Source organism: Medicago sativa, chromosome 4, assembly GCF_051527215.1.
Source record: "Medicago sativa cultivar Bolivia chromosome 4, Bolivia_mono, whole genome shotgun sequence".
Lineage (NCBI taxonomy): Eukaryota > Viridiplantae > Streptophyta > Magnoliopsida > Fabales > Fabaceae > Medicago > Medicago sativa.
Genome location: NC_140752.1, coordinates 14188914 through 14332173, shown reverse-complemented (window position 1 = coordinate 14332173; position 143260 = coordinate 14188914). Strand labels below are relative to the sequence as shown.

General features: G+C 34.3%; 3 protein-coding genes, 7 long non-coding RNA genes and 2 pseudogenes across 11 annotated transcripts; 8 read left to right on the top strand and 4 right to left on the bottom strand.

Moving 5' to 3' along the window:
* Positions 1–20920: 20920 nt before the first annotated feature.
* LOC146926544 (uncharacterized) lies at positions 20921–24038 on the bottom strand. The gene is made up of 2 exons (XR_015034148.1): positions 22539–24038; positions 20921–22399 (listed from the first exon to the last, which is right to left on the bottom strand). It is a non-coding gene; the product is annotated as an uncharacterized LOC146926544 (long non-coding RNA).
* Positions 24039–43727: 19689 nt separating this feature from the next.
* Positions 43728–44973, bottom strand: LOC146926543 (uncharacterized). The gene is made up of 2 exons (XR_015034147.1): positions 44481–44973; positions 43728–44342 (listed from the first exon to the last, which is right to left on the bottom strand). It is a non-coding gene; the product is annotated as an uncharacterized LOC146926543 (long non-coding RNA).
* An 11511-nt stretch (positions 44974–56484) lies between these two features.
* On the top strand, positions 56485–78243 carry LOC146926542 (uncharacterized). Its single transcript, XR_015034145.1, has 2 exons — positions 56485–57179; positions 78031–78243. It is a non-coding gene; the product is annotated as an uncharacterized LOC146926542 (long non-coding RNA).
* A 6028-nt stretch (positions 78244–84271) lies between these two features.
* Positions 84272–90532, top strand: LOC146926541 (uncharacterized). Its single transcript, XR_015034146.1, has 2 exons — positions 84272–89636; positions 90244–90532. It is a non-coding gene; the product is annotated as an uncharacterized LOC146926541 (long non-coding RNA).
* Positions 90533–94764: 4232 nt separating this feature from the next.
* On the bottom strand, positions 94765–95589 carry LOC146926540 (uncharacterized). Its single transcript, XR_015034143.1, has 2 exons — positions 95450–95589; positions 94765–95292 (listed from the first exon to the last, which is right to left on the bottom strand). It is a non-coding gene; the product is annotated as an uncharacterized LOC146926540 (long non-coding RNA).
* Positions 95590–96702: 1113 nt separating this feature from the next.
* LOC146926539 (uncharacterized) lies at positions 96703–101653 on the top strand. Its single transcript, XR_015034144.1, has 2 exons — positions 96703–97424; positions 101152–101653. It is a non-coding gene; the product is annotated as an uncharacterized LOC146926539 (long non-coding RNA).
* Positions 101654–104681: 3028 nt separating this feature from the next.
* Positions 104682–106060, top strand: LOC146926538 (uncharacterized). Its single transcript, XR_015008131.1, has 2 exons — positions 104682–104851; positions 105646–106060. It is a non-coding gene; the product is annotated as an uncharacterized LOC146926538 (long non-coding RNA).
* Positions 106061–110686: 4626 nt separating this feature from the next.
* On the top strand, positions 110687–111265 carry LOC146926537 (pathogenesis-related leaf protein 6-like). Its single transcript, XM_085758848.1, has one exon. The coding sequence runs from the start codon at positions 110736–110738 to the stop codon at positions 111228–111230; it is 495 nt and encodes a 164-aa protein (XP_085614974.1). The 5' UTR covers positions 110687–110735; the 3' UTR covers positions 111231–111265.
* Positions 111266–113103: 1838 nt separating this feature from the next.
* Positions 113104–116077, top strand: LOC146926536 (putative F-box/FBD/LRR-repeat protein At1g78760). Its single transcript, XM_085758847.1, has 5 exons — positions 113104–113252; positions 113494–114504; positions 114630–114938; positions 115058–115264; positions 115568–116077. Exons 2-5 carry the CDS (start codon positions 113497–113499, stop codon positions 115646–115648), a joined length of 1605 nt encoding a protein of 534 aa, XP_085614973.1. The 5' UTR covers positions 113104–113252; positions 113494–113496; the 3' UTR covers positions 115649–116077.
* A 5876-nt stretch (positions 116078–121953) lies between these two features.
* On the top strand, positions 121954–125371 carry LOC146926535 (uncharacterized; annotated as a pseudogene).
* Positions 125372–127981: 2610 nt separating this feature from the next.
* On the top strand, positions 127982–130750 carry LOC146926534 (uncharacterized). Its single transcript, XM_085758846.1, has 3 exons — positions 127982–128285; positions 129462–129622; positions 130343–130750. Exons 1-3 carry the CDS (start codon positions 128087–128089, stop codon positions 130577–130579), a joined length of 597 nt encoding a protein of 198 aa, XP_085614972.1. The 5' UTR covers positions 127982–128086; the 3' UTR covers positions 130580–130750.
* Positions 130751–133573: 2823 nt separating this feature from the next.
* On the bottom strand, positions 133574–136300 carry LOC146926533 (SKP1-like protein 1A pseudogene; annotated as a pseudogene). Its single transcript, XR_015034142.1, has one exon. The product of XR_015034142.1 is annotated as an SKP1-like protein 1A pseudogene (transcript).
* Between the last annotated feature and the right edge of the window lie 6960 nt (positions 136301–143260).

Sequence of the window (143260 nt, the reverse complement as noted above, 5' to 3'; positions counted from 1 at the left end):
ATGAGATACAGTTGAAATAAGACACGAGGTGGTAAATGCAATGATATTTTGTATGCATGCAATATGTGCATGAATGTTTATATGCATGAATATATGTATGAATGAATGTATGAGTACATGAATGTATGAATGTATGACTGTATATGATAGGTGAACTCAATGAAACAAAACAAGACAGATAAGATGGGAGATGGACAGACATTGCAGTACAAGCACTCGGCAATCTTCTTTGGGGATAACATTACTGGAGATGAGTTAAACACTGTCAGGGTAAAGCTCACACTCAGACCACTGGTGGGGGAACAATTCATAACCACACCACTGAAGGGAGAATGCCCCATAATCAAACCGCTTGGAGACCAACTCATCAATCAACAATTTGGCAGAAGTCGCCATCTCTAAGGGATAAAATACATCAATCAAGCCACAGATGGGAGACACCGTCAATTAAACCATAGGCAGGAGTCGCCATTCATCAAATCACCGGCAAAAGTCGCCATTTATCGGGATAAAACCCAACAATCAACCATTCTGGCCAAAAGTCGTCACTCATAAGCCAGCACAAAGTGCATTCTTTCCATTCGACCCACTTGAACTGTGATGCCTCTGTCCTTATTTTCTTTTTCATTTTTTTTTTTGTATATATTTTTTGAATCCCTAACTTTTTCCTGGATCGCCCTTTCGGGTTTTCAATCCACCGGGAATATACTTTTTTTTGTATGCCCCTAATTTTTGCCTGGACCGCCCTTTCGGGTTTTCAATCCACCGGGACGCTCATTTTTGGCTTAAGCCGCCCTTTCGGGTTTTCGACTTAGCGAGCTCTTCTTTTTTTTGTATTCTTTTTTCTCTTTTTTTTTTTTTTTTACAGAGGTCATCGCACAGCACTTGTTCATAACTATCTTGCAGAGTTTAACTGTCCGTGGGACGAATGTTGATGTATGTTTCTCTTACTCATAAGTTCAAAGAAGATGTACCTGTTGTTTATGCTTTTCAAAGGACATTAAAAAAGATTTTTTATTTTTTGCTTTAAGTATTCACATCAAAAATAGAAGAAAATTATGCAAACAGAATAAATGAGAATTTCAAATAAATGGGCACAGGCTCAAATTAGATGTAAAGGAGTGGTGACCTGCCAAAGGCGTGGTTCCACAGATTTTAAAAAGTTTGGAAAATGGTAATTATATGGAAAAGGTACGTTGAACACAATAACCATTGTGCCCCCTAACAACTTTGAATTCCACTGTTCCGAGTCTTTGACCTGCAGATGCTTTATATCGGGAGTCCTTTGACAGTTAAGATGCCCCAGATGAATCATACTTGATTTGATGAAGATGCCTTGCCATAAGTCGGAAGTCTTTTGACGACTGGAATGCCCCAAGTGAGTCATGTCCGACCAGATGCAGTTACTTTGTTATAATCCTTAACTTTTGCATAGGTCGCCCTTGCGGGTTTCAACCTATCAGGATAAACATATTTTTTTATTTTCATTTTTTTTATGTCTCTAACTTTTGCATGGACCGCCCTTTCGGGTTTTCAATCCATCGAGACGCTTTTTTTTTTCTCTTTGCCTAAGCCACTTTTTCAAGTTTGCGACTTATCGAGCTTTTCATTTTAACAAAGTATTTCTTGACTGCATCGGTATTCACAGGACATACAAGTTTGTCACCATTCTTTGTAATTTGGTATCCATTTGCTCCTGGAATCAGGTAACATATTTTTTTTGAGCACAAAGCCACTTTCTTGACATTCATGGGGACGAGCCTTCTTTGTCAAATCCTTGATATAACTGTATATGGCACATGGCAATAACACTTTTAAATTCGATCAAGTTTAGCTTTCATTGGAACTTCTGTTGACAAGACTTTGGCCTCCATGTGGGGCACTGCTTTTATATTGTATATTGAGGGATGGTGGGGGGGTTGCCCCTGTTAAAGTGTGCACTTGAAGTACAATATCCTTGCAAGGAAGATGGTAGTATCTTGTCCAGTCTTTGTAAGTGAATGTCATATGTTGGACAATCTTTTGATATTTGCAGCTTTGACGGCCAAAATGCCCCAGTAGGCAATATATCACATTTAGGAAACTTTCATCCTCCTTTTCTTCAGTTTCGAACACAGAGAACTCAAAGTCGAGAGAGAGAGCATAGGGTTAAAGTGTTCAACGGGTTTATTAATGCATGATTTGATTATTGATATGAACATTATGATTATGCAGGTATGTGAAAATGATTTAAAGAAAAAGAATTTTTTTTGGTTTTTTGTATTACCATTTTTCCAGAAAAAGCACAAAATAAAACAAAGACGAGATCGAGACGACCTTTTAATTAATGATGAAAATACATAAAGCAAAAAGCCCTAAACAAGTTCACTTCCGTCTCGGGTGGGATGAAAGGATTTTTTTTTTTTTTGAAAAACATAAAGCAACAAACAAACATATTAATTAAACAGATGAGTAGTAGAAATAAACATCAACGAAGGCCCAGTTGCAGCTAAACATTCCATGTAACAACATTAGACGTCAAGATCCGATAACGGATTAGCTTGCACCTTCAAATTCAAAACTCTTCAAAAGGTATGAGATTTTTCTGGATCAACTTCTGAACTATCTTCTGCAATGCACAACAGTGCTCAATATCATGACCTGGTGCCCCTTGATGGAAAGCACAAAAGATGTCGGGCCTGTTCCGGGCTGACAATTTTGTTGGCACTGGCAGAGGTGCCTTGGTATAGACCAAATTCCTTTCAAGCAACTTTGGAAGCAACTCTGCATACGTCATGGGAATAGGATCAATCTGTTTCCTTGAAGTCCGTTGTCGAGGCTGTTGTTGATATTGCTGAAACTGGGGTTGATAACCCACACTTTGCAGCGCATTTGTGACAGGCATAACAGCGGCAACAGGGTAATAAGCCGGATACAGTTGTTGAGGCTGACTCTCCTCCACACTCATTTCCTGGTATTCCTCCTCTGAACCATTAGTGGGAACAACTTCTTTGATCAAATGTCCTTTTCGAACCCAATCTTCAATACGCATGCCCGCGGTCATCATATCCGCGAAATCGCCAGATGCACTTGCAAGCATATGCTCAAAATAGAACGGATCCAGAGTTTCCAGGAAAATCTCGGTCAACTCTTTCTCTTCTAGACGTGGACGGACTTGTTCGGCGACATCTCTCCATCGTTGGGCATAAGCTTTGAAGGATTCATTATCATTCTGAGTCATGGCCTGTAGTTCCTTTCTGTTTGGGGCCAAGTGCAAGTTGTAGTTATACCGCTGAACGAAAGCCTCACACAAATCACTGAAAATTTTGATATCATCCTTGCTCAGACTCATATACCATATCAGTGCGGCACCAGTCAAACTATCTTGGAAACAGTGGATAAGGAGCTCATCATTGCCAACTTGAGCAGACATCTTTCTCACGTACATTATCAAATGAAGCTCAGGGCAAGTGTTCCCTTTGTACTTATTAAAATCGGGGACCTTAAATTTGGGTGGTATCACGACATTGGGAACCAAGCAAAGATCATAAGCATTTTTCCCAAACAGTTCTTTCCCACGAAGAGCTTTCAATTCCAACTGTATTCTGTCAAACTTTTCTTCCAGTTCAGCTATCCGGTCGTATGCAACCACATTTTCAGAGTGATAGATTGGCCCATGGCCCTGATGAGTAGTATGAATCATAGCAGCTTGAGGGATCAAAGGGCCCGATTGAGGGATAGGCGTTGTTTGTTGCACAAAAGGAGCCTGAACCTTAGAGACACCAGGACGGAATACTTCAGCAGAACTTAAAGGTGTACTCCAGAGATAACCTTCCAGCATAGCATGTTGAGGAGTACTAGCAAACACTGTTGAAATTGGAGTAGTGGAAGCAACCGTCTGAGCTTGAGTGCTGCCAACTGGAAGAGATAATGGCTGACTCTGTGCAACCGTCATCACAGATACCAAGTTCCTCAAAATCTCATTTTCGGCCCGGAGGGTTGTCACCTCTTCACGAAGCTTGTGGTTCTCTTGTCCAAGATGATCCATTCTGATTTGCTCGAGTGTTGTAGATGCGAGTTGACTGATGGATTGACCTTTTGTAGACAGAAACAAGGTATGAGACACAGACTAGAAACTATGAATGCCAAATGATGCATGATATGCTTATGCAAAAATGTACAATTTTTTTTGTTATCGAAGGATTTGTCAAGGCGAATTGTAAACATTGCAAAGGAACATGGTTTCATCTGATATTGCAATAGGTTTCCTTTTCAAAAGGTAAGAACGAACCCAAAACAAAAGCAAAAGCTTAGTTGAGATTTTTTTTGAAGTTTGTATTTCTTTTGGTGTTCATTCTTACAAGATTCATACCTTTGATGTTTACAAGACGACTTATCTAAGTCTTTCGATATTTTTATGGATGAAAAAAGGTTTATGGATGAATGCATATGCATGCATGATTATGATAGAATACATGAAATACATGGGGGGCTAGATTCACAATGTTGGAGTTGAAGGTAACGCCATTTGGTAAGGACTATGGTTTCAAATTGGACTTGTAACAAGGGTTCTACCAAGTTCCCAACCTACAACTACCCTTATGAATATCTCGGTGCGTAGGATTAACTCCTAGACCAATAATTCGTAAGGAAGTCTAGTTTGAGTGTAGTATCGCGTGACGACCAAAGTCAGGACTACTCCTGGTTTAGTCTCCGCACTACGTCCTAATAAATGGCCAAGATGGGTTAAGGGTGATCTAAAGGTCCTCAACGCTTGATGGGTTTCAAAAATAATAACGCCAATCACGACTACTCATGGTGACGTATATGTACTCTTGAACCCACGTTGAGTGGAGTTATATCACATGCACACATAGGCAGGACTACTCCTGGTATGGCACTATGATCGTACTCCGTCCTATCTTATGTTTCACTCAAGTCCGGGAGTAGGACTTTTATTTTTCTCACCCCTCACGTAACAAGGTAAAATATATATATACAAAATAGTAAAGCATAAAGATAAAAGAAGAAAGGTGGGTTTAACCCGCATAGGATCCCCAGTGAAGTCGCCATTTTTGTAGACCAAGATTTTCGGGTGTCAAACCATTGATTGGACTTGAACCTTCAATCTACCGGACTTGCTCAATTTTATTCTTGGGAAGGGAAAAAGAGATTGAAAAACCCTTTTTAGATCCGGGGGTCGGTTACGATTCGGGAAGGTGTTAGGCACCCGCGTCGTTCACGGTACTCCGTGAGAACCTCTTTCTAACTTTATTTTTATTTGAAAATTTGTTGTTTAAAGTTGAAGTGAAAGAATGGAGGGAGAAGAAGTTGGAGTTTTTGTTATTTTTATTTGATCGATTTGGAAGGATTAAAGCCTCTGCCTACGTACCCTTAAAGGGATCAAAACCGTCGTAGTTCGCTCTCAAAAAATATTTTTGTGGGTTAGGTTGATTTTAATTATTTTTGAAAATGATTTTTAGAAGGGGATTGAGGGACCTCAAAGGTATAGAAGAATAAAATGGAAGTGAGGTTGTTTCATTTTATTTGCGAAATTTAGTCTAAGTTTGATTAAAGTTCAATTAGGAATTTGATTAAGAAAATAAAGGGGAAATCACTTGGATTTGGATCCAAGGTTTATTAAGAAAATGATTTGACTTTTGCTTATTTGATTTTTTGAGATAAAAAAGATTTTTCTAAACTAACGGAAAGCGAGCGTAACGACGCGAAAAGTAGAGCGAGATAAAAGCGATAAATAAAGTGATAGTGTCGGTGCAAGTGTCGGTGTGTGCAATTACTAAGCTATTACATACCATCCTAGGGGCATTCTAAAGCAAGAAATAAAAAGCTCAAAAAAAGAAAATTACATCAATGCCTAAAATACACACTAAGATATTGAAAAATAAGTAAATTGCAAGAATGATAAAGAGGCATGAGATTACACTAAAATAAAGCAATCATAATAAGATGATAAGAAACTTAAAAGCATTGCATGGATTATCAAAAGAAAGCATGATGTCAAAATATTAAAGAATGCATGAAATAGAAATTGAAATATTAAAGCAAAATTAACACTAAGGATATTATGGAGTGAAAAAATTTAAAAATGCATGAAGTAATGTTTTAAAATATGAAAGCAAAATAAAACAAAGTCATGAAGATTAAAGTATTTCAAAATGCTTAGAATTAAAGACACAAAATGAGTTTAAAATATGCATGATATGATTTTTGTTTAAAAGTCTCTACAAGCTATGATGTGAAAATCTGGTTAAACCATATAGTTTCACAATGCATGATGTGAATTCTTTCAAAAGCCTACATAAATTGAAAAGTAAAAAATATGCATGAGATAAAAGTTTAGCCATGAAATGAACTAGGTAAAAAAATGCATGATACGTAAAAAAAATGACAAAAGTTTTAGCATGAAATTAGAATACTGAGAAAGGAATGCATGAAAAATAGGATTAAAATGCAAAGATAGAAAAAGATGGAGTAAAATATGCAACGATGAAAATAAGATGCAAGGGAAAACGGTTTGAGCATGAAACGGGGGGTGCAGTAAGCATGCAAAGGGGTAGATACAACAATCAGTAAGCAGAAATAACACTCAGCAAGTAGAATGGGCCTAAAACCAAAACATATGGACTCAGATCGGGTCAAAGAAACTGGACCGGTTCAGGAACGGGTCGGTTCAACCGAACCGGTCCAGTAGCACTATTATATAAACCGAAAATGGAGGTTTCAAGTTCATTTCAACAGAAATTCTTCTTCTCTCACTAGGTTGCAGCAAATCGGAGAAGACAAAGGCAGGGTGGTCGGAAGTCCTCCGACGCGGTGGTTCGCCGTAGCGCCGCCGCGTCGGAGTATTTTTTTTAATTTTCGAAAAAGACTTTTATACCGAAACGCTCCTCCTCTTCTTCTCTATTCAAATGTCGAATCAAAAACAACAATCAAAAAGCATATACGTCTAGATCTACGATTTATGGTTCACAAATTTTGACACCAAAAGGAAGAAGAACAACAAATTTTATTACCTGTTCAATTCAACTCGGTTCAGACTTGGAATCCAAAGCACTTGGGGCTCGAATCTGCTACTGCTATGTTGTTGTTGACATGTGAGAGTGATTCCGACCTGCTGTTTGCGAAGCTCCTCTCTGTCACAGTTTGATAATTGTTGTTGTTCTTGTACCTTTCCTCACTTCAGCTTCGGATATTGATGAGATCCGGCCTCTTGCTTGCATAACCGTTGTGTTTCAGTTGGTGTAGATGATGTAGCCGCAAGATGCTGTGTTATTGAATGATGATTCAAAAATTGTAGATGTGAAGATATTGGTTCAAAGAATACGGTTGTGGTATTGTGAATCTGAAAATGAAAATGGGTTGATGGAAGCTTTGTTAATTCAATTTGTGATATTGGTGTATGAATTGATGAGGTGCTGGGTTAACAGATTAGGTTTGTGTATGTGTGTTACGGCTGAGAAGAGAAGAAGGATGGCTGGAAATTGTTCAACGTGTTCTTGATAAAAAAAAAATTGAGAGGGATTTTGATCTTCTTTTTGCTACTGCCGCAAATTCAAAGTGTTTTTGTAGGAGTTAGTGCCTCTGCAGCCCCCCTTTTGCCAATGATTGGCACCACTACTTATAGTAAAAAAAACTAGGTTATGAAAGATGAATGTACTAAAGACCAAGTTACCCTTGAAGAAACTTGGAGACAAAGGAAAGAATTAGATACTTCTTGGACCAATTAACAAAGGACACATGGACTTAAGACAAAACAAGTTATTAATAAAACAAAATAAAAATGACATTAAAAGCAAAAAGAATAAATAGTTAAAATGAAATAAAATAAAATAAAATTGCAAAATAATATAAAAGTGATAAAAAATGTAATAAAATTTAAAGCTGTCGAAACTTCGACTGAGACGACTAAAACTCGCGGTGTTTTTAAAACACGAACAAAACTTTTTAAACAGTTTAATCATACGGACAAAAGGAATTTACCTAAAAAGGTCTATTTATCAAAGAAATGAATAAAAGACTTTAAAAGCACGCGTAAAAATTTAAAATGTCTAAAAAAACAAATAAAGCGATTTCAACCAGATAAAGCGCGAACAAAATTTTACTTGCAAGATAAAAGACTTTAAATTATTAAACAACGACTGAAGAAATTTTAACTGGTTAAAGCGAATAAAAAAAGAAATTAATCCGTTTTGAAATATAGACAAAAATGGGTAAAAACAGAGCAAGGTGGTCAAAATTTGGGGTATGACAGTTAACAACCAATCTTTAGCTCTACCCGTCAAGGTGAAAGGAAATAACCTAAGCTTCTTTTGTGCATCAGTAACATTGGCTGGTTGTACACAAAATTCACATGTTTCAGCAAAGCGGCTTAAGTGTTCATGTGGGCTCATGGCTTCGGTTCCATCAAACTGTTTGTCTCTCAACCCATTCAAAACGGTGGTCTTGATGTCGAAAGCAACGGGGTTAGCTGGTTGAAAAGTGTGGGTCAATTAACCGCGATGAGTTGCTAACCCATAGTCTCCTAGCTTTGGTCTCGGTGGTACAGGTTCTTTCATAGTTGTAGATTTAGGAGAAGAGATTGTTTCAGATTCAACAGGTATCGGTTCTCGTACACCCGGTGGAACAGAATGAGACAACCTTTGCAGCCGGACAGCTTTCCGAAGTGCTCTGGCAATCCTTTCTATTTCTGGATCGTATTATAAATCGTCGGCGCTCTGTTTACCTCGCATAAATAGCAAAATACCTTAGTAGCACTGCACAATTCAAGATACTTAATGAATACTGAAACAAAGAAAAAAAATTAAAAACAGAAAATTAAACTGCAGAAATCCTAAATTATAACATAAATGCCTTGTTGAAATAAATCAACAGTCCCCGGCAACGGCGCCAAAAACTTGATAGACTTTTGGCAAGTGCACCAAATACTATCAAAGTAGTAAAATATCGATCCCACGAGGACTGTTTTGAATCTCAATAATTCAACTACGTTGTACTTTAGGATGTGTAAAAGTTGTTTTGTTTTGCCACTAGGCAGTAGGTTGGTTTGATTGCATAAAAGTAATTGTTGAAAATAAAATTGGTTTTTAAGAATAAGAGAGAGATGAGTTTAGGTCTTTCGAATCATCTATGTTCTCCTAATTGGTATGTTGCACCTATTCGTATGAATGATTTTCTAGTCCCACGATAGTAAACAAAATAGTCATAATCAATCCCTTGAGTTAGGACCCTCTTCTCAAACTACAGCCCCTAATCCCTTAGGTGGTCTAATAATCTTTGAAGGTTTGAAGTACGTTAACCTAATATCACTAATAAACGATTATTTATTCCTAGACTAACCATGTTTATTAGAACAATTCAATTTGGTCTAAGTAGAAAGCTTTGGTCAGTAGTCATTCATTCTCACTAAATCATGTTTATATTTGATCAGGATATAAAAAGCATTAAGAACAATTGAATTGAATAAAGACTAAATAATCATTCACAATACATAGAGTTTCACAACATCATGTATCAATTAGGGTTACAAAGAATCATCTCAGACCTAACCTCTAATGGGTTTAGCTACTCATAATAGTAATTACAAATAACATAATCATTAGAGGAATTAAAACATACACAAAGTGATGGAAGGATGAAGAAATCGTCCTTCTTGGCCGTCTTGCAGTCACAAAATCGCACTTTACTCTCTGGAATTCGTAACCCTCGTTTTTGGAATAGACTTCAGCTTAAATAGGCACAGAATATCGCCTAAATCGTGTCACGTTTTAAGTAAATCGTGACACGTTTTCACCTTGTAGAGCAAGAAACAAAATTAGGGTTTCTCCAAATCATGGCACGTTTTACCAATCGTGCCACGTTTTTAAATGTCGAACCAAAACTTCTGAAGCTTCTCAAATCATGTCACGTTTTAGACAAATCGTGACACGTTTCCTTTCTTTCCGTTTTCTCTAGGTTTTCTGCTCTTTTTGCTGCATAAGTCTTCCTGTGAACTCCTTTTTGTGATGAAAATACATATAAAATTACGTAATGACAAGGTGTCATCATATGCCAAAAGTGTAGTGATATTCCAGAAGATAGAAGAAAAAAGAAGGTAAATAGTCAACTATTGACTGAAAGAAGTAATCATTTGGCAAACATCTCTGAACTTAATGATGAGGTAAGACTCTTGAAATCTCAACTGGAAAATATCAAGAAACAGGTGAAAATGATGACAACTGGAACTAGTGCTCTGGATGAGATTCTAGAAGGACAATCCATTGAGAAATGGTATTGGGTTTGATTACAATCCATTGAATCAGAAACAGCAGAATCGCCACTCTTCTTATATTCCAGAAGACCATGGGATCATGAGAAAAGAAAAACAGAACATCAATGTTGGTGTTGCTACAAGAATTAATATTGGTTCTTCAAGTAAGATAATGTTGCAACATCCTGAAAAACATCACTATCCTAATGGTAAAAAATTAACTCGCACTTGGATATGTCACTACTGCAAGAGAAAAAAGCCATATAAGAACTTTCTATTTTAAGCTGCATGGTTATCCTGATCAATCTGAACACAAATCTTGAGATCATAAAAGGAAGAATTTGAAGAAAAATTGGAGGCCAAAATTCAACAATACTGGACTAATGGCCCACATATCCCAAGAAACATTATCTGGTGATATCTGGTACTTTGACAATGGATGTTCCAGACATATGACTGGAGAAAAATATCTCTTTGAAAATTTGAAATCATGTAATCATGGTAATGTCATTTTTGGTGATGGAAGCAAAGGAATAGTACAGGGGACTGGAAATATATACAGTGAGAAATCACCTGAACTGGGAGATGTACTCTTAGTCAAAGGGTTAGTATCCAACTTGATTAGTATCAGCCAACTGTGTGACCAAGGACTGGAAGTAAAATTTAATAAAACTGAATGTTTGGTAACTAATCAAGAAGGAGAGGTGCTAATTAGGGGTATTAGATCTAAGAATAACTGCTATAAGTGGATTTCTCTTCATCAGGATCAGTTCTTTGAACAAGCTAAAATGTTGGTGGAAAGGTTGAAACGTCAGGAAATTCGTAAAAATTACAACTGCACACACAGTGACAATTTGAATGATTGGAGAAGAATTCTTGTGAAAGAAAATCACATAAATAAACAAAGTCCTCTATTAGAAATCCTGCTGAAATGGCAAGTTCTACTGAAAATCCATTGCGTGATGAATGTACAAAATTTGTAAAAGATATGAAGAAGTTAAGGGACAAACTTGAAATTTCGCTTCAAAGGAAGTTATAGCAGTTAACTTATGACAGGCGTGCAATAATTTTTCCTGTCTCTCACTTCTTATTAGTGCATGCCAATTCAAGAAGTTTCTTTCATTTCCTCTTTCAACTCCCAACTAAACGCAATCATCTCACCCACAACCCTAGTCTGAAGTCCTCTCTCTCTCTCTCTCGAAGTCTCAAAACCGTTTACATTCCTTCCCTGAAAATGAAACTTCACCATTTTTCGTCTGTCTTTGAACTCTGTTGTTCTCATCAGTTCATTATGAAAACCAAATCAAGCATTCCTCCAATTAAAAAGATTGTCTCTGATGCAGACCCATCAACTCCTATAAGGGTTAAGCCCATTTCCACCGTTGCTTCAGTTTCTATCAAAAAGAAAAACACTCCCGAATCTACTGCTAAAAGAAAATCCATGAAGAAAAGTTATTCGAAGAATGCACAAGCAGATACTTCTGTTCAAGAAGCCAAGATAACCAAGGGCAAAGAGGAACTCGAGAACATGTCTAATGTCTCAACTCATGCTGACGAAAAATCAACTTCTGGTCTTGTTATAGGTAATCTTGATGAAACCTCTATTTTCAATTCTCCTGATGTTGGTAGGAAACTAGGGTTAGAAGATCTAAATGATGCGATAGATAGTATTGAGAACATGGACATAGATGCTGGTAATGAAACAAATGTCAATGATTTTGATGATCAAGATCTTGATAATACTGGTGCTCGTAAGAATGTTGGACCAGATGTTGAAACATCTTTGGACCAACCTAGTAACTCCATTGATGTCACTACAACTGAAGGTGGTAATAAGGCCCTTAGTGTTGAGAATGCTCCAGAATTGGTAACAAACTCTGATAAGTCTGTTGAAGACATTTTTTCTGAAGAAGAAGATGAGTCTGAAGAGGTCTCTAAGGTAATAGAAAAGGAAGAAGACTCTGAGACTGAAGATAAGGACAAGGAAGTGGTAGATGTTGACACACCCCTGGCAAAAACTCTTAGTGATGGTGTAGCCAAGAGGTTAAGAAGCAACAAAGGGATAGTTGTAGTTCCTTCTAGCACACTCCCAAAGAAAAGGACTACCTCTGTAGCTGAAACTCCCAAAAGCAAGACTAAGGCTACAAGTGTGGATCCAAAGAAAGGATGGAGTAAAGTTAATATAATGACAGCAAGTGAAAGCTCTAAAAAGAGAAAGGCTAAATCCTCCAGTGAATCTGAGTATGAAGTTGAGGAGGATGCTCTCAACGTCATTACCTCTGATATAAGGAAGTTGTAACAGCCCGATTTTCGCTAGTTTTAATTTAATTGTTTTTATATGTGTTTATATGTGCTCATATGTGATTAATTGCTTCTGTGTGTGTATGTTTGGTTGGGATTGTTAGAATTCGGTGTTAGAAGGGTATTTTAGTCATTTTTGACTCAGGGGTATTTTGGTCATTTTGTGAGTAGGGGTAATTTAGTAATTTTGATGAGGATTATTTTAAGTGCTTAGTGAGAACTATTATTATTTTACTAAGTTACTAGGGGGTTGTAGTAATTCATTTTATCACCGTTAGGTGATCGCTATTATTATTTTACGGTTAAGTGAGTAGAAACATTTTGAATTGGTTAATGAGTGAGTTGAGCCCATTAGACATTAAGGGTTAAGCCCAATTGTGTAGAGCCTATATAAACTCTAGCCTTTAGAGAAAATAGGGTTACGCAATCATTTTACAAATTTTGAGAAGAGGTAGAGAGAGAAAGAGCAAGAGAAGAAAAAGGGTTTTGAAGAGGAAGAACGAGGAGAGCTAGAGGAAGGTAGAGATTCAAGGGGGTTAGATTTCATTCATAATCTCTTAGTTATAGCTTCTTCTCTAATTCTATGCAAAAGTGCTTATTTGAAATAAGTGATTATTGTGAAATTATATGTTGTAATTCGTGTGCCTATTTTGATGCTATGTTTGGGTATGTGAAATTGTTGCTAAACATGTTGTTGTTGTTGATTTTCAATACTTGAATTGTGAATATATGAGATTTTAATGATTTTCACTCAAATGGGTATGAATTAGTGTTGTTGTTGTTGAATGTGATGATTTCATGTTTAAATGAAGTTGTTGTTAAATTGGATATGTGGTTATTGCTGATTTGTAGCATGGGTGTTCCATTTTGTGAAGTTGTTGTTCAAATTTGTGAAGTTTGTGTTAAGTTGTTCATGTGAAGGACCAAAATGAGATTTTGATATATGAAGTTGTTGGCTGAGTTTTTGGTGTTGTTGGGTGAGTTAGACTTAGTAGAATTTCTGTTTTCATGTTGAGGTTGTGTTAGTCGAGTCGTTTGGGAGAAAACAGGATTTTCGTGTGAAAATTTGAGTGTTAACCGTTTTGAAAAATGAGTGTTGATGTGAGGTTTTGGAAAATGATTTTGGGATGGTTGAAACTTGAATTTTTCTGTAGATTATAATAGGGTTAAGTGTCAAGAATGTGTAGACAAAAACGGCATCGAAAATGGATTAATGGTTTGAATTTTACGCGTGAAAATCTGTAAGTTGAAAATTGGGTGTTGTCTGTCCGAACAAGAATGTGCCACGATACGGGACCAACGTGCCACGATTATGATCAGGATTTTAGTGTTTTTGACCCTGGAAAAATCGTGCCACGATGGGAGACCCACGTGCCACGATCCTGTCAGACAAGAAACCTTAAAAATGCATTTTTCTTCAATCCAATTGTTTCCAAACTAGTTCCAAAGTGTAGGGGCTTTATCCTAACTATCAAGGGGTGTTTTTATTAAAGGAATAACTTTGTATAAAGGGCCCAACAAGTCCTTATGTTGCTTGGCATTGAAATGAAGTAATTAAGAGACGAACTTGGTGAATTCTATGATTCTATTGTATTTAGCCGGTGAAATGCACATGTATACTCTACTGCACTCATATGTGGTCTAGGCGTATACATAGTTGAGCCATTGGATCTTGGTTACTTGGTCTTGATTCATTTGTTTCCAATATTTTAAAGTGGTAAAATGAGAGACGAACTTTGTCGAAAAATAATCTTTAAGTCCAATTACTTGGCAAATCTTTGGTGGATAGTTTGATATGATCATATGAATATATGTGAATGCTTTTTAGGCGATTGAATATGATATTTATCATAAGGTGTTGTATATTATCCTTTACTTGGATTGTGAGGAATTGTATGGAGTTGTTGAACTATATGATAATTGATGTTGATTATAGCCGTTGATTATAGCCGTTGAATTTATTATGAACATATGCATGGTGGATTGAGTCATATGTTCATGCATCATATGTCATGTCGGATGTTATATCCATATAGTCGTTGATTATAGTTGTTGATAATGATGTTTTTGTTGCATCATGGGTGACGACCTTGAGGAGATTTGGTACCTCATGCATATATGAACTTTGGTGATGGTAAGGAGGTGAGAATTGTATATGTATATACATATGATGTGGTGATTTCTTTGGTGATGATGATTGCTTGCTTGGTGAGTGCTTGAGGATAGCGGGAGCTACCTCGTCTATCTGTTTCGAGTCTTAGATTAGGCTCTGATTAGGTGTCGGTTTTATGATATTCTGGATTTATTTATGTATATGGAGATTTTGCCCATTTGTCGGGTTTTGGAGATTTTTTTTATGGATGTATGTTGATCTCATGACATGTATACTTTGGTGATGTATGATTTATTCCCAATTTGGAATTTTATAAATGCATGTGGTATATGAACTTCCATCTTTGTGCAAACTCAGGAAGATGAAATGAGACTTTGTCAATAGGCACACTTGCTACAGATTGAACACCCTTTTTCCCAGTTGACTTCTGTAATGCCCTACTTCTATTAAAGCGATAAAACACACGAATAAAACATATATTCAAGAAGACTGTGATAATCCGCTGAGTAAGGAATATCAGAAGGTGTATGTTAGAGGATAATGTGTGAACTTTTCTCCCAACATTGTTAACAGATTCTGGCTGAAGAAGATGTTACTGAACTGGAAGCAACTGACAATCAAGTCAGTAGGGAAGTCACTGCTAATAAGGTGAGAACTTGGCCAAAGAAGGGAAAGATCTCATCAGGAAAGCTGAGTGTGAAGTATGCCATCCTCAATAGGATTGGAGCAGCAAATTGGGTTCCTACTACTCATACTTCAGATATTGCAACATGTTGGAACAAAATGTGTTTAGCAATAAACCTTTGAGAGTTTTGATGATAACAAGGTATTAAAAATTGTTAATTGGACTAGCTAATATTTGTTCAAGTGTACAGGACCATAGAAAAAATTCTACATTTTAAATAGGTTCTGAATGGACAAAAGAGAGCTAAGAAATCAACAAAAAGGAAGCTTAAAGCGTCTGAAGAGAAGTGCTCCTGAAGACAAAGTGCTCCTGAAGTGATGACGTCATCAGAAGAAAGTTCATTAGAAGCATCTCATCAGAAGCTGAAGATCACCAGAAGCTGAAGTTCATCAGGAGATGCAAGACTTAAAGCTTCAAGGGTTGTTCAATGGATTTAAACTCGCCTAAGCATTGCAGAAGACTGGAAATGTAAAGCAACTGTCAATTTGAGAGGATTTGAAGACATTGGATGCTTATCTTCAAAAAGCGTTGACAAAGTACAATTGTAAGAAGTGTACAACCACTACCTCCACTACTCTGTGTTTGTCTTTGCTACAAAACAAGAAAAACAGCTCTGCCTGCAACGATGTTTCTTCACAATGGGAATGGATTTGAAATTGATCCTTTATAGGACAACTACCATATCAAGCAAAAGATCATTGGTGATTGATCAAAGCTTCAAACGACTCTTTTTGATGTGTTGACAATTCCACAACGTCTCTTTCATACCTCTATATAAAGGGGTGAAGACTTAGAGATTGGTATCAGACTCAACAACAATTTACAAGTGCCAAAACTCTGCTGAAATTGTTCTGCATTCAAAGTACACTTAGAATTTCTGTTTCAAAGTTCATATCTTAGAAATTCTAGAGTCTTAAGAGTCTGTATCTGATTTGTATTGTGAACACCACTGATTGCATATCAAGTGTTCAACCTCAAACATTTTTCTTTGTAATTCTGTTTGATTAGAAGTCTCTTGCAGCTGTGCTTGAGAAATAGAAGTCTCTTGATTGTGTTTAGGAGCATAGGAAGTCTCTTGCAGTTGTGCTTGAGCAATTTGAAGTCTCTTACTAGTTGTAGCAGTGAGCAGTTGTAATCAGATATTACATTTTAGTGAACTCTCCTTGGAAGTGCAAGGGGGACAGGACTACTTCCGGTTTGTGGAAGGAACCTGTATAATTGCTTTATGTCTTTCTTCTCTCTCTCTCTCTCTCTCTCTCTCTCTCTCTCTGTGTGTTTTTATCCACTACAAGTTAGTTCTGAACATCACTTCAGAAGCAGTACTCTAAGAAGAAGGAGAAATCAGAATGGATGCTTCAACTGTAAGAAGCCTGGACATTTCATTGCGGATTGCCCTGATCTTGAGAAGGAGAAATCAAAGGAGAAGTCAAAGAAATCAAGTTTCAACACAAGGAAATTCAGAAAGTAGATTAAGAAGAGTTTAATGGCAACCTGTGAAGATTTAGATAGTGAATTTGGGTCTGAAAAGGAAGAAGCTGAAGATGAAGCAAATGTAGCTGTGGGGTTAGCGGCTACTGAGACTTCAGAAGCAGATCCTGACTCAGACTCTGAAGATGAAAATGAGGTATACTCTAAGATTCCCAGAGAAGAACTTGTTGAGTCACTTAAAGAACTTCTTACACATTTTGAACTGAGAACCAATGAGTTGAAAAACTTAAAAGAAAAATATGTTGATTTAATGAAACAACAAGAATCAACTCTATTGGATCTGAAAGCTTCTGAAGAAAGACTTAGAGTCTTTGACTTCATTTGTAAAACTTATGAAGAGAAGCTTAAGTATCTTTGTCAGAAGCTACAAGAAAAGTGTAATGGAAAATCTTTAAGCAAACATGAAATTGCTCGTGAAGATTTTATTATATCTGGTATTGACAGAAGCAAAGTTGCTTCAATGATTTACAGCATTTACAGAAACAATGGCAAAGGGATTGGATTTTCAGGAGGGAAACCTAATGAAATCAATCTCAAAGCATGTTGTGAATGCATCAAGGAAGGATTGAAAACCTTCTTTGTACCTGAAGGTGCTAAAGTTGAAACTGTGGTTCAATCAGAACCTGAAGCTTCCAGCTCTAAGGCTAAGATTACTTCAAATCCAAAGAACTCTAAGCCAAAGGTTATAATTAACTCTGATTCTAAAACTTCAAAGATCAGGATTCTAAAGAGATCAGAACCTGTTCCTCAGAGTCTGTTGAAACATGAATCTGAGGTCCTGAAGTCTAAGTTTCGGCAGAACAAATCAGTTACTGCTCCTGGGGAATCAAAACCAAAGGTTGCTAAACCTAAGGTAATGATTAATCAGAAGCTACAAAACTTACAGCACAAGGTGTAAAACTTCTAGTACTAACCTGAAAGGACCCATAAAACAATGGGTACCTTTCTGAAAATGTCAATACTGCAGATATGTCTAAGAGCAAAGGAAAAGCAAAAATCATGGTACCTAGACAGCGGTTGCTCAAGGCATATGACAGGAGAGAAGTCTATATTCCTCACCCTCATAATGAAAGAAGGAGGAAGTGTGAAGTTTGGAGGCAACGAGTCTGGCAAGATCATAAGTACAGGAACTATTTGAAAACTTTTGTGAAAAACTTGGAATTATCCATGAATTCTCTTCTCCTAGAACTCCACAACAAAATGGGGTTGTAGAGAGGAAGAATAGAACTTTACAAGAAATGGCTAGAATCATGATTCATGAAAACAATTTGGCTAAACATTTCTAGGCAGAAGTAGTGAATACATCATGTTATGTCCCAAATAGAATCTATATCAGACCTATCTTGGAGAAAACAACATATGAACTCTTTAAGGGAAGAAGACTCAATATCTTTAATTTCATCAATTTGAATGTACATGTTACATTCAAAATAACAAGCTCTACCTAAAGAAATTTGATGCCAAGGCCCAAGGAGGAATCTTTTTAGGTTACTTTGAAAGGTCAAAGGCATACAAAGTGTATAATTCAGAAACACTTTGTATTGAAGAATCAATGCACGTTAAATTTGATGACAGAGAGCCTGGAAGTAAAACTCTAGAGCAATATGAAAGTTTTGCAGAGATACAGGTTCCGGAAAACACTCCAGAACCTGATCGGATAGCTGAATCTGATGACAGTCCAGAAGCTGAACCTACCTCAGAAGCACAAGATGAAGTTGCTTCTGATGAAGCTCAAGATGGCTCTCAGTAAGCTACTCAATCCAAGAACTCATTCAAGTACAAGTCTTCACATCCTGAGGATCAAATCATTGGAAACAAAGAGAGTCCTAAAAGAACAAGATCATACTTCAGACAAGAAGAGTCAATGATAGGACTGTTATCAGTGATAGAACATGCTACAGTTGATGAAGCACTTTCAGATGATGGATGGATACTAGCTATGCAGGAAGATCTTAAACAGTTTCAAAGAAATGATGTGTGGGATCTGGTACCCAAACCTTAGCATAAGAATATTATTGGAACAAAATGGGTATTCAGAAACAAGTTGAATGAACAAGGTGAAGTAGTCAGAAACAAAGCAAGACTTGTTGCACACGGTTATAGTCAACAAGAAGGCATTGATTATACTGAAACATTTGCTCCAGTTGCAAGATTGGAAGCAATCAGGTTACTTCTATCCTATGCAGTTAATCATGGCATAATATTATATCAAATGGATGTCAGGAGTGCATTTCTTAATTGAGTCATTGAAGAAGAAGTGTTTGTCAAGCAACCTCCTGGTTTTGAGGATCTTAAGCATCTCGACCATGTTTACAAACTTAAGAAATCACTATATGGCTTGGAACAAGCTCCCAGAGCTTGGTATAATAGACTAAGTAATTTCTTCATCAAACATGATTTTAAAAGAGGCCAAGTTGACACAACACTCTTCAGAAGGACTCTTGAGAAAGACATTCTTGTTGTGCAGATATATGTTGATGATATAATATTTGGTTCTACTAATGCATCTCTTTGCAAGGAATTCTCTAAGTTAATGCAGGATGAATTTGAAATGAGCATGATCGGAGAGCTGAAGTTCTTCCTTGGAATTAAAATCAATCAAAGCAAAGATGGAGTATATGTTCATCAAACAAAATATACTAAGGATCTTCTGAAGAAGTTCAAGCTAGAAGATTGTAAAGTTATGAACACTCCAATGCATCCAACCTGCACCTTAAGCAAAGAAGATACTGGAACAAAAGTAGACCATAAGCTTTACAGAGGTATGATTGGTTCTTTGTTATACCTCACTGCATCTAGGCCAGATATTTTATTCAGTGTATGCTTGCGTGCAAGATTCCAATCAGATCCTAGAGAATCTCATTTAACTGCTGTTAAGAGAATCTTCAAGTATCTGGAAGGAACAACTAATCTTGGACTCCTTTATAGGAAATTCTTAGATTATCAGTTGGTTGGATTTTGTGATGCTGACTATACTGGTGATAGGATTGAAAGAAAGTCAACCAGTGGTAATTGTCAATTTCTGGGTGATAATCTGATATCCTGGGCTAGCAAAAGACAAGCAACTATTGCTATGTCCACAGCAGAAGCAGAATACATCTCAAAGAGCTAAATTAAATCTATGACGGATGTTTCCTCCTTCTATCCAAGAATAATTCCAAAATGAGGAATTTTCTCCACTACCTAACCGACGCCCCATCCCGGTTTCAAACCACCCTACATTCTGAACCCCTACGCCATCTGTAACTCCACATAATTTTTTCCACCATCTAGATGCCTTTGACCCCTCCCTCCCCACCACCCACCTAATACAACCTCACTCTTCCCAATATTCAGCTACTAACATTTTGTACCACAACCCACCCTGATCAATATATAACCCCCCACACCACTTTTCCATCAAAGCCAATGTAAATTCCCTAACTTTACAAACTCTTAGTCCTCTAAACTCCTTTTTAGTACAAATTTTTCCCCATTAAATCCGATTGATTTTGCAAACATCATCACTCCTCCTCCTCCAAAAAAAAATAATAATTTAACTTCTGGACTATATCTATATTGAAGTAATAATTATTTTCATATCCACAGGGACTATTTTAACTTCTGCTTAACAATAACAATAACATTAAGGATGTGTATAAATGGGGGGTGCGGAAGGCAATTGTTGTTTTAGTTACATAAACTGTTGGAAAAGATAGCAAAAGTTGGTTTTAGAAACTTAATGTGAAGAATGATTAAGCCGACTAATTCCTCAAATGTTCACTACATGATAATTTGAACCTCTTTCTTATCATTGTTTCACTAGTTTAACAATAGTCTTGAATTAGAACTCTCTCATAAAGTCACAATCTCTTAATCTCTTAAGTGAATTCAAAACCGTGGGAGGTTTTAAAAGTTTGTTAATATCTAAATCATAACTTAACAATTATCTATCTCTAGCTTAACTAGTTAAGCTAATCAGATTACCTAGGTCAAATTTAGAAGTTGTGGCAAGTAGTCATTCAAAGTCTATATTCAATTCATACATTCAAAATGCTAGGGCTACTAGTCAATCATAAACATATTAAAGACATTAAACTCAAGGAAATCTGCATAAGACTAGATCTTCATTGATATTCAAGAGAGTTCTTACAAATCACATTGCCATATAGCTTACAAAAGGTTCATCTCAGGCTTAACCACAATGAAATTAGTTACTCATAGCTAAAGCATAAACAACTAATTCAAAAGAAAGATTTATTACATAAATTGGAGGACTGACTATGAGTTGTGCCCCGGTCCATCAAAATTGTGCCCCAATGTGAAATAAAATTTAAATTATGTTCAGACGCTCCTCAAAATCGTGGCCCAAAAATTGTCCAATGGAATTGCTTCTTTTGGGGTCCAAATGTGGCCCAATCTAGTGAAACCATGGCTAAATACTCCATTATTAAGGAGACACTATAAATACTCCATTATAAATAAAACAGCTTCAAATACTCCATTATTACATTGAACTCAACTGGAAATGCATAAAAAAACAGCTAACAAATCTAATTTGACATGGTGCCATCATAAGGAGACACTATAAATAAAACTCTCTTTGTTATCTTATTTCATTTCCATCATCATAGATTTCAAAATCTAAATTTCAAGGTCCATGATTAGGAAAAAACAAAAGAAGAAAAAATAATTTTTGAGAGCATGCACAAAAACTAAATGACAACAAGTGAAATATTCTAGCATAAGGTATACCGTACAATTCTCCTGCTAGAGAAAGAACTCATTTATCTCATTAGGATGTTTTAGATCGGTACACACTCGCCTTTACGACACCTAACATTAACTCCATGATATTTTGGACAATCTTTATCTCTTATACAATTACTGGTATAAGTACGGAAACTAGAATTAGATACTTTTATGCTAAGAAATATGGAAAGAAATAGAATTAGAACATAAACTAATTTCGGAGTTTTAACCATATTTTTTCCAATTTGCATCCAAATAATAGTAAATGACTTGATCTATTTATAGTGTATAATAAATTTCATGGTCTTATAGAAATAATTAGATAGTTTACGCATTATAAATTTTTTTAACCCTTCAAAATTCTAGAATCATTTCTAAATGTCCTTTAAATATATCAATGTGTTATTTTTGTCCCTTTAGCACACTTAGGAAAGAGATCATGTAATAAACATAATAATCAAAATAATTAAATAAAATTTTACTAACTTGTCATCCTTTAAATAATTTTATTATTTTTAATCCTTTCACAAGAGTAAAGGGAAAAATATATGTTTATACCATCGTAAAGTTATGTATCAATATAAAACACCATTGAATATTTATGAATAAGTAGAACGTATGTTTTGAGCAATCTATTTTTTAATTAAATCATTAGATCATAAAGAATTTATATTTTAAAAAAAATTCTTGCATGATTTATTCCACTTCCTTATTCGCATCAATTATACAATCATTGGCTCCCCCTCTTGCATATTGATAGACTTTTAGTAAGTGTGTTAAGAATTATTGAAGTAATGAAGTATAAAATTCTTCTTCACATGAACTACATTATTTTCTACACGGCAAAGACATTATCAACACAGATGTATTAAAATTGGGGGGGTCTCACAATGCAAATAGTTTGTTTAACAATCAAATATTAAATATCAAAATGTAAATAATTTGTAATGATTTTGGGAGAAAAATGATCATACCTTTCGAATTTTATATCCGTCAATGTTTGGTAAACTGCACTTAAACCCTACAATTATTATTCTAGCTTCATTATCATTAACAAATTAAAATTGTTTTGATCAATCTCTTGACACAGATCCCTCTCCTTAGATTACAACTAACTAATCTCTTAGGGGAGTCTGTAACATTGAAGGTTTTATTGAATGTTAATTTTTAATCACAACCTAACATGTTGATATCTCTAAAGTGACATGTTTGATTGAAGAGTATAACTAGATCCAAGTCAACTTTTAGTGATAATAGTCAATTGATCTTTGAGTTCATTTTATATGTGATCAAAATACAAAAAGCATTAAATTCTAATTATCTTGTATAAAGACTAGAATTGAAATTGTATTGAATAGAGTTTCACGCCTTACATTGATCAAACAACTAGAACAAAATCACCTTAGACCTAATCACAAGGAATTTAGCTATTCATAGGTAAAGCATAAATAACCATATTGAAGAGTAGCGTAAAAATATTAAAAACCCTTCCGAATTCTAGAATCATTACTAAATGTCCTTAAAATATATCAATGTGTTATCTTTGTCCCTTTAGCACACTTAGGAAAGAGATCATGTGATAAACATAATAATCAAACTAATTAAATACAATTTTACTTACTTGTCATCCTTTAAATAAATTTTTTAACCTTTCACAAGAGTAAAGGAAAAAATATATGTTTATATCATCATAAAGTTATGTATGAATGTAAAACACCATTGAATATTTATGAATAAATAGAACGATGTTATGAGCAATCTATTTTTTAATTAAATCATTAGATCATAAAGAATTTATTTTTAAAAAAAATTCATTGCATAATTTATTCCACTTCCTTATTCGCATCAATTATACAAATCAATTATATAATCATTGGCTCCCTCTTCTATATTGATAGACTTTTAGCAAGTGTGTTCAGAATTATCAAAGTAATAAAGTATAAAATTCTTCTCCACATTGAAGGTTTTATTGAATGTTAATTTTTAATCATAACATAATCAGTTGGTAGGGACAATGCATAATACATGCAAGGTCCGTGGTTCAAACCTCAGCCACCACCACAAAAAAAAAAGATTCTATTTTTTTTTTCAAAATAATTTAGGGCCCGTTTGTTACGGATTAAAATAAAAGTGATTTTGACATAAAATAATTTAGAGATTAGAGATTTTATTAAAAATCTGAATTTATTTTGCGTTTGTTATAGGGCTCGTTTGTTATAGATTCTAAAAAGATAGATTTTCCTTTGTAATTTTAAAAATAGATTTTTTTGGAAATTTACTCAAAAATAGTATAAGTTATTTCAAACTCATTTGTTATAAGTTAAAAAAGATATTTTGACATTCACTAACCTAAATATTCATTGTTCGAGATTTTACATAGTAAAAATCGCATATTTTTTCAAAATGATATATTTCAAAAATGATTTTTATGAAAAACTATTTGAAATAGCTTTTTTTTTTAGAGTTTTTTTCAAAATTTTAGTATCCAAAAAAATTATAACAAAATGATGAAATATCTAGAATGACATTTTAAGATAAGCTATTCAAACCCATTTTTTATTTGAAACTTTCTATAAAAAATTCTTTGTTAAAAAAACTTTAACAAAAATATGTTGCACTACAAAAATCTATTTTAAAAAAAGCTATAACAAACGGGTTAGTTTGTTTGGATACAACTATATAAAAGGGATTTTTTGTTACAAAATTAGTTCAATGCTTTGAATCGCATTTTCTCTCTCCTCTTAAAAAAAATCTATTTTTTAAGAAGCTGCTCCTAACAACTTCTCATTTGAAGCTGTTTTAAGATTTTTTTTTCTTAGATTCTAATTTGTTAAAAAACTATAACAAACGGATGCAATATTCTTAAATTTGTTTACACTTAATTTGTTACACTTAATTTCTGTCATCCAAAAGGTATTTTCTTGCTACAAAAAGGGCATATCTCACTTATGCTCCTTCACGTGCGATAGCTTGCGATACAGCGATACTGATAGGCCAAACCACAAGTGCACGGTCTATCGAAGTATTAAGAATAAAGATAGTTAGTTAGAGCTAGTAATAAGGAGTATTAGTTACTAGTTAGTGGATGCCTATAAATAGGCCTTGATGTACTCTTTTATTGTAACTTTTCACTCATTGTAACATTTTCATATTCATCAATACAAAGTTAGTTAAGCTTTTCTCTCCTTTCATCCATGGATGCCATGTTCACTAACATGGTATCAGAGCATCAAATCTGGTATCCACCTTGAAGGATATTTTCCGCTGCATTTTCTCGAGAAAATAAAATTTTCTCACGTTCACTTTCTTTCTCGTATTTCACTTCTCTTCGTTTTCTTTACCTTTCTTTCTTGACTCTGTTACAATCTCAAATTGAAATTCAATTTTTCTTTCCTATGATCTTTGTCCAGTACTTCGAATCAGTTTGTGTTCTTGATTTGTTCGATCAATTTCTCTTTTGATCTGCATCTCAATTTCATATTCACATGCAATTCGAAAGTCTTGTTCGAATTCTTCATTCCAGTTTCTGAATCCTTTCGTGATTGAGTTTGTCATGTTGCTATTCTTGATTCGAATCTTGCCCTTTTTGTTTCAATTTTTGTTCGATTTCACTCTTGTCATTTTCCCCAAATCTTAGGGTTTCGAGAGTCAAATTCGATTCCTCTTGTTTTTGCGTTTAATCCTTGATTCATATCGATCTATTTTGTTTTCAATCTGTTCTCGTCATGTCGTCATCGTTCGATCTATAACAGTTTTTTTTCCTTCTCGTATTCATTTTTGATTTGTGATTTGAGTTCATCAGCGACAGTGAAATTTCTTGTTCATCGCATCTGATTCGGTTCATATGGCACGATTTCTAACATGATTGTAGACATGAAGCTTCAATTGACTCAGGTTTTGGAAAAGAAGTTTTGCATAAGTTTTTTTTTCGTGCATAAGCAAGTTTACAGAAGCGCGTGAATCTCGTTTCAGAAGCTGTTTTGTTGGTTCAGAAGCTGTTTTGTTGGTTCAGAAGCTGTATTGTTAGTTCAGAAGCTGTATTGTTAGTTCAGAAGCTGTTTTGTTGGTTCAGAAGCTGTTTTGTTGGTTCAGAAGCTGTATTCTTCTCAGAAGCTGTATTGTTCAGAAGCATTTTTTGTTGTTCAGAAGCAGAAGCATATGCTGTTCAGAAGCTGTTTTTTTTTTTTTTTGTGTTCCTCCCATTTACAATTGCAATTTTCATTGTATTTCACACTCAAATTGGTAAACTTTTCCACTTTGAGTTTGAAGGGGGACATATAGTGTGAAGATAACTCTGTATGTGCCAAGTTGTGGTTCAGTAAAGGTTTCTACAGAAGCGTGTTTTGGTTTGGTGCAACACGTAGGTTAATTTTTTTTTTCTGGTACAAAGGATGGACTTTGTGAAGATTGGAAATTTGAAGATCATTAAGAACTTTGGTTCTGCGTGTGGAGATATGTTGGTTTCTGTCAATTTGAAACATCAATGGCAAGCAATAAAGTCTTGGTTTCTCCACAAGATTGAAGACAAATTTGTGTTTGGGTTTCTTTGTTACCAATTAGAGCTGGTTACAAGTGCAATTTGATTGAAGACAAGTTTAGCTCTCATGCTTTGGTTGGATTCTTTACTGGATGTTTGTGATTCATTACCTCTTTCTATTTGGTCCTGGATCGTTATGATTCATTACCTCTTTCTATTTGGTCCTGGATCGTTATAGCTGCTTTTGGCCTCAGCCTTTGCTTATGGTACTATGAGAGTGCCTACTCTATTCTGTTTTGATGGGATGCAGGGCTGCATTCTCAGTTTTGTTATTAGCCTATGCTGGCTTTGATTCTTGTTTGTGCTTCTGTTCATGATGGTTAAGCTATGTTGATAAGCTTCTGTCATGAATGGTTAAGCGTTGTGCTTCTGTCCGAGGATGGTTAAGCGTCGTTTTCTTCTTCTTGTAGCTTCTGTTAATGGTTGTTAAGCGTGACACTTCTTCCATTGATGGTTAAGCGTTGATATTTTTTTTCTTGATGATTGCTTCTGCCTTTGATAGGTGGTTAAGCTTGTTGTTGTGCTTCTGTCAAGTGGTTAAACTTTGAGTATAGTTTCTGCTTGGTAGTTAAGCTTTTGCCTTATGGCTTGATGATCATAGCTTCTGCCCTATGGTGGTTAAGCATGTTGCCCTTTGTTGGCTTTGTTGATGGTAGCTTCTGTTAAGTGGTTAAGCCTAGAGTTATGGCTTCTGCTCAATGGTTAAGCGTTTTGCCTTATGGCTTTGGTTAGTTACTGCTTGAGATCAAATATTGGTTGGATTTGGTTTGGTTTGGTGAAGCATTGCTTACATATCTACTTTGTTGGTTCTGCTAGTGATGTTGGTTTTTGTAGTTTGAGTGCTATGTTTTCCTTGCCTACACCTTTGGTACCTCCCGGTTCTGGATTGGTTATTCATACTTGCTGGAAGTTTGTTTTGCTTCTATACATTTGAAGTATTATTGAGGTTATACATCTGCTAGAGAGCTGTTTTGGTTAGTAGTTGGAGTGCAGATTTTGCAAGATGTTTCTGTTGGAGGAAACAAGTGGTTTGATTGGAAGTCTTCTCTTATGGTGTGCAGCTTTGTATCAGTCATCTTATGCACATCAACTACTATCTTTTTGGTTGTCAAATACTTCTGCATTTTAATTTCCTCTGTTTGGTGTTAACTTTGTAATCCAAACTCAAGCTAAGAGTTCTCTTACCTTGAGTTTGAGGGAGGCTATTAAGAATAAAGATAGTTAGTTAGAGCTAGTAATAAGGAGTATTAGTTACTAGTTAGTGGATGCCTATAAATAGGCCTTGATGTACTCTTTTATTGTAACTTTTCACTCATTGTAACATTTTCATATTCATCAATACAAAGTTAGTTAAGCTTTTCTCTCCTTTCATCCATGGATGCCATGTTCACTACCACGAAGTAGTAGTAAAAGAGAGTATCGTTCCGCTAGGGAGTTGTTCGATTTAACTAACTTTTAGAGAATGATTAGAGGAGAAGAAAGATTATAAAGTGAGAGGTTCAGTTGAGTAAAAGTAAATAACAATAATAAAAAGAGAGCCTTGGGATTATCGGTTCATCGTAATGATTAATCCTCCACAAACAAACCCTTAAACTTATAATTTTGACATCCTCATTACCCACATGAAAAATTTAAGAATTACCACATATTTAACATCAAAAGTTGTAAATTAAAAGACCCAAAAAAAAGATACCAAAGCACCATTAAAACACAATCTTTTGACTGCTAAGAATTAACTGCAAACGGTATCTCAATGCAACGATCAAATATGGTAATAAGTTCGGTTAGAAATTGGGTGCATTTTGATATCCTCATTATCCACATGGATAAAACTTAAGAAGTCCTGTCAGATAATGGGTGTCTTTTGACATCCTCATTATCCACATGGAAAACTTAATAATTACCGCATATTTACCATCGCATGTATGTAATTATTCGGTCAAGCTGTGCCTTCCTTTTGGCCGACTAAAACAGCTCGCATGAACAATTTCATACTACATCTTTTGTAATTCCAATTGAATCAAATCTACGCAACAGAGGTTACTTTTGCAACTTAATTGTTGTTTCAACCAAAACAACCAAAATTACTAGACAGTTCAATAATTGAATTTAAATATGAATGGTCTTAATTTTACAGGCAAATGGGAAATGTCTTAAATTTACAAGGCACTACCGACATATGTAGGCCGAATTAGTCCATTATGTTGCTAAGTAACCATAAGGTCACTCGACAACCCTTAAGTGTGAAGTCAGATTCACGAATTTGAAAGAAGATGAAAGTCACAAATCATACCATTGCGTGTATGACAATACTTAAGTGTGAAGACAAACTCACGAATTTGAAAGAAGATGCAAGTCACAAATCACATCAATGTGTGTATGACAATACATTTACATATATCGCATAAAAGCAACAAGAAACATAGCATGAAATATATTCAAAATGCATGATAAGACAAAATATTATTGTAGAAAACTTAATAACAATAAACTCTAACATCATAATCATGTTATAAGAAAAATATTCAATTTCAAACCAAAAGAAAATTGAATCTTACATACATCAAAATATTCATGCCACAATTGATTCACATATACCAATTGATTCTTTAAATAAAAGGAACAATTAATTCTAGAACCAATTATTTCCAACATAAAGAAAACAAATCTTTATATGCTTAAAAAAATAAAAAAAAATAAATAAACAACCAGCTCTAGACTCCATATTTCCCAAAGTTAGAAGAATCAAAGCTTTAAATCATGCACTACAAAATTCTTTCATAATATTTTGAGATGTGTTCTTAAACACTATTCAAAAGAGACAACAAATTTTATAAATAATATATGATAACCAAATATATATTAACTTTTGTTTGTCTATTTCTCAAAACAAACTTTATGTACAAAATCTTTGTGAATCAAAACTAATTTCAAATAGAAATTAAGCTGCAAGATATGATAACAATATTTGAAAATTATTTTTACCGAAAGATTTTATATATAAAATCAAATCACCAAAATCAAACTCAAATTTTAAATTTGATCCAAATTCAAATATGCTTGAATATCTCTAAACTGGATAAAGGAAACACCGATTATATCTAAACAACTTTAATGTATCTAAATAAATTCCAGAGATACATATATTTAGATCAAAAAACCGATATAACCTCAAAACAATATGAATTTCATATTGATATTTTGTAATCAAATTCAAATTGATCCAATGATCAGTTAATGAACTTTTGGAATGAAACCTCAAATTTTAGACGAATTCTTTAACATAACAGTGAAGCCGTGTTTACCCATAAAAAAGAGAAACAATATTGAATGCATACACACAAAAGGCATACACACAAAGCAAGTATCCAAAGAGTAAACAATATATACCACCAAAGCAATATCTAGTCATAACTAAAACAAAAAGTTCATAACTCTGAATGATGTGTTGAAAAAAAAAGTTCACAAAATAATAAATTATAATCACTTTTGCACAGAAAGCTTAACTGAAATATAAATTAAATTTGCTTTGGATTACAACACATCAAAACAATATCAATATATAACCCTTAAAGCAATAGTTTACACTTTTTATGAAACTACCAATAACCGAAAATCCAAAAAAAAAAACACGTTGACCTCAATATCAAAGTTAAACAATAGTCAGTGTTATTTTGATCGATAATAATAATCAAAAGACGCACATGTAGAACGCAATTTCTCATTGATGTGCTAATAAAACAGAATAAGTAATAGAATCCCCAAATTTCTAATATGGTTCAAACAAAATTTTATAGGACGGAAAATCCGAAACCCAAATATTAATGATCGTAGGCGTTGATAACAAATTATCCCAATAAATCAAACATGAAAACCGCTCTGATACCACTTGTTGGAAATTTAGATTTCATAGAACATGTTCAACAATTATGAATCAAATAGCGGAAGCAAATAAAATATTGAACATGATTGTGATCGGATCTACGACATGTTTGATTTATCAAGGATAGTAAGAATTAGGGTATTAGCAATACCTGGATAAAGCTTTCATGGCAGCCGTCTCAATAACAACGGTAAAGAGAGAAGGTGATCTGAAACAACAGCAAGGTTAGCAGCGGCTGATTTGGTTCTTCCTCAACCAGTACCTTTATGCCTCAAGTTCTCTTCAGATAGGGAGAAGAGAGAGTTTTGCCGTGTATGGTATATTGGGGACCATAACCTATTTTATATTGTATGATCATTAGGGTTTCCCATTATTCCGTTAATGGGTCATCCAGACATCCACTCATATTGAGTTCATATCCATTAATTAATTAATTAATATTCTAAATAGAAATCTAATAGCCTTATTACTTCATTTGATCACTAATCAACTAAGGCTCACAATTGATAAATAGCTAATATAATTATTATTACGATATTTGCCCACATAATGATATTGGAATATAATAAAATAATAAATTATTCCAACATAGAACTCATCGGTTGCGATATAAAGTAACATAAAGACTAAGGTTTTGGTTTGGTGGTTGGGGTGGAGGAGTAATGGAATGGAGTAATAAAAAGGTTGATGATTTTATCTACACCCACAATATTATTATCAACACTAATATACTAACATTCGTCATTTAAAAAACAAAAATCTGTTAAGAGAAATACGAACTTATGTAGCAAACTGGTTCACAAAGAAATTGCACAACTGATTTTATGCTTCTCTGATATGCATTTTTTATGTTGTGTTGATTGTTTTGTGCACTGGTTCAATTATGGAAAGGGATATGAAGTTTTATTTATTCTGTTTGACAAGTGGTGGCTAACAAAAGGTAATTCTTTTTTAGGGAAACATGTAATGTTATTGTTGAATCAGACTCAAATATTGCTCTATCATTGGTACAAAATATTGTAGCATATCCATAGAACTTACGTTTTGCGAGTAATAAACTAAAGAACATACTTATGACAAAAAAAAACTAAAGAACATACTAGCTGCGATGGAAAATGTGATGTTTTCTCATGTGCATAGGGAAGCAAATAGCATTGAAGATATGCAGGCAAAAAGAGGGGGTGAGCATGATAGGAAGTTGGATTCCATGGTACTGATGCAAAATACCTATTTATCTGGTTGATTTGTGTTGCTGCATAAATGCTTGTATCCAGTGATGCTTGACTTACCTCCTGCGGAAAGTGAGATGATCGAGGGGCTGATTTTATTTTGCATTTGGTGTTTATATATGGTGCTCATGATGTGTTACTTTCCTACCAAGCTTTGGTGTGTGATTGGTGTGTTGTGCAAGCCGAATCTTATCTTGTTGCCGTCGTGAGTGTTGTCAATATCTGATGCGCTTTGCCTTAATGCACATTGAATAGGGCTGGCCCTAGAGATTAAGAGGCCTAAAGCAAAAAATTTAATGTGGCCTTTAAAAATATATTTTTCAAACATAATATTTATATAAAATCAATTTTGTGGAGATCAAAATTTGAATTCATGACCAAGAGTAATTGAGGTCTTTTTAGTAATCAATTATGTTATGCAAATATCTGTAATTTATCTATCATATAATATACTTATAACCAAATTAATTTTTTAGAGGCCTTTTTTTTTCACACATAATTTTGAGGCCTATAGCCCTTGCTTGGATTGCTTGGCCCTTAGGCCGGCCCTGACATTGAATTGTGCAAGCTAACTTTATCTTGTTGCCTCTGATGTGGCCGGTTCTGCAATGTAGTGTCAAGTAAAAATCGTGTTGTGCATCTGCAGTAGGTGTTTACTCTATCCTGATGCCTCATTTTTTTTATGTTGCTCTACATTCCTGATGATGTATTCGCAACCAATTGGATTCTGATTTCAAGTAGCTGGATGTGGTTGAAGGGATATAATTTTGCAGGGAAGTGAAGTACATTGCAAATGCGCTAGGCAAGGAAGGATCAAGCATGGACGGTAGAAGGTGCTGTTATACTGTGTTAGAAGGGGCTGGTGACTTGCAAGATCGTGCTGCCATGTTGCCAATGCGGGAGGGAGTTGAATGCATGAAGTAATTGGATGAGATGTTCGCTTCCTTTTCTTGTTTAAATGCTTTTTGAATGGTGCTACTGGTTGTTTACTTTAATGTGACTTAGGGTTTAGTCAATGTGACATGGTATATGCTTTTGAAGGGTGCTCTGTTGGGGTGCTTGTTATGTATAGGCGGTGGTTTCAAATATGTTTGTGGCATTTATCCTTTTAGAAAAGACTTGATAAGGTTTTGATGTCCGACTTTCTAGGGCATGATTATGTGAGTCCTCTGGAACCTTTCATAGAAGGTGGGTTGAGTCTTCTTTACTATGATGCGGGGTCTAGACTATTATTAACAAAATACCAATCTATCAAAAATCTTTATATTGAAACAGTTTGTCTATCTTTTCGTTTGGTTGTTTCATGCTGCTCTTTCACAATTTGTGTAATGTTGAAACAGTTTGAACTAGAAAATGGCCCATGCTAAAGTGCAGGGATTAATATTAAGTTTTAATACAATTTGGAGGTTTATTTGTAGGATGGGTTTCAAGATAATATCAAATATGAATTTTAATTGATATTTCACTTAGATTAATTTTGGGAACATGTGTGTCTAGTAATCAATTATTGGCATATTCATAGTATATCGGATTTGGATCCTCTTTTGCCCTTTTTGTTCTGCCATTTCTCTTTTTCCTAATCCAACGGTTGATTGATCCATAAAGAAAAATCTCATTGCAGAATAAAGATAAAAAAACAGGTATGTGAATGACTGAGGTTAAGGAATAATGGACAACATGTGAATGGGCAGGAGAAGATTCAAATCGAAATATATCACATGTAACTTGAAGGCAGGCTATATTTTCTTGTCTATTGAACATTGATAAGAGGAGGAGATGACCGGTTCGCATACTTTATTTCATTCACAAAGTGATTGATAATAAACCTACAAAACTAAGAAATAGGGAAAAAATACATTTTATTAGTGATATGAATCCAAATTTATCACATTGTAGCGTACATCATGTTGAATTGAAATAGAGGAAGCTTGCATATACTCATAAAAAATATGAGCAATGCTATATCTCTAGAAAAATAACATCACGAATTCTTCAAGAATAAAGAGCAGCCAATCACAATGCACTATTTGCCACAATTCAAAGAGGCGTGGCTGAAAAATAGGAAGTGAACAAATAAATCATGCAATTAAAACTTGTCAGTTGTGTCTTGAAAAAATTTTGATGCTATTTTTATAGAGAAATAACAGTTACATAATTGAGCGTGATGTAAGGGATGAGGGGGTGAGTTTCTATTGTGCAACAAAAGAAAATAAAGAAGAAAACGGAAATCAAATTATGGAAGGATATGGATGTAATTTTTTTGCTTGGAAGAAAATGGATATGAGCATAGCCAATAGAGAAGAGTGGTAGTTAGGTGCATTTTGAAAAGGTAAAACATCAGAGTATATTTTATTTGATGTGGTAAAATTAAATAGATAGATATCTTTTCATTTTCATAATATGTTTTCATTTAATATTGTGGTATCAATTTGTTCTTAGTCAGTTTTGCATTAATGTTGTAACAGTTCTTCTCATTGATTTTGAAGATAGTGAAAGAGTTACTTGTGTGGCAAGATATTTGAATTTTGTATTAACCTTTTACTCTTAGAACATTCACAATGAAGGCATCCAATTTTATGTATTTTAATGGGTTTCACGTGTATTTAAATAGGTTTGAAATTGGCCTCTCTATTTGTGTGTTAAGCAAATTAGTCTAAAGACTCGCGACACATGCATATAGTTGGTAGATAAAATTTACGTTCTAGCTTGAAGAGGCAACGTAAGTGTATAGAGAGGTTAAAGAGGTTAGTGTAACAAGTCATTGCTTTTTGGAAAATACATCTCAATGCTAGCAACACACATTTTAACACATACTTTTTGATTGGTTAAAATTCACATTGATCCCACCAAATCATGTAGGTTCTATATAAATTTAGTGGGTCTCATGTGAATTTTGATCGATCACAAAGAGTATGTTGAAATATGGGTGAGGTTTAGCGGGAAAGGCTAGTTTTTTCCCATCATGGGAAAGTAAGTTTTAACCATTAAATGAAAAACACACTCTTATCATACTCCCTCAACATTAAATTTTTCTCCCTTTCTCTTCAACCTCACAATCATCACCAACCAGATTTCTCACTCTCTCTCTACCTCCTCCTCTCCTCTCTTTCTGAACAGAACCATCATACCTACCACCACCACCATGTTTAACTCTTAAGCAGAAAAAAATGGGTTGTATAATAGAATTAGCTGAGACTTTAATCGAATTTGGCTTTGAAAAAATGGGTTAATACTATTTTTCAAATCCTTGTATATCATTGTCATGTCCAAACATGAGATTTTTAATTTATGAGGTTGAATCCGGATTTAGAGTAGGGGTTTTCTAGATTCGAGTCATTTGATGTTGGATCCAATTCTTGAGTTGGTTTTTTTTCCAGATTATTTTATTTTTTAGAGTTGGATTTTGGGGTTTTGTTTTCAAGGATGGTGATGAATCGGAAGTGTTCATAATATTCCAATAATCATGTGTTTTGGATTTTCTGCAATTAACTTTCATACCAGCTGGTTTATTAATTTATTTGTGGATTTTGTGAGTATAAGGATGAAGAATTAAAGAAAATATGACTCTTTAGATATTGATAGTGAAACCACAACTCTATTGAGGTAAGCATTGAAGGTGAGAAAAACACAAGAAGGGGGGTTGAATTGTGTTAGCTTTTTCTTCGTTTTCTCCTAAACTGAAAACACTAATCAGAAGCAAAGTGAGAACTGCTTTTGAAGTGATATTCAGAACTAATATGCAGCGGATAAAAACAGAGAGAGAGAGAGAGAGAGAGAGAGAGAGAGAGAGAGAAGAAAGACACAAAGCAATTATACTGGTTCCTTCCACAAACCGGAAGTAGTCCAGTCCCCCTTGCACTTCCAAGGAGAGTTCACTAAAATGTAATGTCAAATTACAACTGCTCACTGCTACGACTAGCAAGAGACTTCCTATGCTCCTGAACACAATCAAGAGACTTCTAATGCTCAAGCACAACTGCAAGAGACTTCTAAACAAACAGAATTACAAAGAAAAATGTTTGAGATTGAACACTTGATATACAATCAGAGGTGCTCACAATACAAATCATATATAGACTCTTAAGACTCTAGAATTTCTAAGATATGAACTTGAAAACATAAATTCTAAGTGAACTTTGAATGCAGAACAATTTCAGCAGAGTTTTGGCACTTGAAAAATTTTGTTGAGTCTTGTGTTCAGCATTACCAATCTCTGAGTCTTCACTCCTTTATATAAAGGTGTGAAAGAGACGTTGTGAAATTGCCAGCACATCAAAAAAGAGTCGTTTGAAGCTTTGATCAATCACCAATGATCTTTTTCCTGATATGGTTGTTGTCCTATGAAGAACCAATTTCAAATCCATTCCCATAGCGAAGGAACATAGTTGCAGGTAGAGCTGTATTCCAGAGCTGTTTTTCTTGTCTTGTAGTGGAGACACTGCAGAGTAGCGGAGATAGTGGTTGTACACTTCGTACAATTGTACTTTGTCAAAGCTTTTTGAAGATAAGCATCCAATGCCTTTAAATCTCCTCAACATGATTGTTGCTTCACATTCCAAGCCTTCTGCATTGCTTTCGAGTCCATTGAACAGCTTTTGAAGTATTAAATCTTGAATCTTCAGCTTCTAGTGATTTTCAGCTTCTGATGAAGTTGATTCTGATGAACTTGCTTCTGATGAACTTCAGCTTCTGATGACGTCATCATCTTCAGGAGCGTTTTGTCTCCAGGAGCACTTTTGTCTTCAGGAGCAGTTCTCTTCAGACGCTTTAAGCTTCCTTTTTGTTGATTTCTAAGCTCTCTTTTGTTCATCCAGAACCTATTTATGATGTAAATTTTTGACTATGGTCCTGTACACTTGAACAAATATTAGATGGTTCAATTGACAATTTTTAATACCTTGTTATCATCAAAACTCTCAAAGGTTTATTGTTAAACACATTTTGTTCCAACAAGCATCGTATATGTTGTGGTTTCTACATATGGAAGTTGATGGAACTCTAACACTGAAAAGATGGAGGTGTGAAAAGAAGCCACAATTGAAGATGAGGAAAACTCACGAAGGTAGGGGAGAAGGGTGGTGGTAGAAGATGATGTGAAAATAATTTAGTGTTGAGAGACCATGATAAAATTATGTTCCCTATTTAATCTAATGATTCAAAACTAACTTTCCCATGTTGGGGCCAATTTGGGTGGGCTATTTAGCTTCTTCAAAAAAAAAAAAAAACTTTCCCATGTTGGGAAAAAACTAGTCATTCCCAGGCTAAATGGCACCTGAAAAGTGTGTGTTAAAATGTGTGTTGCTAGCATTTCTCGTCTAACAAAACTAAGAAAATCTTAACATAACACTACTCCCTCCGTTTCTAATTATAAGCAAAATTGGCTTTTTAGGTTCATTCAATTAATGATGTATGTGGTCCATATTATGAACCATATACATCATTAATTGAAGGAACCTAAAAATTCAATTTTGCTTATAAATAGAAAGGAAGGGAGTATCTGTCTATCTCTTCAAGTGTTGGATCTAATCTAGTCTACACTCCTCTTATACTGGGCATATGCTATAAAAAGTAACAGATATAGTCTTCTCCATTCTCACAAAAAGTTGCATAATGCATTGCTCGACCTAATAATGTTAATTATCTGCTCCGTAATAATCCTGATTAATTATTCTACATCCTAATAATGATGATAAGAATGAGGTAATCTGTATCTTAAGGTCTAGATATACAACAAGTATATTGTTCTAGACCTTAGGATGCAGATTATCCAATCCTCACCCAATAGATCTTTATGAAAGCAATGGATTAATAAAAGCTTATTGAAATGATTATGTCCAGTTTTTTTAATTGCTAATAAAGAAGAGGTAATCAGCATCCCGAGGAGTAAATACAACAAACACATATGCTATCTACACCTCAGGATACAACAAACACATATGCTATCTACACCTCAGGATGCAGATTACCAATTCTTGAACCAATACACAATAAATATTTGTTGAGGCAATGTGTGTTAAATAAAGGAACATGTGAGTAAATGATTGTAGAAGTTGATGATGATTAGCATGATTGTAGAAACTATATAACATACAATATCAGAAACTCTAAATGTTTTCAAAAATCAAAACTTGACATTTGATATTGTATGTTATATAGTTTTTTTTTTTTTTTTAAGGAATAGAGTTTCTGATTTTTTTAATAATTAACACACAATTGTGGAGTATTTTGTAACGTGTCGAGTATAATGTGTTGGGTATATTATACGGTGTCATATTCATATAATCTCTCTCTCTCTCTCTCTCTCTCTCTCTCTCTCTCTCTCTCTCTCTCTCTCTCTCTCTCTCTCTCTCTCTCTCTCTCTCTCTCTCTCTCTCTCTCTCTCTCTCTCTCTCTCTCTCTCTCTCTCTCTCTCTCTATCTATCTATCTATCTATCTATCTATTGTTTTCGACCAATCAAAAAATAAACGACAGTTGTCCCAAAAATTGTCTTAAAAATTACTTTAAAAAATTACTAGTGTCTTCAAGATGCATCAACCATAAACAATTGTAATCCTTAGCCGACACAATATTCACATCCAATTTTGTTTGAATAAACAATATAAAAGATGAAGATGTGGCAAATGTTGAATCATATAGACCATCACTTGTCGAGCTTAAACATTCCTATAATTCAAAAGAGAAGCATCAACCTTTTATATTTTTTACGTCGAAATAAGCATAACCTAAATGCCACAACAAATAAGATGAGCTAGCTTACTACAAATACTTCCATCTAATCCCCCAAGAATAGATACCAATTTCAAGAGATGTCATGCAACAATGCATGATTGGTCCAACAAATCAATAGGATCAAAACATTTTATTTTTAAAAGGCAAAATTTGTTATGAAAAAACTTGAAACTAAGCACAAGGTGTACATATTAGATTAAAATTAAGTAAAACCAACAGACAAGTTCTAAGACAAACAGATTAATAATAGAAACTTAAAACGAGGTCATTAACAAAACTTCGGATTACATATATATGATATCTCTCCGAATCTCTTGATAAAAGGTAGCCTCCTTAGCAAAACGAAATTTAAAACGAGGTCTTTTAAAAACTAACAACAATAGAATTAAAGATCCTTCAAAAAAAAAACAATAGAATTAAAGAACTTTCAAATCTAATTTATTTTCATAGAATTAAATAAAATATGAAAAAAAATATTAAATTCATTCATATGATTAATTAGTTTTATTACTGAACTAATATATGGTAGAAAAATTAGTGAGTAAAATGTATACTATGAGGCCTAAAAATATTAATCTTAATAAAATTAATATTATTATTAAATAAAAAAATTGGAGGCCTACTTTACTTTGTGGCCGACAATGTCGTTAAAATCACGATTTAACTTGTGGAATCTTCTTAATTTTTTCCATCCCAATTTTTACATTTGGTTCATTTTCTTATTTGCTAGTTTTATTTTGTTCGTACATGTTTTTATTTTCCTTATAATTGATGACTCTCTGTCATCAATGTACATACACAAATGTACATACATGTTCTTCACGATTTTACTTTGCATGTTTTTATTTTTACATTTGTGTATGTACATTGATGACTCTCTGTCATTACTAGTTTAGTAGACATTTTTTCATGTAATTTTTAGGGTAATTCATCAAGATTATGAAGCTGAAAGCACAAAAATGAAGATTTTGGATTGCCAGCAAAAGTCTAATTCGGGAGCCGAATTCATGCATTCGGGCGTCGAATTTTAGCCACCAGAATAACACTTTGATTCGTAAAAAATCAGGCCCCGAATAGAAGAGTTCGGGCCCAGATTTTGACAGACTGGGCACACATTTTGTGCAGCTTAAAGAGGTTCGGGCACCGATTTTTATAGCTCGGGGGCCGATTTTCACAGGCCTATAAAATGAAAAGTCCGTTTTCAGAATAAGGGTTCACAATTTTAGAGAGAAACGGCATATTTTGGAGCAGAGGCTTTGCGGATCCGGTGGGAGACCATCAAAACTCATAGTCAATCATCCAATACACGTATGAATCCTTGTTTTTACGTTAGTTATCTTGTACTTTAGCTATGAGTAACTAATCTATTTGTGGTTGAGACTTAGATGAATCTGATGTAATCCTATGGGAACTCTAGTTTGTTGAACTCCTTTGAATATCAATGAAAGTCTAGTTTTAATTCATATTACTTTATGTTTAATGCTTTTTGTAAGTTTATCATCGACTATTAACCCTAGCTTTATGAATATGAAAATTGATCTAAGAGATTGAATGACCACTAACCCTGCTTTTGACTCTGATCTAGGTAATAGGATTAACTTAAGTAATCAAGCTAGAGATAGATCATTATTAGGTTATGAAATAGGGATTAACGTTCTGTTAAAACCTCCAATGGTTTCGAATTCACTTAAGAGATTAAGGGTTTGTCACTTGCAGAGAGAATTTTAGGTCAAGAGATTGGGTAGAATTACTTTGTTTATCTGTCGTTGAACTAGATAATCATTGCTTGAATTATGAGTGCAAATTACCATAGAAGAACTTCGGAGGATTCGAAGGTCTTAACCATACTTCTCTACAATTTTCTAAAACCAAGTCTTTTATTGTTTTATTTACGTTTACGTTATGAAAACCAATCCAAGTGCCTAGGCAACAATTGAATTTAATTCATCCTTTTTAATAAAGAAATTGCTGAGTAGAAATTAACAACGGTCCTCATGGATACGAATTTATTTATTACTTCAATAGTTTTGGTTCACTTGCCAAATCTCTATCATACATGTATGTATGTAATTAAAATATGAGGTGAACTTGTATGACTCTACAACTTTATGTAAAATGAATTTAATTTTTGAGATTTGACAACTTTATTGCATCCCCTCAGGCCGGCACTGTTGCAACATTACTAGCTAGACATACATGTTAATTTTCGGATATTTTTTCAATCTATCCCTCATAGCATTTGAAGTATGATTCACGTAGTGTATTTTGATAGATTTGAGCAATATAACGGGCGGATTGAGAAATTATATAATTTTCGATGTTGTATCTATTGCTTAGTCTATTTATTTTCTGGACCATATGTCACACTGAATAGGGCTGCATAAGAGCATTAATCTCATGTTCAGTTGTAAGATATATAATCTTTACTTGTTAAGGAGATCATCCTATAATATATTGTGAGCATAAAGCATTGGTTTGTTACCAGAATTAATAGAGGACCATTTTTGTGCCAATTACTAGTTAGCTAAATAAAGCAAATTCCCGAATCTACGACCATGTCTTGACTTGATTTGGATCACAGTTAAGCTATCGTGAGGAATGTAAATTCTATTGCATGGGGGTATTGAAAGAGACTTTCCCCAATGTTGTAAGCTATGTTGAAGAAAATATGAAATATCATTTTTTTCCAATTTTATGGAGGGTGAATTACTTGCTTAATTAAAATGTAGTTGTAATTAGAAAATGTAGTTGTAATTAGAGTTTTGTTACTAAAGCTAGTGTACTACATTTTTATCTAAATCTAGCAGCTCACACACACTAATTAAATGTCATACGACGTAGCATTTTTATAGGCCATCAAAGGTGGTGAAACGGTGGTGTGGTGGTAGGCTTGGGAGGAGAAGAAAACTCTCTCCCTGTACGTGAAAGTGAGAGAAGAAAAGAGAGAGAAGACTACAAAAATGTGATTGGTGGGTTTTGGTCTCGTGTAAGTAGCAATAGAAATAATTAAAAACCAATTTTTGTGTGGTTAAGAAGACTGAGAGCAATACAAAATATAGTTATCTCATAAAGGTATATTTAGAAAATCAGTCTGAAAACATTTTTTAAATTTTATTGTTTAATTAAAATCAATATCATGTCGCGGAAAGGACTAACTGATTCTAATGTGAGTAACCTTTTGGAGCAACTTGAAACCTTTAAAACGTATGGGACCAACTTAAAAAATTTAAAACATAAGGGACCAACTTAAAACTTAAAATAAACATAAGAGATTAAACATGCGTTTAGTGCCTAAATCTAAAGAAGGCTATGTCATAACACTTGCCAATATATGAGGAGTAATTCTTAGTTGGCTACTTGACCACCAAATGTGATTTGATCTGTAACACCCACGTCGTGGCTTTCGATATCCCGCTAGGTGGATACGAAAGGTTCTCGATTCAAGGAGAACGGTTTAAGCCGCAAGGGACCCCCACGACAATAGAAGGAACCGAAACACATCGGAATGAGAGGGATCCGGAGGCCGTGTAGGTATGGGACTACATGGTTGAAGGAAAGCTTATAAGAATTGTTAGGTACTACCCATATCAACAAGATGCGTCTTCTTTTCGGGAGCTCAATCCATAGGAACTCCACAGTTAAGCGTGCTTGGCTTGGAGTAGTACTAAGATGGGTGACCTACCGGGAAGTTTCCCGGTAAGCATGTGAGTGAGGACAAAGCATGCTGAAAAGACTCGTGTTGGTTTGTGGGGTTAGTCGGCAATCCTGTAAGCAGTCTGGGATGTTACACTTGGTATCAGAGCAGACCTCTCCCAGTACGGTGTGGTTCGGGGACGAACCAAGCGGAAGCTGGTGGGCATGTAACACCCACGTCGTGGCTTTCGATATCCCGCTAGGTGGATACGAAAGGTTCTCGATTCAAGGAGAACGGTTTAAGCCGCAAGGGACCCCCACGACAATAGAATGAACCGAAACACATCGGAATGAGAGGGATTCGGAGGCCGTGTAGGTATGGGACTACATGGTTGAAGGAAAGCTTATAAGAATTGTTAGGTACTACCCATATCAACAAGATGCATCTTCTTTTCGGGAGCTCAATCCATAGGAACTCCACAGTTAAGCGTGCTTGGCTTGGAGTAGTACTAAGATGGGTGACCTACCGGGAAGTTTCCCGGTAAGCATGTGAGTGAGGACAAAGCATGCTGAAAAGACTCGTGTTGGTTTGTGGGGTTAGTCGGCAATCCTGTAAGCAGTCTGGGATGTTACATGATCACATCCAACCAAAGCCAAGGCACCTCACAAACGACTGATAAATAAAGGAAAAAGAAAAAAAAAACGAAGAAGAAGTAGGTTTGTGGGGTTAGTCGGCAATCCTGTAAGCAGTCTGGGATGTTACATGATCACATCCAACCAAAGCCAAGGCACCTCACAAACGACTGATAAATAAAGGAAAAAGAAAAAAAAAACGAAGAAGAAGAAGAAGAAGAAGAAGAAGAAGAAAGAAATACGTGAAGAAAAGAAAAGAGAGAGAAACTGAGTTTTGGAGCTGATACAATTTTAGTAAGTGTGCCTCCTTCAAAAAAAATATATTTAGTAAGTGTGCTAAACTATATTCAAGTAATAAATAATTCATACCCACATGGACTATTTTAATTCCTACTTACTCCCTCCGTTTCAAAATACATGTCCAAGTCAACCACTTCACATATGCCAATGCACAATTTTGACCGTTAATATATTTAATTATCTAAAGTAAAAAATTATAAAAATTTAATATTTTGAAAATATTTGTCGAGACAAATCAAACAACATCTTACATGCTAATATTTGTATTTATACATTAGTACAAAAATATGGTCAAAGTAAGTCAAGTGAATAGTGCACATTGCAAAAATTGGACATGTATTTTGAAACGGAGGGAGTAGCAATGACATTAATTCAAATGATATGATTAGAGGGTGCTTTAGGCAATTCGGTTTGGCTGCAATTATAAATAATACCGGAAGAATAAAATTGGTTTTTGAAATATTTTTAGAGAGGAGTCTTTCAAATCATCCGTTCTTTACTAGCTGATAATTTGAACCTACACCGTACAATTGCTTCTCTAATTTATGATAATTAACTAAATAGTTCAGGTCAATCCCTTGACTCGGAGCTCTCTTTCCTAATTAGAATTCCTTAATCCTTTAGGTGAACCCGTAATTAATAAAGGTTTGATTGCATGTTAATTCAGAAATCACAACTTATCAACGTTCCATCCATAGATTGTCCGTTACGTTGAACAATACAATTAGGTCTAAGTCATAAGTTGTGGTTAGCAATCATATGGTCTATAAGATCAATTTATATTTGATCAGGGCTTAATTGCATGTTTGGTCCCTTATGTTTATTTTAGGTTTCAAGTTTGTCCCTTATGTTTTAAAAGTTTCAAGTTGGTCCCTTATGTTTTAACAGTTTCAAGTTGGTTCAAAACGTTACTCACGTTGGAATAAGTCAGTCCCTTCCGCCACTTCACTTGACTATTTAAAGATTTGGGTTGACAATATGGGAGAAGAAATTTAAATTATTTAGAAAATTATTTTTAAAACATTTTTTTATAAATTTTTTGTTTTATTAAACTCAGTATCATGTCGTGGAAGGGACTAATTAACTTATTCCAACGTGAGTAATGTTTTGGACCAAATTGAAACATTTAAAACATAAGTGACCAACTTGAAACTTTTAAAACATAAGGGACCAACTTAAAACCTAAAATACATAAGGGATCAAATATGAAATTAAACCTTTGATGAGAATCATAAAAACATTAAGCACAAATTGTACTTAATAAACTAGAATTGCAATTATTCCGATGTAGAGCATACATATTACATGTCAAATAGCTCAGAACAGAATCATCTAAGACCTAATCTCAAAGAACTTAGCTACTCATGACTAAAGCACAAATAACTAATGCATAAGTACATTCTTCAAAAAAAAAAATTAATGCATAAGTACAGTTCATTACATGAATTTGGTTACTGGCTATGAGTTTTGATGGTCTTCGACCTATTCTCCAGATCTTCTGCTCCAAATATGTGTTTTCTCCTCTAAAATTTTGAACCTTAAACTCAAAAAAAAAAAAAAAGGCTTTTATAGAAATAAATTTTGTAATACATAAATCATGCTCCGGTCATATTAGATTGTGGCCTGATTTCTCCTTAAATTCAAACTTGCAGCAGACGCTCCTCCAAATCATGCCCTGATTTGTTGAAATCGTGGTTCGATTTTCGACGAATCAAAAATCTTCAAATTGGCTCCAGATCGTTCCCCGATTTGTATAAATAGTGGCACAGTTTCATACTTCCTTGCAATCTCAATTTCTATTCTCTTTGTAGCTTCCAACACATGCAAAATCACCTGAACACCATTAAATTGAACAAAAACAACTAACAAAATGATATATGACCTAGTGTCATCACAATCCCAAACTTTCATCATTACATGTCCTTAAGGAACAAACCTTAAAATGAAATTAAACAGTAAAATAAAACTTACTTCACCAATGGTATTATCGAAAATTCATCTCCTAGTTAGAAATCCATAGGCTAACTTGCTTGCTACACATCCATTCCAAAACTTTACGCAACATGATAAATAATTGAGTGTTCACATAGTCAACATGCCAAACTGTTATATTACCAAAACTTCAAAAGTTTCTAAGCATCAATCAAAGTTATATCACAGTACACATTTTTAAATACTTTTTAATTTATAATGGGGCTTAGATAAAAGGTGGGGTAATTTAAAAAGTAGGTTTCACAAAATAATTGGAGGTAAGCATCTTCTTACTGGTCTAACAAAACATTCCTGCACCACATGTTAACTTAAGGGACTAGAGAATTGACATTATATGACAATTGATCATGTAATAAACATAATAATCAAAATAATTGAATACAATTTTACTAACTTGTCATCCTTTAAATAATTTTATTTTATTTTTAACCTTTCATGAGAGTAAAGTGAATAAATATATTTATATACCACCATAAATTTATGTACAAATATAAATCACCGTAGGATATTTATGAACGGTGACATTTAGTATACACAAACAACTCTTTTTGTGTATCATACAAAAGTGATTTTTTCACCATGGATATATTAGTATTTTATTCAATGGCTATGATTAGAGATGAGTTACCTCTTGAATGGGTTTATGTGATACAATGGGTTTATTGCAGTGTCACCTCAAATTGTATGTAATTATATTTATGGATTTTTGAATAATAATTAAAAAATTGATTTTTTTACAAATAAAATATTGATAAATTGTTATTCTTTTTATTACAAAATTTAGTCCATATAAATTTTGATATTTGTTTTGAAAGAATAAATTTTGATATCTTGACATTTACTATAAATTAATAAATGTCATATATTCACAACCTAAGCAAGTAAATAACATTTAATTAAAATATCATTCTTGACTTTAATCGGGGGCATTAATTTTTGACATTCATTTAGCCATGATTTCAGACTTTAATTTACCTTCATTCTTTTCAATTTTTTACTTTATCCATTAATTTTGGGCATTATTCTCCTCTAAAAAAATTATGAGCATTATTTTGAACATAAATTTACCATCAATTGGCAAAAATTCATCGTACTGCATTTTTTTTATTATTAATTTCAGTAAAAATAAATGAACGGGTTAATGAAATTAACAACATAGTATCCTTTCAATTCTTGAAGATATGCAGATCGATTAACTCAATCACATAGTTTCAATCATTTTTTATGAAGAATCCAGATCGACTACTTTGATTGAATCCTGCATTTTCAAAGTTTATTCATAAATTTAATAAAAAATAAAAAAAGCTTGATAGACACTGAAATGAGTTTATGTTTTTGACATGGTTGCAACCGTATCTAGCATGTTGATTTAAGAATGAAAGGTAGTAATTGAATCAAATCTCTTCATAAGAAACTGCAGATTGTAAGAGGGAAATAACAGATCGCAAATTGCAGATTGAGAGAGAGGGGGAGACCAATATGAAAATGATAATGACGGTGAAAGTGATGGTGTATAGTGAGTACCTGAGAATTAAATTTCTGGACAATTAAGTTTTTTGGTCGACAAACATTTACTATTTTGTGAAAGATTTGATGAAGAGTGCTATAAATTATTTCTGGTCAATTAATAATAGAAATTAATTTGGCCAAAGTAGTGGTATTGAGTTGTTTTGGGGAGGTATTTTCATTTAAACAACAAAAAGGGTCAATTAGAATTACATATAAAACCTGTCCACCTACTACTAAAGGTTAAAAAAGCTTTTTGTATGGTACCCAAAAACATTCACTTGTGTATCCTAACCTTCACCTGAAGGTATATTCTCAATGAATAGATTCAAAGTAAAATCAAACAAAATATCTTTGAATCAAAAAGATTTAAAAAGGGAAAGGTTTAAAACTAAAAATAATATTTATTGAGATACTCTACTAAAGATTAAGATTACAATTAGAATCATCCAAAAATACAATACAGTGTTAAATATCAATAAATCAATTTTACACTAACATTTGATTCTAGATCTCAATATCAAAAGAAAATATCTCCATTGTCATCTAATTACATTTAGCAAATTATCACAAAACACACATTTATAAATAAAGAAGTAATAATAATAAAATAAAATAAGAAATTAAATATCAGGATGTTACATTTATAGGAAAAGTTTCGACCTAATTTGGGCTAAAATTATAGACTTCTAGGGGTGAAAAAGTCACAGAAAATGACTTTTTTCGCAAGTCACCATGCGCTAGGCGCCCAAGGCCATGCGCTAGGCGCATGTGCCTGCCAGTCTGAGGTGCCTAACACTCCTGGAATGCACTAGGTGCTTTAGTTCAACGGCTCTGGGGTGCCTAGCCCCCTCTATGGTGCGCATGGGTGCTTCAGTGCGTTTTCTGTGTTGTTTTGCCTGTTCTCTTCGCCTGTTGAGGTGTTTTCTTCAATCTAAGATGTATTGAAACTTGGGAACAAAATTCCTCCCTCTGTAAAGTCTTCTGTGGCCTCTTGAATTTTGCTTCTTCGTATTCCTAAGGACCACATAAATCTACGTGAATTACATCATGAACACCGTAAAATTGCTATGTTTCGGGAAGAATAGAATTATAGACTCGAATATAGAAAACAATACAAATGTCCCAAAATCATAAGCAATTGATCTAATAGTCCTCTGCTTTGCTGGTAAAACCAACTAAAATGGACTGAAAAACATGCTAAGAATAACGTAAGATGACTTTTCATCAAAGGGTTAAAAAAAATAATAAATTTATTTAAAGGATGACAAGTTAGTAAAATCGTATTCAATTATTTTTATTATAATGTTTATTACATGACCTCCTTCTTAAATGTGTTAAAGGTTTAAAAATAACACATTGATATATTTAAGATACATTCAGTAATGATTCGAGAATTCCAAGGGTTTTTTAAATTTTAAAATGCTTCAACTATTTAATTATTTCTATAAGACCATGCAATTTATTATACACTATAAAGAGATCAACTCATTTACTATTATTTGGATGCAAATAGTTAAAAATATGGTTAAAATTCCGAAGTTAGTTTCTGTTCTAATTCTATTTCTTTCCATATTTTTTAGCATCACAGTTTCTAATTCTTCTCCCGGTTGTATAACAGATAGATATTGTCAAAAATGTCGAGGAGTTAATTTTAGGTGTCTTAAAGGAAATTGTGTACGAATAAGATAAATGAGTTTTTTCTATAGCAAGAGACTTGTAGAATACCTTATGCTAGAATATTCCACTTGTTGTCTTTTACTTTTTTTGTGCATGCTCTCAATAATTATTTTTTCTTCTTCTGTTTTTCCCTAATTCCCTGGACCTTGAAGTTATGATTTTGTACTCTAAGATGATGGAAATGAAATAATCCCAACTTCATTTCACAGCAAGGGTTGGAATTTTGGAGATTTTAAAGACACATTATTTGGAGCTAAGGGTTGCAGAATTTGTGGTGGCATACCATCCAAGTCATAGTTAGACCATATTTCATGTAATGTCGTCTTTATTTAATTTGGTTATTTGTGCTTTAGCCATGAGTATCTAAATATTTCGTGATTAGGTCTAAGATGATTTTGTTCTAGCTGTTTGAACAATGTAAACTGTGAAACTATATTTAATACAATTGCAATTCCAGTATTTATACAATATAACTTATGTTTAATGGTTTTTGTATCTTGATCACATTTAAAATGAACTCAATGATCAATTGACTATTAGCACTAACTATTGACTTAGATCTAGTTACACTCTTCAATTAAACAAGTTGCTTTAGAGATATCAACCTGAGAGGTTGTGATTAAAGATTAACATTCAATAAAACCTTCGATGGTATGAATTCACCTAAGAGATTAGTGAGTTGTAATCTAAGAAGAGGACTCTAGTCAAAAGATTGATCAGAGCTGTTTTTTTAATTATAGTGAAACTAGAAGAACAATTATTGGGTTCAGGTGCAGTTTACCAAACATTGACAGATATAGGATTCAAAAGACATGATCTTTTTTTTTTCTTCTAAAAATCATTACTAATCTATTTACATTTTGCTATTTATGTTATGATTGTTAAATAAACTAAATGCATTGTGCAACCCCGCAATTTTAAAATATTCGTGTTGATAATGTCTCTGCCTAGTAGAAACTAATGAGTTCCATGTGGAGATTAATTTTATACTTTATTGTTTCGATAATTTTTAGTACACTTGCTAAAAGTCTATCAATATACAAGAAAGGGGCCAATATTATATAATTGATTCATACAATTGATGTGAATAAGAAAATGGAATAAATAATGCAATCAAATTTTTAAAATATAAATTATTTATGATCCAATGATTTAATAAAATATAGATTGCTCATAACATATGTTCTACTTGTTCATAAAGGTGAAGGTTAGGATACACAAGTGAATGTTTTTGAGTACCATACAAAAAGCTTTTTAAACCTTTAGTAGTAGGTGGACAGGTTTTATATGTAATTCTAATTGACCCTTTTTGTTGTTTAAATCAAAATACCTCCCCAAAACAACTCAATACCACTACTTTTGCCAAATTAATTTCTATTATTAATTGACCAGTTACATCCCCCTCCCCTGAGAGATGCTACTTTTACACTCCCCTCCCCTCCTATTTTCAAACACACATTATTCTCCCTTAAAAGATGATTTTTGATACATTTTTATCCTTTTTATTATGCTTCCGTTAACTTGTTGTTAAGCACCGTTAAATATACTCAGTATTACTAAAATAGCCTTTATTTACAACTCTCGGTCATTGCTTTTTTTCTTTCCTTCATTATTACAAGACTAGTTTATGTCACTGATGGTTTTCCTTTCCCCTACTATATTCCTTCTCCTCCTTTCCCAACCAGCCTTCGGCGCCCATCCACTACTTCTCATTCTTCCTCGATTTCTTCATCGCCCTGTAAGCCCTCTCTCTCGATCTGACCTCCACTCGCCGTCCACCATCACTCCATCTGTTTTCCGGCCGTTCTCTGTCCAGTAAGTCTCCTTCACTTGGCTTCTTAGAAAATATATCTTGCATGAATTGATCTTTGTTTGTTTCTATAATATTTTTTATGCTTTGGTTGTGAATATGTGTGAATATAATGTCTTGCTACTCGGTGAAAGACCCTCTTCAAAAACTCTTGTTTTTGTGGACAATTAGAGAGCAGTGAGCACTTGATCTGTGTTTAGCACTATTGACAAACTCAACCACACAAAACTCCACTTCGTTTCTTTTATCTTTCAGTGAATTATTTTGCTATTTGGATTGTATTCAGTTCTATTTTTATTACTCACTAACTTTGGTTCTTTTAATTTTCATTTTTTTTTACACATAGTAAGTATGCTTTGATTTTTTCTTCAAAAAAAAAGTATGCTTTGATTTTAGTATTTTTATGAGTATATATATTGCATCATCTTAATTTTTACTTGGTTGAAGTTTCTAATTTGTTGCTAAAAGTTTATTGTTTATAAAATGTTTGTGAAATTAGCTTCTGTTTTCCACATCAATATCTATAATCTACAGTTTGTTTTGTTTGGATTGGCTCATTTTTTAGCATATGAAAAATTAGTTTATGCAAATAAATAAGGTCTTTCTCATCCTAGATCTATAATCAGTGTCCCACATATGAATATGAAATTTGATATCTTCTTCATGGTACCAAATTGTGAACTATTTTATTCAACGAAAATTATACAAAAATGTACTGGTGCCAAATTTTGAACTACTTAATTCAACGGAAATTATACAAAATGTGCCATAATTGATTATGTTTAAAATTAAAAAAATAAAAAAAAACAACTCGTAAACAAATGTTCAAGTAAGGTTTCTCTTGTCCGTTGAAGAAGTTCCAACAGTATCGACAACCTAGAGCATGCTGACATTTGATTGACCATCTGAATTCGGATCCATATTAGAAAATATAATCCCTTGAGTTTCTGGATTTGAATGATTCATAGGAATTCTTCCTTCCCTAATATTCCTCAAAATGAAACAAAAAATATATTTTAGCAAATTATTTTAGTAAATTCAAAAGGGAATATCATCTGATTGCTTACCCTTTTCAGTTGTTTAGCTTGCAACCGTGACTTTATCCTTTCTTATGTTGATTGCTTACCCTTTTCAGTTGTTTAGCTTGCAACCATGGAGTTGTTTAACACACCTCCATAAGGTCCCTTCAAGTGACAACCATCCAACCCAAAAAATGGTCTGCAACCTTTAACAAAGCCATCTTTGCCAGCAGCCAAACACACAAAGATTCTTTTCAAAACTCGATGTTCTCTAAGGATGTTCCAAAGTTCAATTTAACTATGCTGCCCCTGTTTTTTTCTAGCAACAAATGTGCATATTTGACTATTTTCTTATAACTATTGGCATGAGAACCTTCAAGCTCCTCCCTTCCTTTTTTCCTTGGCCTGTACAATTGCATATGATTAGCTTCAATTCCAAATTTACTGCTCAACTCATTAGACATTAGTTTATAGCTCATGTTTGGATCAGCGTTTAGCGATCCTTTATTTTTTTTTTTTGCTATCCATGTTGAGGTTGCATTAGTCTTCTCAGACCTCCTTATGCAAGTGTACTTTGGTTCATAACTCTTGATCATAAATGCTACACCATCTGGGACAGGAGAAGCATGGATTCTCCAAGGACATCCTTCCGAAGCACAAATAGCTGTGACTCTTCATTTCTCATTCTTTACCCTGGGTATGTCAAAACTCTCTTGGATTTTATAATCCCTCAATACATCTCGAAAATCGTTTACATCAAAAAATAACTGGGACCTTTGTAAATGTATTTTCCCGTTATCATCATACTCAAACTTTTTTCCTTTCACATTCTTTACAATGTTGGATATTTGTGGTTTCTCTACATCACTACCACTTGCAGAATTATCACCCTCATCCATCTCAATTTCTGCATCACTTCCTTCATCAAAAGAGTAATTATGCTCATCAATTTCCTCACTTTCCTCAATTTCTCCATTGATGTGAACAATGTATTCTTCATCTGTGTCGGTATGTAACCGTTCAATGCTTGGTTCACTTCTATCATTGTCATGACCAAGGTTTGCTTCACCAAAACTAGTAGGCATTGGGTTTGGACCCTCCAACACATTGTTAATCATGTTTTCATGTATTTACTGCAACTATGAATCATATTATGTATCATACATAAGAAACACTGTACAGATAAATCATTTATGTAATTTCAATAGTATGTAAACAAAATTAAATCTGATTATTTTTATTTCTCTTACATTTGTGCAGGAAATAAAATTGGAGGAAGTCTCATATTCAATTGAGAGAAACCTTAAGGAGGAAACTTATCACTGTTTCTATTTTGTTCATCACTATTTTGTAGTTGACTATAACAACATATTTAGAACTTTATTCATTTTACTTAACCTAATAATCTGATTCTTTAAATATTAATCTATTTTTGACATATGTATGTGAGTAAATACAAGGACATAATATCATGAATGAAATGCCTGATGCATCGATCTTTATCATGCTCCCAAAAACAAGACTTATAGATTCACAAAATTTGATCCTAAGAATTAATAGATTCAGTCGATTAATAAAAAGAGAAAGGACAAAAAGGAATAGGCAAAGTCAAAGAAGGAAGAAAATGGGTATAAAGAATAACACCTGTGCAGAAGTTTCAACCTTTATGCAGTAGCCGCCAAATCATAGTAAGAAACGTTAGGGCTTGTGATAGGTAGAAGAAGGTAATGAATTGAAGCGTAAAATATCAAACGAATGGAAAGGATATTATTGTCAATTTAAACTTATTAAATAATATTTTAATTAAAAAATCAATCTTCTTTAACAGTGCCAAGTTAAATGGACTAAGTTGTATATTTAATCTTAAGAGGGGAGTGGAGTGTAATATCATAATCTCTCGGGGGGGGGGGGGGGTGTAATTTACTCAATAATTTATAGCACTCTTCATTAAATCTTTCACAAAACAGTAAATGTTTGTCGACCGAAAAACTTAATTGTCCAGAAATTTATTTCTCAGGTACTCACTATACACCATCACTTTCACCGTCATTATCATTTTCATATTGGTCTCCCCCTCTCTCTCAATCTACAATTTGCGATCTGTTATTTCCCTCTTACAATCTGCAGTTTCTTATGATGAGATTTGATTCAATTACTTCCTTTCATTCTTAAATCAACATGCTAGATACGGTTGCAACCATGTCAAAAACATAAACTCATTTCAGTGTCTATCAAGCTTTTTTTATTTTTTATTAAATTTATGAATAAACTTTGAAAATGCAGGATTCAATCAAAGTAGTCGATCTGGATTCTTCATAAAAAATGATTGAAACTATGTGATTGAGTTAATCAATCTGCATATCTTCAAGAATTGAAAGGATACTATGTTGTTAATTTCATTAACCCGTTCATTTATTTTTACTGAAATTAATAATAAAAAAATGCAGTACGATGAATTTTTGCCAATTGATGGTAAATTTATGTTCAAAATAATGCTCATAATTTTTTTTAGAGGAGAATAATGCCCAAAATTAATGGATAAAGTAAAAAATTGAAAAGAATGAAGGTAAATTAAAGTCTGAAATCATGGCTAAACGAATGTCAAAAATTAATGCCCCCAATTAAAGTCAAGAATGATATTTTAATTAAATGTTATTTACTTGATTAGGTTGTGAATATATGACATTTATTAATTTATAGTAAATGTCAAGATATCAAAATTTATTCTTTCAAAACAAATATCAAAATTTATATGGACTAAATTTTGTAATAAAAAGAATAACAATTTATCAATATTTTATTTGTAAAAAAAATCAATTTTTTAATTATTATTCAAAAATCCATAAATATAATTACATACAATTTGGGGTGACACTGCAATAAACCCATTGTATCACATAAACCCATTCAAGAGGTAACTCATCTCTAATCATAGCCATTGAATAAAATACTAATATATCCATGGTGAAAAAATCACTTTTGTATGATACACAAAAAGAGTTGTTTGTGTATACTAAATGTCACCGTTCATAAATATCCTACGGTGATTTATATTTGTACATAAATTTATGGTGGTATATAAATATATTTATTCACTTTACTCTCATGAAAGGTTAAAAATAAAATAAAATTATTTAAAGGATGACAAGTTAGTAAAATTGTATTCAATTATTTTGATTATTATGTTTATTACATGATCAATTGTCATATAATGTCAATTCTCTAGTCCCTTAAGTTAACATGTGGTGCAGGAATGTTTTGTTAGACCAGTAAGAAGATGCTTACCTCCAATTATTTTGTGAAACCTACTTTTTAAATTATCCCACCTTTTATCTAAGCCCCATTATAAACTAAAAAGTATTTAAAAATGTGTATTGTGATATAACTTTGATTGATGCTTAAAAACTTTTGAAGTTTTGGTAATATAATAGTTTGGCATGTTGACTATGTGAACCCTCAATTATTTATCATGTTGCGTAAAGTTTTGGAATGGATGTGTAGCAAGCAAGTTAGCCTATGAATTTCTAACTAGGAGATGAATTTTCGATAATACCATTGGTGAAGTAAGTTTTATTTTACTGTTTAATTTCATTTTAAGGTTTGTTCCCTTAAGGACATGTAATGATGAAAGTTTGGGGTTGTGATGACACTAGGTCATATATCATTTTGTTAGTTGTTTTTGTTCAATTTAATGGAGTTCAGGTGATTTTGCATGTGTTGGAAGCTACAAAGAGAATAGAAATTGAGATTGCAAGGAAGTATGAAACCGTGCCACTATTTATACAAATCGGGGAACGATCTGGAGCCAATTTGAAGATTTTTGATACGTCGAAAATCGAACCACGATTTCAACAAATCAGGGCATGATTTGGAGGAGCGTCTGCTGCAAGTTTGAATTTAAGGAGAAATCAGGCCACAATCTAATATGACCGGAGCATGATTTATGTATTACAAAATTTATTTCTATAAAAGCCATTTTTTTTTTTTTTGAGTTTAAGGTTCAAAATTTTAGAGGAGAAAACACATATTTGGAGCAGAAGATCTGGAGAATAGGTCGGAGACCATCAAAACTCATAGCCAGTAATCAAATTCATGTAATGAACTGTACTTATGCATTAATTTTTTTTTTTTTGAAGAATGTACTTATGCATTAGTTATTTGTGCTTTAGTCATGAGTAGCTAAGTTCTTTGAGATTAGGTCTTAGATGATTTTGTTCTGAGCTATTTGACATGTAATATGTATGCTCTACATCGGAATAATTGCAATTCTAGTTTATTAAGTACAATTTGTGCTTAATGTTTTTATGATTCTCATCAAAGGTTTAATTTCATATTTGATCCCTTATGTATTTTAGGTTTTAAGTTGGTCCCTTATGTTTTAAAAGTTTCAAGTTGGTCACTTATGTTTTAAATGTTTCAATTTGGTCCAAAACATTACTGACGTTGGAATAAGTTAGTCCCTTCCACGACATGATACTGAGTTTAATAAAACAAAAAATTTATAAAAAAATGTTTTAAAAATAATTTTCTAAATAATTTAAATTTCTTCTCCCATATTGTCAACCCAAATCTTTAAATAGTCAAGTGAAGTGGCGGAAGGGACTGACTTATTACAACATGAGTAACGTTTTGAACCAACTTGAAACTGTTAAAACATAAGGGACCAACTTGAAACTTTTAAAACATAAGGGACCAAACATGCAATTAAGCCCTGATCAAATATAAATTGATCTTATAGACCATATGATTGCTAACCACAACTTATGACTTAGACCTAATTGTATTGTTCAACGTAACGGACAATCTATGGATGGAACGTTGATAAGTTGTGATTTCTGAATTAACATGCAATCAAACCTTTATTAATTACGGGTTCACCTAAAGGATTAAGGAATTCTAATTAGGAAAGAGAGCTCCGAGTCAAGGGATTGACCTGAACTATTTAGTTAATTATCATAAATTAGAGAAGCAATTGTACGGTGTAGGTTCAAATTATCAGCTAGTAAAGAATGGATGATTTGAAAGACTCCTCTCTAAAAATATTTCAAAAACCAATTTTATTCTTCCGTTATTATTTATAATTGCAGCCAAACCAAATTGCCTAAAGCACCCTCTAATCATATCATTTGAGTTAATGTCATTGCTAAGTAGGAATTAAAATAGTCCATGTGGGTATGAATTATTTATTACTTGAATATAGTTTAGCACACTTACTAAATATTTTTTTTTTGAAGGATGCACACTTACTAAAATTGTATTAGCTCCAAAACTCAGTTTCTCTCTTTTCTTTTCTTCACGTATTTCTTTCTTCTTCTTCTTCTTCGTTTTTTTTTTCTTTTTCCTTTATTTATCAGTCGTTTGTGAGGTGCCTCGGCTTTGGTTGGATGTGATCAAATCACATTTGGTGGTCAAGTAGCCAACTAAGAATTACTCCTCATATATTGGCAAGTGTTATGACATAGCCTTCTTTAGATTTAGGCACTAAACGCATGTTTAATCTCTTATGTTTATTTTAAGTTTTAAGTTGGTCCCTTATGTTTTAAATTTTTTAAGTTGGTCCCATACGTTTTAAAGGTTTCAAGTTGCTCCAAAAGGTTACTCACATTGGAATCAGTTAGTCCTTTCCGCGACATGATATTGATTTTAATTAAACAATAAAATTTAAAAAATGTTTTCAGACTGATTTTCTAAATATACCTTTATGAGATAACTATATTTTGTATTGCTCTCAGTCTTCTTAACCACACAAAAATTGGTTTTTAATTATTCCTATTGCTACTTACACGAGACCAAAACCCACCAATCACATTTTTGTAGTCCTCTCTCTCTTTTCTTCTCCCACTTTCACGTACAGGGAGAGAGTTTTCTTCTGCTCCCAAGCCTACCACCACACCACCGTTTCACCACCTTTGATGGCCTATAACACCACCATTCGACCTCTTGTGGCTACCCCATCAATCACATTTTAAGGATTTTTATATGTATTTTCGGATTTTTGAATAAGCCACCAAATTAAGCATGTTGTGTTTGTGAAATTGATGATTTTAAGCTTCCTAGTAGCGCCTTACTGGATATATTAGACTAAGTTGTTATAAGAATACTAGTTAGTCCTATTTTATGATTGAAAATCAAGGTTTATATCAAATATAAAGTTGGAACCATTCTGTTGAATTGTTGTTAAGAAATGTTGACGAGGTTTAAGATTGGACAATATATATGTCAAATTCAGATTTGAAATTGAGATGATTTTAGTAATTTATGAATTAGAAAGATTGTGTTTCATTTTTAAAGAATGTTATGTTAAGTTGTTTTGATCAAAATGATGTGTTAAATAATTAGAAGTTCACTTCATTGATGTTAAACTTTTATTCTTGCTCAAATTTCATATTTGAATTGCAAAGGATCAACTTTCATTTGAAAACCTCATTGCCTTTTTACTAAATTGATATGTTAGTTGTTAATATTTATTTATGTTAGCCACTGATGTGATTTTATTGTTATTGTTGGTGTTGGTGTTGAACTGCTTTGTCGTGTACGTGTGATGTCTTTCCCTCTATTGGTCGTAATAAATCAGTTATGGGGCAGCTTGGAAACCCTCGGAATCGGAGCAATGAAGTAAGCGTTCTATAGCTGCTATGCGGGAGAATTCGGTAAAGTATTAAGGTGGGGGCTGATTAATCATTAAGGGGTTATTTTGGGAATCGAACTGTTTTGTGTGAATGTGTTTATCATATGTGGTTTGTTTGAAATATATGAATTGTTTTCTTTAAGTGTTTTGTGTCTTTATCCCTTATGTGTTGTTTATGATCCATTGCTTGTTTGGTTGTTAATTGAATTGTTTTGTGAATTGTTCTCGTGGTGTGATCAGTTGCTCTTGTGCATTAATTTCCATAAACAAGCTTTGATCACAAGAACCTTATTTGTGTTACGTAGTTAGGCTCTATGTATAGCCGGTAAAATTGAGTTGTATAAGTCATTAGAGACTTTTTGTGTGTGCATTTGTTTTCGGACATTGATCCGAAAGGGTTGGAATGAGGTTTAAAGTCGGTACCAATTGTTTTATCTTGGTTTTCGGGTGTCAAACATTGATTACGTTTGAACCTTTTTAACCGGTGATATCTTATTTTTTCTTGGGAAGGGAAAAAGTAAGCAAAACCCTTGAGAATCAAGGTCCGGGAGTTGTTTTCGCTACGGGAAGGTGTTAGGCACCCATAACGACTATAGTATCCTATAGGAACCGTCTTTACTTTCTACGCGCGCGCTTTATTTTTAAATGCTATTTTGAAAGTGTTTATTTAAACCTAAAGGTTTCTAAGTGAAGAATTGGAGGGAGAAGAATGTGTTTGAATTTTTATTTTAGTTGAATTGAAGGAATTTTGTTCCTTGCCTACGTACCCGTTTAAGGGATCAAATCCACCGTAGTTCTCTTCCAAAAATGTTTTTGTTTTTGTTGGTTGATTTTAAGTTTGAAAATTGGAATTTGAAGAATGAGAGAAAGAGGCCTCAAGGGCATGGGATTATGAAATTGTGAGGTTGAATTAGTCACTTGCAAAATGTGGTCCAAGTATTATTAAGATTCATTAAGATTTTTGTTTAAGAAAAGAAAAGGAAAATTCAATGGGATTTTGATCCCAAGGTTTATTAAGAAAAAAAATGTTTGAGTGAAGTTGTTCATATTTTTTTGGAAAATGATTTTTCTAAGTATAAAGCTTAAACATTCATCTAAACATACAATCTTAAACATACATCTAAACATGCATATTCTAACTATATACCTAAAGTGGTGTGTGTGCATGTGTCGGTGCTTGTGTCGGTGTACATCATTAGAGTCCATTGTCCTTTACATCATTGGCCTAGATACATTCTATGGTCTTGCAAGAATTTAAAAGCATAAAAGTAAAATATTACAAGAACTCCTAAGTCTTTACATTCTAATTTTTGCATGAATCCTAAAGTATAAGAAATAAGATGAATATGGGATGAAGTGGGAATGCTTATGAAATATATGAGACATGAAATGAAATGGTTAGTAACACATGGTAATATCAAAAGAAATAAAGCAAGGAGACACTATAACATAAAGCATAGAAATCAACACAAAACAAAGGCAAAATGAGTGCAAAACATGGCTAAAGTTTGCTCATAAAATGCAAGAGCCATATGACCTATAATTCTCCTATTCCATCACATTTTGAATGGGTTTAGAATCAGACTTTAGAATGGGAATTAAGGCAACATGATTAACTTGACATTTTTAAAGCAATCCTAGCATATTTACACTATTTATTTACACAAGTAACTTGTAAACTAAGTAACCTACCCAAAATTCACAATTATGCAGCAATATCAAACACAAACAGTGGCTAAAACTCCATAAAAGTAAATGGCATAGGTCATAAATGTTCATCAAGAAAGTGGAATTGGAGTCAAGCAAATTTCCATCAATCTATAGCACAAAATATCACAAAATAGCAAGAAAATTAACACCTTATTTTTTAACCAATTTTTTATATGTAAAAACTATCACAAAATGCTACAAAACTATCAAGAAGCCTATATGAATTTTTTTAGGAATTTTTTAAAGGTTTTTTGGACTAAAAAGTATAAGAAAATTACTAGTTTTATCAAGAATGGTAAAAAAGGCTACACATATTTTTTTTAAGTTTTATTATGCAACAAGGTTATAAGACATCAAGAAAGTTATCAAGAATTTGTGGAAATTTATTTGGAATTTCTTAAAGAAATTTTGACATGCAAGAGGTGTAAAAAGCATGCAACGTAGTGCAAACAGCAAGGAAATGAAGAAACAGACGAAATCCAGCAAAAAGAGACCCAGGCCCATGGTCTTTGATGGATCCTGGATCATCCAAGCACATCAGGAGCGTTGGATTGATCCAGGATGCCAAAACCCTAGATCTAACGGCTAATAACGCAGGACACATGATAAATTCAAGCAGACACATCAGAAGATTAGATCAGAACCACACACGTAATCTGGCAGCAAGATCAGCGGTTATAAAGGCGAGGGAGTAGGGGAGTATAGTGCACGCGCGCGCGTATGATCAGGAAGGGGTATATAAACGAAATGCAAAGGAATTCCACATAATTCACACCACTTTCTCTCTCTAAACTGAGTTTAGAGAGAGAGGCTCTGCGCAAGTCTTTCTTCTCCGACGGGATTCCGGCGAGAACTCAAGGAGGATTCCGGCGACGTCGCCGGAAAGTTTTTTTTTGGCCGTTTCAAATTTTTTTTACAGTTTTGGAAAGATCTCCTCGTGTTCTTGTCGAATCCACCATTATCTTTGAAGAAAAATTCGCATGGAATCGTGGATCTACATCTTGATTCGATACTAATTCCAAACAAACATACACTAGGTTTTGTGAAATGAAAAGAGGCAAGAATTACCTCTTTTGTGTGTTACGGCCTCGTTCCTTCTCTTGCTTGGATCTGCAGTTCGTCCTTCCTCTTCGTTCACCGTTTGCGAATTCGTTGAGCTTGCAATCGTAAAGGTTGCAGCGAACGTTTTCCAGTACCGTTCCTCTTTATCGTTTTGATTCTGATTTTTGGCTTTGATTTGAATCCGTTACGAACAGTGACGAATTCGAATTGAATCTTGTGATGTTGAGTTTTGGTGATGAGTTCGGCTTGAATTGTTGTTCTTGATTCTTTGATGGATTTGCTTCGGTTCAGTGATGAATCTGAACTGATGATGATGAATTCGTGAGAAACAGTGTTGGAATTGGAACTGGAATTGGTTATGGTGATTACGATTTCTGGAATTTTCTTGCAGGTGAAGATGAATATTCATGCGATATTCATCTTGTTCTTGAGCTTTTTGGTTCTTTGATCTGAAAAATGTGGAGAGAGAAAAAGAGACTTGTTTCTGCTGAGTTGTAAGAAAGTGAATGGTATCCCCTTGACTTTGACCATTGAGTCAGCTTTTATAGCTGATGTGTAACTGCCTGGACCAATATGAACATGACATGTGGCATAACTAACTCTTGGACAAATTAGGACCTGACACGTGGCACTGGACTATGACTTGGACAAAAATGGACTAAGATGCAAATTTTAGGAATTTTAGGACTTAAAAATAAAATGAACTAAAATTGGTAACCGGAAAATAACGTAAAGTGAAACGATTAAAATTTGACAAAACGGACTAAAACGAACCAATGGCTTAAATGAGGTACTTTAAAGTAACCTCTCTCTGCCGAAATTTCGTGTGAAATGACCAAAATGCCCCTAGGGCTAAAACGACTAAAAAAATGACTCAGATGCAATTTAAAAAATGGATTTTTAACAGGGAATTGAAACAAAAGTTTATTTAAACCAACTTGAAAGACTCAGAGGCAATTTTTTAAGATTTGAACAGAGTTTTGACACTTGAAAAGACTAAAATGCCCCCAGGGGCAAAACTGACTCAAAATGACTTCAAATGCAATTTTTGAGATGGATTTTGACATAGAATAAAACAGAGAGTTATTCAAACTCCTTGAAAGGACTCAAACAAAATTTTAAAAGACTGGAAGAAATTTTGACATAGGAAATGACTAAAATACCCTTGCATGTGAATTTTGCAAATAACATTGAAATAAAATGCAGAGAAAGATGTAATTGATCAGAGCCAGTTCAAATGGCTTGGAATACAAAAAAAGAAAAATTGAGTTAGTATTTTTAGGTCCAAAATTAGGGTATAACAGCTGCCCCTATTTAAGTTTCTTTGTCCGGAGAATCAAGAGACGGAGTCTTTGAGTTGACGGGACGAAGATACTTAAATATTAACATTTGCACTGCTTTTGGACATAAAAATACGCTTTCAGATTTTCAAAAATATGAATGCCATGCAATACTTTGATTATGAATGCAAGATAAACAACTGGAGTCCATGGAACATGTCATGTCACTGGGGATTCAGGTGGACATTGACAGGGTGGACAGACCAGGGGATAGAAAATAAGGTACAAGTTGTTCTTTGGATCGAACTAGTCACTTGACCAAGGCATACAAAACAAGAGATAGATGCAAGCTGTTCTTGGGATCAAACTTGGCACTTGACCTGAAACATAGACATATAGGCAGATACAAGCTGTTCTTTGGATCGAACTTGACACTTGATTGAAGATACAAACAGATAGGCAGACACAAACTGTTCTTTGGATCGAACTGGCTGTTTGGCTGGAGATATAGACAAAAGGGTTAATACAAACTGTTCTTTGGATCGAACTTGCCGTTGGATCATCACCACACCATGTAAGTAGGTGCAAACTGTTCTTTTAGATCGAACTTGCCGTTTGACTGATAACAAAGCATAAGCTGGGTACAAACTGTTCTTTGGATCGAACTTGTCGTTTGTCCGAAAGTATAGGTATATATGCGGGTACAAGCTGTTCTTTTTTGATCGAACTAGCCACTTGACCAGTAACAAGATATGAATTGAAAGTCTGGTTTAACAAGATACCGATTTGAGGGTAAATTGTCATTGACTTGATTTGAAGATAAGCATGACCATTTTTGTTGGCCCAAAATCAAATTGAGAGTGAATTGACGTTGATTTGAGTTGAAAGTTGACATTGAAAGAGAGATTGAGAATTGAGATTGATCAGAAACATAGACATAGACATTGGATTGGAGAGTTGAAATTGAATTGAATTGTAAATGAATTGAAAATTGGAATTGACATTGACATTGACATTGACATTGGATTGACATTGGAATTGACATTGCTTCGAATTTGAGATTGAATTGGATTGAAATTGACATTGCTTCGAATTTGACATTGAATTGAAATTGAGATTGCTTCGAATTTGACATTGAATTGAAATTGAGATTGCTTCGAATTTGACATTGAATTGAAATTGAGATTGCTTCTAATTTGACATTGAATTGAAATTGAGATTGAGAGAGTCGGGATTGCATCGAATTTGACAATTGAAATTGAATTTGACAGTTGGAATTGAAATTGAAATTGAAATTGAGTTTGACAGTTGAAACTTGGATTGAATTTGACAGTTGAGAGTTGGATATGCAACATGTATGTATGGTATAGCAGGATTATTGGATGTATGAGCACATAAAATGCATGATCATGCATGTATGAAATGCTTGAAATGCGTGATTGGTTGGCAGTTTGACAGAGAAGTTCACAAAGATAGACAAAACATTGGAAGGTTGGGCACGTAGTGGCTCGTGCTGCAACATATTCACAGGGGAAAACCTCTTTGGAGAGACCGTCGTTGAGAGACGTATCGAAACCATGGCTGAGGGCAATAAAACTTGTAGAGAAGGGAACCTTGGAAGATTCTTGGATACAGGTCGCCGTTGTTAGGCGTGTCAGTGTTGGGTAAACATTGGATGTTCGCATCTGTGGTCAATGCTTTCATATTCTTTTCATTTTCATTTTTTCAATCCCATTTTTGCCTGAACCGCCCTTTCGGGTTTTCGAATCACCGGGGAATAAATTTTCATTGCCCCATTTTTGCCTGAATTGCCTTCACAGGTTGTCAATCAGCGGGGTGCTCATTTTTGCCTAAGCCGCCCTTTCGGGTTTTCGACTTAGCGAGCTTTTCATTTGTATTTTTTTTCAATTTTTTTTCATTTTCATTCTGTTTTTTCATTCTTGCCATTGACCACAGATCATCCTGGGGAGTAACCTGCTTGTAACATGTATTGAAATAGACATTGACATTCATTCATTCATGCATGTTTCATTGAAATGTACCCTATTGCTCAGGTTTGCTTTCAAAATAGACAGAAAAAGATTTTTCAGTTTTCAAAAATGTTTGTTTCAGACATTGACATTATCAAAATGGAAAGGAAATATTTTGTATATAACATTGAGAGTAGAAAGAAAAATAGAGTTTCAAACAAAAGCATGGGCTCAAATTGATGTAGAAGAGTGAAAATTAGCCAAAGGCATAACTCCACGGATTTACAAAGCTTGGAAAATGGTAATTTTATTGGTTGGTGATACATTGAACACGATGACCGCTACATTTCATAGAAATTTTGAATTCACAAGTACGGAAGTCTCTGATGAAGACGATCGTTGACAGTTGTAAATGCCCCAAGGGGTGATGATGATTTGCCAGATATAGTTACTTGTCTTTTATTGTCAACCTCATTTTTGCATGAACCGCCCTTTCCGGTTTTCGGCTCATCGAGGCGCTCATTCTTGCCTGAGTTGCGTACAATCTCAGCGAGCTTTTTTATATTCATTTTTTTTTGTCCCTAACTTTTGCCTGGATCGCCCTTTCGGGTTTTCGATCCACCGGGAAGCGCATTTTTGCCTAGGCCGCCCTTTCGGGTTTTCGACCTACCACGCTGTTCTTTTCTTTCTAGACAAAGTATTTCTTGACTATATCGGCATTAACAGGATTTGGGAGTTCAACACCATCCATGTGTGTAAGAATCAAAGCACCACCAGAGAAAGCCTTCTTGACAACATAAGGACCTTCATAGTTAGGTGTCCACTTGCCCCTTGGGTCGGGTTGCTGACTTATCCTTCTTTTCAATACAAGTTCGCCTTCCTTGAATTCTCGGGGTCGGACTTTCTTGTCAAAAGCATTCTTCATTCGCACTTGGTACAACTGTCCATGAGCCATAGCATCCATACGTTTCTCTTCAATCAGATTCAACTGATCATACCGACTTTGACACCATTCAGCCTCAGTTAATTTTGCTTCCATGATTACTCGAAGAGATGGAATCTCCACTTCCAGAGGGAGAACTGCTTCCATACCATACACAAGAGAAAAAGGAGTTGCCCCGGTTGAACTGCGCACCGTAGTACGGTAACCATGCAAGGCAAAAGGTAGCATTTCATGCTAGTCTTTGTAAGTAGTGACCATCTTCTGAACAATCTTCTTGATATTCTTGTTAGCGGCCTCAACTGCACTGTTCATCTGAGGTCTATAAGGAGAAGAGTTGTGATGTTCAATTTTGAATTCTTCACATAAAGCTTGCATCATGCTATTCTTCAGATTGGAACCATTGTCAGTGATGATCTTGTTGGGAACACCATATCGACAGATGATGTTATTCCTGATAAACTTGACAACCACTTGCTTGGTCACATTTGCATAGGAGGCAGCCTCAACCCACTTGGTGAAATAGTCAATTGCCACTAGAATGAAACGATGTCCATTGGAAGCTTTCGGTTCAATTCTTCCGATCATGTCAATGCCCCACATAGAGAAAGGCCGCGGGGAAGATATAACATTGAGAGCATGTGGAGGTATATGAATCTTGTCAGCATAGATTTGACATTTGTGGCATCTTTTAGCATGTTTGTGGCAATCACGTTCCATAGTTATCCAGTAATAGCCGGCTCTTAATAGTTTTCTTGACATGGTGTGACCCGAAGCATGGGTCCCAAAGGTACCGTCATGTACATCATGCATCAACTTCTCAGCTTCTTGTTTGTCAACACATCTCAACAAGACCATATCATAGTTCCTCTTGTATAGGATTTCTCCGTCCAGAAGGAATTTACTAGCCCATCGTCTCAAGGTCTTTTTATCTCTGTTGGAAGCACCAGGTGGATATTCACGATTCTGCAAGAATTGTTTGATGTTGTAATACCAAGGCTTTTTATCATTCACATCTTCATCAGCTTGTCTGGCATATTTTCAATAGTAAACACATGAGCGGGTCTGTCAAGGCGCTGCACTTTGATCACGGGCACATCATTCCAATGGTTCACACGAAACATGGAAGACAGAGTGGCAAGAGCGTCAGCCATCTGATTTTCATCCCGGGGGATATGGTGCAGCTCAACCTTGGTAAAGTATGTCAACAGACGTCTTGCATAGTCACGGTATGGGATCAGCTTCTCATGATGAGTCTCCCATTCACCCTTTATCTGATTAAAAACAAGTGCAGAATCTCCATAGATGTCAAGGTGCTTAATTCTCAGATCGAGGGCTTCTTCAATGCCCAAGATGCATGCTTCATATTCGGCTATGTTGTTTGTGCATTCAAAAGTTATTCGGGCGGTGAAAGGGATGTGGTGCCCCTGTGGAGTTACAATGATGGCCCCAATTCCTTTACCATAGGCATTAACAGCACCATCAAATACCAACCCCCACTTGCTATTGGGGTCCGGCCCTTCATTGATCAGTGGTTCTTCACAGTCCTTTGCTTTCAGATACATGATCTCTTCATCAGGGAAATCGAACTTAATCGGCTGGTAATCATCAAGAGGTTGACAAGCAAGATGCTCAGCAAGGACACTTCCTTTGATTGCTTTCTGAGCTTTGTACACAATATCATATTCAGACAACAACATTTGCCAACGCGCAATCTTTCCAGTAACAGCAGGCTTTTCAAAGATGTACTTGATTGGATCCATTCGGGATATCAACCAAGTTGTATGATTCACCATATAATGACGCAGGCGTTTGGCAGCCCAAGCTAAAGCACAACAGGTCTTTTCAAGCATTGTATACCGAGTCTCACAGTCGGTGAACTTCTTGCTCAGATAGTAGATAGCGTGCTCTTTTTTACCAGTCTCGTCTTGTTGACCGAGAACACAACCCACTGAATTATCTAACACTGACAAATACATAATCAAAGGCCTTCCTTCCACTGGTGGGACGAGGATAGGTGGTTCCAACAGGTATTCTTTAATGCTATCAAAAGCTTCCTGACATTCATCATTCCATACAACAGGCTGATTCTTTCTGAGCAATTTGAAAATCGGTCCACAAGTAGTGGTCATGTGAGATATGAATCTTGAAATATAATTCAGACGTCCGAGGAAACCTCTGACTTGCTTTTCAGTTTGAGGGGCCGGCATTTCTCTAATGGCTCGGACTTTGTCGGGGTCAACTTCAATGCCTCTTTGACTGACAATGAAGCCTAGCAACTTTCCAGATCGTACACCGAATGTACACTTGTTAGGATTCAACCGCAGCTTGTACTTTCTCAGTCTTTCAAACATCTTTTTCAAATACACAACATGCTGCTCTTCATCACTCGATTTCACAATCATATCATCAACATATACTTCAATCTCTTTGTGAATCATATCATGAAACAGAGTGGTCATACCCCTTTGATAGGTAGCACCAGCGTTTATCAAGCCAAACGACATCACTTTATAACAGAACGTTCCCCACGGAGTGATGAAGGACGTCTTTTCTCTATCTTCAGGAGACATCCGTATCTGGTTATAGCCAGAGAAACCATCCATAAAGGAGAACACTTTGGATTGAGCAGTACTGTCAACAAGCACATCAATATGAGGCAACGGGAAATTATCTTTTGGACTGGCTTTGTTCAGATCTCTGTAATCAACACACATTCGAACTTTCCCATCTTTCTTTGGTACTGGTACGATGTTGGCAATCCACTCAGGGTATTCAGCTGTCATGAGGAAACCCGCATCAATTTGCTTCTGCACCTCAGCCTTGATCTTAAGAGCCATGTCTGGACGAGACCTTCTCAATTTCTGTTTGACAGGAGGACATTCAGGTCTTGTCGGTATTCGGTGTTCCACAATCTTGGGATCTAGACCCGGCATATCTTCATAGGACCATGCAAAGACATCTGGATAATCACGAAGAAGCTGAATAATCTTCCTTTTCACTTCTGGCTCAAGTGCAGCACCAATCTTGATCTCTCGCTTGTTCTCTTCAGTACCCAGGTTGATAAGCTCAATCTCTTCCTGGTGAGGCTGAATGGCTCTTCTTTCTTGCTCAAGCAGTCGAGTGATCTCATACGGTATCTCTTCATCATCATCCTCATCTTCAGCTTCATATACAGGGAATTCAAAATTTGGAGGAACAATAGGGTCACTGTGTTCAACGGGTTTATTATGGTTCAATCTGCATAATATGATTGGGATGATTTTAGAAAAAATGTTTTTTTTATGCAGATTTTTGAAATTAATAAGAAAATACAGATGTTTTGGTTTTTTCTGGCATTACCATTATTTCCAAGAAAAAGGCACTAAAAAGTAAAAAAACAAAGAGTCGTGAAAAAAGACGACAACTTTTATTGATAACGGCAATGCTGAAACAAACACGCCCTTACAATGATATCACTTTCGCCTTGGGCAGAGCGAGAGGATTGTTATTTTGAAAACAAAGAAAAACATGAGCAACAAGACACATTACATGGAAGCATGCATGACTAAAGGAACATCAATGGCCTCCCAATTTCTCACAGTGCCTCCTGGTACCACAAATGTAGGCACGTAACTACTTTCAGCAGCATCTTCGGCAATAGCATTAATGAACCCAACACTGTAGAAAGTTCTTGTTGAAACAGCAGATGTTGGGGAGAATCCAAGGCCCTCTTTACGCTTGTTTTCCAGAATCTGAATCACTTTGCCCCAGCCAGCAGCTTGCCCTGCTTGAACAGCCTTCTGGGCGTCCTTCAGTGAAGCCATAGCAGTACCAGCCCTTCGGGGTTCCGCACCCTCAACGGTCAAGCCTTGAAACAACGTCCCTTCAGCGGACCCTGCTTCAACACAAGAGAAAGATGACACTTGGCTAACCAGATATGCTTCTTCACCATGCACAGTGACAATCTTACCGCCCCAGCATCGTAGAGGTGACTGCCCCAGCATCGTGAATCCACGGTCTTCCGAGGAGACAACTGTAAGAAGCATTGATGTCCATGACCTGGAAAGTAATCTGAAATGTCTTGGTACCAATGGTAATTGGCAAGTCTACTTCCCCAAGAACATCTTTGCGAGATCCGTCGAAAGCTTTAACCAAATAGCTGCTTCCCCTCAGAGAAATCCCATGATGGCTCAATTGTCTTAGTGTAGATTCCGGCATTACATTCAAGGATGATCCAGTGTCCACCAACACATTGGATATCATGTCAGACTTGCAATGCACGGAGATGTGCAGGGCCAAATTGTGGTGTTTCCCTGCTTCGGGGAGTTCATCGTCACCAAATCCCAAGTTGTTGAAGGCAGTAATATTACTCACTATCCCATCAAACTGATCCACAGAGACTTCATGATCAACATAAGCCTGCTCCAGTATCTTCATCAACACCTTCCTGTGAGCTTCTGAGCTCATGAGCAGAGACAAGATGGATATCTTTGATGGAGTTTGCAGCAGCTGGTCAACAATTTTATAATCGCTCTTCTTAATAAGCCTCAGAATTTCATCCAGATTAGACTCGTCAATAGATTGGCCTGTTGGGCCGGTGTTCTTGTCAATAGGAGGAGCAACTGGTGGAGTTACTGTGGCAATAGGTGTGACCACCTTCTTTTGAAACAAGGGTGGGCGGACTTTTCCGCTTCTTAGGGCTGTAATTTCTCCTGCAACGTTATCAACTGTAGCTGGGGATATCAGAGGCACCTCCACTCCATTCTCAATCATGGTTGCATTGTATTTGTAAGGAATTGCTTTTGTAGAGGTATACGATACCGGACTAGGTAACCTGATCACCAAAGGCTCAACATTCCTTGTCTTAGATACACTTTCAGCGGGAGAGTCATGAAACACTGGCACAATCACACATACATCACTGACAATCAAGTGTTTGCCATCCATCAGACTCTGGATATCATCTTTCACCACACAACAGCCCATAGGATTTTGGAGACATTCTGAACAAGAAGCATGATCATGATTGAACAAAGAAGCCTGGCAAAGTTTGGTATGTAGCGGTACCAAGGGAGTAACGACATTGCGGACATCCAGCATGGGATCATCTTGAGGAACGGGGATTCCTTCGAAAGCCTCGATCATGTTGACAGCAGCATGGTTTGGAAGTGGATTGTCAAGAACATGAGGAACACTTTTCTCAAAGGTCAACCTTCCTTTTTCTATCAGATCTTTCACAATATATTTCAAAGCATAGCAACCTTCGGTATCATGGCCTTGAGCACCCTGATGGAATTCACATGTAAGATCATGTCGGAACCTGGGAGGCAATGGATTAGGCGGAGGTTTGCCTGGTCTAGTGACGCAGTGTCCCTTAGCAAGTAAAGTTGGGAGCAGCTCAGCATACCGCATAGGTATTGGTGGGAAAGAAGGTTTGGGTCGGGGACCCTGTTGTTGCTGCCGTTGCTGTTGAGCAGGAGGCTGTTGTTGTACTTGCTGAGTGATGGCATTGACGGGCACTGGTGGTTGACCCGGTGGCAGAGGATATTGCTGGTAGAATGGTGGGAAGAAAGGATGTTGAGAGTATTGCATGTATTGGTAAGGCAGAGGTAATTGAGTAGCAGCTGCGGATGGGTTGCCAGATACCATCCCTACTTCAGATTCTTTCCTCTTATGGTGGCCATTACCATACTTCTTTGGTGCACTGGTTGAAGATTCACCCTTTTCAAGAACAATAATGCCCTCTCTGACAGCCTCCTCTAGACGAGTTCCCATAGTGACCATGTCGGAGAAGTTGTTTGGAGCAGAGACTATCATTCTTTCTTTATATTCTTTCTTCAGAGTCTTCAGGAATGTCTGTGTCAATTCTTCCTCATCAAGTCGAGGGGAGACACGGGCAGCTGCCCCTCTCCATCTCTGGGCATACTCACGGAATGTTTCATCTGACTTCTGAGACAGAGCCTTAAGAGAGTCCCTATTCGGCTTCAGGCGGGTATTGAATTCATAATGACTTTCAAAAGCAGCAGCGAGTTCCTCAAAAGTATGGATGTTGTCTTTGCTCAAACTAGTGTACCAATCTGCTGCATCATCTGTCAAGCTACTCTGGAAGCAGTGGATCATTAGTGCATCATTATCTGCGTAGTTAGCCATCTTTCGGACATACCGGATGACATGGTTGTGTGGACAAGAAGTTCCATTGTATTTGTCAAATTCTGGCTCTTTGAATTTCTTAGGAACCTCAAATCGGGATACCAAGCATAGATCACGAGCTTTAGCAGGAACACCATTGTTTCCCCGGCTAGCCTTGACCTCACGGAGTTCTCCAGCCAACTCCCTTAACTGTCTTTTCAGAGCTTCCATTGCGGGATCTTGTCCACGCGGAGTACCGACATCAATCACCTGTTGCACAGTGTGTACAATAGGGTCGGTAACAACAGTGGTTACCTGAGGCATAGCAGTGGATACGGGAATCTGTCCTTGACCAGCAAAACCAGAGACACCAGCAGCAGTATTAGGAGAATAGTAAGCTGAGAGACCATAAGGACGCCCATTGGGCATAACAAACCGAGCATCGGTAGCCACAGTAGACAGTGGGATAGATGGAATTGCTTCAGTAGAAACTGGGACAGATGTGGCTGGTTGTTCTTGTGCAGCCAGCAAAGCAGACATAGTGTCATGAGCCTTAGCCAAGTCTTCTTTCATAGCAGCCAATTCGGCACGGAGCTGAGCATTTTCTTCTTCAAAGTTAGCCATAATCCTTCTCTTGTGAAATCTAGTTTGATGAACTCTATCTGGTTGATAAACTTTGCGAACACGAGCCACTTTTCAGACTGCGGCGGACAAAACCAGGAGGCAATGAGCACGAGAGAAGTTTTTTGTGACCAATGAATGCATATGATGCATGAAATGTACTAATGCATATGCAAAAAGACTCTTTTTATGTGTTATCGAAGGGTTTTAGACAAACTAGAAATTTGTAAACATTACTAAACAACAATTAACATAAACGGGAAACAAACAATCAACATATAGTTTTACAAGACGATTCCCTTTGAAATGCTAAGCCAAGGGATAGACTTTGATATGTAAAACAACATAAACAACTGGAAATAACAACAGGAAGAAGAACTCCTCAAGCATAGGAAGTGGAAGTATCATCCTCAGACTCAGACTCATAGCTGCAGTATCGTGCATAGAAGTCACGGGCACCCCTAGCCCTCTTGGAGTCCCTCATAAGCAACCTATCTTTCTCTTCAATCTCTCTCTTAGCCTTAGCTAACTCTTTCTTCAGTGTCAAGACCTCATGAGTCTTCTGCTCATCCTTTTCATCCAAAGTCATGATCAAGTTCTCAGCCTCATAGTATCTAGCCCTCCACTGATGCTTCTCTCGACTCTCCATAGCTAGATGCTCCTGATACATCTCCTGAGTAGGTGGGAGTAGTGGCAATGGCATGGTAGGAATAGACGCAGACACATATCTCATAGAGGGGTAAGGCATACCAATCTCCACAGCTTGGTTTATCACCCACTGCGTATAGGCCTCATGAGCAACACCGGACCTTACACCCATATGCTTCACCTCTTTCTTCCGAAGCTTAGACCAAGCTTCTATGAAATCCTCTTTTATTCCCGTGGGAGCATTGGAGTAGTGAAAGAAGTAAGGAGCCGTAGCAAGATTGATGGGCTTATCTTTCATCGGAAAACCAAATTGTCGCAAAGCAAGCTCCGGGTTGTAGTTGATTCCACCTCGGGTACCAAGAAGAGGTACATTAAGAAACTTCCCACCACCAAAGATGATTTCCTTAACCCTAGAAGCGGGAGTGAGCCAAACCACTTCATTAGGAGTGAGAGCCATCATCCTCTGTGAAATAGACCAATTCTCTGGATTGTCATGGAAAGACTCCGGAAGGTGCGAAATAAACCACCTATAGAGGAGAGGCACACAACAAAGAATGTATCCACGACCCTTGCCGGAACGATCATGAATAGCATGGTATGTGTCAGCTAGCAAGGTAGGAACCGGATTCTTGGAGTGGAAGATCATAATAGCATTCATGTCCACGAAGTCATCAAGATTCGGAAAGAGAATAAGCCCATAGATGAGAAGTGCAAGAATAGCCTCGAGAGTGTCCTGACAAGTGGTATTGAGGTTGGCTTTCTCAAGTAGATACTTTGAAGTGAACCCTCGGATACGTGCCTTAGTGACAAGATTCTTGGAGACATCGGTGGTCTTAAGATAGAGATCTTTGGCAATAACCAATGGAGTAAGAGGATGATCAAGTCCTGAGAAAGGTACCCCCTTAGCAATAGATAGACCCATCAAATGAGAATAAGCCTCTAGAGTAAGCACCAGCTGAAAGTCCGGAAAAGTGAAGCACCGATAGTCCCGATCATATAATTGCACTAGAGTGTGCACAAGCTTCTCATCCACATTAGTCTGGAGAATAGTAAGTAAAGCCCCGTAACGACGTCGGAAACCAGTCGGATCCTCAATCTTGAGTGCCAAATCTCTCAAACTAGCCAAATCCACTTCCTTGAACTTGTAGGAATTAGTCTTCTTCATTCCTACAATGTTTACAAATTCAACTTGTCTAAGCCCTTCGATAACAATGCATGAAAAAAGTTTATGCATGTATGCATGTATGCATGAATGCATGATTATGTTCAAGTTCGGAGAAAACATGATGGGTTGAGGTTCAAAGTCGAGGAGTCACGGGTGGACACGGCGTCCGGTGAATCTAGGGCTTTAGGATAATATTAACCGGGTTCTAAAAAAGTTCCCAAGTTGCAACCTCTCCGACGTATATCACGGTGTCACGAGACAAACACTCGCTCCATGATTATCCGCGGAAGGTCTAACTTGAGTGTAGTATCGCGTGACGATTAAAACTCGAGACAACACTCGGTCTAGCCTCCGCACTACGTCCTAGAAAATGGCCATGGATGGGTTTGGTTATCTACGGTTCATAGCGTCATAGAACAATTAGAAGTAAAGTGCCTAAACGCGACAACACGCGCCGACAACATCACCCCCAAAATGCCTCAGCTATGTGGGATTGATCGCATAATCCAAAACACGGGGCAACCCCCGGAATGAATTGTCGATTATATCCCTCCTAAATCCTAAGTTCACTCAGCCCGGGTGCAGGACTTTTGATATTCTCACCCCACACGTTTGTAAGAAATTAAACATTTATTCACATAGGAAAGCAAGTAAAAGAAACAAGTAAAAAGAGCGCAAGCGTGGGAATAAAGACTAGGCGTAACTCTCGAATCTCCCCAGCGGAGTCGCCAGCTGTTTTATCTTGGTTTTCGGGTGTCAAACATTGATTACGTTTGAACCTTTTTAACCGGTGATATCTTATTTTTTCTTGGGAAGGGAAAAAGTAAGCAAAACCCTTGAGAATCGAGGTCCGGGAGTTGTTTTCGCTACGGGAAGGTGTTAGGCACCCATAACGACTATAGTATCCTATAGGAACCGTCTTTACTTTCTACGCGCGCGCTTTATTTTTAAATGCTATTTTGAAAGTGTTTATTTAAACCTAAAGGTTTCTAAGTGAAGAATTGGAGGGAGAAGAATGTGTTTGAATTTTTATTTTAGTTGAATTGAAGGAATTTTGTTCCTTGCCTACGTACCCGTTTAAGGGATCAAATCCACCGTAGTTCTCTTCCAAAAATGTTTTTGTTTTTGTTGGTTGATTTTAAGTTTGAAAATTGGAATTTGAAGAATGAGAGAAAGAGGCCTCAAGGGCATGGGATTATGAAATTGTGAGGTTGAATTAGTCACTTGCAAAATGTGGTCTAAGTATTATTAAGATTCATTAAGATTTTTGTTTAAGAAAAGAAAAGGAAAATTCAATGGGATTTTGATCCCAAGGTTTATTAAGAAAAAAAAATGTTTGAGTGAAGTTGTTCATATTTTTTTGGAAAATGATTTTTCTAAGTATAAAGCCTAAACATTCATCTAAACATACAATCTTAAACATACATCTAAACATGCATATTCTAACTATATACCTAAAGTGGTGTGTGTGCATGTGTCGGTGCTTGTGTCGGTGTACATCATTAGAGTCCATTGTCCTTTACATCATTGGCCTAGATACATTCTATGGTCTTGCAAGAATTTAAAAGCATAAAAGTAAAATATTACAAGAACTCCTAAGTCTTTACATTCTAATTTTTGCATGAATCCTAAAGTATAAGAAATAAGATGAATATGGGATGAAGTGGGAATGCTTATGAAATATATGAGACATGAAATGAAATGGTTAGTAACACATGGTAATATCAAAAGAAATAAAGCAAGGAGACACTATAACATAAAGCATAGAAATCAACACAAAACAAAGGCAAAATGAGTGCAAAACATGGCTAAAGTTTGCTCATAAAATGCAAGAGCCATATGACCTATAATTCTCCTATTCCATCACATTTTGAATGGGTTTAGAATCAGACTTTAGAATGGGAATTAAGGCAACATGATTAACTTGACATTTTTAAAGCAATCCTAGCATATTTACACTATTTATTTACACAAGTAACTTGTAAACTAAGTAACCTACCCAAAATTCACAATTATGCAGCAATATCAAACACAAACAGTGGCTAAAACTCCATAAAAGTAAATGGCATAGGTCATAAATGTTCATCAAGAAAGTGGAATTGGAGTCAAGCAAATTTCCATCAATCTATAGCACAAAATATCACAAAATAGCAAGAAAATTAACACCTTATTTTTTAACCAATTTTTTATATGTAAAAACTATCACAAAATGCTACAAAACTATCAAGAAGCCTATATGAATTTTTTTAGGAATTTTTTAAAGGTTTTTTGGACTAAAAAGTATAAGAAAATTACTAGTTTTATCAAGAATGGTAAAAAAGGCTACACATATTTTTTTTAAGTTTTATTATGCAACAAGGTTATAAGACATCAAGAAAGTTATCAAGAATTTGTGGAAATTTATTTGGAATTTCTTAAAGAAATTTTGACATGCAAGAGGTGTAAAAAGCATGCAACGTAGTGCAAACAGCAAGGAAATGAAGAAACAGACGAAATCCAGCAAAAAGAGACCCAGGCCCATGGTCTTTGATGGATCCTGGATCATCCAAGCACATCAGGAGCGTTGGATTGATCCAGGATGCCAAAACCCTAGATCTAACGGCTAATAACGCAGGACACATGATAAATTCAAGCAGACACATCAGAAGATTAGATCAGAACCACACACGTAATCTGGCAGCAAGATCAGCGGTTATAAAGGCGAGGGAGTAGGGGAGTATAGCGCACGCGCGCGCGTATGATCAGGAAGGGGTATATAAACGAAATGCAAAGGAATTCCACATAATTCACACCACTTTCTCTCTCTAAACTGAGTTTAGAGAGAGAGGCTCTGCGCAAGTCTTTCTTCTCCGACGGGATTCCGGCGAGAACTCAAAGAGGATTCCGGCGACGTCGCCGGAAAGTTTTTTTTTTGGCCGTTTCAATATTTTTTTACAGTTTTGGAAAGATCTCCTTGTGTTCTTGTCGAATCCACCATTATCTTTGAAGAAAAATTCGCATGGAATCGTGGATCTACATCTTGATTCGATACTAATTCCAAACAAACATACACTAGGTTTTGTGAAATGAAAAGAGGCAAGAATTACCTCTTTTGTGTGTTACGGCCTCGTTCCTTCTCTTGCTTGGATCTGCAGTTCGTCCTTCCTCTTCGTTCACCCTTTGCGAATTCGTTGAGCTTGCAATCGTAAAGGTTGCAGCGAACGTTTTCCAGTACCGTTCCTCTTTATCGTTTTGATTCTGATTTTTGGCTTTGATTTGAATCTGTTACGAACAGTGACGAATTCGAATTGAATCTTGTGATGTTGAGTTTTGGTGATGAGTTCGGCTTGAATTGTTGTTCTTGATTCTTTGATGGATTTGCTTCGGTTCAGTGATGAATCTGAACTGATGATGATGAATTCGTGAGAAACAGTGTTGGAATTGGAACTGGAATTGGTTATGGTGATTACGATTTCTGGAATTTTCTTGCAGGTGAAGATGAATATTCATGCGATATTCATCTTGTTCTTGAGCTTTTTGGTTCTTTGATCTGAAAAATGTGGAGAGAGAAAAAGAGACTTGTTTCTGCTGAGTTGTAAGAAAGTGAATGGTATCCCCTTGACTTTGACCATTGAGTCAGCTTTTATAGCTGATGTGTAACTGCCTGGACCAATATGAACATGACATGTGGCATAACTAACTCTTGGACAAATTAGGACCTGACACGTGGCACTGGACTATGACTTGGACAAAAATGGACTAAGATGCAAATTTTAGGAATTTTAGGACTTAAAAATAAAATGAACTAAAATTGGTAACCGGAAAATAACGTAAAGTGAAACGATTAAAATTTGACAAAACGGACTAAAACGAACCAATGGCTTAAATGAGGTACTTTAAAGTAACCTCTCTCTGCCGAAATTTCATGTGAAATGACCAAAATGCCCCTAGGGCTAAAACGACTAAAAAAATGACTCAGATGCAATTTAAAAAATGGATTTTTAACAGGGAATTGAAACAAAAGTTTATTTAAACCAACTTGAAAGACTCAGAGGCAATTTTTTAAGATTTGAACAGAGTTTTGACACTTGAAAAGACTAAAATGCCCCCAGGGGCAAAACTGACTCAAAATGACTTCAAATGCAATTTTTGAGATGGATTTTGACATAGAATGAAACAGAGACTTATTCAAACTCCTTGAAAGGACTCAAACAAAATTTTAAAAGACTGGAAGAAATTTTGACATAGGAAATGACTAAAATACCCTTGCATGTGAATTTTGCAAATAACATTGAAATAAAATGCAGAGAAAGATGTAATTGATCAGAGCCAGTTCAAATGGCTTGGAATACAAAAAAAGAAAAATTGAGTTAGTATTTTTAGGTCCAAAATTAGGGTATAACACCAATTGTATTTTTTTTATTGGATCCGAATAAGTTTGATCCAAGGACGTGTTCCTTTATATATTTATAAGTTGTCGGTAAATTGGGTGTTGGATAAAATACATAAATAAGTCCTTATGATTGAAGTCAAGCTATTCATCATTTTACAATTTAAATTGAGTTTTCAAATTAGTAGTAAGTGAGGTTATGATTTAAAATGGATTATTAATTAGGGTCCAGTGAGATTGTAGACTATGTCAAATAATTAGAGTTGACTTAGTTGGGTTATGAGCTTAGATAATTTAATAATGAAACTTGATTTTGATACAACTACGTATCGGGTCTAACTAATGTGAGGTTTAAGTCTCTTTGAGAAACAAAATTTTTTAGGCATATGTTAAATTGTCCATACCCAATTGACTGTATCATAATTCTATTTTAAAATTGGCACCGTTACTACTCAGGAACTTATGTTTCCTTGTTTTTCCGTTGGACAACAATTCCAACTAAATCATAGTCGTTGTCGTTTGATGATTTGGATCGCCTTTTTAGGAGATTAGCAAAGTGAGGGCCATGGGGGGTTAGATATGAGTGGGGCTTGTACCAATGGCTCAATGATTAGCTACATTGATCGCCGGTAATCCCACTAGCCAACATATCTACTCTGACACTCCACTGAACTAATTCGAGATCAATGCAGAGCACTCTAATGAGAATTCCGAGGAGTACCATGATGGTTACTGCCGTTTGAGGTTTCGTTAGTTATGAGTTGCGCGACTTGATTGCCATATCGACAAACTTTGACAACATTAGTCTCCATGGAGCAGTGTTAGGATTAAGGGTCATCATGCATTGAGTCAACTATTTTATTAAATTATATTACCTATTTTCGACTATCATGTGGGTCGTGTAATAAATATTTTTGTGTGAATTCCCATATCTACTGATATTACTTGATGCGTAATCTGACCCCGTATTCTTTTTCTCCTTCTGCTTGTCTTCCTGATTTTGTTAGTAGTTACCTTTGAGGATTGCACACGGGTCCAAGCTGAGACTAGGTTGATTGTTGATGGAAAATGAAGATCTGATATTTTCTTGTATTAGATTGTTGATTTTGTATTTGGTTATTTGTATATTTATGGGCACTTTCATTTTTATTGGAGTTCAAAACTGTGATGTACTAATATGTAATATCTCCTTTTATTTTGAAAGTTTTACATACTTCATAAAAGTCGTACCTATTTATCTTATTTCCATGACTGGCAATATCTTGTAAGACCAGTAGAGCGTTCTATTTAGCTCTTGTTTATGAAAAATCAAAACTGCTATCAGGTACAACTTTGGCTTCATACAAAGGTTGAATTTTTAAAATAAGTCATGCCGAAATTTTTACAAAAATCCATAAGAAAAATGATTTTTATTTAATTAATTTAAGTTAATTAAAGGAGGTGTTACAATAAATACCGCATTCCTCATTCATAATTTTTCGTTTAGTACCGGAGCAGTTCAAGAAGAAGGCGATTTTGTGAAACAAGGAGGAGTTATATCTTCTCCTATCTTTTCTAGCATATGTTTTTATCTTTTTGTATTTTGTCTTAGTTATCATGTGTAACTATATACTTATAGGCTAGAGTTCTAAATAAACCTCAATTTGTTTTGTTGGATAATTATTTAATTTAATGTCGTTTATTTTAGAATATTTTATGTTCGCTATTAAGTTTTATTAGGAATAGTTTATTCTGACGAAGGGCAACCCTAGATTAGGTACTTAGGTTGTGACATGGCCTAATATTGATATTACTATTATGATGTTTATATCTTGATATTTATATCTTGTATATTAATATCTACCTATCTAGGAAGTAAATGATTAATAACTAGACGAAAGTTACCGAGAGCGAGTTGAACCTAGTAGTAAGTACTTAGGAGGTGCAGTTAGCCATCGGTGGGAAAGGCCTAATTAGGTACCCATTGGATGATGCCCATTGGGTCAGGTGGTGCCCTATCTATTTAGGGAACTCCCAACGGCTTTATCACTTCTCTAGTCTCCAAGAGATAAATAAACACGACATTTAGATTACGTATTATCCAACAATAAATATATAGACGGGATTCGAAGAATCCTGACTGCTGCTTACTTTTCTGCAACCAAAAACACGTAAATTCGCTCTGTTGCAAACAGATAAAAATTGCAACTCACTTTTATACCGTCAAACTTACAAAAATAAGTAACTAGAATTGTTCGGACGAATGAACAATCCATGTGGATATGATACTCTACTTACTAACTTTGTTACTTGATGAAAACTAATGGTTTACTTGCCATTTAGTCAATTGCAACTAATCAGACAGCAATTACATCAGTGAAAAGGGCATAATATTCATATTACTATTATGTGTACAGTCTGAAAATGATAACCAAAAGAAACCACAAGATGAGAAAAAATCCAGGTTTTGAAGAAATTAAGCACTTTTAAGCACTCATTGTTCACTTAATAACATCATGATTGACGATCAGAGGCTGAGCCACATAGTGTTCAGGTTGTTCAAGTGAACCCCCTCATTTCTTAAATTTGCATTCAAGATGTTAGGCTTATTCCATGCTGAACCCCCTCAAATCTAAACATTGCACCACACTTGCACCTTTCTCACCCTGTGGTTGCTACTAGTTAGTACGCTGTTGTGACAAAGCTCACTCACATTGCAGCAGCGCATTGTCCAATGACAATGACATGTTACAGCTAGTTATATAATTAATTAGTTCATAGGTTGCAACTCAAAATAAAAAATTGCTCACAAATTTACTTGTGGGAAATTAAACAAAAGAATTGCAACTGAGCCAAAGTCACCATCTGAATTATATTGGTCTTAACTCTTAAGGTATATTTAAAGTATGTACATAATGTTTAAATATATTTTAGAATTCATAATGCTATTATCTCTTCTTAAATATAGGCCCTCTCTTGAGATTTTCCTTTATCATTTTCTACATTGCTTGCTTCAAATTTGCAGCTTGATTAGTAATATTTTCTTACAAACATAACTCTTTTTTTTGTGTGCCCAAGGTTCGAACCCTGGACCTTGCATATATTATGCATTGTCCTTACCAATTGAGCCTCACTGAGACCTTACAAACATAGCTCTAATTATGTTACATATTTTACCTGTAATAAATAATAAAAATAAAATAATTATATCTCTTGAAAGGTAAATTGACGAAGTTTAAGATTTTAAACCTTACAACCCTTGATAGTGCATGAAGATTGTGAAGACTAAATTGTGTAGAGAACAATTTTTTTTTTTGGGTTGTGTAGAGAACAATTGTTAAGTATATGTATGCAATTTTTTTAATACAATGCAAAAAAAATTAATACATATTTGTTGGGTATTTGTATTGGTTGCATTGTTGCTAAAACAAATATCATTGTTGTGTAAGTTGGAACCAATGTTCCAACATGTGTTTAAGCATCTCTGTAAGATGTTGGATACGATGTTCCAACATTCTGGCACGGTTCAGTGTGCCTGGGTTCATGCCTACTTGTACGCGCGCTCTTTATTGTTTAAGGAAACAATAATTTCTTATCTTATTGACCAAGCAACACGCATATCTTTACAGAATCAGCTGTGGAATATTTCTAAAGTAGTATTTATATTTTAGGAAATATTTGTTATTGGTTGGAACGATCCTAAAGATGTTTCGACATTTTAGGACTTTCCATATTTGTTTCTGATTCTTGTTTTGCAGATTAGCTGAACCGATCTGCTTTATGTTGAAGCCCAACTAAAGAATTTAGCCCAAGCTACTTTAGTATATATAGAAGACTTCAAGACCTAATTGTTCATTCAAGCCGTCATACTAAAAAGTTTAGATTTTTAGGGTTTTGAGTCTTTATGTGCTCTATTCTTGTATCGTTTGTGATGCAAGTCTAGAACCTATTGTGTTCTTTCTTGTATCGTTTGTGATACTTGTTTAGGACTGTGTGTGAGTATTGATACTCTTGTGTACTACACCGAAGTTGTGAAACAAGGTGTTAGTTGTTTGTGTTTGAAGGTAACTTCTACTTTGAGTCTGTTTAGGTCTGATAGATCACATAGGTTGTGACTGACCATTAGGATAGTGAGATGGGATCTCAGATCTAGGAGTTCCTAGGTTGAAGTCTATACCGGTAGGTCCTAGGCCTTTAGTGTAAACGAGGAGTTTGCTGAGAGCTATAGAATAAGGACTACACTAGTGGATTTCCTTCCTGGCTTCGTAGCACCCAGAGTAGGTGTGTTTGTCACCGAACTAGGTCAACAAACTCAATGTGTTCTTTACTTTCTTGTCATTTATTTTCTTGTTTTTATTTCTGTTTATCGCGTGATGTTTGAACATTGAACGAAACATTACAAACGTTAAAACTTCGTACATAACATATTAAAACAAGCGTGCTAGAATTTCAATATTATTATAATTATTAATCAAAGTTTAAAAGTTTGAACCCCCTAACCCAAGGTCCTGGCTACGCCACTGTTGACGGTGGGCGGTGATGAGAAAAAAGGAGAAAGAGATAGAGATCCTGTAACGACAGGGAGGGGAAGGCAAATGAGGTGAGAGAAATTTCTTTTTCATTGAACAAATAAATATTTTTTAATTTTAAATCTCAGCCGTTGATTACTTTTTTGCAACATGTCTTGCATTCAAGCCTTAAATGGACTAAATGGAGCATACCCGGACTCAGTGACTCGTAGTCTTGAACTCTATCTCAGACAACATTGCACACTCAATCTTTCATGGTGTAGTTTTAAAGCCAGTGCATTACGGCCCTACACTTTAACCCAGCATAGTGAATGCTCTAGAAAATTTGTCAAAATTTCATAGGAAGTGGCCAAACCTCCACATTCACATAGGTGAGTCTATCAAGAGTTATTCCACTCCATTTGGAGTATAGAACTCATTAAGAAATTAATTCAACCTTTTCATTCACTGCATGATATCATGCTCCAAAAAAAATATGAATGAGACTAAAAAAAAATATTTGCATGATCCACATCTCTATATAAGTTGTTATTACCCTTTGAACATATTTCTTGGGATCTCCGGTCTACAGGTTGGGTTACCCTCATATGAGAAAAATACTATTGGCACTACTCTCATTCTTTCTGAGGTTTTCAAAGCCCTCTCAGCTGGCTAATCATTTCGTCAAATGATCAACCAATCTTTCACTCTTAGTAACCCTTTCGTCAAAGGACCAATCAAATTTCTTCAGACCTCGTATGATCTTCTTATTTACTTTATAATAGACATGGCTCTATCACAATCGATCAATATTGGAAATCACATTATTTAATAAAATCTAATAGATTATTCCATGCACCATCATTGTAATTTTCAAATACAATGGTAAATTAATCAACATCATTGTAACTTCTTAGTACAATGGAAAACTTTTGATAATAACCAACATCACTGTAAGTTTGTAACTTCCTAGTACAATGTGAAATTATTAATAATCATCTTAGGTTCGGTCCTTTTACGATGCATCATGACCTTCTCATTTGCACACAAGTGCTCTATACTAGGACTTTATAGTAACTTCACATACAACACACATGAATAGCTAGCAACATCATACCAAATATTGTCAATATATGTTTGTATACATAGATTAATTAACCTTGTTACCAAAGTTCTTGATCTTGACACAACTAGGATCATATAGCCACATGCTCTTGACAAAAAATTTCTCTCCAGGTTCTAATTTAATTCCAATAATTACTTTTATTTTATAAAAGTCCTACAGGTCATTTTCTTTTTTTTCAAGGCATACTTTTAACAATAATCATGAGAAAAAAAATTAGAACCAATAATAAACATGTCATTCTCATGCATTTAAAACATTGTAATAATGCAAACTTTATACTCTATTTTACATATTTGCACTTATCACTTTCGTTAACTTTAAATCATGTGATGTGAAGCAACATTCTCAAATTCATCAAAGAGCAACAAATTCATAAGATTGATGCATAGAGCTCTTCACTTCTAACTTCACACTATTTAAGAAATAATGTAATTTCCTCCTATAGCATAATAATCCCCTAACACAAATTTATTTAGTAATATTGAGCTTCAAAAGTGTAACCTATGTTTTTAATGGAATAAAATCCATTCATCAAAATTAAATAAAACCTTAACTTTTCTGTTTAATATATAAAACAGCACATGGAATGGAATCCAAACATTAAAAACAAGGCACACTGTATTTTAAAAGTTGAACATGATGCTTATTCAAAAAAAAAAAAAGGGTGAACATGATGCTTTTCAAACATAAGTGATTATAAAAATCATCCTTATGAAAAACGTATAAATCATTTCCAAAAACAAATTATGTGTGTTTCAAGTTCACCAAATTTATTCCTAGGAATAACATTCCTTGGAATATAAAGATGGGAATTTTATTCCAAGGTTTTTAGAAAAAATATGTTTAATTAACTATGGACTTTTATACGTGTTTAGTCCCTGCAAATATGGATCATTTAAAAAATGGTCTATGTATTCGTTAATCCTGGCAATTTGCCCTCCCAAAATTTAATCATTTAAAATTTCGTCCCTCTCCCCACTTAATCACTGCCACGTCACTAATTTGATGACATCGCAATCACTGCCACACATGAAATTCCAATTTTACCCTTAAGAAGAGGAAAGAAGATGGAAGAAAGAATTGAAAACCCAGGGGTAAAATTGGAATTTCATGTGTGACAGTGATTGCCACGTCATCAATGGTATTATCGAAAATTCATCTCCTAGTAAGCAATTCATGGGCTAACTTTCTTGTCACACATCCATTCCACAACTTTTTGCAACATGAAGAATAATTGAAGGGTTCACAAAGTCGACATGTCAAACTACTATATTACCAAAACTTGAAAGCATTAATCAAAGTTATATCACAATACACACTTTTAAGGACTTTTTAGGTTATAACGGGGCTTAGGTAAACAGTGAGATAATTTGAAAGTAGGTTTCACAAAATAATTGGAGGTAAGCATCTTCTTAATTACTGGTCTAACAAAACATTCATGCACCACATGTTAACTTAAGGGACTAGAGAATTCACATTATATGACAACTGATCATATAATAAACAAAATAATCAAAATAATTGAATACAATTTTACTAACTTGCCATCCTTTAAATAATTTTATTTTATTTTTAAACTTTCATGAGAGTAAATTGAAAAAATATATTTATAAACCACCATAAAGTTATGTACAAATATAAAGCACTGTTGGATATTTATGAACAAGTAGAACGTATATTATGAGCAAACTATTTTTTGATTAAATAATGAGGAAAATACATTCACCTCCCCTAAACTATGTGTATAAGTCACTTACACCCCCTCTATTTTGTAAATTGACAATAATCTCCCATGCCGTTAAGAGTTTCCCACCTTCTGTTAAATAGAAATAGAAATAGAAATGTCTCTTCCTTCTGTCACTCATATTGTGGTTGAATCATATGCAACCTCGCTACCTCCTCACTATGCGCAACACTCCTCCATCCCTCATTCGAGCAGTATCACCACCCTCCTCCTCTGTTTAGTGTATCCCATCAATGAGAGATGGAAGAAGGAAGGTAAGATGGAGATGTAAGAGGTTGCAGAAAGTTTGGGTTTGTTTGTGTATTTATTTCAAGCCTCCACCGCCGTGGCCCCGTTGCAGAAAATCTGATCATGTCATGGTGTTTTCGTTTTGATTGCATACTGTATTTTTTATTTTGCTTGTGTTAACGACATGACCAAAAGACAAAACATACCAAAAGTTCCGTTTCAATCAAAATGAATTTTTGGATTTCCATGGTTGCTCGTTTAATATGAGCAAAATTTTAACTGCTTTATTCACTTTAATTATTAATCTGTCACAATCATTAATTTTTTTTCCGAAACACATTGATTCCAATTCCAAACCTCTGTTTCACCATGGAAATAAAACTCATGCATCATTGGGTATCTATTCCATCTCACTTGTCTCTTTTGTTCTCTATGGTGTGTTTCTTTTGATTCATTATTGGGTATCTGTTTCACCAGTGTACTCAGGTTTTTTTACGGGGCTTATTCTTCAATTGAAATGAAGAAAAACAAAAGGATTTGAAAGGCTTTCAACAATAGAAGGAATATCAATGGCTTTGTGGAGGAAGACTAGTATCACTCATTGACAATAATTGTTTGTTTTAATAGAACAATAAACAGAGTTAATTGAGAAGGGAGGTGTCCGTCAATTTTTCAAAAATCTTAGGGTAGGTTAGTGTCTAATTTTAAAATAGAGGGGAGTTTGTGTCATTTAAAGAAACCTCAGGGTGGTTAATGTAATTTTCCCTTAAATTATTAGATCATAAATAATTTATATTTAAAAATTTTGATTCCATTATTTATTCCATTTTCTTATTCACATCAATTGTATGAATCAATTATATAATCATTGGCCCTTCTATTGTATATTGATATACTTTTAGCAAGTGTACTAAAAATTATCGAAGCAATAAAGTATAAAATTCATCTCCACATGGAATGCATTAGTTTCTACTAGGCAAAAACTCTATCAACACGGATGTTTTAAAATTGCGGGGTTGCACTATGCAAATAGTTTGTTTAACAATCATAACATAAATAGCAAAATATAAATAGATTCGTAATGATTTTTAGAAGAAAAAAAATGATCATGTCTTTTGAATGTTATATCAGTCAATGTTTGGTAAACTGCACCTAAACCCAATGATTTTTTTTCTAGTTTCATTATAATTTAAAAAACAAGTCTGATCAATCTTTTTACAAGAGCCCTCTTCTTAGATTACAACTCACTAATCTCTTAGGTGAGTCCATAACATCGAAGGTTTTATCGAATGTTAATCTTTAATCACAACCTATCATGTTGATATCTCTAAAGCAACTTGTTTAATTAAAGAGTGTAACTAGCTCTAAGTTAATAGTTAGTGCTAGTAGTCAATTGATCTTTGAGTTCATTTTAAATGTGATCAAGATACAAAAACCATTAAACATAAGTTATATTGTATAAATACTAGAATTGCAATTGTATTGAATATAGTTTCACGGTTTACATTGTTTAAATAGCTAGAACAAAATCATCTTAGACCTAATAACGAAAATTTATCTACTCATGACTAAAGCACAAATAACCAGATTAAATAAAGACAACATTTTATGAAATATGGTCTAACTATGACTTGGATGGCATGCCACAACAAATTCTGCAATCCTTAACTCTAAATATTGTGTCTTTAAAATCTCCAAAATCCCAACCCTTTCTGTGAAATGAAGTTGTGATTATTTCATATCCATCATCTTAGAGTACAAAATCATAACTTCAAGGTCCAGGAAATTATGGATAAACATAAGAAGAAAAAATAATTATTGAGAGCATTCAAAAAAATGTAAATGACAACAAATGGAATATTCTAGCATAAGGTATTGTACAAGTCTCTTGCTATAGAAAGAACTCATTTATCTCATTCGAGTACACATTTTCCTTCACAACACCTAAAACTACCTCCTCGAAGTTTTGGACAATCTTTATTTGTTTTACAATCACCAAAAGATAACATACCGGGAGAAGAATTAGAAACTATGATGCTAAAAAATATGGAAAGAAATAGAATTAGAACATAAACTAACTTCAAAGTTTTAACCATATTTTTTCCTATTTGCATTCCAAATAATAGTAAATGAGTTGATCTCTTTATAGTGTATAATAAATTGCATGGTGTTATAGAATAATTAAATAGTTTAAACATTTTAAAATTTTTAAAACCCTTCAGAATTCTAGAATCATTATTGAATGTATCTTAAATATATCAATGTGTTATTTTTGTTCCTTTAACACACTTAGGAAGGAGGTCATGTAATAAACATAAGAATCAAAATAATTGAATACAATTTTACTAACTCGCCATCCTTTAAATAATTTATTATTTTTTTAACCCTTTGATGACAGATCATCTTATGTTATTCTTGGCAAATTTTCTAGTCAATTTTAGTAGGTTTTACCATAAAGCAGAGGAGTATTAGATCAATTGTCTATGATTTCGGAACATTTGTATTGTTTTCTATATTTGAGTCTATAATTTTATTCTTCCCGAGACATAGCAATTTTAGGGTGTTCTTGATGTAATTCACGAAGAAATCAAGCTAATCAGGCAAAGCAAGACATCCGAAGATTTATGTGGTTCTTGGGAAGATGAAGAATGAAGATTCGAGAGGCCTCAAAAGACTTTACAGAGGGAGAAATTCTGTTGCCAAGCTCCAATACATCTTACATTGAAGAAAACACCTCAACAGGCGAAGAAAAAAAAGGTAAAACAACACAGAAACACACTGAAATACCCAGACGCACCATATAGGGGGCTAGGCACCCCATAGATGTTAAACTAAAGCGATTGGTGCATGCCAGGGGGCGCTAGGCGCCTCAGGATGGCAGGCACATGCGCCTAGCGCATGGCCTTAGGCGCCTATTGCATGGTGACTTGCGAAAAAAAAAGTCATTTTCTGTGACTTTTTCGCCCCTAGAAGCCCATGTTTTTAATTAGCCCAAATTATGTGTAAACTTTCCCTATAAATACCGTCTTCCTCATTCATAATTTTTCATTCAGAACTTGATCAGTTCAAGAAGAAGACGATTCTAGGAGCCAAGGAGGAGTTCTATCTTCTCCTATCTTTTCTAGCGTATGCTTTTATCTTTTTGTATTTTATCTTAGTTATCATGTGTAACTAGATACTTATAGGCTAGGATTCAAAGATAAACCTTTATTTTGTTTGTTGGATAATTATTTAATTTAATGTCGTTTATTTTAGTATATTTTATGTTCGCTATCAAGTTTTATTAGGATAAAAGTGAATTACAACTACTCGAGTGAAAACAACACAATATAATCCTCAAACCATTGACAAATCCTCTAACTCTCATCTTATTTGTCTTAAATTGCAAAAAAAAAAAAATACTAAAAACATAACCAAAAATATCATATGATGCTCCGTCATCATAAAGAAATAATTAAATAGTTTAAGCATTATAAAATTTTAAAACCCTTCAGAATTCTAGAATCATTACTAAATGTCTCTTAAATATATCAATGTGTTCATTTTGTCCCTTTAGCACACTTAGGAAGGAGATCATATAATAAACATAATAATCAAAATAATTGAATACAATTTTACTAATTTTTCATCCTTTAAATAATTTATTTTATTTTTTTTTACCTTTCATGAGAGTAAAGTGAAGAAATATATTTTTATACCATCATAAAGTTACGTAGAAATATAAAGCACCCTTTTGGATATTTATGAACAAGTAGAACGCTTGTTATGAGTAAACTATTTTTTTATTAAATCATTGCATCATAAAGAATTTATATTTAAACATTTTCATCGCATAATTTATTCTACTTTCTTATTCGTATGAATCAATTATATAATCATTGGCCCCCCTCTTGTATATCAATAAACTTTTATCAAATGTTCTAAAAATTACCGAAGCAATAAAGTATAAAATTCGTCTCCACGTGGACTGCATTAGTTTCTACTAGGCAAAGACATAATCAACACATATGTATTAAAATTGGGGGGTTGCACAACGTAAATAGTTTCTTTAACAATCATAAATTAAATAGCAAAAAGTAAATAGATTTGCAATGATTTTTAGAGAAAAATGATCATGTCTTTCAAATCCCATATCCATCAATGTTTGGTAAATTGCACTTAAACCCTACAATTGTTCTTCTGATTTCATTATATTTTTAATAAAAACACAATGTAACTTTTTTTTTCGTCTTATTTTTGTTAGAGCAGATCTTGTAATTATTTGTTCATACTATTTTTGTATAAAATAGCAAAGTTTTAACAACAAACATTATAATTATTTTCTATAAAAACACTCTAAACTTTTTGTTGCCTCTGTACAAACTAAGGAAAATAACAACCTAAAATGTTGATAAAGATATTCGTTCGAAGTTGTATTTTTATATTATTGATTAGAATATAAATCATTTTTGGGTTAGTTACATGACTATTTTTAATGTTTAGGGATGTTATTTTCAATTAAATAAAAGTTTTTCCTTGAAAAAGTCTATTTGATTTAAATAGGGGCTAATATTTACTATTAGAGTCGGGTCTCCAATTTCATAGGAACGGCCATGTATACATACATACATACATACATACATACATACATATATATATATATGTGTGTGTGTGTGTGTGTGTGTGTTAAGCAAATTAGTCTAAAGACTTGTGACACATACGGGATAATTGGGTCTCTTAAGCATATTGGTTATGTATTCAACTTTAGTTCCGAGTGTGTACGAAAAATATATTGTTGGATTGGCAGATTCCATGTTAGTGATCCATACGCCTAGAGGAGGATTTTGTTTATCACAACTGTCTTAAAAATTCTTTTCGAGTGATTCAGGGTTTCCCTAAAAGTGATATAATCATGAGAATGTGAAAATAGTCATTGGTCCGCAATATATAGAACACATATTTTCTTTAATCTTAGTCGAATGCATGTCCTCTCCTCTAAAAACTAGCTATAATATTAGTTGGTAGATAAAATATATGTTCTAGCTTGAACAGGCAGGGCCGGCCCAAAGCAAGAGCATCCAGGCCCGTGGCTCAGGGCCTCCAAATTTCGGGGGCCCAAATTTTTTTTTTTTTTTATATTTATAAGGCCTTAAAATATTAAATATATACTATTAGCGTAGACTTTTTATAGAATTGTTACAATGTTCTAGCGGTTAAAGGAAGCGAGTGTAGCTTGTCAGTCATGGGTTCAACTCCCATAATTAAATCTCATTTTTATTAGTTTTTGCTTAATTTTCTATTTTTTTTTCAGCATAAGAAAAATAAATGTTAAATTATTAGCAATAAAGCATAAGTGCACAGTGTATGCCTGCCGCCTCTGCTCATTCCATAGAGTTCACGGAAGGTTTTTTCAAATTCTTTATCTAAAGTTGTATTTTGATGGTATTGATTAAAACATAACTCTTTTTATGTTTTTTTTTTTTTTTGTGGTATAACTCTTTATGTTATTTACATGGAATAGTCTTTTTGATATTATTGATGTTATTTGCAATTAAAATAAATGATGTTTTTGAATTTTTTGTGTGTTTTTTTATTGGAGGGGCCAATGTTTAAGATTGCATCGGGGCCTCCGAATTGCTTAAGACGGCCCTGTGAACAGGCAATGTAAGTGTATATATAGAGGTTAAAGAGGTTAGTCTAATAAGTCCCTGAAAGCTTTTTGATCGTCTCTTTTCCAAGTGATGCCACATACTTCACCCGATAATGTGTGCTACTTCACCCGCACAAATGTTCTTAACCTGACGAGTGTTTGAGATATTTTTGTTTTTGAGCAAGGGTGTTTAAGTTTTATTTTATTTTTGACGTTTTTAAGAATGTAAATGTTCATTAAATTGTTTATCCAAATGCAACTCAATGATTATTATATAAAAAGGTATGTTATATTTTTACTATCAGTTTAATGATAATCTAGTCTAAATGTTTTCAAAAATCAAAACTTGACATTTGATATTGTACGTTATATATAGTTTCTTTTCTTTTTTTTAATAACTTTCTTTCTCTCTCTCCGGAATACGTCCAACACGCAGTTATGGAGTATTTTGTAAGTTGTCGAGTATAACGTATCGGATATATGTTTTTACTCTCTCTCTTTTTCTTTCTCAATTATTTTCGATCAATAAAAAAAATAAGAGAAAATTGTCCAAAAAATTGTCACAAAAATTACTCTTTCAAAAATTACTAGTGTTTTCAAGATGCATCAACCATAAACAATTGTAATCCTTAAGCCGACACAATATTAACATCCAATTTTGTTTGAATAGAGAGTATCAAAAGATGAAGATGTGGCAAATGTTGAATCATATAGACCGTCACTTTTCGAGCTTCAACATTCCTATAATTGAAAAGAGAAGCATCAACCTAAATGCCACAACAAATAAGATGAGCTAGCTTCCTACAAATACTTCCATCTAATCCCCCAAGAATTGATACCAATTTCAAGAGACGCCATGCAAGATTGCATGATCGGTCCAACAAATCAATAGGATCAAAACATTTTATTTTTAAAGGTTGACTAGGGTACCCATGGAAGAATGGTGGGTAATTTACCTCAACCAATGAACATTCACCTTTTTAAGTGGTATCCATGAACTATCTTGAACCCCCCAATAAATTGTTCATTTTCATTGGTTGGTGGGTAAATTACCCACCATTCTTCAAAGGTAATCTTAATTTGTTATGAAAAAAACTCAAAACTAGGCAGAAGGTGTACAAATTAGATTAAAAAGTAAAACCAACAGACAAGTTCTAATACAAACAAATTAATAATAGAAACTGCACACATACATAAGACATATGATATCTCTCCAAATCTCTTGATAAAAGGTAGCCTCCTTAGCAAAACTAAATTTAAAACGAGGTCTTTTTTTTCTTAAACGAAATTTAAAACGAGGTCTTTTAAAAACTAACAACAATAAAATTAAAGATCTTTCAAATCAATTTTATTTTTATAGAATTAGATAAATATGAAAAAAAAAATATTAAATTCATTCATATGATTAATTAGGTTTTTTACTGAACTAATATATAGTAGAAAAATTAGTGAGTAAAATGTATACTATGAGGCCTAAAAATATTAATCATAATAAAATTAATATTATTATTAAATAAAAATAAATTAGTTGGAGGCCTAATTTACTTGCGGCCAACAATGTCGTTAAAATCACGATTTAACTTGTGGAATTGTACGATTCCAAGAGTTTATTTATCGATTTTTGAGTTTATTTAGATGCAAAATTTAATTTTAGTGCTCTGAAATGAAACTGAATTTACTCAATTGAACTTGTAGTGAACTTGGTAAACTCAGGTAAATTCGCAGTAATTTTTTTAATTTTTTCCATCCCAGTTTTTACATTTGGTTCATTTTCTTCTTTGCTAGTTTTATTTTGTCCAAACATGTTTTTTTTCTTATAATTGAGTTGAAATTTTAAATTATTTGTGTGTTATGTATGTATGTATGTATGTATGTAATTTTTATATGAGGTGAACTTGTATGAGTCTACAAGTTAATTTCACACATGTAAAATGAATTTAATTTTTGAGATTTGACAACTTTCTTACATCCCCTCAGGCCGGCCCTGTTGCAAAATTACTAGCTAGACATACATGTTAATTTTCGGATATTTTTTCAACCTACCCCTCGTATTATTTGAAGCACGATTCACGTAGTGTATTTTGATAGATTTGAGCAAAATAGCGGGGCGGATTGAGAAATTTATATAATTTTCGATGTTGTATATATTGCTTAGTCTATTTATTTTCTGGACCATATGTCACACTGCATAGGGCCGCATAAGAGCATTAATCTCATGTTCAGTTGTAAGATATATAATCTTTACTTGTTAAGGAGATCATCCTATAATATATTGTGAGCATAAAGCATTGGTCTGTTACCAGAATTAATAGAGGACCATTTTTGTGCCAATTACTAGTTAGCTAAATAAAGCAAATTCCCGAATCTACGACCATGTCTTGACTTGATTTGGATCACAGTTAAGCTATCGTGAGGAATGTAAATTCTATTGCATGGGGGTATTGAAAGAGACTTTCCCCAATGTTGTAAGCTATGTTGAAGAAAATATGAAATATCATCTTTTTCCAATTTTATGGAGGGTGAATTACTTGCTTAATTAAAATGTAGTTGTAATTAGAGTTTTGTTACTAAAGCTAGTGTACTACATTTTTATCTAAATCTAGCAGCTCACACACACTAATTAAATGTCATACGATGTAGCATTTTAATGTGAAATAGGAACTTGGAATCTTCTACTAGGTATATTGTCTTCTGGATTTAATGTAGAATGAAAAGAAAGCCTTGCGAATTGTAATTTTTATTCAGTTTTTTGCACAATTTTTTGCTGATACTTTTTATTTTGCCCCTTTAATAAGGAAAAGTTTGAGACATGAACAAGCAAGAGCCTTACTGTGTCATTGTGGAGTTATGTCATGTACTAGAGTTCCCTTGCTATTGTAGTTTAGGAGATTCATGTGATTCCTAAACAGGATGGCATGGCATGTTAGAGGATTTACATGTTAGAGGATTGTTTTCCAATTATATAAATCTATGGCTTAATTGCATGTTTGGTCCCTAATGTTTATTTTAAGTTGGTCCTTTATGTTTTAAAAGTTTTAAGATGGTCTCTTATGTTTTAAAAGTTTCAAGTTGGCTCAAAACTTTACTCACATTAGAATTAGTTAGTCCCTTATGTCACTAGACTGTTCAAAGATTCGGGTTGACAATATACGTGATGGAATTTAACATATTTAGAAAATCAGTCTGAAAACATTTTTTAAATTTTATTGTTTAATAAAAAACAATATCATGTCGCGGAAAGGACTAACTTATTCCAACGTGAGTAACCTTTTGGAGCAACTTAAAACCTTTCAAACGTAAGGAACCAACTTAAAAATTTTAAAACATAAAGTACCAACTTAAAACTTAAAATAAACATAAGAGATCAAACATGTGTTTAATGCCTAAATCTAAAGAAGGCTATGTCATAACACTTGCCAATATATGAGAAGTAATTCTTAGTTGGCTACTTGACCAACAAATGAGATTTGATCACATCCAACCAAAGCCAAGGCACCTCACAAACGACTGATAAATAAAGGAAAAAGAAAAAAAACAAGAAGAAGAAGAAAGAAATACAATTTTAGTAAGTGTGCATCCTTCAAAAAAAAAATAGTAAGTGTGCTAGACTATATTAAAGTAATAAATAATTCATACCCACATGGACTATTTTAATTCCTACTTAGCAATGACATTAATTCAAATGATATGATTAGGGGGTGCTTTAAGCAATTTGGTTTGGTTGCAATTATAAATAATAACTGAAGAATAAAATTGGTTTTTGAAATATTTTTAGAGAGGAGTCTTTCAAATCATCCATTCTTTACAAGCTGATAATTTGAACTTACACCGTACAATTGTTTCTCTAATTTACGATAATTAATTAAATAGTTCAGGTCAATCCCTTGACTTGGAGTCCTCTTTCCTAATTAGAATTCCCTAATTCTTTAGGTGTACCCGTAATTATTAAAGGTTTGATTGCCCGTTAATTCAGAAATCACAACTTATCAACGTTCCATCCCTAGATTGTCGGTTAGGCTAAACAGTGTAATAAGGTCTAAGTCATAAGTTGTGGTTAGCAATCATATGGTCTATAAGATCAATTTATATTTGATCAGGGCTTAATTGCATGTTTGGTCCCTTATGTTTATTTTAGTTTTCAAGTTTGTCCCTTATGTTTTAACAGTTTCAACTTGGTTCAAAACGTTACTTACGTTGAAATAAGTTAGCCCCTTCTATCACTTCACTTCACTTGACCATTTAAAGATTTGGGTTGACAATATGGGAGATGGAATTTAAATTATTTAGAAAATTAGTTTTAAAACATTTTTACAATTTTTTTTGTTTTATTAAACTCAATATCATGTCGCGAAAGGGATTAATTTATTCCAACGTGAGTAATGTTTTGGACCAAATTGAAACATTTAAAACTCAAGGGACCAACTTGAAACTTTTAAAACATAAGGGACCAACTTGAAACCTAAAATAAATATAAAGGATCAAATATGCAATTAAGCCATTGATGAGAATCATAAAAGCATTAAGCACAAATTGTACTAAATAAACTAGAATTGCAATTATTCTGACGTAGAATTTATATACTACATGTCAAATAGCTCAGAACAAAATCATCTAAGACCTAATCTCAGAGAACTTAGCTACTCATGACTAAAGCACAAATAACTAATACATAAGTATAGTTCATTACATGAATTTGATTACTGGCTATGAGTTTTGATGGTCTCCCACCTATTCTCCAGATCTCCTGCTCCAAATATGTGTTTTCTCCTCTAAAATTTTGAACCCTAAACTCAAAAAAAAGAATATGGCTTGTATAGAAATAAATTATGTAACGCATAAATTTTTCTATGGTCGTATTAGATCGTGGCCTGATTCCTCCTTAAATTCAAACTTGCAGCATAAGCTCCTCCAAATCATGCCTTGATTTGCTGAAATCGTGGTTTGATTTTCGACGTACCAAATATCATCAGTTAGCTCCAGATCATGCCCCGATTTGCATAAATTGTGGCACGGTTTCATACTTCCTTGCAATCTCAATTTATGTTCTCTTTGTAGCTTCTAACACATGCAAAATTACCGAAAATCCATTAAATTGAACAAAAACAACTAATAAAATGATATAAGACCTAGTGTCATTACAACCCCAAACTTTCATCATTACTTGTCCTCAATGAACAAACCTTAAAATGAAATTAAATAGTAAAATAAAACTTACTTCACCAATGGTATTATCGAAAATTCATCTCCTAGTTAGCAATTCATGGGCTAACTTGCTTGCCACACATCCATTCCAACCCTTTTCGCAACATGATGAATAATTGAAGGGTTCACACAGTCAACATGCCAAACTACTATATTACCAAAACTTGAAAAGTTTCTAAGCATCAATCAAAGTTATACCACAATACACACTTTTAAAGACTTTTTAGGTTATAACACGGCTTAGGTTAAAAGGTGAGATAATTTGAAAAGTAGGTTTCATAAAATAATTGGAGGTAAGCATCATCTTACTGGTCCAACAAAACATTCCTGCACCACATATTAACTTAAGGGACTAGAGAATTATTATTATATGACAACTCATCATGTAATAAACATAATAATCAAAATAATTGAATACAATTTTACTAACTTGTCATCCTTTAAATAATTTTATTTTATATTTAAACTTTCATGAGAGTAAAGTGAAAAAATATATTTATATACCACGATAAAGTTATGTACAAATATAAAGAACCGTTGGATATTTATGAACAAGTAGAACATATGTTATGAGCAATCTATTTTTTGATTAAATCAATTGACCAATCTTTTGACCAGGGCCATCTTCTTAGATTACAACTCACTAATCTCTTAGGTGAGTCCATAACATCGAAGGTTTTACTGAATGTTAATCATTAATCACAACCTATCAGGTTGATATCTCTAAAGCAACTTGTTTATTTGAATATTGTAGCTAGATCTAAGTCAATAGTTAGTGCTAATAGTCAATTAATCTTTGAGTTCATTTTAAATGTGATCAAGATACAAAAACCATTAAACATAAGTTATATTGTATAAATACTAGAATTGCAATTGTATTAAATATAGTTTGACAGTTTACATTGTTCAAACAGGTAGAACAGAATTATCTTATAGACCTAATCACGAGAAATTTAGCTACTCATTGTTAAAGCACAAATAACCAGATTAAATAAAGATAACATTACATGAAATATGGTCTAACTATGACTTGGATGGCATGCCAACACAAATTCTGCAATCCTTAGCTCCAAATAATGTCTCTTTAAAATCTCCAAAATCACAATCCTTGCCGTAAAATGAAGTTGGGATTATTTCATCAAGAAGAAGAGGAAGAGGAAGAGGAAGAAATAATTATTGAAGCATCCACAAAAAAAAGTAAATGACAACAAGTGGAATACTCTAGCATAAGGTATTGTACAAGTCTCTTGCTATAGAAAGAACTCATTTATCTTACGGGAAAACATTTTCCTTTACGACACCTAAAATTAACTCCTCGTTTTGGTTTACAATCTTTATCTGTTTGACAATCACCAAAAAATATTTTATCGGGAAAAGAATTAGAAACTATGATGCTAAAAAATATGGAAAGAAATAGAATTAGAACATAAACTAACTTCGGAGTTTTAACCATATTTTTTCCTATTTGCATCCAAATAATAGTAAATGAGTTGATCTCTTTATAGTGTATAATAAATTGCATGGTCTTATAGAAATAATTAAATAGTTTAAGCATTTTAAAATTTTAAAAACCCTTCAGAATTCTAGAATAATTCCTGAATGTATCTTAAATATATCAATGTGTTATTTTTATCCCTTTAACACACTTAGGAAGGAGGTCAAGTAATAAATATAATAATCAAAATAATTGAATACAATCTTACTAACTTGTCATCCTTAAAACAATTTTATTATTTTCTTAACCCTTTGATGACATGTCTTCTTACTTTATTCTTAACATGTTTTTCAGTTAATTTTAGTAGGCTTTACCAGCAAAGAAGAGGAGTATTAGATCAACTGCCTATGATTTTCGGACATTTGTATTGTTTTTTATATTTGACTATATAATTCTTTAATTCCTTAAACATAGCAATTTTAGGGTGTTCTTGAAGTAATTAACGAAGAAATCAAGCAAATCAGGCAAAGCAAGACATCCGAAGATTTATGTGGTCCTGTTTTATCTTGGTTTTCGGGTGTCAAACATTGATTACGTTTGAACCTTTTAACCGGTGATATCTTATTTTTTCTTGGGAAGGGAAAAAGTAAGCAAAACCCTTGAGAATCGAGGTCCGGGAGTTGTTTTCGCTACGGGAAGGTGTTAGGCACCCATAACGACTATAGTATCCTATAGGAACCGTCTTTAATTTCTACGCGCGCGCTTTATTTTTAAATGCTATTTTGAAAGATGATATTAAGCCTAAAGGTTTTCTAAATGAAGAATTGGAGGGAGAAGGATGTTTTTGGATTTTTATTTTAGTTGAATTGAAGGAATTTTGTTCCTTGCCTACGTACCCGTTTAAGGGATCAAATTCACCGTAGTTCTCTTCAAAAAATGTTTTTGTTTTTGTTGGTTGATTTTAAGTTTGAAAATGGGAATTTTGAAGAATGAGAGAAAGAGGCCTCAAGGGCATGAGATTATGAAATTGTGAGGTTGAATTAGTCATTTGCAAAATGTGGTCTAAACATGATTAAAGTTCATTGAAATTTGATTAAGAAAATAAAAGGAAAATTCAATGGGATTTTGATCCCAAGGTTTATTAAGAAAAGCATTTGAGTGAAGTTTGTTCATATTTTTTTGGAAAATGATTTTTTCTAAGGGTAAATCCTAAGCATTCATCTAAACATACAATCCTAAACATACATCTAAACATGCATATTCTAACTATATACCTAAAGTGATGTGTGTGCATGTGTCAGTGCTTGTGTCGGTGTACATTATTAGAGTCCATTGTCCTTATTACATCATTGGCCTAGATACATTCTATGGTCTTGCAAGAATTTAAAGGCATAAAAGTAAAATATTACAAGAATTCCTAAATCTTTACATTCTAGTTTTTGCATGAAATTGAAAGAAAGAAAAAAAAAAGAGAAATATGCAAAGTGAATATGCAAGATGCTATGGGATAGGAGACATGAAACAAAAGGAGTTAGTAGCACAAATGGAATAGAAACAACATACTAAAGGCATAGCAAAGTAAATGTAACTTGGAAGTGAAGTAACAAACCAAATTAACTAAAAGTGATAAAAGAAACTTGCCAATTCTAACACAATTCTAAAGCAAGGTTAAAGGCCTAAATCCTCATGATATTAGAGAAATTTTGAGTGACTTAGTTCAAGGGAAAAATATGAGGATCAAGGTCATTAACTATACCAAAGATCATGGAATTTTTTAGTTCTTTTATGCACTTTATTTCACAAGATACTTCACATTATTTAACAAACACAAGATTCACATAGACTCATTCAAGAACAGTAGGTATACATCATATCTAAGAGTCAAATTCACTCCAAACATCTCATACTCAAGGCCTCATTTATGCATCAAAGTTTTAAGAATAAAACCACATCACAATTTCCACAAAATATAACAAAGAATACACAAATTAACAAAACATGAACACATATTTTCTTGAAGCAAGTTTCCATATGTAAAAACAAATATCTAATGCCAATAGTTGATCACAACAACTTCACAAAGAACTTTTAGAAATTTCACCAAGATTTGAACAACAATTGACACAAAGTATCAATCAAGAACCAAATATTTTTCCACATGTTGTGATCAAGATTTGGCACGTAAAATACATCAAAATTATCAAAAAAAGCATCAAAGAGACTACTGGAATTTTTGTGGAATTTTCAAAGAATTTTTAGGCGTGGCAGGAGTGCAAAAAGCAACGCTGGGTGGTGCAAACAGCAACAGAACTAACAAGAAATATCCAGGCAAAAAATGTTGGGCCTAAGAGGCTGGGTTAAGGCTGGGTACGGGTTGGACATGGATCGAACCGGTTCAAGGCCTTATAAAAGCCTGTGAACCGGTTTTGCCTCATTCCCATACCGTCTTTCTCTCTCTAAGCTACAACAACTCTCCCTCTCTCTAAAAGGCTCTGCAAGTCGGAGCAGAAGAAGAAGATGACCGGAAAGTTTTCCGGCGCGGTGGTTGCCGGAGGCGCCGCCACGTCGGAAAACGAAACTCATCGTTTTTAAAATTTTCTTTCAGCAATCGGTTCGTCTTCCTCTTCTCCATCTAGATTCCGTACTAATTTTTCGAAGTAAGACACATACAAGCCTAGATCTAATTTTTTAGCTTCGGCATTTTTGTGAAACATTTAGGAACGGAGCTTTTAACATGAGATTCGTAGAGTATTTACCTTGAGACTTGTATCGAAGCTTCTGAATCTTTAAAACACTTCTAGCTTTTCTCGTTATTTCTTCACGATCTAGACTTTGCATTGTTGTTCTGGACTTGCTTGATGTTCGTACGGAATGCTTGTGTTGATTCTGCGACTCTGAGCCTTTGCTGGATTCGGTGTTGCAACTGGATTCGAATTCGACCTTTTCCTCTTCTCTTTTCTCTCGAATTTTCTTTTCTTGTGATCACCTCTGTGGTTTGAATTGCAGGAAAAGAACGAAGGTTCGATGATGATGAAAATCTGAGAACCTTCTTCTTGCCAATTCGCGCTGGTTCTTGTTGCTTTTCGTAAAATTGAAACGAAATTCGATGTAATACTGATCTTGTGATGTTGAGTCTTGTGCGAATTGGTCGAATTTGCGCAATTTTGTGACAGATTGTGTGGCTGGAAAAGTGGTTAGGGTTCTTGGATGATGAAGTTCTTGATGAACTTCAATGTGTTCATCAATTTTTCTGTGTTTGATTCGTTTTTGGAGAGAGAGAAAATGAAAATGTGTTTCTGATTTTTCTGTGATGTGGCATTGAATTAATGGCCTTGTGATGAGTTGGCCTTTTATAGGCTGACACATGTATGGACTGGACCAATGGACTGTTGACACATGGCACTGGACTTAACAAACTTCCTATGGACAAATGAAAAGCTGACACGTGGCACTTGGACTAATGACTTGGACAACTAAGGATTAAAATGCAATTTTTTTAGAATTTTAGGACTTAAGAATAAAAAGTAAAAATAAAACGAATTAAAATTGGTAATTGGAAAATAACGTAAAGTGAAACGATTAAAATTGACAAAACGGACTAAAACGAACCAATGGCCTAAATGAGGTACTTTAAAGTAACCTCTCTCTGCCGAAGTTTCGTGTGAAATGACCAAAATGCCCCTAGGGCTAAAACGACTAAAAACGACTCAGACGCAATTTTAAAATGGATTTTTAACGGGGAATTGAAGCTAAGACTCATACAAGTAAAATTAAAAGATTCAGAGACAATTTTAGAATTTAAACAGGGTTTTAACACATGAAAAGACTAAAATGCCCCTAGGGGCAAAACTGACTCAAAATGACTTCAAATGCAATTTTTGAAATGGATTCTGACATTGAATTGAAATGAAGACTTATTCAAACTATTTGAAAGGACTCAAACAAATTTTTAAAAGATTGAAAGAGATTTTATCATGGGAAATGACTAAAATGCCCCTAGGGGCTAAACTGACTAAAAAATGACTCAACTGATATTTTTTGACATGAGATTGAAACAAGGACTTATACAAACCAATTTAAAAGACTCAACCAATTTTCAAGGATTAAAATGAGTTGAATGCAGGAAATGACTAAAATACCCTTGTATGTGAAATTTGCAAATAACATTGAAATAAAATGCAGAGGAAGAAGTAATTGATCAGAGACAGTTCAAGTGACTTAAAATGCAAGAAAAGAAGAATTGAACAAGCATTTTTAGGTCCAAAATTAGGGTATAACAGGTCCTTGGAAAGATGAAGAAAGAAGATTCAAGAGGCCTCAGAAGACTCTACAGAGGGAGTAATTTTGTTCTCAAGTTCCAACACATCTTACATTGAAGAAAACACATCAACAGGAAAATAAAACAGGCAAAACAACACAGAAAACGCACCAAAGCGCATGGCCTTAGGCGTCTAGCGCATGGTGACTTGCGAAAAAGTGACTTTTTTGCCCCTATAAGCCCATGTTTTTAGCCCAAATTAGGTGGAAACTTTCCCTATAAATAGCGCCTTCCTCATTCATAATTTCTCGTTCAGAACTGGAGCAGTTCAAGAAGAAGGTGATTCTAGGTGCCAAGGAGGAGTTATATCTTCTCCTATCTTTTCTAGCGTATGTTTTTTTTTATCTTTTTGTATTTTGTCTTAATTATCATGTGTAACTAGATACTTATAGGATAGGGTTATAAGATAAACCTATATTTGTTTTGTTGGATAATTATTTAATTTAATGTCGCTTATTTTAATATATTTTTGGTTCGCTATTAAGTTTTATTTGGATTAGTTTATTCCGGCGAAGTGCAACTCTAGATTAGGTGCTTAGGTTGTGACAAGGCCTAATATTGATATTACTATCCTGATGTTTATATCCTGATGTTTATATCTTAATATTTATATCTTGTATATTAATATCTACCTATCTGGGAAGTAAGTGATTAACCGAGATAGTATAGACCACGCATGTAAGAATCAACGTGCGATCAACAGGTGCAGCTTGACACCCGACTAGCTTAGAACGTCCAAACAACCTCAATACTTGTATAGACTACTTAAGATAACTAAACACGGCATGAATGTTATTTAATTCCAACAAAATAAATAGGGGGATTCAAAGAGTCCTAACCGCTGCTTACTTTTTCTGCAACCAAATAGGTAACTTGCTGTGTTACAAACTGATAAAAATTGCAATCTCTAACCCTTAACTCTTTTATTTTATATCGTCAACCTAAAATAAGTAATGCGATTTGTTTGGACAAAACGAAAATCCATGTAGATATGATACTCTACTTATAACTTTATTACTTGGTAAACGATTTAGTACACTTGCCTAATTCGACCATCACCCTTGCTGTGAAATGAAGTTGAGCATATTTCATTTCCATCATATTATAATACAAAATCATAACTTCAAGGTTCAAGAAATTAGGGAAAAACAGAAGGGAAAAAAAATTATTGAGAGCATGCACAATAACTAAATGACAATAAGTGGAATATTCTAGCATAATGTATATTGTACAATTCTCTTGTTTGAGAAAGAACTCATTTATTTTCATTAGGATGTTTTAGATCGGTACACATTGGCCTTTATGACACCTAACATTAACTCCTCAAAGTTTCGGACAATTTTTCTTTGTTTTACAAGCACGGTAAAAAATCTTACTGAAAGAAGAATTAGATACTATTATCCTAATAAATAGAATTAGAATATAAACTAACTTCGGACTTTTAACCATATTTATTCGTAAATAATAGTAAATGACTTAATCTCTTTATCGTGTATAATAAATTTCATTGTCTTATAGTGATGGACGAAATTGGCAAGTGCACCAAATCACAACAAGTAATAAAGTAATAAGTTTATCGTATCCACAGGGTTTGTCTTTCAACTCGGTAATTATCAAAACTTAATATAAAGAAAATAGAAAAGAGATGTAAAAGAGGTTTGCATGGTTTAATTTGCCCTGCCCATGGCGAGATTAGGTTTGTGTCATTCAGATGTGTAATGGTGATTGGGAATCCTTGAATCCGTTATTCCTTCTTTGTTGGATTAATTCAAAGTACCTATTAATTAAGACCTAAGAATTATATATACAATTGTTTACTATAGAAAGAATATACCTACAGATTTCGGATTACTCCATAACCTCCGTAACTCAATTATGAAAATTATGGACATATCCTTTGACGTCAACATCTCGTATTCCTCCAAAATTGTAATATAAAGAAATAACACTTCATTCAGATGTCTAACCCTAATACCATAAAGATCCCTAATAAATTAAATACTATTGAGAAAAAGCCATATGTAACGATTCGGTGAAAGCACAAGAATTAGTTTATGAATCGTAACCAAGTTCGCAAAAGATTAAAACAATGAAACATATGAAAAGAAAATATAACTCAATTCATATTGAATAAAAAAAATTATTGAATCCAAAAAATAAGAAGAGGTTCTTCTTAGAACCCTAATCAAAGAGGTTTAGTTGCACATGGCAACAGACATCATTACAAAACAATAGAAAAACATACCCTAGAGAGAAAAAGAGGAGGATGGAGATCATCTACCTTGGAACTCTGATGCTTGACCATTTGCCTTGTAACGTTAGCTTTCTGAATGAATAAAAATGTGTGCAAGGGTATTTATTTATAGCATATGATTACTTAGGGTTTAAGAGAAGAAAACTGGACTTTTTCCACCACTCCAGCTTGAAAAACAACAAAAGGATAATTTTTTCCCGTAGAAAAGCGCAGTAGCGCATGCCAGGAGAGAAGGATGCACATTGGGAAGCGGAAAACACTGTCCCATGCGCAGTGGTGCATAGCCTGTAAGCAGGATGTGCATGAGGCAGCCCCTATGTGTGAATTCTTGCGTTTTCGTCCCATTTTCGATCGTTCTTCCGTCTGGAAACTCCTAGGAACTTGAAATGAATTTTCTTCATCTTGTATTGTGTTCAAAAACCTTCTAAGAACCATTTGTCTTCAAACTTAATATCCTTGATCCTTCATGTGATGTCTTAATTTATCAATTTACATGATTCCTCACTACAAAACACTCAAAACACCTATGGAGTTGCACAATTTAGGATAAAAGTGAATTATAACGTCTTGAGTGAAAACAATACAATATAATCCTCATACCATTGACATATCCTCTAACTCTCATCTTATTTGTCTTAAAATGCAAATAAAATTACTAAAAACATAACAAATAATATCATATGATGCTCTGTCATTATAAAGAAATAATTAAGTAGTTTAAGCATTATAAAATTTTAAAACCCTTCAGAATTCTAGAATCATTACTAAATGTCTCTTAAATATATCAATGTGTTCTTTTAGTCCCTTTAGCGCACTTAGAAAGGAGATCATGTAATAAATATAATAATCAAAATAATTGAATACAATTTTACTAACTTGTACATCCTTTAAATAATTTTATTTCTTTTTTTTTTTTACCTTTCATGAGAGTAAAATGAAAAAATATATTTGCATACCATCATAAAGTTACGTAGGAATATAAAGCACCCTTGTATATTAAGGAACAAGTGGAACATATGTTATGAGCAATATATTTTTTTATTAAATCATTGGATCATAAAGAATTTATATTTAAAAAATTTCATAGCATAATTTATTCTACTTTCTTATTCACATCATTTTGTATGAATCAATTATATAATCATTGGCCCCGCTCTTGTATATTGATAGACTTTTAGTAAGTGTACTAAAAATTACGGAAGCAATAAAGTATAAAATCCGTCTCCACATGGACTGCATTAGTTTCTACTAGGCAAAGACATAATCAACACGGATGTATTAAAATTGGAGAGTTACGCAAATAGTTTCTTTAACAATCATAAATTAAATAGAAAAAAGTAAATAGATTTGTAATGATTTTTAGAGAAAAATGATCATGTCTTTCCAATCCCATATCCGTCAATGTTTGGTAAATTGCACCTAAACCCTACAATTGTTCTTCTAATTTCATTATTTATTTTTTGGGTAAATAGAGATACATTTTATCACCCAAAACATATATTACAAACTTCATAGAATCAAGAAAAAAAACAAGGAATCTCTAAACATGCTATGTCAAAAAACAAAACAAAAATCAAGAAAGGCCTACAACCTTACAAACTCAACAATAGGTTCTTTAGTTTCTTATATTGCAGCCCTCTAATGTAGACAATCATCTTGATTTGGCGAAATGCACTGATTGATGCACATTCTGAAATCTTCTGCTATTTCTCTCTTTCCAAATCAAATGTTGAGCACACTCACAACCATTCTTATTAATTGATGCATACCATTGTTCGCGTTGTATTGTCTTAGGATACATTGCATCACTAACTGCCAGTTCCTGTTATTAATGCTAACAGTACTCCAATGCAATATACCTATCCTAACAGCTTCAGAATATTCACACTTGAATAAAAGGTGAGAATGAGTGTCATCCTTTTTTTTACACAAGAAACACAATTGGTCACAATAGATACCAACTTTGTTTAACCCGTCGCAAGTTGGTAATCTAGCATGAATAGCTAACCAAGTACCAAACGAACATTTTGGAGGGGCAGGGTTATTGCAAATCATTTTCCTCAAACTAACTTTTTTAAAATCTTCTCTCAAGGCATTATACATTTTCTTAATAGAAAAGTTTGGTTGTTGAAGGTGTTAGCCTGTAAATTTGACAGGCTCATTTAATATGGTCGACATTTGTTTGACCTTTAAACTTTGCAGGAATCGAAGAGCTTTCGCATATAAATTGAAGAGCTTCGACAAAGCATCAAGCCTAGAGCGTATGGTCAAAATCTCGGCAAGAGCAAGGCTGAAAGGGTGTTTCGCGTCGAAGACAAGCAAAAGGCGGGAAAGGACGATTTCAAGCAATAAGGCGGTTTCCTTTTAGTGGAAAACGTGGGACAAGTAGTTGTCCAAGATGGAGGAAATGCTGATCATGGAGTTAGTGTTTCGCCATCTAGGTTTATTTACGATAAATAGTAGTTTCCAAGCCAGAAAGTGAGTCGTAAATCATATACAGAATTATACAACACTCAAACTATCGGCGTCTAGGGAAACGAGTTATACAGAATGTATGTAAAATGATTTGTAGACCACTCCTTTTATTTTAATGCATTGCATTTTACCTTTTCCTTGAGTTAACGTGCGTAAATTTACTTTTATCTTGCTTTATTTTAAGCTTTTTACTTGCAAACTCAAACCTGTCGAGAGACGGTGCCTTTTCATTCCAACCTGTCCTGCTCTCTAAGCAACCTGAGTGCATTTCGTGGCATTTTTTTAAAACCTTTTCCTATAAAAAACCTTTGCACAACGGTCTTGAGATTTCTAGTTCGATCTCGCTTGTACTAATCAGAACTAGCCCCCGTTTGCCAAAATCACAGGCAAACAAATTGGCACGCCCAGTGGGACCCAATTTATGCAATTGATTTTTAAAAACTTTTTCAAAATCAAAAACCGTTTTTCAAAAATCCATCTCTTTGAAGAGATCCGTTTTTAGAATTTTGTTACTATTTCCGGGTAACTTTATTGCTAAAAACACCAAGATTGTTTGTGTATGCATTTGAGAAGTGGTAAATCTATGGCTCGTGTCAGTTCATCCTCTTCACAATCATCTTCACAAGCACAACCTTTACAAGCGACCTCTCCTTTGAGAGATTTAAACGTGTCAACCCTTGTGGGGGCAACCATGGCTATGCCAGGCTCGACGGAAATGGGAGTAACCGCTCCTTCAACCGTTTCTACGTCCACTCAAATGACAAGACCAGAAATGGGAACCGTTATACCCCCATTCACCGCTGATGTTCCTTCGACTACCAGCTTGCCAAGTACTAGTGCTCCTTCAACAATAGACACCATGATGGAATTTTGGTAATGTGAGGACCTTTTGGTTGTATTGGCTATGCATTAGGATGTTAGGGTGTTTATTATGTATAGGTGGTGGTGCCAAATATATTTTTTGCATATATCCTTTTTGAAAAGACTTGGTAAGGTTTTGTTGTCCGATTTTCTAGCACATGATTGTCTGAATCCTCTGAAACCTTTCATAGAAGGTGGGTTGAGTCTTCTTTACTATGATGCCTACTAATCTATCAAAAATCTTTATATTGAAAGAGTTTGTCTATCTTTTCGTTTGGTTTTTTCATGTTGTTCTTTCGCAATTTGTGTAATGTTGAAACAGTTTGAATATCTTTTCATTTTCTTGTTCTATTTTCATTTAAAATTGTGGTATCAATTTGTTCTTATTCAGTTTTGCATTAATGTTGTATCAATTTTCCTCATTGATTTTGAAGCTAGTGAAAGAGTTACTTGTGAGGCAAGATATTTGAATTTTGTATTAATATTTTACTCTTTATTGAATTTGTTATTATCGGGTATCATGTTGTCTAGGTATACCATGTGTCTAATATGAACCTCTAAAAAATGGTCTAAAGATGGATCTTTATCATTTTTAGTAAAAGAATAAATTTTATAATAATTAAAAATATCAATAACAAAAATAATTAAAATAACTTTGAAATTTCAAGTTTGTTTTTCTTTTTTAGAACCGTGGTGAAACACGCTTTACTGTTTTCTGATTCAAGCCAATATTACTTTTGACTAGCTTTTCCATTTTTCAATTTTTGGCCACACAAAGACCACTCCTTGCACTATGCTTGCATGTACCATTTTTCTGCAATCAACCAACAATGCACATGGAGTTATCCAATGTTGAAGGAGTAGTAAAATTGTTGGCAATAAAAGGAGGCTCGAATATCATTTTCTCTCCATTAGAGAAATGATATTTTGACAACCACTTTTTAACAACTTTTAGACAATTTTTTTGACATCCATCATTCTATCTTCAAGAATGATACCTTCGACAGTCAACACTTCCTTCATCTATAAAACTAATGCATTACTTTTTATTTATCAACAAAATCTACAATACATTTCATTATTGTTTATCCCATGTCTTTATATTCACTTTCATTTTTTAAATCTTCGTCTCATTATTCTCATATTAAATACTTCTAGTAAATGAATTAGCATTACTGCCTTTAATGCTGATTGCTTTATATTTTCATTACTGTGGAGTGGTGACAAATAAATTACACTTAATAATCTATTAAATTTTGTTTTTCATCCATTCCATCTTCCTTGAAGGATTTCCTTGAAGAGCTAATATTTTGTTTGTTGTCTTTGTTTATCAGTTAGGAACAATGAAGTTATGTTGTTAAATAATTCAAATGTTCAAGAGACAAGTGGTAAAATCAGAATATGCTACCTTAAGTGTGTTTGGTTGATGGGAAATAGAGTGGAGGGAAGGGATTATTTTAAATTTGAATTGCTTGTTTAAATTGTTAAAGAGAGGAGAATAAAGTGGGATCAAAATCCCTCCAAAAGCTAAGTTGTGGGAATTCAAAAAATGAATTCCTAGATGAAGGCTTTGAAAATTTTCAGAATCCTTTCCTCTTTTTTGTAATACTCTCACTCATAACAAAGAAAATCAGTTAAGTCTCTCTATTCCCTCCCGCCAAAAATATTCCCAAACAAGATGATTGAACTCATGATATATGACACTTTTTCTAAATAGAAGTCGGCCTCATGGAAAGTGAGTTACTCTATTACTCATCACTTTCAGCTTTACACCGTCTTTTGCCAATTTATGTCATCTTCGCTATTTAGGCATCTTTGATATAACAAAATTAAAAAATCGTGTTTTTTGCACTTCTTATCAAAAGTGAGTCTGGTGTCTGACACAACACTGACACATGTAATTGCATTCAATTATCTCATAATTATCTCATTTTCTCAAACTATTATTGTTGTCACTGTGTCAGTGTTGTGTCCTTAGGCTCTATTTGGGAGTTTGGAGGGGAGGGGAGGGGAGGGGAAGGGAGGACTTTAAAATAAAGGAAGAAAGAAGTGGAAAGAATTGAGAGCTTTGGGAGATGAGGGCTTTGAGGCGCTTGGTTTTCTTCATGATACAAAATGCGGTGTAAAGCTAAGTTCCAATATACAGATCAACCAAACCTGCTTGCATTATGTCTTGGCTATTTAGTTATGCACAAATTCATGTTTTTGGGATTTCTTTGGTTTTTCTATAATTTTGTCTTGAGACCTTGATGATTCATGTTTTTTGTCGATAAGATCCGTACCTGGTGCTTTAATTAGTTAGTCATAAGATGTTGCTGTTGGACTAAAGCCTCTTTTGTTAAGCAGTCATAATTTATGTCCAACTCCTAACATCCTTCATAGTCATAAGTCACTGTTTGGGGTTTTTTCAAAGGATTTTCTCATGGTTTGTTTGGGAGTTAGCAATGGAAGGGAGGGGGTAATGGGAAAGGGAAGAGGATGTTCCCGCACCTTGCATGAGAGTTTATCTTCTCCATAAAACTACTCAAATTTGGGAAACTCGAAAAATGAATTCCGGGAGGATTTTGGAGGGCTTTGAAAATTTTCAAAATCCTTTCCCCTCTTTCACAAAATCAGTTAAGTCTTCATCTTGCCTCCCAGCCAAAAATACTCCCAAAAAGGGTGATTGAACTCATATGACATGAAACTCTTTCTGATCAATAGCTTTTCTTTCAACGGTGAGGCTTGAGTTTTTTCCTGTTTCAGATCCATTTTTTTATTAATTGGTATCTGTTAATCTTTCCTCAAGGAAAGTAAGTCTTATTTGAAAAAAAATCAGTTAAGTCATTTGAAAAAAAAAAAGGCTTAATTGCACTTTTGACCCCCTATCTTTCCAAAACTTGCGATTACAGCCCCCTAACTAATTTAAATACAAAACAGCCCCCTAAGTATTGAATCCTTGGCAGTTTTGGCCCCCCAAGACCAAAAAAAATTTAAAAAAAATGACACGTGGCACCTCATTTAGGGTGCCACGTCAGCGTTGGGGGCCAAAACTGCCAAAGATTCAATACTTAGAGGGCTGTTTTGTATTTAAATTAGTTAGGGGGCTGTAACCGCAAGTTTTGGAAAGATAGGGGGCCAAAAGTGCAATTAAGCCAAAAAAAAATTGTATCAAAATAACCGACTTATTTCACTTTTCAATGCAATATTAATGATTTTTTTTCAATTATAACTGTAATTAATACTACTTTTATCACTCTCAATTCAATATATTCTACTTTACATTTATGATAATGAAAAATGCATCAATACTTGACAAGACACTTACAACTATTTTTCTCTCTCTTTCACTTATACACCCTCCGGTCACTAATATAAGCAAAAATCCACTTTTTAGATACATTCAATTAATGATGTATGTGATTTTTATTATATGTCACATACATCATTAATTGAATGTATCTAAAAAGTGGATTTTTGCTTATATTAGTGACCGGAGGGTGTACATTTTAATTGTGAAATTAGTAAAAGACTCGGTTATTATAGGACGGAGGGGTACTTTTTAAGAAAATACTCAATTACAAAAATATTGTTTTTAGCAAATAAAAATTCTAAATAAGCTTGTTAACATTTCAACTGGCCAAGTTGTTATACTAGTTTATTGCAAGTTATAATTAGTAAACCCTCCATCATGTTACTGAAATTACTTTATTATATATATCACTTCTAATTGAAACTATACAAATTACCGCAAAGTATAGTTTTATATGTTACCAAGTGAGAAGTACCATTTTTGCTTAAAGATGCAACAAAGTACCCTCTCTTTCACCAAAAATAGTAAGACCCGGACTAATAAGTTAATAATTTTCATTAAAAATACATAAACACACCCCTATAAATAATCTCATCCATGCAATGCAATAAGAACCATCATTAACACAACTTCTCAACTCTCATCTAAGATACAAAACATAACAATGAGTTTCAACAACACATTTTCACTTTTTAGCCTCTTCTTGACCATTTTATCCCTTTGGTTTTCATTCTCCAATGCACAAAACTTACCTCAAGATTTTCTGGATGCCCACAACACAGCTCGTGCACAAGTTGGCGTTGCAAACATTACTTGGGACAACACAGTTGCTACCTATGCTTTGAACTATGCAAATTCAAGGAAAAGTGATTGCAATTTGGTTCACTCAGGTGGACCTTACGGTGAGAATCTTGCCAAAGGCTCAAGTGGTACATTCACTGGGGTTACTGCGGTAAATATGTGGGTTAATGAAAAACAATACTATGATTATAACACTAATTCATGCATCAATGGAGGACAATGCTTGCATTATACTCAAGTTGTGTGGAGTAACTCTGTCCGTTTAGGGTGTGCTAGGGTACAATGTACCAATGGATGGTGGTTTGTCACTTGCAACTATGATCCCCCGGGCAACTATGTTGGTCAAACACCCTATTAATAACAATATACAGAGCTAAAAGGGTCTTAATGATATATATATATATATATATATATATATATATATATATATATATATATATATATATATATATATATATAGGGTTTTGCTAGAAGCCACCCATGAAGGTGACTTTTAGCAATCCACACCTTAAGGTGTGATTTCCACTTTTTAGTTATAACTTTGTTAAAAGACACCTTCATAAAAATTAGTTGGTGTCTTTTAACAAATGCTCATAGAATAACTTGCTAAAAGACACCTTCATAAAAGGTGTCTTTTAGCAAAACCCATATATATATATATATATATATATATATATATATATATATATATATATATATATATATTGCTAAGTCTATACTGTGTCATGGCATGGCATGATAATGTCATGCAACAAAATAAAATAATATTTCAGTGTTGTTTTTCGTAAGTTTTTTAATTAATCTTTGAATGTGTAATCTTTGTTGACATATCAGTTTTTAAGCTATGTACTTGAGTTTCTCTTATCTGTTTATCGTTACATAAGTGCTCCATTATGGGTCATATTTTCTTTCTTTTTGACACATGGGTCATATTTTCATCGACGAGTAAACTATTTTTCTACCATAATTTCACACACACAATTGGTAAATTTTATTTTTCTACCATCTTTAATTCCACACACGCACAATAAGTGGTATTTTTTATTTAACCATCATTTCTAGGATAAATTGAGTGACAAGTAAAGTCGGAAAAAAAAAAATATTCCGGGCAAGAAAAAGTACAATTAAAGTTGATTTGGTTGCATAAAAACAAGAAAAAGTGCGGTTAAAGTTGGTTTTGAAAATTAGGTTTATGAGTGATCAAATTTTCGAATCCTCTAATGCTTACTAAATAACTTGTCTCTCTTCTCTCTTAATGTTCACCTAGTTTTACGACGAATTAACACAATAATATTGATCAATCTCTTGAGTCAAAACCATTTCCTAAATTATAATCTCTTAACTTGATTCATGAAGGTTGGAAGTATTACTAGTCCGTTAAGACCATCCACAACAGAGCACCCCGATTTAAGTGCTTAAATGGGACCCCTTCGTCCACATCATTCATTTTACAATAATATAAGCACCAATTTTCTCCAACCCAACACCACAAAAGAAATTACTAAATAGGTCCCACAAATAATTTTATATCATTACATTTCAACAAAAATTTATTTATTTTATTATGATTTATTAAATGGAGTCCACAAAAAGTGAATAGAGAGATGGTGCTTCCATAGCCATCCTTCTCCATAGGCATCTAAAAAGTCATTTTTTTTTCCTTATAAATGTGACCGGATGGAGTACCCCACAATTGTGCTAAATAGGTGAATGGCCTTAATTCTTATGTCATAACTCAACAATTTTCTATCTCTAGCTTAATATGTTAAGTCAAATAGATTTATTAGGTCAGGTTTAACAGCTATGTCTAGTAGTCAATTAAATTCTAAAATCAACTCATATAAACAAGAAGTTAGGGCTAGTAGTCATGCATATTCATACAAAAGGCTTTAAACACAAATAAAACTGAATAAGATTAGGATTCCATCGATGTTAAAGAGAGTTCATGACAAGTTACATGATTACATCTTACAATAGATTCACCTCATGACTTAATCAAGAAAGGACTTAGCAACTCATAACTAAGACAATCAATAACAAAGGAAATATGAAACATACATAAATCAGAATCAACTATGAGTTGGTGTGAGATCCTCGACGTGTTTCTAGAATCAATAAAGTTTTGTTTATAATAATAACCGATGGTGTATTAACTTTGAATTTTTCAATATTTTCTTTCAATCACAAATTTTGGCTCAAATATGACATTTTCTTAATTCCCGTTAAAGTGTAAGGAGAAAATTGAAATTTCAACATCTGCCTCTCTCTTTTTTCCAATTTCCCGTTTCATAATTCTCTCCTCCCTCACCATCGACCTCCTCTCCTCCCTCACCTGTGAGCGGTCCAATCCATTAGAGAACTCGACTCTACGACGACCAAGGTATTTTACATTATTCAGCTGAATTTCATTTTTATTTATTTTCCCCAAATTTACTATCCTGCTGTGACTTCTATAAACTTGTTAGTTTATTTTACATTCTCCAAATTATTATCCTGACTGAGAATTCAAAGATACTTTTTAGGTTTTTCTTTTCCCCAATTGTTTGTTTCCCTTTCCAATCGAACACGCCTTTAATTTAGCTCCAAATCTAGTTTTATAATTCCTCGTTTTTTTTTTACAGCAAATGAGGCGCGGATTTATTACAGAATCATCCACGGCTGATTCTACCGAAGAAAACATCATTTTGGAAAGGACGAAGAAAAGAAGGCAGTATGCAAATGAAGTAATTGAAGACAGGCTGAGTGACTTACCCGACGGTGTTATTCTTCACATTTTGTCATTATTGGATACAAAACAGGTTGTGAGAACTTGTGTTTTGTCAAAGAGATGGGAACATCTCTGGAAACGTATTTCAACCCTTATTTTGCATTCTTCTAGATTTTCCTATGTTAAGCAATTTACAACATTTGTGTCTAAGATTTTGACTCTTCGTGATACATCAACTGCACTTCTTGCTCTTGATCTTGACCGTAATGGTAATTTTGAGGTTCGACTCCTTAAAAGGATTTTAAACTACATTTCCTCCCATAGTACCCACCTTCAGGAATTAGCTATCTCTGTCCGTGGTGATAGTTCCCTCACTTTGAGCTGCGTTTCTTCTTGTCATGCTCTTGCATCTCTTAAGCTTTCAGTTTGCCCTAGAACTGATTATACCGAAACGTTATTTCCAAAATTTATGAATTTGCCTTTATTGACCAGCTTAGATCTAACAAATTTCGCCTTCTGCGGTGGTGAAAGCGGTTGTGCTGAGCCCTTTTCTGCCTTTACCAAGTTGAATAGTTTGGTCATTTGTAGTTGTAAGGTAAAGGATGCTCAAATCCTCACCATATCAAGTGATACACTTGCCAATTTAGCTATACGTAGTCCTTTGGGAAAGATTAATTTGGCTATACAGGATAATTCGTCCAACATGGCCAAAATTGAGCTATCTACCCCAAGTCTCTATACATTTACATACAGCGGTAGTCTTATTCAGGAAATATGTGGGAGCGGACTTTCTTCTGTTAAACAAGTACATATCGATGATTCACGACAATTTTCAGCTTCGGTGAGGCATGGTTTGCTTGTATTCAACTGGCTGCTAGACTTTGCCAATGTAGAATCATTAGCACTCACTTCAACTACTCTTCAGGTCCCTTGTCATGTTTTGAGCCTTTATTATTACTTTCTTAAGATGCTACTTTTTTTTAAATTTATAATTTGTTAAAATTCAATTGACTTGCATAAGACTGATCTTAATTTACTCTTATTGCTTAGATTCTCTCCTTAGTTCCTGATTTATTGGAGGTTAAGCTCCCTTCGTTATGTAACTTGAAGTCATTGGAAGTAGATTTGGTACCATTTTTAAACCGCAATGGATTTTTATTCCGATCAATCGAAGCTGCCATGTTAAAGAAAGCTGCTGCCAAGTCTCGTAAAGAAGTTGCTAAGTTAAGAAAGGCATTCAAAGTACGTTTGGAACCACGTGCCATACCTGACGGTCTAGTTGACTTCTTGCGACAAAACTCACCATCGGCGGAAGTTAACATCACCACAGATTTCTCGCATGTTTTAAATCCTAAGCAGGTAGGTATTTAAAAATCTCAAGGGAGCTGAGTGTGGTAATTTTTTTGAGAATCTGAGTTTAGATAATTTGAAATCAAACAAACCATATGAAGAGTTCGTGATTGGCTGTTACTAAACAGGTTGTAGAATCTATAAAGGGCGCAAAGATCATCAGCTATCGTTCGCGATTTTCCGCACGGCTCAGGCCTGTCCCCTTCCATGCCGCACCTGCTTCTGGTACTGAATATGATTCTGCCACTGCTCTTGCTTCTGTCTCCGCGACTGCTTCTGACGCAGTGCCTGCCTCTGCTGCACCTCCCAATCTTCATCTCTGCCGCGCTGAAAAGGTAACACTCCTCACATGCATTTTTATGGATCCTCTTTGAGTTTCTTTACTAAATTTTTGTCAATATTTCCTTTTTTGTGATACTTCAGAATGAGACATCATAATAGATAATTGTAGGAACCCTTGTCTGCAATTTACTCAAGTAGAAATTGTTGAAGAATTGCGACAAAGCCATCTATAATAAAATCAGTTTTGAATCTTTCATATTCAGTTGTTATTCATTTGCTTTTTTATATCTGTTGTAAACTTTTTTCATAATTGTTTTTGCGGTGACAATTGATAGTGATACCTTTTCTGCCTTTAGGATGATAAATCATCAAATGAAGATGAGGTGGAGAAGTGCCAACCTAACACCGACTCTCCACTTCTAGATAATGGCCAGTGAAGAGCTCTCATATTGCCTTTCTTGTTACAATGCCTCCTTTGTGAACCTTTCTTTTAAGATATCAGATCTGCAAATATCAGTTTGGATGACTTTACCGAAACCTGCTGTTTGATTTGACAAGCGTTTGGTCTATCACATGAGTTCTTCATTTGAGGTCCATGAGTTCATCTAGTTGGTAGTCTCCAATTTTAAAGCAAAATTGTAATATACTGCACTTCTTTTGGGAGTATGTCTCGGATACCGAATTGCAATGTACAAATCCTGTACACTACAAATTTGTCTCGGATACCAAATTGCAATGTACAGATCCTGTACACTGCAAATTGTATGTATAATGTGTCTTTTGTTTTCGGGAGCCTTCACGAATCATTTAGGTGCTACTGGACCCCGTTTGTTGTTTATCGATGACTTTTGGTTTTGTGCCATAAATTTTTTTATGATCCTGCTAATTCAAGTTTTTCTTTTATATTAATATTGTGTTTATTCTCATTTTGTTGATACCACTTTGTTTCTAATTGCATTTATTTGCCTTTGCCATCTGTTGCCGTACAGCTAGGGCTGGCGATGAATTGCAGTCCTTGTCAAAAATCTCTCTCCGAGTTCTTATTGAAAAGTTTTTCCAAACTAACATATAGTACGGTTTATAGTTGATTATGTAATTTGTTTTGTCAATAGTCACCACTTGAAGAGACAACTGTTGATGAAAGGTTGGAAGTAAAATCAACTGGAAATCTTCTAAGAAACTAAAGATTTAAGTGGTTTGTGTTCACATATTGGTAGTTTGGTTCTACATATTTCTGTTCTGGAAAATTCACATATGATTTTGTTTCTGATGAATTTAGGAGTCCAAAATTGCATATTCATCTAAAGCTACTAAGTTACTGGTACATAAAAAATGTATGTTGCCCGTATTAGGAATAGTATCAATGCTTCAATTGGCTGTGAGTTTGATAGGAATATATCCTAGTATGTTAGATAGCTAATAGATCAAATCTAGTTGTATAAAAAGACTTTTGCTCTTGTCAGGAGCACTATTAGTGCACCAACAATGGCTTGGTGTGATCGCATGGTAGTTGCATCCTCTTGGTAGGGTGGTGTTTAATGTTGATCACTGAAAAATGCAATTAGTGAGAGGGCTTCCTTATGATGGCAGTGCTTGAATAGTTAGTCTAGTCATAGGACAACTTATTATACAGCTCCTATTTTTCTCTATCACCACAAAATAATTCTATTTCCTTGCTAGAGATTTTCTGGTCTTTCATTTTTGGGGTTCTGTTTTTGACTTCTGAACAGTTCAGCAAAAAAAGAACCCTACACAAATTTTTGATAGGTTCCTTGGTTGCAATATAGATGAATATACACAGATGAATCTAATCCCCTCATCTAGAGCATTCAGTAGTTCCTTGATTCCTTGGTTAGCAAATGAATTCCTGAAAAGCAAAGGGAGGGAGTTGACCCTATTTATAAGAAAATGGTCATTTTACAACAGAAAACATCCTGCATTAACTAACGATTCCTAACCTCTAATTAGCTACTAATAACAGCCAACAGTTAAGTAACCACTTTACCTTTTCTAATATAATACCCATGAAAGATTTTATCCTTTGGTAAATGATTATCCTTGGGTCAAACAGATTTTAGTTGAACATCACTATGGTGGGGGGTTGAGTTTTGATTCACAGCATTGAGCAGTTTGAAGTTTCTACTTTTCTTGCATTTTAGGGGTTAGGTGTTCTGACTTAATTGTTTTGAGAGATTGTTTCGAACAGTTGGGTGGTCATTTCACCTGTAGTTCTTAAAAATTTTGCTATAGTGTAGTTAAAGGGAGTTACTTAAGTCGAAAGTTTGATTTTTCACTTGGGGATTTGGGTATCTAGGTAGAATGGACGTGAAATGCAATGTGCAGTAGCACACATGAAGACTAGCCAACCAATCCAATCTGGAATCGATACACAAGCTGGTTCGATTGAGATATTGCATTGAATGTATTCAGCTGTAATTTCACCATTAGACGAGCCTAAGCTAAATCAGAAGAAAAATATATTCAGCTGAATCAGCTCTGAGCAAACCAGTCTCGTACTCGTACTCAAAATCTACTCTGTCCAAAAAACTAATGAAAATATCAAACAAAAAAATTGCCTTAAAGGGAGTCAAACTAAGCCTGACATAGGATCTGCTTTAAAATTCAATGCCCAAACTTGCAATCCACAAAAATTAAAGTTTAATAAGATTAAGATGTTTTAGAGATGGAAATTTTTAAACGGGACACCTACATTCACGTAAGCAAGCAGGTATGAGCAAATTAATTAATGTACTCTACCTACTTAAGATGCTTTTTTTCTTTTTTTCTTTTTTAATTTCCGAATGCATCAAACTAATCTTAATGTAATTTTAGCTCCTCTCCAAAAGGGGGATTTGGAGCGGAGATAGACCTATTAAAAGACAATGCATAATGACTCGTCAGATCCAAAACAAAATTCTTGCTTTCGTCTTCGACGATTACACCAAATACAATACACCTTTTATGCTCTAGAACATTTTTGAATCAGATATCAACCCTCTTACCCACCTAACAATCTGCAATAGTTCTTATTGATTTTTTTTTCAATAATATCTAATAAATAGAGAAAATAGAGATAACATTGACCATTTTACGACACAAATGACAAATTTGCGTCTCTTTGGTCTGCTGACATTGCTTTTAATACTAACTTTCTTATGTAGCTCTAACGTTAAAACCTTGTGTTGTTTAATGAGTAAACATGAAATTTTAATTGCTTGCTAACAACTTATTTGCGTCTCTTTGGTCTGTTGACATTGTTGTGCAGGGAAATGTTTAATCTCGTAGATTTCCATTGAGCGTCTATTCATAGTTGAATAGACGCACAATGAACGTTCACAGAAAATTAGATCGACAACTATGAGACCACTTTAATCATAAAAAATGGTTTCCAAGTAGTCAAACTAATGTTCGGTGAATGCGAATTCGTCTATTGAACTTGGAATAGATGCATTGTCAAAATCAACAAGGCTAAACAACTCACTGTCCAACATAGTCAACAAACCAAAGAGACGCAAAGAAAGTCTGTTAGCAAGCGGTTACAAAATTCAAATTAACTCATTGAACAACATAAATTGAAATGTCAAGGTACATACCTTTTAGAATATGTTGTTTTACTTACTTGTAACGGTAATCTTTTTATTATAATATACCAAAATAGACTCTCAAATTCTTCACTAACACATCGTCTCTTTGCATGCCACATAACTCTATTTTTGTCACCTCACTTAACTTCTGAGTTGTCATGGTACAACCTCTACTCTTCATTCCGTTATTAAGCTTTCAATGCATTGCACAAATTAAAGGCAATGGTTTCATTAGTTAGAAAAATCTATTATAATATACTAGAGGAAAGACTGACACTAATGATGACTCATCATCATATCGTGTATTTTAGTATTTTATCGAGTCTTTTATTGTTTATTTTATGATTTTCTATAAGATTTAGAGTGAGTTATTTATAGTTTTGTGAAGAAGCATGTAATATTTTGTTAAATCATCATGTGTCTTGTAATTCCCTAACCATACTACTCTATAAGGTGTTTTTAGTCTTTTTGGTATAGATTAGTGGGTTGATCCGAACAGAATACGCCTTGTAGAAGTTACAAAAGCATGAAAACCAAGCATCACGAACTTTAGAAGTCTAGACAACTTGGAGAAATTTTGTCTCAAGTCTCAAGCACACATCAAAGATTAAAAAACCATAAAAAGTGGAAGAAAAAATAACACATGAAATTTGTATCAGGGCCACATGTCCGTGTACTGAAGAAAGGAAAAGGAAGGACTCTTGTGTCATACGCGCGCTATGCATGAGGCCAAATGTGGGTCTTGTGTGCGCTACTAAAAGCAAAAATAGCATAAGTGACTAAGTGAATGGAACGTGGGCGCACTTACCCCCATGTGCGGTTGTGGGAAATTGCATTTAAATTTCGTTTTTCAATCAAAAGGAAAGATTTTGAATCCTGACGACTCAAATGCATATAGATGCGACCAGAGCAACCAAAGTGGCATATTTCAACCTTGGAAACAAGGTTGAAGCCAATTCTCTTCACTCTATGTATGTTTAATTCTCTTTTATTTTGATGATGCATTCATTTACCATGATTAGCTAGATTCCTAGATTATGATTGAATGATGATCATCTATAGAATTGTTTGAACACGTGATTTATGATGTCCTTTTCTAATGCAATTCAAATTATGTTTATTTAATATCGTTATGGATCTGGACATCCAACAAAAAAACTCATATTTGTAAAAGCGGATGACCGACCATTTTAAAATAATCCAGTTAATTTTTGTGTAAATATTTGGATATGATTTTGAATTTGGACATTATTTTATCCATTCAATTGGATATTTTGCTCATCCCTGACTTCGAGAAAGATAAGGCTCAAAATAGCCCTAACCCCTTTCATCTCTCTTGGTGTGTATTAGTTGGCTTGGAGAAAATCGGTTACTTATTGGTTTTGATTGGATCATGTTGCAAGATGCAAAAACCAACTAATGTTTTAGTCTAAGCTTAACAAAATAGACTTGTTATTCACTACATAGTTTTTTAACGAATGTTTCGAACTGGGTTAAGGCCCTTCTCGTTTATAAACTATATGAATTCTGCTCTTTACCCTAACAGTTTTGCTCGGTCCTAAAGTAAAAGTCGAAAATACCCTTACGCATGTTAACTCACGTTGCGTGAGTTAACTTGCGCTAGTTATAATAGAAACATGACTTAAGTCACGTTGCGTGACTTAATTCTGATCTAAATTAACTTCTTAACTTTAATCTAAATTATTTTATTAACATTATTCTGAAATTATTTTTTGTTCACATTAATCTAAATTATTTTCTTAACTTTATTCTAAATTATTTTATTAAAATTATTCCGAAATTATTTTGTTTACATTAATCTAAATTATTTATTCGATATTATTCTTTGAATAAATACAAATATTAATAAAAGTAAATACGACATTAGAAAATAAAAGAAAATATAAAATAAATGAATAAAATTGATGCATATAACAATATCTTATTTTATTAATAATTCATACATTACAACAATTGTCATACAATAATTTTGAACTTATTCACTAAATCTACTTATTTTCTCCTTTTTGGGGTAAAAAGTAATCAATTTTCGTGGGGTAAAATAGTGAGCAGCCTTCTTGGGGAAAATACATCATCAACCCTTGGGCTAAATTTAAATCTGGTTTTTTTTTTACCACAAGAAGTTCTATTTACCCATGGTAAAAAGTTTCTGCGGTTAAAAAAGCAGATTTAAAATTATCCCAAGGGTCGATCACTTCCCCAAGTCGGCTACTCACTATTTTACCCCGACGAATTTTGATCACTTTTTACCCCAAAGAGAATATTGAAAAAAAAAAACAAAGAAAGAAGAGAATTAGAGTGAGAGAGTGGGAGGAGATAATGTGAGGAATATAGGAAGTATGTGAGGGTATTTATAGGTAGAAATGGGAACCTAGGTCGTATCTAACATAAATGTGGTAAAAAAAACGTGTGAAAGTGGTAAAAAAATGTGTGGATTGAATGTTGAAAAGCTAACCAAAGTTGGACAAACGTTTGTTCTTCACCGGCCAAGTAGTGTGAGTTAACTCGCGCTAGTGCTAAGTGGCGCGTGACTTAAGTCACACTCTTAATACACTAGCGCATGTTAAGTCACGTAGCGTTACTTAACATAAGTACAGAATACACTAGCGCATGTTAACATGTGTAGGGGCATTTTGGACTTTTACTTTGGGAATGAGCAAAACTGTTTGGGTAAAGAGCAGAATTCAAACTATATCACTAAGAAACATGTTGTGGGGCAGCTCTGACAGCATACCCCTGCAAATCTGGTGAGCATCACATATAAGACCATCTCCAATGGGGTTATTGAAAGGGTGTTGAAGGCTATTGAACCATTGGAAGCTTGCTTGTTGAAGATGACATGGAGGAGTTGGATGATGAAGAGATTCAACAAGTTGAATCCTGCACAGCTGAGACACGCGGCGCGTTGTGATTGTGTGAAAAATGGCGTGTGCGTTACACGCGCCGACAGGACGCGTCACAGGTCAGGGGAACGCGGAGAGAGAAAGTGGTTGGGAAGATTAGGACAGGTGGCGCGTTTTTACTGGCTGGCAGGATTTTTATTATCTTCATATTTTACACTCAATTATTTCATTGGAAATAATTTTTTTTTTTACCAAAATTCGTGATTTTTTTTTCTCTATAAATAGAGACTTGGATCATTTGATTTGGACACAGAAAAAAAATCAAGTTTTTCACTCTCTTAATCTTATTACTAGCCTTTCTTTTGAAGTTTTAGTCTTTGATTAGTGAAATGGATCCCAACAACAATCAATTCAACACCCAAAATTCTTCTGATTACACATTTAACTACCAAAATCCCAACAATTATCAACACCCAAATCAATTTCCCAACCAACATCCTCAAAACCCAAATCAATTTCCAAACCAACATCCTCAAAACCCAAATCAATTTCTCAACCAAAATCCTCAAAACATGCCTAATTTTGGTTTTGCCTCAAATTTCAATCACCCATCCTCTGTTCCAAACAACTTTCATCCATATAGATCTATGATGGGATATCCATCTCAAACACCCCCATTTAATGGTTATATGCCGATGATGAATGAAAATTTTCAGAGTCTTGGTGAATATCCTGAATTTTCATCACAAATAAATCGTGGTGGAATGACAAGATCTAATGAAGTCACTCCAGAGGATACAACTCCTAAGAGCAAGAAAAACCAGCAACCATCATGGAACACTGAACAAAATTTGGTGTTAATTAGTGGGTGGATAAAATATGGAACATCCAGTGTTGTCAGGAGAAACCAGACAGGTGAAGCATATTGGGGTAAAATTGCTGAGTATTGTAATGACCATTGCTCATTCGATTCTCCACGCGATGTCATTGCATGCCAAAACCGTTTTAATTATATGAGCAAATTAATAAATAAATGGGTTGGTGCTTATGATACCGCTAAGCATCAGCAAGCAAGCGGTTGGTCAGAAGATGATGTGTTGGCAAAAGCCCAAGAAATATATGCATGTGGGAAGAATGTTCAATTTACTTTAAAGGAAGAATGGCGCGCTCTCCGTGATCAACCTCGTTATGGCAGTCAAGTGGGAGGAAATGTTGGCTCAGGAAGTAGTGGATCTAAGAGATCTCACGAGGACTCTGTAGGATCTAGTGCTCGTCCAATGGATAGGGAGGCAGCTAAAAAAAAGGAAAAAAGAAAAGCAAGGACGCTGGCTTGAAGGAGGTGGAAAAGGAGTGGGTTCAATTCAAAGAAATGAAGGTGCAAGAGATGGAACACTTTAAAGAGTACACCGATAAAATGACAGAGTACACCGCAGTGCAACAAGAGAAAAACAGATTGAAGAAAATGAAAATGTACATAAAGTTAAGTTCCGAAGAGCATCTCGATGACAGGAAAAAAGATCTGTTGGAAAACTTGGTGCGTGAACTGTTTGGAAATTAATTTCACTGTAATATTTGTTTGTATTCGGTCAAAATTGTCAATGTTGTCTAGTCCCCCAGTGTTTACTTTAAATAATTGTCAGTGTTGTCTAGTCCTCAGTGATAGTCCCTATTGTTGTCTAGTCCCCCGTGACTTATTTCACAAACTATTTGCTTTAATAATTATGCATACTATATGCCCATTACTAACTGTGTGCCCATTCTATGGTCTTCCTCACTATTTGCTTTAATAATTATGCATACTATTTGCCCCGTGACTTATTTCACAAACTTTAATTTCACATACTATTCTATGGTCTTCCTCACTGTGTGCCCATTACTAATTGTCCACCACTGTCCACCACACACTATTTGCCCATTAATAATTATACGTGACTTTAATTATACGTGACTTTAATTGTCAGTGTTGTCTAGTCCCCTGTGACTTATTTGCTATAATAATTCACATACTATTTGCCACTAATAATTATCTCCACTATCTCCACTATTTGTCAGTGTTGCTTTAAATAAACCATCACTGACTTTAACTATTATCTCCACTATTTGTCAGTGTTGCTTCACCATCCGTGACTTTAATAATTATATCATCCGTGACTTTAACTATTTGCTTATATATAGGGACTCATACCTACTTCTAATATCACAAATCTCATTCATATCTACTACCAATATCACAAATTGCATTCAGATCTACTTCCAATATCTCAAATTGCATTCATATCTACTTCCAATATCATCAAAAACTATCAATGGATCCTTTTGGTTTTGATATGGAAGCCTACTTCCAAAAACGTGATGCTGAAGACACTTATATCGTCAACCGATTTATTCAGCGTCGAAAAAAACTAGAGGAAGGTAGTGGATCAGGTAGTGGATCTCGTACAAGAAAATATTTAAATAGAGATCATGCAGCAGCTAACCAAAGACTCATTGACGACTACTTTGCCAATGAGCCTACATATGACGATGCAATGTTTCGTCGTCGGTTCCGGATGCAAAAACACGTTTTCCTTCGAATCGTTGGAGACCTTTCAAGTAGTGATAACTACTTCACCCAGCGAGTTGATGCCACCAACAAAGAAGGTATATCACCATTAGCAAAATGTACCACAGCAATGCGAATGTTAGCATATGGTGTGGCAGCAGATGCGGTCGATGAATACATCAAAATAGGAAGTAGTACAGCATTGGAGTGCTTACTTAGATTCTGCAAAGGAATCATACGACTGTATGACCAAGTGTACTTGAGAGCACCAACCCAAGATGACCTGCAAAGAATACTACATGTTAGTGAAATACGGGGATTCCAAGGGATGATCGGGAGTATTGACTGTTTGCACTGGGAGTGGAAAAATTGTCCTAAAGCATGGGAAGGTCAATTTACCAGGGGGGGATAAGGGAACCACCACAGTTATTCTTGAAGCAGTTGCATCTCATGATCTATGGATCTGGCATGCCTTTTTTGGATGTCCGGGAACGTTGAACGATATAAACGTTCTAGACCGGTCACCAGTGTTTGATGATGTGGAACGGAGAAAAACTCCAAGGGTGAATTTCTTTGTGAATCAACGTCCCTATAATATGACATACTATCTAGCTGATGGTATCTACCCTTCTTATCCAACTTTCATCAAATCAATTAGACTTCCTCAAAGTGAACCCGATAAGTTATTTGCAAAACATCAAGAGGGATGTCGGAAGGACATCAAACGTGCTTTTGGAGTGCTTCAAGCTCGATTTAAAATCATCCGTGAACCAGCTCGCTTGTGGGACATAACCGATTTAGGTATCATCATGAGGTCATGCATCATATTACATAATATGATTGTTGAGGATGAACGAGATACATATGCTCAACGTTGGACCGATTTTGAGCAATCTGAGAGAAGTGAATCTAGTACACCGCAACCATACTCGACCGAGGTGTTACCCACTTTTGCAAATCATGTGCGTGCTAGATCCGAGTTGCGTGATCCAAATGTTCATCACGCATTGCAAGCAGATCTAGTGAAGCACATATGGACAAAGTTTGGAATGTTTCGTAATTGAAGATCATTTGTATCGTACTAAATAAATTACGTGTGTGTTGTGTGCTTGTTTGTTGTCTTTCATTTTAAGCTATTTATGTGTCGCGTGCTTAGTTTGCTGTATTGCATTTCAAGTTAAAAAAATAAAAAAATTATTTAAATAAATATTGTTTTTAAAAAAAAAAATTGTATTATTTTAATTTAATTATAATCGATAATTATAATTTTATGTAATTATAAAAACAAAAATTAAATAAGAATAAGAAATAAAAAGTGGTGGGGTAGGGTGTTGAATGAAAACCATTGGAGAGGTAAAAATTGAATGGATGTTAAATTAAGAGAGAGAAAATGATCTGGAGTGTTGGGAATTGAAAAAGTGGGTGTTGAAGATTGTTGAATTAAATTTACCATTGGAGGCAAACATGATTCCGAACACATGAAATTAATTTTGATATGTTTCGGTGATGGTGCTTAAAATTGATCTTAACTAAAGCAAAAATAAAATTTGTAGCTTTTGACACCAAATATAATTTTTACATTTAAATTTATTGTTCAACTCATTTTAAATAAATGCATCAAAACATAAGTTACTTTACATTAAATTCATTTTTAACTAAACTTACATTTTACAAAAAGCAATTTATTCAAAATAAATTTGTCCACTCCAAAACCAAAGAACAATTCTTACATGTCATAACTTAGATTCAGGGAACATGATAGCAACTACAGTGGAAACTCTATAAATTAAAAATGTCAGAACCGGAGAAATTTATTAATTTAGAGAGTTATTAATTTATCGATAAATTAATAATTATTAATTTAAAGAGTTTTTAAGTAATTATATTGTACATACCAAACAAAAAGGCAAATTATGCCTCTTAGAATTACGTTGCAGCGAACCTTGGGACTCAACGTAAATTAGTAACTAATGTGTTCATATGCATTGGAAATCAATAATGACTTTTGAAGTACAGTAAATGTAAACAAGAGGAACAAATGTGTTCAATGTATTCTTAATATATTTTTTTCAGTTTCTATAAATTATTAATTTAAGATTTTCTTGGGACCGAAAATTATAAAGGGATCTTCCGAAAAATTATTATCTTATTATTTTATCCAAGTTTTTCAATGTTTTACATTGGCCCAAATCGGAACCGGACAAATTTATTATTTTAGAGAGTTTATTAATTTACAGAGTATTAAATTAAAGAGTTTCTACTGTAATAAAAGTTGACAAGTGGCTTCTATGAAAATTCTAGGGTTGAATGCACATTAAAGCCCTGTCATTTGAGCGAATTCTGGCCTACCCTTTGTAAAAAATTATTTTGGGATTTCAACCTTATTATTTAAAGATTCTTTAGTTTTACACTTTCGTGGCATTTAACCGTACAAAAGAATCGATGCAAATTGAAATTATTTCAAATGACAAGGGCAAAAGTATCTTTAATTTTGGAAATTTGCTCGAATGTCTAAAATAGAATAATCTTTAATTACATGGTCGAAATTCAAAAAAGAAAAAATTACATGAGATAAACCAAAATTCGGTCAAATAACACGGGACAAAATGCATTTAATTTAACCTAAAATTTTATTTACAACAATACTTTTTCTTTAATTTAATTAACTTTTTTAAGGGATCCTTTAATTTATTTTATTCTTACATCTTGCTAGAGAGAGAGAGAGAGAGGAGTACATCTTGTGTGGGATTAACAACAAAACATATAGACACAACAAGGAGTGTGTCTCTGTGTACTTTTGGAAGAGAAAATGAAGGGTAAAGATCTTCTCCATTTATGAACACCACTCTCTCCCCTTCACCATCTCCAACAACCTTTGTTTCTCCTAGGTTGTCCAAAACTTTTTCCAACATCCCCGTTCTTTCTTCTTCCAAACTCATATGCATTTAACTTCCCAGCGACGACAAAAGTGAAAGTGATTGTCAAAAAAAAAAAAAGTGACTGTCAAAACAAAAACAATAATCTTAAAATGATTTTTCATAACAAATTTAGGGTGAGTTTTATTTTTTGTATTTGTAACTTTTTCTTTCTAAACGTATCCATATTTCATAAAATTTTACGTTATATACTGGTACTTTGCTACTACACCAGTCTCATTTATAAGAGAAAATTAATGTTTTAGATTAATTTAAAACTAGAGAGGGTGTTTGTGATATTCAATGAAACTTCGAGGGAGGTGAGTGCAATTTTCCCTAGATTAATTTAATAAAGGATGTATCTAGAACTAGATACATCGTTAATTCAATAAATCTAAAATGTAAACTTTCTCTTATAAATAAAACTGGAAGGAGTATTTGGCAAATGTATGCTCCTACTGATTTTCAAAAAATATTGTATATATTTTGTTGTTTATTTTCAAAAAATATATATATAAATTTTATTTAATTAAAATAAGTAGGAGCAAAGTGGTAAGAAACTTGAGTCTCTACTTGACCAGGGGTTCGATTCATGACGCATCAGGTTGGTAGGGGAGTCTATTCTACACATCTAGTACCTTAAAATTTTGATTGGAGATGTCGAGTCTCCTTTCTTGTGATCTTAAAGCGTTGAATCTGTTGTTTCTTCTGCGCCCTCGACTCACCAACAAGATTCATGATAAAAAGTTAACACAGATGGCTTGACTAAAAATATTCGCTTTACAAGATTTTTCTATTAATTTTCCTTCAAACAAAAAAAAAGTTTTTCTTTTAATTTAATTAAATAAAAACACATTTCTTTTATTTTATTACATCTTGTGTGGAAACTGGAAAGTGTTGGTAAGTGTGGGATTAACAACAAAACACATAGACACAACAACAAGAAGAGTGTGTGTTTTGGAAGAGAAAAATGAACACCACCAGTCTCTCCCCTTCACCATCTCCAACGACCTTTGCTTCTCCTAGGTTGTCCAAAACCTTTTCCAACATCCTCGTTCCTTCTTTTTCCAAACCAATATGCATTCAACTTCCCAGCTGCAACAAAAGGGGTTTTCAGACCACTGGACTTCGCTGTAACAATACCTTCTTCCCTGGTGGACCCCCCTCTGGTACAAAATTTTTGTTTTATTTAACTCTCTTTTGTTGGTTTTAATGTAATGACGTGTTCTTGAATTCCATGAAGAAGGTTGTTAACATCAAATTATTTTTGTTTTTTTTATCGTTAATGTTGTATCTAGTTCTTGAATTGTTATCATATTGTATTATTTTCTCTATAATTTCATTTCGGGTGGTGGGTGGGATTGATTATTATATTATTTCACATTTCTGAATAGTAGTATATGTTTATAACTTTAGGATGAACAATTGAATTCAGGGAACTTATTGGGAATTATTATTTCCCTATTGGGAATTATTATAAGAATGTCGATCATTAATGCAATCATATGTGTCGGTGTGTGTGGGTGTCAGACACGATACATATCCGACACCGGGACACGCCTAATCCGAGGAGTATATGTGTTTCATAGCCGGTGAGACATTCTGGTCATGATTCAATCAGTTCAATCAGTGGGTGAACCGGTTGACAAATATAAAAGAAAAAAAGTATTAAAGTAAATAAATAAAAATAAAACATTCAACCGCAGTTCAGCCAGTTCAGACTTCATTGAGACCGATTTGGATTGTTAGGGAGCACTGCTGACGATCCTTGTTCACTACAGGAGCTCTAATGATGGAATAAAGTTGTATGTTGATGAACAATTGCTGGATTCATAATGATTGAGAGAGAATATAGTGATTGAATTCTGATTTTACTTTTCATTTAGCTCAAAAGGTTATATAAAGAGAATTTAGTTACAACCATTTTCACCAAAGATGGAGAATATTCTAACAGACTTGGAAAGCTCAGCTTCTAGAAGCAAATCCCTTTGATTAAGATTAAAATTGCTGACTAAATTTATTTTTTTGATAACCAAGGCAGCAGTACTGTAACATTCAATTGGTTAAACCAGAATGTTACAATCATGGCCAAACCAATCGGCAAACCGATAGATTCCTGGTTGAATCGACCAGTTCAGTCCGGTTTTTAAACCATCGGATTTTCCACAATTTAGTGATGAATGATAATTCATTCTTAAGGATTTGTTTTGCCAAACTTGTAATTACATAGTCGTAAATATGTGGTTTACACGGATGAGACTAATCCCTTTAAAAAACTATCTATCCTTAGATTTTTGTTTTAGGTACTTGATTATGTAGTTTTTTGAAGTATGTGAATCATGTAGGTGATGGTGATAGCAGCAGCAAAAATGTTCTGGATGCATTTTTCTTAGGAAAAGCTCTTGCTGAAACTCTGAATGAGCGCATCGAGTCGACACTTGGTGAGCTCTTGAGTACAGTTGGAAGACTACAAGCTGAACAACAAAAACAAGTACAGGAATTTCAGGTAAGGAACATTTTCAATTGGCATTGTGTTGTCCTGGGTTTATGGTATAAACTATAATAAATCTGCATTGAATCTGTTATCTCATATGGGTTTGCTTCAGGACTTCCTAAACAATATTGTTGTTTACTAACTATATTCGTTGGAAAACTATGACCTGCTTGTAGATTTGAACAAATCGCTATTGTTCAACTCTAGGCTATTTAGTACAAACTATCGTCAAGTTGAGGCTATAGTGGTGCTAGACCATTGTAGCGTTAAGGGATTTAAACAAACTGCTGTTTTTTGCGATCTACAATTGACAATCCAGGTACTGGGGGTTGTCAAATTATCTGAAAAAAAAGGTTCCGAATTTCGGTAGTTATAAAGAATTTTTTTTTTCAGTGTAAAATCAGTTATATATTTCAAAATGGTACATTGGCCTATCCAATTTGAATTCCTGAGTTAATTTTTGCTGCAAGACATATTATTGGGCCATAAAAGTATATGTCGGTGCACTGTATATCAAATGGATATCAAATGTACCATCAACACTTCAGATTCAAGGCATACACATTGCCGACAAGTGTCATTTTTGTGTCTACGTATTAGTGTTAATGTTATCTTGTGTCTGTATACCAATCTAATGGTGCTCTAGTACATAATTTAAAATGACCGCTTATGGGACTATGTTAGATTTAGATGCTCATCTTTTACATGTTCGAAATTATAATTCTTATACAGGAAGAAGTGTTGGATAGAGCCAAAAAAGCAAAGGAAAAAGCAGCGCGTGAAGCTACAGAGGCACAACCACAGGGACTGGTTTCCGAGTCTACAGCTTATACAGAAGTCGTCGTGGATTCATCTACTTCAGGAACTTCGAGTTCTTCAACCGATCCAGTTACTTCCGTACAGTCTACTGATGCATCCGAAATATACATTGAGCCCACTGAAGGGGAGGATCCCACATTAAGTTCATAAGTGATATAATATGCTTCACCTTTCGATATATATTTTTTTAGTATTTTATGTTTACTTCTTCCTTTGGCATGTATATGTAAGTTTTGTTAAAATGTATCACAACTTGGTCCCCGTTTCTTGAAATTGGAATGTGATTATACCTCAATGAATAGGTGTTCACTTATTTGATAACTTTTGTGTGTTTTTCATAATCTTTGAGGTGATTTGTGTTGGGTAATTCTCTTTTTCAGCTTTGATATATTGGTATTGGTATTAGTAAGTGATTGAGGATAAATGCACTCTATTACAAAGTTTCCATGGATTTTATTTTTTTGGCTTTCCTTTGTGATTTGATTTGAGAAAAGGATTGATGCACGGGTGCCTTTTGTTTTAGAAAAACAAAAATCACTTTTTTTTTGAAGGAAAAAAAATCACTTTTGTCATTTTCAAATGTTTGTTTAGGATTTTTAGAAAAATTATTTTATAAAAAAAAATCTATTTTCACTCTAAAATGAAAAGCTATTATTAGGATTAGTTTTTTCCAAAATCTATTTCTTCAAAAACAAGAAGGTAACACATGAACTCATTAAAAAAAAATTTACTGAAAGTTATTTTTTGGATTGTAAATAAACACAAATAGCTTCAGTTTCTTTTTTTTTTTTTTTAAATCGCTATATTTTTTAACATAAAATATATATTTTTTAAAGTTAAAACAAGCGCACCCATAAATTTTGAAGTTTCAGTTTTTTTTTTTTTTCTTTCTCCCTATAAGTCTCTATGAGACTAACACAGTTAGTAGGGACAGTGCATAATTTATGCACGGGCCTGGGTTCAAACCTTGAACACCCAACTTATTCACCTTAAAAAAGTTGAATTTGTAGCCACTAGGCTACTTGACTAACCTTAGTCTATGGGTGTAAACTATTAAATTTTAAATAATAATGATAATTATATATAAAAATATTATATTCAAAAAATTACATTATACTCAAAGAGAAAATATGTTAATGCACAATAATCAGACCATAAGTCATGCTAAGGTTAGTTTGAATCAACAGAATGTTGGCTAGTATCAGAAGAATGTGTTGAGTGAAGCCTTGGGGTTTCAAAGTACAGATTTAGAAAAATATCTTGGTGTCCCTCTCTTGCATAATAATAGTAAAAGAGGTGCTTGTTTATCTTTGATAAAGGTAACACTGAGGCTCAGCAAATGGAAGTTAAATAACTTATCTCTTGTGGGTAGAATTACCCTTTGCCAAATTTGTAATTCAGGCTATGCCATCTTATGTCATGCAAACAACCTATCTTCTGAGAGCTCTTTGTGATGATATTAAGAGAAAGTGTAGATATTTTATTTTGAGTGATACTCCATATCACAAAATATGTTATTTAACATCTTGAGGTGCTATCTGTTTACCTAAAAATTATGAGGGTTTGGGGCTTAGATCTGCCCACAATATGAACATGACCTCTATGATGAAAGCAGGTTGGTCTCTTTGTCATAGAAGTAATGATTCGTGGATTAAAACTTAAAATTATCAAATCTAAATATTCGTGTGGTCCAGATATTATGCCTAGAATCAGAAGTAATAGACCTGGTTCTAACTTTTGGCAAGGAGTTTGCAAGGGGTGACAGTGGCAGAATGTAAATGAAAATATCATTTGGGGGGTAGGCAATGGCGCAAGAGTGAATATCTAGACAGATCCTTGGGGGCCTAGTATGGCCAAGATGGATGGGGCAGCAATGAGCAGTTTGTACGTGATTGAGTAGGTCGTATCTGTTAAAGATTATGCTCCAAATGGCGGAGTGGAATGTAGTCAAGCAGACAGCCAATTTTCCTCAGTCAGTGATTGGCTCTATCATTGGTGCTTCTGATGAAATTTTTTTAAATGGTCTAGCTTATAGATTGCTGTACCAGTTGACGAGATGAATTCCAATTCAATCATTCCGCTAATTTGAAGTTGGATCGCGAAAGAATCAAGTTACGGTTGTGGAAGATTGGTCGTGGAATTTTGATGACAAATGTCAACAAGAAAAGGTGAAATATGACTGATGCGACTTGTGTCCGATCCGCTATCTGGAATCTGAGATGTTCCTTCACGTGTTCAGAGACTGTGGACAGGCAATGCTGGTTTGGAAATATTCCAGATAGGTGGATAATGATCCTTTATTCCTAGTTCCACTTTGGAAGAGTGGTTTAGGTACAATTTAACTTCTGATGGGAAATTTTATGGTGCTTGAAATTGAAATATTGCGTTCACTTTTATTCGAGATAGAATTTGGTGCAATAGAAGTGAGTTGTTTTTCAAAGCCATCATTCCAAATCAAGGTAATACCATTTTCCAAGTTTATTACCTTGCTGAAGATCTTAAGAGAGCTAAAGAGGAGGATTTGTTCATGTTCTGGGAGTTCCAAATGTGTCATTCGTTCTGAGCCAGAAATGGTCTGCCCTGGATAAGGGATGGTTACAATTAATTGTGATGCTGCTGTTATGCAATTAAGCAGGTCTGCGGGTGCGGGAGGATTGGCTCGCAATCACAATGGATAATTCTAGTGGGGTTTTGCAGGAAAGATTGGTAAGTGTGGGTTGCTTTGGGGTTTTGCAGGAAAGATTGGTAGGTGTGGGTTGGTTCAGGGTTTGCCAGAAAGATTGGTAGGTGTGGGTTGGTTCAAGCTAAAAGAGTCGGATGCGCTCACTGCAGTTAATCTGGTAACCAAGGAATGCTGCACTCCTCAATATACTGTGTTGGTTACAAGAATTAAATAAATGGCCAAGGCCATTGAGTTTGTTACTTTAGGCATGTTAAGTGCAAACCATGCTGCAGATTGTTTAGCAAAACATGGCTTACCTTTAGGTGCAGATTTTTAGATCTATGACAGTATGCCTAGCTTTCTGTTAAGCTTCCATTTCGAAGATGTAATGTGTTTGGATAATATTCATATAGTTAATCAATCTTCTTAGCAGGGCCCTTGCCCCTTACTATTAAAAAAAAAAAAATCACGCTAAGGTTATGCAGAAAATACAGCTTAACAGAGTACAACTTTAAATAATTAAAGCAGTCAAGTACACCCTAAAACACAGAGACATCCACACACCCAAAACCAGAGAAGTTCAACATCAAATGAACGCCACTTTCTATGGGATTTACAACTATCTATATAGAAAGCTTCACAGCAAAACTGATATCTACTCTGACTATACACGCAGCAGCATTTCCTGAGAGACACTGCACCGACATCAATACTTGACAGTAACCATTCAAAATGTTACATCAAAGAGACACACCATGCCTATCATATATTGCTATGTATACACCCTTCATGATAAATTCTGATTTCAAACCACCCCTGTTCATCCTCTCATGTGCAATTATAATTGGTCAAAAAGGAACCTACTAGACAAGTTGGCTCCTCGATTCATAACTCAAGAACGAATAAGCCATTAGAACCAATTTGATTGGTTGATGATGACGGTGGTCACATAAGGTCAGCTCAGCACCATCACCACACCAGACCACACTGCTATATAATTTATTTCCTACAAGCGATCAGTTTAGAATGTTTTCTCTTTGCAAGTTTAATTTCCTGAAAATAATTTCTTGAAAATTTTCAAAGGCAAGTTGTTTTAAAACTGTATGCATCACTATCAACTACCTTTTAGCCTAGTTTCCACGTCAATCTCACCTAAAACAAAAACTTCGATTAATTGCAAAGAATTTCAAAACAAAAACATGAACAACCAATCAATTCATCCAAAACAACTACAGCAACAACAACAAATCCAAAAAGAAATTCTAAGGTAATAAGGGAATAAATTTTGGATATGCTAGTATCAAGAGCAACCCATATAACCTCCTAAACATACTGCCAGCGTCATATTTAATCATTAACAATAGCAGTGCAGTAGTCATAACCTCAATATCAATAGCAAGTCATAATCACATGATTAGCTCTTTCACTGACTTCAAAATCAGTAAGAAAAATCGTTACAACAACCTTAATCCAAAACAGAATAAGAACAAACTGATACCACACTTTTAAATGAAAACAGAACAAGGAAATGAAAAGATACACACTGTTTCAATATCAATTCCAAACAGAATACGGAAAACTTCAAAATGACAATTGTCGCATAAGTTTGTAACGATAACCAGAGAAAAAGAATTAATCAGAAAACTAGAATCAATTTCAACCAATGAAAAGATACACAAACTGTGAGAGAGCAGAATGATACAACCAAATGAAAAGATACACAAACTGTTTCAATTTTCAATATTAATTCCAAATAGAATTAGGAAAACTTCATATATCCCTTCCTATAATTGAACCGATGCACAAAACAGTCAACACGGCATCAAATATGCACATCAGAGAAACATAAAATAAGTTTTGAACACAACATAAAATCAAGAATTAGAGAGAAAGAGTTATAATTCTCTCAACCAATCAGTAGTCCATCAAAAACCAGATCTTAATGGACCGAGTTACATGCTTTACTCCAAATTTTGAAATCTCCATGGTACAACTATTCGGCTTGTTGTAGACTTGTAGTCATCTTGGTCATTGTTTTCATTCAATCAATAATAGTGCTACAGGTTTTGATATTGTTTAGTATAGTTTATAACATCTAGGTTGAGGAACCTGCAGGCAGTATAATGTTAACCCGCCTTCAATAAACATTTTTTGGAGACACCTGCTTAGGGCCGTTGAGGATCCCAAATCCCGGGGACCCCAAGGCGTCCCAAATAAGACGCTAACTTTAAAATCACTATGAAATACTACAATTCCCAACAATCTAACAATTCGACAAACTGATACGGTTCTTGATATTGTTTAGTGTAGTTTATAACATTGTCTATATAAATTTATTTGGTGGAATTTCAATAAAATTCAATCAAATATATAATAACGAACAAAACACAAATTTAATCTCTAGACTATCTCTATGCATTGGAGACTAAATTGACATATTTCATTCAACAATCATTCAAAAGCCCATTGATTTTCCTTACGAATCTCTTCCTCTTCCTCCGGAGAGAAATCATTCGCAATCTTAAAAGCCTGACGAATCTGCTCCGATGTCTTACCACGTATAATCCCAGCTACAGTGTTACAAGTAAGCTCCAGCAAGCTCTTAATATCCAAGTAATTCGCAGCACGAACGAGTTCAAACAGCGTAATATTATCAATCTTAACAAATTCAGCATCCCACTTTTCAAGCTCATCCTCCTTACTCACTTCTTTCTCTGCAGCCTTAGGAACATCTTCACCGGATTTCTTTTCTTCGGTACTCGAAACCTTTTTACGATACACAAGACCATCCGACTTCCAAGGCTTTTCTTCTTCAGCAAACGCAGCAGCTTCAACATGTTTCTTGCAATACTCAATTACCATAGCTAGAATCTCGCTGGTTACGTTTGAGATAGGGATTCCAGTGTCGTCCACGCAATTGTCCTCGATCATGTACTTGATTGTTTGTGATTCTAATGCTACGGCTTCGTCGATTTCGAAGGTGTCGCCGTCGGAACTTACCAGGGTGATCTTCTTTGATTGTTGTTGCTTACCCAATTTGATCATCTTCTGCTTTTGAGTGATCTTCTTTGTCGATGTTGATGATGATGCCATGATAGTGAATTGGGTTTTGATGATTTTGGGATTTTGAAAAGTGAAAACCCTAACCCTCGATTTCTTTCTTTTCCGAACGTTAGAAAATAGCGAGAGAGAGAGAGTGAGAAAGAAATAGTGACAAAGAATGAGCGTGTGGACTGTTTATATAGGGGTCTCCTACGTGTCGAGCAAGTATTGTTTTTAGATTTGATTTTGAATTATTTTTTTTTTTATTTTGGGATATGATTGGGTTTTTTTGGTTAAAATTTAAAGGATTAATTAAGTTTGGCTTAATTGCATGTTTGGTCCCTTATGTTTATTTTAGTTTTCAAGTTGGTCCCTTATGTTTTGAAAGTTTCAAGTTGGTCCCATACGTTTATTTTAGTTTTCAAGTTGGTCCCTTACGTTTTGAAAGTTTCAAGTTAGTCCCTTATGTTTATTTTAGTTTTCAAGTTGGTCCCTTATGTTTATTTTAGTTTTCAAGTTGGTCCCTTATGTTTTGGACCGACTTGAAAACTAAAATAAACATAAGGGACCAACTTGAAAACTAAAATAAACATAAGGGACCAACTTGAAACTTTCAAAACGTAAGGGACCAACTTGAAAACTTTTAAAACGTAAGGGACCAACTTGAAACTTTCAAAACGTAAGGGACCAACTTGAAAACTAAAATAAACATAAGGGATCAAACATGCAATTAAGCCATTAAGTTTTTAGTCCCTATAAATATTCACAGTTTTGTTTTTAGTCCCTACAAAATAAAATCACACTTTTTAGTCCCGGTGACATTTTCCTTAAGCATTTTAGGGACCAAAAAGGTTGATGGAAATTTTTGATAGGGACTAAATATGCTGATGGAAAATTTTTATAGGGACTAAAACTGTTAATGGAACATTTTATAGGGATTAAAAAGTGTGATTTTATTTTGTAGGAACTAAAAACAAAATTCTGAATATTTACAAGGACCATTTAATTAATTAACCCAAATTTAAAAAGAATGGATGTTCTTCCTCTAAAAAAAATTATTTGAGAATAAATCAGTTTCTTCAAAACAAAACAAAAAATAAAAATGGTGAAGGTAGGTATAATTTAGACCTAGGGAAGTTTGGATCCAACTTGGACCAAGCATTGATCAGATGGGATATACATAGTTTAATTGATCACTCAATCTCTTAATTTAATTATTTGTTTTACAATGGTCTCGTGGCTAAAAATGTTTCATGAATTTGAGTTTTGATTTTATGAGTATTTTTTTTTCATGAAGATGAAGGAGAAAAGTAGAGAAGAATATTAAGAAAAGAAGAAAATTTAGGTGTTGGTGGTTCATAGGGGTGTCTAAAGAATGGTTTAGTCAGGTTGTATGCGACCCGAACCCGATTCTCACATTAGATCAAGTCAATTTTCAGGCTTAAATCTATCCATGAACCTGAGACAAGATCGAGTTTATCCTGAGACAAGTTTATTGAATACTTAGATTTGAATCTAAATTTGGTCCTGTCTTAGGATTGTTCCGTCCTTGTTTTTCTTTGGACCAGGTAAGACCCGTCTTATTGTGTTTAAACTAGGACGAGTTGTGAGACATGGTCAGGCTTTCTACACCCCTATTGGTTCACTTTATACTACAATAAACATGCATGATCAAACGGTTGGTCTCCTTTTTGAAAAAGTCATCATATGTTTAAAATTAAAATAATTAATAAGGTATGTTGGATCACATATAATGTTGGTCTAGTTTAGATGTTTAAGGTTAAAATATGACAGAAATGAGTAAAACATTTTTTTTTGAAGGAGGAAGGAAGGAAGGAAGGAAGGAAGGAAGGAAGGAAGGAAGAAAATGACTAAAACATAAAATGGTAGAATACATAAGGGATCGATTTGAGACAATTTTTAATTATGGAACCATTATGAAACAAAAAATTAAGATAAGGGATCGGGTGATAAATTAAAGATTGGATGTTTTTATTTGACACTAAAAATACTAAAAATATTGGTTATTAAAATCAATGAAAAGCAATGATGTTGGAATTTGGGGTCTAACTCAACATTACAAAACCGGCTTGTAAGGTGAGGATTGCATCCTCTTTATATACTCTTCTCAAGAGTCTTGTCTATCCGATGTGGGACTTGGGTTTTTCCCAATACACCCCCTCACGCCCAGCACTCTTTGGGCTTGGTGCGTGAATAAGTTTAGGCGGCCCTTGAATTCGACAAGCTCTGATACCATGTTGAAATTTGGGGCCTAACTCAACCTCACAAAACCGACTTGTAAGGTGAGGATTGCCTCCTCTTTATAAACTCTTCTCAAGAGTCTTGTCTATCCGATGTGGGACTTGGGAGTTTTTTTATTTTATTTTATTTTTTTGAAAATTAAAATCAATGGTTGTTATAGTAAGAAACTCGTTGTTTGTATGATGTACGTACACTATATACTTTTAATTTATCAATTAATGGTTGATATTGTAACATCCTGATAATTATCTATATACATTTATAAATATTTTTCTTTATATTTAAATTTATATATGTTTAATGTATTTTCATTTTTTTAAGACTTTTCCCGTTTCACAATACATGTCGCATTTTGATATCATTTTTATTATAAGGCCAGAGCAAAATGACATCAGACAGAGAGGTTTCCAACTAAGTTGGTACCCTACTCTAATCTTTGTCAAATATGCTCATAAATTTTATTAAAAAAAAGAAAAAAAAATACATAAAAACTGGGGGGGCACAAACCTAACCCAGTAAAACCACACAGGAGTGTAAGTCGACCTCAAACGGGTGATACAAAAATAAGAACAACACACAAGTGTATTAACCTCTAATTAATCCTAAAACTAATTAAAGTTCTTCGATGCGGTGCTTGAACCCTCAGTCAACACGGAGGTGGTTCATGCACCATCAGCTCCCTGCAACAATGGCAGCAAGTTAAACAACCCTTTCGAGCCTCACAATCCAATCAAACAAAGTGAACGGCGGTTCTTAGTCTGGCGTATGAATCTTCTGCCAACACAAAAACAATTCAATATCCATCAACTCCCTGCAAAAACAGCAACAAGCTCTACACGACTCTTTCGAGCCCATGAGTCCAACATCAGACAGATAGAATGATGAGGATTTTAAAACAATCCGAAATCCATCATGAAAATCGATACGGATATTAAGGCGATAGCTTTTCGGAGGAGGCAAACCTTAATCTTGATACCTGCAGATCTCAACAGGCCTGGATAATGATCAGAGAGTCAAAACATCAGAACGCCTACCTCGAATCGATAACACACCTTCAAAATCAGAATCATGAAACCAACAACAACTTCCTTTCGAAAATGATCAGGAGCAAACTTTAGGACAAATTGCGGCAACGCTGATGGTAGTGAGGACTACCCCTGTTTAGGTTTTTGACACCAACATAAAATAGGCCACGACAAATAGAGTGTCCGTCGATCAGAGCAGACACGATGGTGGTCGAACCACACACCAACGCGCTATAGAAACCCATATGCCAGACCGCCGGGAAAGATGAAAACAAGCGGCACTGCCGGCAGATCTGACGACTAAAAGGTGGTGCGGAGGACAAAGGAACTCATCGCACCATCGCAACCGAATCTACATCTCACCGGAGCAATTTGAAAAAAAAAAAAAGGGAGAGGAGGAAGGAGAACGGCGGCTACTGTGTGTTAGTAGGTAGAAAGAATTCAAAGTGGGGTTGAGTTAATTGCCTAATTTCTAATGGGAGGGAGGGGAACCAAACATATGAAGAAAGAGCTAAACCAATCTTAGCAAATCCATCTACACAGGGGTTTCCCTCTCTATCTTTGATATTGCGCATTATTCACATAACTAACTTTAACTAGGAGTAATATATAAATATAAATGTTGTTCAATTTGTTTTAATGAATATTTTTAAAATATTAAATTTTTATAATTTTTTATTATAGTTAATTAAAGATATTAATAATCAAAGTTGTGTTTTAGCATGTGTGAAATAGCTCACTGCGACATGTGTTGTGAAACAGAGAATGTGTATTTTCATTTTCTGCTTAGTTAATTAGTGTAGTAAAGCTATTAGGTACAACTCAAACGTACAAAAGTTTAATTTTTAAAACAGGTCATGCCGATATTTTTACAATTTTTTTATATTGAAAATGATTTTTATTATTTGAGTTAATTTGAAGAGGTGTTACATATATTGTCCACTTTATACTCTAAAATGATCCACTTAGAGAAGCTCAACCTCGTTATTGGTGTATACTTTTTCTTTGTTGAAAATTATCTAACACGTTTTTATTTTTACAAAGTAACATGTTACTATGTTATTTTCAACGAAGAAAATAAGCTATCTCTATAGAAATATTTTGATAAATTTTTTTAAAATATTTTTTACATGCAATATGACATGATTAAATATTTTTTTATAAATAAGATTAGAATAAGTTGTTTTTTATAGTGTTTGACATTAATTCTATCGTCCCATCATTTTTTTTATGCGTTCTTAATCTCGAGAGAAAGGGGTATTAGGAAAATTTTGGAGAGGATACTAGGAAATTTTCTAGGGGTCGAAGAGACCATTGTTAATGGTAGTCAAATGTTGACGAATACGCGTAGTCAACGTGTTGATGGTGGTTGAATTAGGATATGTCAATGTATTGAGGTAAACTGGACGATATTGATCACCTGTTTTTTTTATCACTTTTTCATCCTGCGCGTGTTGCATATCATTTACTTCAATTTGAGAATTTAGGTGGTTTTCTCAAAAAATATCTGCAATTCTCTTCGTTTAATTCGGCTTATATATAATTTTTTTTTGTTTTGTTTGAATAATTGATGTATCCAACGAGTAATGGCAAATCGATACCTTTTAAGGTAAGTTTGGTAAAATATGTTTTTGAGCTTATAGTTTATAACTTATGTCTTATAAGCTCATTTGATTAAAAAAAATCAATTTTGTAACAATCATTTGTTCACGAGCTTATAACTTATTTTTACTAGTTTATATCATTTTTTATAAGCTAATTCAAGTAGCTTATAACTTATAGCTTATCATTATTTATTTCAATTTTATCTGTGTAATTTGAATTGACAAAAATTTCATAGCTTGTACTATTATTTTATGTCATTTCATATTTATAAACAATTTCAACAATTAATTTTATCAAACACTACAAATTCAATCAATTAATTTATCCACTATAAACTTGAAGGTGAGAAAAACACAAGAAGGGGGGTTGAATTGTGTTTTGAAAAATTCTTCGTTTCTCCTAAAAACTGAACACACTGATCAGAAGCTAAGTGAGACAGCTTCTGAAGTGATGATCAGAATCTAAATGCAGCGGAATAAAACAGAGAGAGAAGAAGAACAACACAAAGCAATTATACTGGTTCCTTCCACAATCCGGAAGTAGTCCAGTCCCCCTTGCACTTCCAAGGAGATTTCACTATGAGTAATATCTGATTACAAATGCTCAAGCACACAAGCAAGAGACTTCCTTTGCTCAAGCACACAAGCTAGAGACTTCCTTTGCTCAAGAACACAATCAAGAGACTTCCTTTGCTCAAGAACACAATCAAGAGACTTCCTGCTCAAGCACAACTGCAAGAGACTTCCTAACTAAACAAAATTACACAGAAAATTGTTTAAGGTTGAACACTTGATATACAATCAGAGGTGCTCACAATACAAATCAGATACAGACTCAATGGACTTAAGAATTTCTAAGATATGACTTTGAGACACAGAAATTCTAAGTGAATGCAGAACAATTTCAGCAGAGGTTTGGCACTTGTAAAAATGTTGTGAGTCTTTCGTTCAGCGTTCTTGCATTACCAAATCTCTAGGTCTTTACTCCTTTATATAGAGGTGTGAAAGAGACGTTGTGAAATTGCCAGCACACCAAAGAGTCGTTGTTGAAGCTTGATCTTTCACCAATGATCTTTTGCCTGATTTGGTTGTTGTCCTATGAAGAACCAATTTGAAATCCATTCCTTATCCAAAGGAACATATATGCAGGCGAGACCGTATTCTGGAGCTGTTTTCTTGTCTTGTAGCGTGGACACAAAACAGAGTAGTGGAGAACGTGGTTGTACAATTCGTACAAAGTACAATGTCAACGCTTTCGTCCAAATTGCAAGCACATGCCTTCAAACACCTTTGAAATGACCGTTGCAATGTTCCACTAATTTTCTGCTGTGTTTTCGAAACCAATAGACAGCTTTTGCAATGTAGATTCTTCAATCTTTGAATGTTCTGCAAATCCAGTTGATCTTCAGCTTCTGATGAAATGACTTCTGATGAGGCAGCTTCTGATGATGCAGCTTTTGCAGCTTCTGATGATGCAGCTTCTGATAATGTGGCTTCTGGACCTCTTGTCTTCAGGAGCACTATTCTTCAGGAGCAGCTTTACTTCAGGAGCGCTATTTCTTCAGGAGCAGCTTGACTTCAGGAGCGCTTTTACTTTCAGGAGCGTATTGCCTTCAGAATCATCTAAGCTTCATTTTCTTTTGCTCTTTATTTGCTCATTCAGAACCAATCAATGATGTAACTTTTTTAACTGTGGTCCTGTACACTTGAACAAATATTAGCTAGTCCAATTTACAATTTTTAATACCTTGTTGTCATTAAAACTTGTTAAGGTTCATTGTTAAACACATTTTGTTCCAACAATCTCCCCCTTTTTGATGATGACAAACAATAGTATTTAAAAATTGATCAATTGTTGTTAATCTAATTAACAAGTTGACCTTGGGGTTCTGAGGTTTGTAAGCTCAGAGTCTGAGGTTTGTAAGCTCTAACTCCCCCTGAGTCTGATAGTCTTTAAGGTGAGGTTTGTAAGCTCCCCCTAAGTTCTATCCAGGTTAATTAAATTCATTTTTCGCACAATAATATCAGAGCTAAAAAAAATTGAAAGAATTGACTTATAGATAAGAAGAATGGTTCAATTAATTGTTATTTGAAATTTGATACTCCCCCTTTTTGATACACCGATAAAAAGGATAGAAATTTGCAAAATTTTCAAATATTAATTAATGGGGCTCAGAGCCTTTAAATACTATCACATATACTCCCCCTTTTGTCATTAGCAAAAAGACATAAACAA

Coding starts and splice junctions, on each gene's coding strand:
- LOC146926537 (XM_085758848.1), top strand. CDS start 110,736: ATGAGTTTCAACAACACATTTTCACTTTTTAGCCTCTTCTTGACCATT.
- LOC146926536 (XM_085758847.1), top strand. CDS start 113,497: ATGAGGCGCGGATTTATTACAGAATCATCCACGGCTGATTCTACCGAA. Junction 114,939..115,057: donor ATGTTTTAAATCCTAAGCAG/GTAGGTATTTAA, acceptor GTTACTAAACAG/GTTGTAGAATCTATAAAGGG. Junction 115,265..115,567: donor ATCTCTGCCGCGCTGAAAAG/GTAACACTCCTC, acceptor TTCTGCCTTTAG/GATGATAAATCATCAAATGA.
- LOC146926534 (XM_085758846.1), top strand. CDS start 128,087: ATGAACACCACCAGTCTCTCCCCTTCACCATCTCCAACGACCTTTGCT. Junction 128,286..129,461: donor CCCTGGTGGACCCCCCTCTG/GTACAAAATTTT, acceptor TGAATCATGTAG/GTGATGGTGATAGCAGCAGC. Junction 129,623..130,342: donor AACAAGTACAGGAATTTCAG/GTAAGGAACATT, acceptor ATTCTTATACAG/GAAGAAGTGTTGGATAGAGC.